The 144179-nt window shown below is 40.5% G+C and overlaps 1 protein-coding gene across 1 annotated transcript; it reads right to left on the bottom strand.

The window, feature by feature from the left end:
• Positions 1-26855: 26855 nt before the first annotated feature.
• On the bottom strand, positions 26856-104602 carry St6gal2 (ST6 beta-galactoside alpha-2,6-sialyltransferase 2). Its single transcript, XM_090336285.1, has 6 exons — positions 104523-104602; positions 65947-66931; positions 56412-56509; positions 52897-52998; positions 50470-50644; positions 26856-31779 (listed from the first exon to the last, which is right to left on the bottom strand). The coding sequence occupies exons 2-6, from the start codon at positions 66869-66871 to the stop codon at positions 31508-31510; spliced, it is 1572 nt and encodes a 523-aa protein (XP_090192411.1). The 5' UTR covers positions 66872-66931; positions 104523-104602; the 3' UTR covers positions 26856-31507.
• Positions 104603-144179: the final 39577 nt, after the last annotated feature.

Here is a 144179-nt window from a genome sequence, read left to right as displayed (position 1 = left end):
GGGTCTGACTTACTTCACTCAACAACATTTTTCAGGTATTTCCACAAAATCCACAACTCTTAAATTTTGTTTTATTTTCTGAGAGGTAGTAGTCTTTTTCCTAGACAACTATTGAAAATGAACATAAATAAGATCTATTTTTGAACAAGTTAAGATTTTTTCTTCTATTTAGTTCTATTTTTGACTATTTAGTAACAAGGTCTTTAAATAGATAGTTTAGGTTAAATCTTGTCAGTACAGTAGACTCTAACTTAGTATGATTGATGTCCTTTAACAAAAAGAGATTAAGATAAGAACTCAGACCACATGAAGAGTTTAGAAAACAGGCATATACCAGCCAAAGAAAGGCCACAGAGAAAGTAACCCTGATGAGATCTTAGTCTTGGACTTCTAGCATTTAGGACTATGACACAATTAAATCTGTTTGATTATACCTCCCTTAAAATACTTTGCATATTCTGCTCCTGGAAATAATACGCATCTACCATTAACATGTTGACATCATTGACTCATTATGAACCTACTCATTCATTCTCCCTCAGACTTCACCTTACATTTGTTTGTCATTTCGTAGCCCCAAAGGATGCAGAGCAGTATTTATGGCTTTCATTGAACACAATCAGCTCAGACTGGGAGTTTGGCCTAGTGGTAGATTGCTTGCCTAGCATGCATGAAAACCTGGGTTAGGGTCCTCAATACTGCATACATAATAAAAACTGGAAATGGTGCTGTGGCTCAAGTGGTAGAGCTCTAGCCTTGAGAAAGTTCAAGGACAGCACTCAGGCCCTGAGTTCAGGCAAAAAAAAAAAAAGGAAAAGCAAACAATTAGCTCATATATATTTGAGGCAAGTGCATATTAGTGTGAACTAAAGAATGGATTAGCTTTTATAACTGTATTAATGAAACTAGACACATTGTAATATTGGCCTTCTTGCCATAAAGTGGTTCTTGTGGAAACAGCAGCATATTTGAATACAGGTGGCTTCTGATTGAACCCTGAGCTAATAAAGTTACTTTAAGAGGAAGGAAACAAATGTTTCTACTGGATACAAACAAACACTGAAGTAAAGGGAAAAGAAAGGGAGAGGCAAAGTGAGAAGTTTTCATCATACACGGAACTCAAGACCTGGAGTCTTGAAGTCTAAACAGAATGCAGGTCACAGGGGTGAGGGGTAGACTCTCCCTCACAGGAATAGCAAAACACCCAGGCATGGAGGACACAATAATATTTTCTACTTGCTCCATGCACTCCATGGCCATATGTGCTCAAAATGATCTATGGATAGCTTGTAGTCGAGAGCAGTCACCCTGGTCCTCTACAAAAGAAGAGACTGGGAGGACACATTTTTTCCCCCCTTCTTAAATGGCAATCTATTCTTGTGATCCTCCTTAATTAATCTGCATTTGGAAATTACTATATGCTCATTATTGAAAGCTATGAAAATTGTGCTTCCTGCTGCCTGGCTAATTGTATGCCTGAGAAAGGAAGAATGAATATAAGAATAAATACGATGCCTTCCTTTTACTTCTCAGATAGAGATGGTTTCTGTAAGTTTTAATCATGTGCCTCAGGGACTTAGTAAGTTCACTGTACCTGGTAGGGAGCCAAATGGCTCTGTTGACTCCTTCAAAACACTTCACGTTTACTTTCACCCTCCTCCTGGTTGAGAGCTTTTATAGGGTAGACCAAGTCTAATGCCAATTGTCTCTCCTGCCAATCCAAGATCCCTTTCCTACTCTAGCTCCTACCTTATCCTTAAAGATGTGTTTACCTTCTATGGAAATTATTATTCCATGCTTCCCTTGTCTCCTGTCTGTCTGTCTGTCTGGTGCTGTGTGTCTGTGTTTCTGTCAGAAGTCTTACTCTGCCATCTCTATAGGAGACCGATGAGTACCCCCTCTTTAAAATGCCCCTTCCTTTATTTTTCTCAATTCTCCACTGAATTTGCCACCCCCTCTCTCCTTATTCACATGCCTGCTGATTCTCAATTGCTACCAGCTCAAAATAATCATTATGATAAGGAGAACACTTGAAAATATCCTCTTTAGTGAAGTTGATCATGTTTAGATGCATTGGGGCAAATAAAATATAGAAACCGAACTGGGTACCAGTAGCTCACATCTATAATCCTAGCTCCTTTGAAGGCTGAGATTTGAGGATCCACAGTCAAAGCCAGCCCTGGCAGAAAAGTCTGTGAGACCCTTAACTCCAGTTGAAAAGCAAAAATCCAGAAGTGGAGCTATGTCTTAAATGGTAGAATACAAACCTTTAATGAAAAAAAGCTAAGCATGAACACAAGGCCTAAGTTCATGTCAGCATAAGACAAAACAAAAGGCCATCTACTTAAAGCTGGTTTTTAACGTGCATTCACTTTTAGCAAGTTTAAAATGATCTCTGTTGCTCATACTCTCTTTCCATTGACCAAGCTACTCTAGGGAGAAAAATCATTATTTATTAAAAATAACTCTTAATGGCCCCTTAAGCAAAGGAGATCCAGGTCTCAAAGTGTAATAGTAAGTAAAAGACGCCAAAAGGAAAAAGCCACAGAGTGAGGCTGGAAAGAGAGGGAGAAGGTCTGGAGGGGGAGCTGGGCTGTCACACTCAGCGTCTAGGGCCTGGTCAGGAGCAGGACTGAGTGAAACTTCATCCCATCGTCTTTACATTAGAGATGGACTTTTCTTTTTCAGGAAAGTGTTCTCAGAGCTTTCAGGGAAAACCAAGTCAGATGTTGTTCCCAGCTCTCACCGATGTGAGCTCCAAAGTGACGTGCTTGTAACAATGAATGGAAAGATGAGAGCCTGGAGAAAATGCAGATTTCATGGATAGCCAGTGTACACACGGAGAGGATGTGGGATGTGAGTAGTTGTTAGTATTATTAAGTGGACCAACCGTATGTAAAGGGATATCATCTACTGGACAGCAAGGCTCCTGATGCTGCATGACACATCCACCTACCTAGTACCTAGATTCTATCATTCTCATAATATTTAAAAAATATACATTTATATATCAGTTCAAACTTCTGTTTTACTTTTGATCTATTTCATGAAAAGCCTTCCTACCCATACTACTTCCCTCTAAATACCTGAGTATACCTACTCAAGGGACTGGAAATTTGCCTGTACAAAGAGAAGATTTCGTCCTGAATCAGACACTTGAGAATAGGGAAGACAGAAAAGATTCTCATCCCTCCCCTTTTTTCCCTTCGTGAAGCTGTCCCTCATTTCTGTACCTGGTGGGGAAGAGCAGCTCTTGTCACTGGAGATGGAGTGAGCAAGCTGAGTCTGCAGACAGACCTGGATATATTGCCCCACTTTATGTCACCCCTCCACCAGGGGACATCCCCTTCAACAGATGCAGATGTCTGTCCTTTGTTAAAGTGGGTACACACCTTCCAGTCTCCTTCCCCATTTCTCTTCATTAGCTGTGCACTGTGGTGAATGCAAACTAATAGACTTTTTGTTTTGTGAAAAATAATATCACTCATATTTATTTCTCCTGTGAATTTCTTTTGTCAGTTAAACTTATAGATTCCTAGCTGCTGAATCTCAGAGGAAGAAAACAAAATGCTTCTTCTATGAATGTGTAGGCTTTCTTTCTTTCTTTCTTCCTTCCTTTCTTTCTTTCTTTCTTTCTTTCTTTCTTTCCCTCCCTCCCTCCCTCCCTCCCTCCCTCCCTCTCTCCCTCTCTCTCTCTCTCTCTGTCTCTCTTTCTGTCTCTCTGTCTGTCTCTGTCTCTCTCTCTCTGTGTCTCTGTCTCTGTCTCTGTCTCTGTCTCTGTCTCTCTCTCTCTCTCTCTCTCTCTCTCTCTCTCTCTCTCTCTCTCTCTCTCTGTCTGTCTGTCTGTCTGTCTCTCTTTGATTCTAGTACTGGAGCTTGAACACAGGGTCTCATGTTCTTGCTTAACTTTGCACTCAAGGCTCATGCTTTACTGTTTGAACTACAACTTCACTTTCAAATTTTTGCTGGTTAATTGAAGATGAAAGTCACCTCAAACCATAATCTACCGATCATAGCCTCCTGGATTGCAGGTGTGAGTCACCATGATCTAGCTTGGATGTGTAGATTAAAAAACAACAACATAGAACTAAAACCTCTGTGCCTGTGTATGGTGGCATGGCACACCTACAGTTACATGGGATCCTCAGGATCTTAAGGGAGAACCATAGACAGAAAGACAGACAGACATGTGTGTGTGTGTGTGTGTGTGTGTGTGTGTGTGTGTGTGAATATCTATCTATGTATAGATATAGAGAGATAGAGAGAAAGAGAGAGAGAAAGAGAGAGAGAGAGCGAACTTGTCTTAAACAATGAACAAAGAAAATGGAAAGGAGAGGAAATAAAAAGATAATTCAATTATGATATTCTCCCTTATCCAGTTTTACTTTACTTCCCACAGTTTTAATTACATGTGCTTTGAAAACATCAAAGGAAACAATTCCTGAAAGAAATTGTGTGTGGATTTTACCTTATGCATGGTCCCTCTGAGTAGCTGATGAACTCTCACCCTGCCACATCTGGATTCACTTGCCCTGTGTATCCAGCCAGTGTGCATTACCCTCCCCTCAGTCAGTAGCCTTCTCGGGTATCAGATGCAGGTCACAGCACTTGGTTTCAGTTAATCATCATTTTACTGCACAATGGCTTAAAGTACTAGGGCAGTGATTCCGACAATTTTATTACAGCATATCTTATGTTTATTGCATTATCTATTCTATTAATACCTATTCTATTACTTTTAGCTTTTGCTCTTTTTCTACTATGCCTAACATATAAATTAAGTTGGTATAGGTACCGGTAAAAATCCCAAAACATTTAGTTTTAGCTTCCCAAAGGTACTTAAAACATAGCCCTATAGATAATGGAGGCCTACTGTTATATTGGTTTTTTTTTTAATTCTAGGAGTTTCATTATATAAAATAGAAAGCAATAGATTTCAGAGTATGCATTTTACAAAAAGCATCAAATCTTCATTAAGCTTCCATAGTTCACATGAAATAATGTTATTTTAAAGAAATATTGTGAATTGGCTCCTGAGAAGCTGATAAATTATTTCTTTTTCTTTAATGTTTTTATATAAAATAACCAGCCTTTATTTCTATTAGATATAAATGCTAGCAGAAAGTGAATTCACACCTATTTATTAACTTTCTTCACTTCTCAGTATTGCTCATTAATCTTTAAGAGACTAGTACTTCTGGCTCCAAAGGCAATGACAGGAATAATGACACACATTAGAGCTTCTTGGAGTTGTGTGCTGTGTCTCTAGCTTCCTCTCAAGAGATTCCATATAGTTGATGAAATGATAGTACTCAGACATATAGCACCAAGGTAGGATGCCAAAGAATCCTGGAACATAAGTCAGAAGTGATAAATTTAAATTAAATGGGACAGTCAATGAGACAGCATCCAGATAAGAGTTGGCTACTGGTGGGTCTGCAGCTCCAGCAGCATCTGAATACTAGCAGAACTGGGTTCCCATGGTACCATCTCCTCTCGAGAGGGCAGACTTACCCATCACCTAAGCAGCCTATGCTTTCTGGTGCTGATGGTTCATGCCTGTAATTCCAGCTATGCAGGAGGCGGAGATGGGAAGATTGCTATTTGAAGCCAGCCCCAGTAGCAAAGTCCATGAGACCTTATATCTCCAATTAACCACCAAAAAGCCAGAAGTAGAGCTGTGGTTCAAATGGTAGAATGCCAGCTTTGAGCATAAAAATTAAAACAGTATGTAGGCTCTGAGGGAGGAAGGGAGGGAGAGAGGGAGGGGGAGAGGGACTGGGTTCAGTTCTCCTTGGATATGCTCTTTCACAAGAACAGGATGTTATGAGGTAATAAGTGGATTGGCTCCCGTGTTCTCCCTTGTCCACACTCATTCGTTGCTTCTCAGTGTCTATCATGGGGCTTTCATCAGAAGCCATGTGGATGATGGTTCCATATCCTGGACTTCCAGATCTATGGTCACATGAGATTTCTTGTCTTTAGAAGTGAGCTATCTTGGCTATTCTATTCCATGACTAGCACCAGAGAATGGACTGAAATCAGAACACAATGCACTTAATTGGCAGGTGTGGTAATGAGCCTGTAGAATTGAAGGGCAAATCACAATCAGGCTTTCTCTGATGAATTCTCCTGTGATGGAGAGGATGACAGAAACCACCCAGCAGGTGTACCCCTGTATACAAAAGTCTTATAAATGTCATGTTTGTAAGTGAGCTGACCTTGTGTGTGAATGCCTGTGTCAGGTTCAAAACCTTTTCTTTACATTATTAAACAGAACAGAAGCAAGGGAGAAGCCAGGGAGACCAGTTTGAAGACTGCTTCAATATTCCTCAGAAGGGATGATGGTGGCTTAGACTAGTTAGTGTTGATGCTCATGATTGATCATCATGAACACTGTCATTATTTGTGACGGTGCGGGAGGAAGAGAATAGTCAAATGTGACTTCATTGTTCTTCTTCTGGCAAATTAAAGAAAGGACATTGCATTAGCCAAGAAGGATTCAGTGGGATGTTTGTACAAGATTATAAGGTCAATCTTCAACATGTTACTTTGGATATCATGAAAGCATTTAGAGATACAGCTCTAGAATCCAGATGTTGAACAATTAATTTAGTAGCTGTTAATAAATAGAATTTCGAGTTGTGAGACTAGGTATGGTAAAAAAAAAGTTGTGTAAATTCTTGATTAAGTTAAAAAAATTGTCTATTTCCTGGTACTGTGGTTTACACCTGTAATCCTATCTACTCAGGAGACTGAGATCTTTAGGATCAAGTTTTGAGGCTAGCCATGTAGAAAACTAGCTGAGCCTCTTGTCTCCAATTAAACAGCAGAAAGCCAGAAGTGGAGGTATGACTCAAGGTTGCAGAGTGTTGATGTTGAGTGAAAAAACTAAGCAAGAGTTCAAGTCCCAGGACACACACAGACACACAGACACAGAGACACACACAGACACAGACACAGACACACACACACACACACACACACACACACACACACACACACACACACACCTATCATCTCAATGGAAAACAGTGAGAAATCACTTCTCACGTTTCTGGAGGCTGGGATACATAAGACTTTGTGTGGTTGCTATGGTTTATGTATAGAATGTCTCCAAAGTCTAGGGAATTAAAGGCTTGGTCTCCAGCTACTAACATTATTAAAAGGTGATTGGATCAGACGTATGCCATTTTCACCAATAAATATTTTATTGATTTGAGTTCAAAGTTGAGTGGGTTCTTAGGAGGTGAGGTCTAGTTGAAGGAAGTAGCTGACATGTCTCTGAAAGGCAGATGTGAACTCTCTCTCTCTCTCTCTCTCTCTCTCTCTCTCTCTCCTCTCTCTCTCTCTCTCTCTCTCTCTCTCTCCTCTCTCCTCCCTTCCTCAATCCCCCCCCCTACCTCCTTCCTGGGTGCCATGACTAGTCATGGTGTTTTGTCTCAGCATAGGCCTAAAAACAATTCTATCCATGGATGATCATGAGCATCTGAAATCTTAAGCCAAAATAAACTTCTTGTACTTTTAAGTGTTTCTCTAGGGTATTTTGTCAGAGCAATAGAAAACCAACACACTGGTGAAGAATCGCTTCCTGATTCTTAGATGTGCTTCTCCCATGATAGATGGATGAGTCTTTCATTAGAGCATGATCCTACCCATAAAGACTGTGCCTTCATGACTTAATTTCCTCCCCCACGGTCTCCTATCATATCTGTGAGTAGAATTATAGCATGAATTTAGCAGTACATAAACATTTATACCATGACAGGTATTCATGTATAAAGAAAGGGACCAGTTTTAATTTCTTTATGATAGTCAGATTTTAGGAGCTTCTGGGGGCTAATTCTCCTGGGGAAAGTTCTCTTCATATATCTTTTAGAAACACAAAGAAAGAAAATTAATATTTATTGAATATCTGCTATTGTACAAACAAGTAGTTCACAATTCTGGTGATAAAGGACTAATGAAGACTTGAAAGCAATAAAGATTCTAGGCTTTTGTACCTTAGATATAACTCAAGAGGTCTAGAAAGGCCACTAAAGCATCATCTTGGTAATGGTTGGACAGCACTGTTAAATCCACTGTGATAGATTCTTTCAAATAACTTGTCAGAGATTTCAGAGGGGAAATTGAGGGATCTGAAGCAAAGGCCTGCTGTAACTGGGATCAGGAAAGTATGTCTGAGGACAGATGTGGCTTTCCTCATGACAAATGAGATTGACTTTTGCTTGCAGACTTCTGTATCTGGCAATATGGTAAACCACTAGGTATCTTGGAAGACACACAAATTACAACCACCTGTTGTCTTTTTTGTCTGATTCTTGACCTAAAACTCTCTCACCCAGGTTTTCAGGTAGCCCTTTTCCCCTTTACTGGTACTGGGGCTTGAATTCAGGGTCTGGGGGCTGCCCCTGGGTACTTTCTTTTCAAGGCCAGTGCTCTGTCACTGGAGCCATAGCTCTACTTCTAGCCTTTTTTGATTAATTGGAGATAAGAGTCTCATAGACTTTTCCTGTCTGGGTTGGCTTCCAGCTATGATCCTCAGATCTCATCTCTTGAGTACCTAGGATTATATGTGAGAGCTATATACAGCTCAACTAGTCTTAAAATTCCTCCACTGAGGGGTGATGTAATATTATTTCCCATTTCATCCTTTGGAGACATTACCCTGTCAAAATTATAGACAACAATACTAGTGTGGGCATTTACCAAATATCTGTGAAAGGATTCCCCAATGTAGTATTACAAAATGTAATATTTTGACATAGGATTATTTCATGCTAACAGCAGCTAAGAATAAGTCAATGTTAGTAAAGATCCCTGCCATTCCATTTTCTGCTAAATGCAAGGCATTTATTTCCTTTTGGGATGGTGACATAAATCACATCTTTTTCTTCTATGAGAGTAAGGATAGCAACCTTGTCACATAAGACAGAGAGCTAGCACCAAATGAGTTTTCATAAGTGAAAGCCTTGCCAAACAACCCTTGTATTTGTCTCTCAGCTTCCCGTGGGTCCTCCCCAGTTCCTATAGCTCCATACCCCTAAAAGCTTACATTCTCTTTCATTTCAGGCACCTTCAAACAATGAGTGGCTTTTTATTAATGCAGTATGTTAGCTTTTAACCTCCAGTCTAAATGACCTTGTTTTTTCCTTTTCACTCTGTGAAGACCCTATGAGTGTAAAAATGTAAGCAACAATAAATAATGTGGGTCTTTTTTTTCCTGTGAATCTGTCAGGTGAATTCACAGCCTCTGACTGCTGAACCTTAGGAAGTAGAGACAATCTTTTCTTTCTTCCAGATACTATGGTCTGACAGAGTCCTCAACAAGAGCTAAATATTTCTCATTTCCTCACAAAATTGTGTATTTCTGTTGCCATCCTTACATTACAAGGAGGTTCTAAGACACAGGGAATTCAACAGATTATAAAATGAAAGACATGTCTCCAAAAATACAATTGTAGACTTTGGATTACAAGACTTTGGAAACATTGGTAAAATTGTAACTGACTGCATTTACTAACTTTAATATGGACTAGTATCCAGGGAATCAAGAAAATAAAATGGACACTCAGTATATTATTCAGGGCAATGTTGTGAGAACAAATGTACCTCTGAAATAGAAAATGGTTTTCAGATCAGCCCTCAGATTGTTTTTTGCTCATAGTGCAGTCTGAGTAGTTCATGTTTTGCAATGTAGAGATGTTTTGCAATGTAGCTCCTTATTGGCCTTGGGGCATTAAGAAGTTCAAGATTCTGACATCTTCAGCTCCGAGTTTATCTGGTCCTCTGTATAGTCTGAGAAGAGAAGAAGTTGGATTCCAAACAAGGGGAGTACTGTATGTGTTAGTCCAGCAACTGGTTCCCTGTTTAGTGCTCAACATATGTGACCTTTCTCTACTTGTGAAGGAACTCAGGAAATGTTATCTAACCAACTTTCCAAAGGGCAGGCCAGAGCATGAAGTTTGGGCCTAAGCTAGGTGTCTCTGTCTATATTTCTGTTCCAACTATATCCATGCATGCCCTTATTTCTGTATAGAATGCACTCATTTCTTTTCTAGGAGATGGCTTAAGTCCTATCCAGCTACAACAGCCATGTTCAGAGTCCCTGTTCTCAAGGTCTTGGCACTGCTCAGGTCATTCACTATTCACCCATCAGATGGGAATGATGTTCTGTATGATTTGACAAACAAAATGCCTGGTTTGTTCCTCATTCACTTGCTTCTGTTCCTGAAGCAAGGATAATATGGAGAATGCAGTCGTAATAGCCATAGTATATAGGTAAAAGTGGAATGATGAAAGGGGAGACGCTGATCAAAATGCATCGCACTCATAAACTGATGTGATGGAATGGAACCCTTCCATTCCACTACTTAAAGATAAAAGATCGAAACAAACTAAAAGCATAAAAAAGATAACCACAAAGAGTCCCATTCGGAAGGAGAAGACTTTGGTCACACAACATTCCCATACTCACAACAAGGATGAAAGCCTTGCAAGACATGCCATGCCTGCATTCAGAAACCTCCCTTGAGTGGCTCTGTTCCACCTGTGGAAGCTAATAATTCCAATTCTTGTGAAACCTAAGCACAATCAATCTGGCTAGTAATAAAAGGGGAAGATTCATTCCTGTCTGTCTGAAATAAGTATTTTCTCAAAGACTTTTTAAAGGCTCAGTAGAGATGAATCCTCATTCTATATGGACTGTGCTTTGCCCATCTTTCACAGATACAGATACGTGTGAAGCAAACGATGAATTTAACATCCTTTAAGACTACATTAATTCAGGCAAGATGCCTTGGTAGATCTCTAGTCCAGTTTTGGCCTCTCCACTATTCCTGTCTCCTGTCTCCAAGACCTGTATCCAAGTAGCTCATATGAATTTCTATTTTTCTACCAGTAAGTGCTTCCCCTTGCCTCAGCCACCTTGAACATACCCACAATTTTCCATGGTATATTTATTCCCATTCTAAAGACTGTCAATCTCCAATAACTATCATTATTCTTTGGAGAATGTCTTTGACTGTAATTTGGATTCACATTCCTTTTTAGTGTACCAAGAATAGCCACATTCCCCTAAATTCTTGAATTCTGACCTCTAGGAAAGTGTTTCTTGTTAATTATTATTCACAGCTGATAGAAACTGAGGGGTATTAGATAAGACACACCTTTGGAGATATGAACTTTCTTGCCACTCATGGCTTTGGCAAGTGTTGGGGTAAAAATGTCAATAAGGTTCAAACAATCAAAGGTTTTCACTTTCTGGATTTTGCTGTTGCCGATTGTAGGTTTGGTTTCATTGGCTGGTTAATTTCTCAGGTCTCTGTAGGCTTCCCTTTGATAGATGTGATTTAACACTGTGCCAAGAACCAACACTTTTCCTGAATGTAATTAAAAATTTTCTTCCTGGACATTATACTTCTGTAGAAATGAAGGCATCCTCAAGGTCATATGAAACAGGTGAGGGGAGGAGGCTGAGCAAGGTGGAGGATCTTCCTACTGATATGAATAACTGTACTTAACTGAGAAGACTTCAGGGTCATTATTATTCAGCAACTTTGCTCATCTTTTATCTGAAAATTTGTTCCTGCTGCCGAAATTTTGCCTATCTTTGCCTGTTCCCCAATTGGGGTTTCTTGTGATATGACCTACTTGGTAGCTTCACAAGAATGGAACTGTCTGAGCGCTCTGAGCTTTTATATCCCAGTACCCCATGTCATCCCCTCCACACAGCAGAGAGTGGGGGCTTTTCTCTTCCTCAGATGCAGCACCTCACAAAAAAAGACCTAAGTTGTGTGTGATCTTTGTAATATAGTCGCTGGATTTTGGAGACCCTCTAACAAGATCTCCGCCAGCCAAGAAAGAAAGGCTTGATTTTAGCATTCCCAAGGATTGATGAGTGATTTTTTTTTAACTTCATAAAGGTCTATTTTTGTGGTTTTCTTTGTGGAATGATGTTTGAGAAGAGGAAGTTTATCTCTACTAAAGTATCTTCACATATGCCAGAGTATTCCTCTGTGTCACTGTAGTACTACCTGAGACCACCAGTGCTTTAATAAACTGTCATCCCTTCTTTGATATACTCCTAAGAGGTGCCTGTTAGAAACTCTAATGCCAGTTGGCTTTTCCACTGCCCTGCTAGCTCCCTTGGAGCTGTGGCAGTATACTTCACTCTTATTCTTCCCACACTCCTTTTCACTGCCCAAAGCTCGCACAAGATAAGTCACAATGTCAGTGCTCCATCCTGCATGCACATCCCATTAGTGCCTCCATCATTCTCAATAAGCATTTAATTGAACAAAACAAATGTTTTATCACTGAATCGTGGCTGATTGTACACTTGGGGGCTCCTGTGAGCTATATGGAGAAGCAAGGGACTCAGGCAAGGGATGTGCTGGAGTTACCATCCTAAAAGATTTGCAGTCACCTTCCCACCATAAGAAAATCCGACTGAAGAATTGGGTAAAATGTCTAGGATTCTTTTGGTTGTAAGTTCTCAGTAAAAATATGAAGTACAAATAAAGTAGGTCCTGTACTTCAAAAGCAGAATGCCTGTAATCACTCAAAAATCTGGGAAAAGAGCATGCAAAACTTTAGAAAAATATTTGCTTATGAATTAGCATGCATTAATAATAGAAGATTTCACTGTGATCATTTCAGATTCATGTGCATGCTTGGAACAAAAATTCCCCTCTCTTCTATCATCTCTATCTCTATTCCTATCCCTATTGTGTATCTATCTTCCTGTCTCTGTTTCCATATCTCTCATGTCTATATCCATCAGGCTTCTCTTTATCTATCTGTCTGTCTGTCTATGAACCCATACCCCTAAGACAATAGCCAAGGTATTGTTCCTTTCCTAATCAACTTTGTGTTCCATAAGAGACCTGGCAAGGTGATGATTTCAACTTGTATAACAGCCCCTCCACTTTGAGGTTCCAACTTTCCACAAATTCTCCAGTCTTGACCATATGGCTGTGAGAAATAGAGCATTTCTTCAGGACAGCTTAGAAGCTGCCTATTCTGCATACAGAAGAGATGGGAACTAAAATCAATTGAGCTTGTTATGTCTCCTCAAACTTCTTGTGTCGTGAGAAATAGCCAGTCAGCCCTACAATCACTGAACTGTCAAAAATGTCTATCATAGCAAACAGTCTTCCTGTCCTTGGTCTTCCATAGGCACTGCTGACAACTGCTGTTGAGACCGTCTAGTTTTCTACACTGTGCCTTGAATGGTGAACATTTTCCCCAGTGATAGGATCATTACTACTTTCAAACCTAGTTAGTTTTAAGGAGCAATATTCTGGTAGCAAAAACTATAACCATCAGCATTCAGATGGGGAAATAGCAGCCCCTACACATGTCAATGTTAAGGCCGTCGTGTGAGGAATGGTAGCTTATATTGACTGTTGGAGGCAACAAGGGAGGGTAAAGTGGGGGACATTGCCACCAAGCATCTCAGGCTGGCATGTTACAGTGTAATTCAGTGATACTCTCTAGGGTGCCAACATAATTCTAAGAATTGAATCAATGGAGTAGCTGGGTCTTGAGAGCTTTCTGAGAAGTGGCTGAGAATTGGGCATCTGTTCACAGAGCCTTATCCAGAGCTATCTGAAGGAGGGTATTCAGGGGGAATGGGATACATCACCTCCCTTCTAAAGTATAAAAGAGAACTTGGCCTGCAACATTCAGAAGAGCAAACTCTTTTTTACTTTTCCTGTGGAAAAGGCTATTGTCTGAAAGATGCTTTCAAAATGCACAGTGAAATTTAACTCATGTGGGTTTTAAAAAGATGAATAGTTCAGAGTAATGGAATCTACTTGGAAGGATTAGTGCCATTTTAGTTATCCCAGAAATGGTTTTATGATGTTCCTCCCTTCCCGGCTGTGTTTGATGTCACAGGAAGTCCCCCCCAGATGCCAATATCTTAACACTGGACTTCCCAACCTGCAGGACTGTGGGGACTAATTTTCCTTTTCTTTAAAAAAAATGACTTTGTACAATGAGGCACTGGTGGATCCTGCCGGTAAGGAGGATATCTGAGGGTTACAGTTTGAAACCAGCCCAGGCAAGAACGTTTATGAGACTCTTCTACCCAATAAATAAGCAAAAAGATAGAGGTAGAGCTGTAGCTCAAACAGTAGAGCACTATCCTTAACTGAAAAAGCTAAAGTATAAGTACCAGGCTCTCTGTTCCAATTCTGATACCAGGACACAAAATAATAATAAAAAAAACGTAGTTTATGATATTGTGTTAAGGCAACAGAAAGTAATTTAAAAAATAGAAAGAAAATTTGGGGGAAATATGACAACTTAGGCAAAGGGTAGGCACAGTGGGGCCCACATTTAAGCCTGGCAAAGCAATCCAATAGCCACAGTCACTTTGCCTCCTGCCATTTATGTCGTGCCATCGTTCCCTCTCCTTGCTTTGACAAACAAAACATGGCAGAGGTATGTGAGCTCTGACCCTCAGCCTTAGGACCTAGTGATTTCTTTCCTTGTTTTTTTTCCTGTCACAAATCTGCAAGGAGCCACATTGGCTGATGGGAACCTGAACAAGGAGAAACCAGAAGAGCCAGCCAATAGCCAGCACCACTCACCAGAGCTATGAATGAGACCAGCTTGAACCATTCAGCTCAGTTACTCTCTGGCTGAATGGAGCATGGTAGTGGCTCAAGAGAAATAAACAGAATACTACCAGAGCAAGCTCCCTGCAGAAGTGTGAGAGACACTTCGTCACTCCTGTTTTTAGCTTTGACAGTTTGCTCTGTAACAATAGGTAACTGCTGCACTAATAATACCAATGATTAGAAAGCTATGAAGAAAGGAAAACCAATGAAACTGTGCTGTTCACAGCATTCTGTGTGCTAGCTATTCTTTGCCTGTGAGCAAAGGTGCAGATTCTGCAGAGAAAATCGTTGAGACTTCCTTGGGGCCACACGTTGAACACTTGACAGCAGGTGGAGAAACTGTGTGTGGAAGACAGGAATAAGAAAAATGTTCAGAATGTACTGATCTAGGTTTTCTTATTTAATGAAAGAAGATTCCTGTGGAGTTTTGTTTTGCTTTGAACGTAAATCATTACCACTAACATTTGGTTTTATTTTACCTTTAAAAGTTATCTAGATTGAACTCTCCTGCAAAAATAACCATCTGCAATGTTTCAAATCTGGGAGAGATCTCTCCTGTCAGTTATTTAAATACATCAGACTGCAGAAAGCAAGATGTACTTGCAACAATACGACCAATGAATCACATTCACCAGGTGTCAGGCTGTGGTAAATAATTTACATGTCCTTTTTTTGTGGGGAGACACTCAGTATTTTTTAAAATATTTTTTATTGTAATTAATAGAAGGGTTACATTATATTCTCCAGATAGAAGGTGCATTACTTCACAAAATTTGCTACCCTTTCTCATGTTTTTTACATGCAGTTTTTAAATTAATAATTGCAATGATTCATTAAGAAGGTAGTTGTGATCTCTCTCTACACATGAGGAAATAGGATCTCAGAGAGAACTGGCAGTGAACAGAAGTTGCATAGCTGTGACTGAGCCTGACTTTCTATTCAATACTTTGAGTCCAGATACTTACTGAACAGTGAGAAGAAACTCTTATCTGTGCTGGGCTATTAGGAGGTCCATACAGAATTATCAATAGAAGCAGACAGGTCGTGGCAATGGAGGAGAAGCACATGAGAATTACGTGTGTCTGTTCTGTCCTGTACTGAATATTTTTAAAGGCTTTCCAGAGTCCACCTATGCAAGGGTTTGGCTATTGGTGGAGTGGTGTAACTGGTCTCTGGAAACTTTGCCAGCATGGATTGCCGTTAACCTTTGGGGCTGTGGTATCTACTTCAGATTACTTAGAAAATGAATGAATAAAAGCCTGATGTGGATTTTCTGATCTACAGGAAATCTCATCTGCTATCCATTAGACTACAGGGCTCTCAAAAGTTTTTTTTTTAATTCATTTTGCATTTTGTGATTATATTTATCAATTATTTAGAAACATGTCACATAAAGTATTAGGACAAAGTATGCATTTTCCCACTATCTAGAAATAACTACTATTGGTATCATTATCTTAGCATTTTAAAGATTTTAAGTAAATATATCAGTCACCTCTTGATATCCATGGAGATGGTTTCCCCAGAGGAATCCAGAGGTCTGGGATGCTCAAATTCCTAATATAAATAGAGCATAAAATTTGCATGTAGTATAAAAACATTCCCTTTTATACTTTGAATCATCTCTAACTTACTTATATTATGCAATGTAAACAGTTGCTTATCTGTATTGTTTAGGAAATAATGATTAAAAAGGTTAGAAAAGATACAATATTTTAAAATCCTTTTTATCTTGGATTGGTTGACTTGTGAATGGGGAATCCACAGATAAGGAAGGAAGAATGTATCTGTATATGTTTATAAATGATGTGTGTGTGAGAGAGACAGGGAGAGAAAGAGAGAGGGTGGGAGAGATTGTGACACTGATTTATATCTACTTGTTTCTGTTAACATTTCACCATATTAATTCCTGTGTCTTTTATTTTTGTGGATAAACATGACTTTCATGGCTGAGGGGGTGCCATTTATGTTTTAGTGCAGTGACTGTGATATTTTACCCAACATAGTGCTCATACCACAGCCCACCACAACACAAAACCTAGGACAAGGTGATGAAAGGATCCTGGAGGGTGGGGTAGGGGTGGTGTTAAAGACTTCTCAACAGATCATGCAAATCCTGGGAAACAGAGGCGGCAGCAAGACTTACAGCAGGGTCTCATTCCCAGGGTGGTGAGGACACCACCTCTTTAACCTCACCTGTGACCTGTGACCCCACAAGGAAAAGCAGAAAGGGCTTTTAAGAGAACTAGATGCTGTTGCTGTCAAGTGCAGGTATGGTGGCTCATGCCAGTAATCCTAACTACTCAGTGGGGGCACAAAAGGACCTGAGACTCTCATCTCCAATTAACCTCTATAAAATGCAAAGTGGGACTTGGCTCAAGGGTAGGGCAGTAGCCTTGAGCTGAAGAGCTCAGGGACAGCGCCCAGGCCAAGTTCAAGCCCCATGACCCCCCCCCCCAAAATGAAACCAGACTCTAGAGACCTTGAGGCTGACCCAACTCAGTTGGGCATCAGGCAACAATGAGGACATTTAAGTAGAAAAAGGATGGCTGAGATCAAACTTTATCCCAGTTCTTTCGGCCTTACAATAAGCTGCTCTCTCCCAGAGTGTTCAATTTTATTTTAAGAAAGTCTTATTTTGAGTTTTTTAAAATTTTTCTTATCATATTTAAGTAGTTATATGAAGAGTTTGCCATTTAACAAAGTATGAATGCAATATATCTTGATCAATGTCATCCCTTTTAACATTCTCACCCATCCCTCCCACTCCACCCCTTTCTTTAATGGCAGATCTGGGCCTTGAACTCAGAGCCTGGGTGTTGTCTCTGAGCTTTTTTCTCAAGGCTAGCTTTCTACAACTTAAGCCACAACTTCATCTTTAGCTTTCCTGGTAGTTAATTGGAAGAGTTTCATGGACTTTCCTTTCCTGGCTGACTTTGCATCACAATCCTCATATCTTAACCTCCTGAGTGGCTAGAATGACAAGTTAGAGCCATTAGCACCCAACCCTGGCTTAGATTTCTTTTAATGTAAATTTTCTGAATAAAATATTTATAAATACAAATGAATACAAAGAAAATGCATAATACTTTGTAAACATATAATTGCATGAGATACAATCATTTGCAGCATATACAATACAGTAGCTTTGGGGATACTGACAGGTTTCTGTAAACATCAACATAGTCCAATTCCATACCATTTCCATTTTTCCAAAAAAGAAACCTCACCCATGCTCAGTCGGGGTAGTTTCCACTGTGTCTTCTTCTGCATTCTGAGCTGTTACTGTCCAATCTTCTGTTTCCTAATTGGCCAATCCTGCTCATCTCCCTGATGTTTTCAAGGTCACCCACATAGCCTGTAGCTATATTAGAGTTTCATTGATTCTTCCTTTATCTTCCTTTTATTTTAATCACTTTCTCAGTTTCTTCCTCATAAGGAAATGCATGTGTAGGAACATGATTTCCACCTTTGACATCCGGTTCCCAGTTCTTCCCTGACAATGACACACATGCTCTCTACACTCACAGGCATACACCAGAGCTTTTCCAAGTTCACTTCAGACATCTCATTCCCCATGTTTTTGGAAGGCTTTTGTTCATTCTTATTACAACTGAAATATGTCACTGCCTCAAACAGCTGTGTTGTTAAACAGTTACTGCTGTGGGTTTTCATCTCACATGCTAAGATAAATATAATACTGAGACTGTAATTCTTTAGTGAACTATAAAAAGTGCAGTCAAGCCAGGCATGGGTGGCTCATGTTTCTAATTCTAGCTATTTAGGAGGCTGGAATCTGGGGCTTACCAGTCCAGACAGACAAATTGGTGAGACTCTTATCTCCAGTTAACTAGCAAAAAGCTATAAAGTTGTGGCTCATGTGGTAGAACACCAGCTATTAGTGACCAAAGAGTGAGGTCCTGAATTCACACCCAAGTATTGGCATTTTTAAAATAGAAAAGAAAAAAAAATACAGTAATAATTCTCCAAACTTTCAGGAAGCTGACAAACTTCAGATTTTCTCTCTCTCTCTCTCTCTCTCTCTCTCTCTCTCTCTCTCTCTCTCTCTCTCTCTCTCTCTCTCTCTCTGTGTGTGTGTGTGTGTGTGTGTGTGTGTGTGTGTTTGTAGGGGATGGAGGGGGCCTGGGGAGGACTTGTCATGGGTCTTGAAACTGGCCTGCCTGCAGTCTCGGAGCACTTTAGCTCAAGGCTACAGCCCTACCGCTGATCCAAACCCCACTTCTTGTTTTCTAGAGGTTAATTGGAGATAAGAGTCTCAGGTCCGTTTGTGCCTTGGCTGGCTTTGAACCTTGATCCTCAGATCTCAGCCTTTTTGAGTAGCTAGGATTACAAATGTGAGCCACCATGCCAGGCTCAAACTTCAGATTTTCTATTGAAATGTTGAGGCTATTTGTATTCAAGGTTCTCCTGGAAGAACTAGGAATCGAATGTGAAGCCAAGTTCAAATCTCTCCCTCTCTCTGTCTGTCTCTCTGTCTGTCTCTCTGTCTCTCTGTGTGTCTGTATGTCTGTCTGTCTGTCTGTCTCTCTCTCTCTCTCTCTCTCTCTCTCTCTCTCTCTCTCTCTTTTTCTTTCCTAGAGGTGAGGAAAGGGAGGCATAAAAGTAGGGCAAGATAATAATTTATGGTTCAGGAAATTCTTGCTAGTTTTCTCTTTCTTTTATAGAGGAAATGGATTTCACAAGGCTTTGTACATAGGACTTCTGTACCCCAAATCTCAATACCCTGGGGGAAAGAATGAGAATACATCCTAGATGAGAAGCACTGCTCTTCATCAATGCCAGATTCTTCGCTTCTCACTTATCAGTGTCTCTAAAATTGAAATACATCTTCAATGTCAGTCAGTAGGCCTGAGGTCTTGGCCAGTTCATTTCTGCTGGTGGATATCAGAACTATGGAATGTCTCAATAGTTTAGAAGAAAATCCTGATGACAGTGGTAGGTCATCTTTACAAATTGAGTGTTTTTGCTGTTTCTAGTGAAAAGGAAACTTTGAGGTGGAAAAGTCACATAAAGCAATGACATTATTTTTAAAAATGCTTCAGAAAATAAAAAACTTTAAATATGAGAGTTCTTCAAATAATCCAAGTACCAATGCATCTATGCCATTCTTTTCTGTATGTCTTTTAGTGTTGTGTAATTAAAAACTGTCCAAATAAGTCTAAAAGCTTTTCCAATAAATAGAAAATTTCTTAATTATGGCAAAGATCCTACTGAAAATAATGTGAATACAGGCTTATTGATGGGATACCATGTAATATTTTCATACATATATATAGGTAAGAAAATCAGGAAAAGTGTATCTTCTGAAGCATTTGGCACTTGTGTGTGTGTGTGTGTGTGTGTGTGTGTGTGTGTGTGTTGGAAAGATTGTGAAGGACAAAATTGTTACAATCCAGTCATTTGATGGTGCAGAAGAAATCCAAACTCATCTATGCCATCTATAACTAGATGCCCAGGGACCATTCCTTTTCTATTTCCTACTGTCTCACTCCTTTGCCCCTAGCAACATGAGATTCAGGATTCAGATGAGATTCACTTTTAGAATCTATAGGAATAGAATATTCACATATTTGTTTCCCCATATCGGGTTATTTCACTTAATGGATGTCCTATAGTTCTCTAAATGACAGCATTTTGCCTTTTTGTGTCCACACAGTGTGTTTATGCCGTTATGTATGTATTCATGCCACAATTTCTTTGATGATTGTCATCATTATTATTGAGTAGTCATTTAAAGGGGTTACAATTCCATAAATAGAGATGTAAGGCCATGCTTCTTGGTCAATATCGTCCTGTTCTTCCTTTAATGACATTCCCTGCCACCACCCCTCCGGCCCTGTCTGTGTACCCTCAACATAATTTCTTAAACCATTTATTTGATATAAGCATTTGAGAAAAGTTGTTTATGTTTCTTGGCTACTGTAAATAGTGTTACAATAAGATACAAGCACATGAGTACATTCATTTCAACTTATTGTTTTCATTTCCTTAGAATACATGTCTCTGTGTGTGTGTGTGTGTGTGTGTGTGTGTGTGTGTGTGTGTGTGTGTGTGTGTGTATCTGGCCATATGCAATCTTGTATTGTTTTGAGGAACCTGATACTGTTTTCCATCATGGCTGTGTTAACTGACACTGCTGCCGACAGTGACATTTTCTTTGCTGTACTTGTCATCATTTGATCACAGTCATTCTTTCTGGAGCCATGTGTGATATTCATAGTGATTTGATTTGCATTTCCCAGATGACTACTGATAGTAAGCTTCACCCCTGACACCCAGGATCTCACACTCTTGCTTGGATTTTATGCAGAAGATGGGTGCTTGAGCCATCCCCCACTTTTGGTTTTTGTTTGTGGGGTTTATTTATTTATTTAGCCTTTTTGTTGTTGTTGTTGTTTGTCGTGAGACTTGGACTCTAGGCCTTTTGGACTCTGGGCCTCTTGGACTCTAACTGTCCCTGAGTGCTTCAGCTCAAGGCTACTGCCTTACCCCTTGAGCCACAGCACCACTTCCGGTTTTCTGGTGGTTAATTGGAGATAAGAGTCTCACGAACGTCAGTGCCTAGGCTCACTTTGAACCACGATCCTCAGATCTCAGCCTCCTGAGTAGCTAGGATTACAGGTGAGATCCATGGTTCACAGCTCACTTCTGGTTTTTTGATGGTTTTAGCATCTCAGTGGACTTTTCTGCCCAGGCTGGCTTTGAGTAGGAGTTCTCAGATCTTCTGAGGAGCTAGGAGTCTAGGCGTGAGCCACCAGCAACAGGAGGATGAGGAGCCTCTCCTCACACATTTCTTGAGAAATGTCTATAGATATCGGTAATTTATTTAAAAGTAAATGTATTACTATTGTTATTACTATTATTATTTACTTGCTTGATCTAAAATTATATTCTGTTTATTTACCCTATATTGCTTATAAATATTTTCCTCTTCTATAGGTTATTTCTTTACTCCCTCCTTTATTTTGCCGTGTAGAAGCTTTGTACTTTGGCATGTTTTTATCTACTTTTTCTGTTTCCTTTGATTTAGGGGTCTTATTAGTAACTCCTTGTCCATTCCAATACGTTGTGCACTTCTCCTAGTAGATTCATAGGTTTGAATTAAGTTTATAGTTACTTTGTATACATGATGAAGAATAGAGCTCTAGCTCCCCCCCCCTTTTTTGTGGGTTGTGGGGCTTGAACTCGGCTTGGGTGCTGTCCCTGATCTCTTCAGCTCAAGGCTACTGCCCTACTCTTGAGCCACAGCCCCACTTCCAGTTTTCTAAAGGCTAATTGGAGAAAAGAGTCTCAGGCCCTTTTGTGCCCAGGCTGGCTTTGAACCTTGATCTTCAGATCTCAGCCTCCTGAGTAGCTAGTATTACAGGAGTGAGCCACCTTGCTCAGCTCTCTTTGCTGTATATATGTGGATATCCAATTTCTCCAGTATCACTTATTAAAGAGACTGTCTTTTTCCCAAAGCTTACTCTCTGTTGTTATAAATGTGAGACAAATTTCCTGTCTACTAGTGATATTTAATTTAATTTTGTCTTTTAGTAAATATATTAAAATTCATAAAGAGAAATGATGAAGTTGATCTTAATATATTTATTTGAGTGAATACATTTAAAATATCAGCTCAAATACAATTAATGTAACAAAATTATGGAAATAGCTTTCATTCATACTTTCAAGGTTTTGAAAATTCATTGTGTATTTTACATTTCATGCCTCAATTCGTCTAGTCGTAGGTCAAATGTTAATATTCATCTGAGGCTACTCCATCTGTCTGCACACCTCAGATATGAGACTCCTGTGATTATTTGAATGCAGTGTTTTTCTTTGTAGTGTGGTGCAAGAGACTGAGGTGTCTTCTGCTTCATGAGCATGGATATGCTGGAATGTGGGCTGAATGGATTTGTTACGGTTCATTTTGACAATAATGGATATCAAAACCAGCACCTTATCTTCACCAGACAAGGGCTCTCCCCGTCAGTCCTATCTTTAGCTCTGGCAGTTTCCTTTAAAGCATTTGATTTTTTTCAACATGAACACATGATAATTGTACATATTTGTGGGGTACAGTGGGATAACATGGCACATGTACCCATATAGACTGAATTCAAGCATTAGGTCTGGCACTCTCTCTCTCTCTCTTCCTCGCCCCCGCCCTCACCCCTGCCCGGCTCTGTATGTTTGGCTCCACATTTTACCTCAGCAGACCCTTGTCTCCTTGTCTTTCTTTTCTGGGTGGCCTGTCTATTGTGTAATTTGTTAGAACTTCACAGAGGCAGACTAATCAGTGGCAAGAAGAGCCCGAGGAAAGAAAAATTTTGATTAAAAAAAAATCAGGCAGTTTTTCTTGAGATGTGAAGAACTGAAAAATAGCTTATGGCTAAACAATTAAGATTAAATGTGCATCATTTGCCCAAATCCTCCACCTGTAAGGAAGTGGTCACAGGTCTGTAACCACCCATTACCTACCCTCCTGCATCAATTCCTAGGAAGATGGTCCTTGAGGAAAAGAGTCCATTTTTTTTTCTCCATCAGCTAACTCATCACTTGATAAAGATTTTTCTCTGCGACTGCCTGGCTTCTTGACTGACTCCTTCCAGCCTGCAGAGGGCACAGAGATCCTGTGTGCACTAACAAAATCAGGGTAATTAACATTCCATCTCCTGTGTTGTCCCCTTCTGTTCTCTCCCCTAACTATTCTAAGCTGTATAATGAATCGTTGTGAACTATGAACACCCTACTGTGAATGCCTGTAGATCTTATTCTTCCTATGTGGTTGCATTAACATAATGATTTTCCCTTTCTAGTGGCCTTCCCAGAATCCAGTAGTGAACATCTGTATCTCTATGAGATCAACTGTTTTTGCTTCTACATATGCCTGAAAATATGCAGCATTGTATTTCCATGCCTCGCTTATGTCCCTTACCACAATGTTGTCTACAAGTATGGAATACCTCTCAGATGTATGTGCCATCCTCATGTAGAAACCACACAATCTCTGCGTGGTTCCAGTCTTAATATATTTGCTACAGAAGCATCATGGAACACGGTGAGATTTATTCTGAGGGGAAAATAGGGCTGTTTTTGCTCTATGTCGGAAAAGAGATTTAAGAGAGAAATTATATTTAATTACAGAAAAATAGTTTGACTTTTTTTACACATATAGAATGTGATTACTTGTGCAAAATTCCCTTGAGTAATTTGTAAATCACGGTTTTCAGAGCCAGTTTTTTTGGATCCAAAAATGGCAGCAAGAACTGTAGATCTAAAGAAACCAGCAAGATATTTTTGTATAAGGAATCTGCTAGAGTTAAGTGGGAAACACAGTTCTGAACAAGAGTAAGTCAAGCCAGTGGCTCCTGAATAAAGGAAAAGAGGTGCTTCCTGTAGGAGAAATCCCCACCTTAGTCCCCATCCAGATTATTTCATACAATAAGGAAATCAAATGTATTCAGGAAAAATCCAGTTCTGATTGGTCTGTTCCAGGCCCTTCATGCAAAAAGAAATCCAGATTTGCAGAGAAAGTGGAATCCTGACTAGGTAATACCTCCTGTTGTGAGCAGCTCAAGGGTCAGATTTGTCTCCCAGGGGAAGGCTGATTTGCACATCAAATCTACATAGGCAGGAGATTGTGCTTTACTTCAGTTCCTAGGTCCTTGCTTGACTCTTCCCTTGGAATCACAAAGCAGGGATAATCTGTGCAGAGGCCCTTTCTAGCGCTCTCAGTTCAACCTCTGTCATGAGTGATCCCCACCGGTCTCATCAAGCAAGCCTGGGATCTTTATCATCATGAATCAAGTGGGCCACCCAGGCTGCTCAGTGTCTTCCTCCAGGTTGTTGGTTTTTTTTCCAGAGCCTCCTCATCTGTCCTTTTTCCAAAACAGGTTTTTCAGGTAGGAATAAAAGCAGTTTGAAATTATCTTCCTTAATCTGTTCACCAGCAGTGTTTTAAAAACAGCCAAAGGGATTGCTTCTATATTTAAATGATTCTTTTGCTCTATTCCTGGGATGAAAGGAATTCAGTAGGGATAGTATTTTCCAAGGCATTGATTTCTCCTTCACTTACACTTTCCTGATCTGTTTCACAGCTGGTGTCTCAGTACTGAAGTGATGCAATTTCCGTGTGTGTAAGTGAGTACCACAGAGCATTCTTACCGAAACATAGATGGTGTGGCCCACTCTGCATGTAGCATAAGGCATGTGTGTTTGTCTATGTGCCCACCCATTCCCTGGGATGTCAGAAGATTGCACATGGTGTAACTGTATATACAAAGCCAGGCTCCTGGTGTTTGTTGGCATTTGGGTTTGTTTTCATTTTTATTTTATTTTTTTGTTTGGCATTAGGACCGTAGCTAAGGGAAGGACTGCCTTAAACGGCTAAAAATCTAGTTCTGGGCCCAGAATTGTCATTTTCTGGCTCATTAATGCAGGTTGACCACTTAACCTCTTTGATCCCAACTTTCTTGAGATGGATAGAATATCTATTTTGGTAGGTGGCTTTGTGAGAATCATTAGCACATCCTATGCCACACACTGGTTCACATAACTATCAGCAGATTGTAGTCAGGATGGTATTTTTCGGCAAAGGGCCCGATAATAATATCTAGGTTTGACAGGTTTTACAATCTTCTTTCCTAATAACTCAGCATTGCCTTTGGTAGAATGATTGCAGCCACAGACATGAGAGTGAATGAGTCTATGGTTCCAATAAAACTTAAAGTCTTTTTAGCTTTTCTTTTTCTATTATTTTTCAGAACCAAGGACTGAACTCAGAGCTTAGCACTTGCTAAGCAAATGCTCTTCTACTGAGCTAAATCCCAAACTTCCCTTCCCACCCGCCATAAAACTTTCTTTATAAAAGTCACCCCTTGGCCAGTTTGCCAACCCTTGTTGTAGGCGGTGATGGTTTGGAGAGCCAAGCAAAGTGGGTCTTTCTGCCTTGCTCTGAACACCAGGATTCTAGTTTCTGTTCTTAATTTCAGTCCCTGGGATTCACTGGCTGTATTTTTGTCACTAGATAGTTTACTTTCTGAATTAGTGACTTTGGTATGAAATGATACTGGGACTCTTTCACCTTTTTTTTATTCCCTCTTACTTAACTTCTCTTTTCCTTACATATTCTTTATTCCTACTTCCTTCTCAATCAAAACAAAAATTATCCAGACCATCCTAGCCTATCCCTTTTCCAGCAGCACAGCACACTGTAGCCTAGTGGTTTTACCTGCAGGTGCCTGGATACTGAACTCCTGATTATGCCACTATCCAGAGAGGACTGGGTAGTGCAAATTCAAAATTCGAGGTAGTTTCCATGTAAATTCAAAAATAAGTGGGATCATCGTCAAGGCTGCAGACATCTCTGCTTCCTCCTTATCTCTGGGAGTGCTTCCTATCCTATTCTTTTTCGTGCCCTGAAGCTTCTGGGAGAGATTTGGATCACAAAAAATACATAGTATACTGTGTGTGCTGCTCAGATGCTTATATCTCAGTCACACCTGTGGCTATTCACCCTGTTGGGTCTTCAGCTGGGTTCTTCCTGACAAGGCTGCTGGAACCAGTTGCATTTTAATCGTCTAGAAGAAAGCTGCCATCTTGGGAGACAAATGGCTGTGTGTATGAACACTGAGAGTGAGCTCTGATTCATTGGAACTGCTCTCAGTTACCATATTACATAGGTGCTCCTGTCTGACCCACCCCCAATATCCTGACAAAGGATGGAGGAGGACTCAAGACTCTCCACAAGCACCATCATCCAATTTCTCCTCTTAGAAAAAAGTATAAAAATGACAAGGCTTATTTGGTGCCTCTGCTCGCTGTGGGTGACTCAGCTATGGCTATTCTCTGCTCTAATAATTTGTTTATGTTTTCTGTGACATAAGGCTCCAAGCAGCTGGGATGAGAAATAAATTAATGAGGGCAACAAATTATTTCAAATGCTGGGTAACAAGTTAACATCAGACTGTGTTAACCCAAAATATGCCCTTTCACTTGATATTACTGTAGGCACTTTGATGCCTAGCCATGAGCTCCTAGAATATCGTGTTTCTGTTTCTCTGGTCTGTACAATCTGAAGGTACAGGGCTTCTTTCTTTAGTCTCTGTCTTCTAATCAAATCTCATCACTGTGCTAAGTGGCTCATTTTGTTTGTCTCTTACTCATTTGTCACTTCTACAAATTAAAGCAGAAGAACTTCTACACAAATGAAAACATGTTTTATTTACAAGAAAAAAGTCTGTACAGTGTGTATACATAAAAATATACAAAAACAAAAATAGAAAATATCCAAGTGTTAAAATGTATACAAACACTTCTAAAATGCATTTCCTGGAAAACTTTAAGCCTTGATTAGTTTGAAGAGTACACACTTCATTTTAAAAATTATCATACAAAAAAACTCCCGAAGCTGTTAGAAAAGTTCACTGGTTTCCACTGGAAGGATTTCATAAGTAGTTTCACGAGAGCAGAGCAGGATATGTTATAAATGTCAGATTTTAATATTACCAGTGCATTGTACTATTGTCCACAGAACCAGTAATTGTTTCTTCCTCCAATCTTGTAAAAGCTGTGAGCTGCAGATAAACTTCTCTTCAAATTTCACAGTTAAAGTAAAATTTGAGATTAAGAAACTATACTATATTCATAATGCCTTTTTAAATATTTAATTCATACTTTTTTTTGCCAGACCTAGGCTTGAGCTCAGGGCCTGAGCACTGTCCTTGGACTTTCTCAAGGCTAGAGCTCTACCACTTGAGCCTCAGCACCACTTCTGGCTTTTTTTCTCTGTATGTGGTACCGAGGAATTGAACCTGGGTCTTTGTGCATGGTAGGCAAGCACTATACCACTAGGCCAAACTCCTGGCCCAACTCATACTTTTTGATATGGTAGAGATATGTAGAATATGACACTGGGACAGGGTAGAGGATGACTTCTTTTTTGTTTTAACAGAAGGACATAGAATGTAATCCTTCTCCTCTGAAAAATTTAGGGCTCACATAATTAAAATAAAATGTATTTTGTAAAAATTTCATTATAAAGATGACTGAAAAGACATTATAAAAGCAACCATGTATGTAGATATGCATATATAATTATATAACTATATCTACATGCATACTTCTATGCTAGAGTAAGAACTATATCAGTGTCTTTAATTTCTTCAAATTTCATTAGGCTAAAGTTAGAGAGAATATGCTGGATTATGTTTTTTTTCTTACTAAAGGTTTCATTCATTTGATAAAAGAAGAACGAGAACTTACACTTTAGTTTCTTGAGCCATCAAAGAAATACTTTCCATTTATCAAGTGTTTAAATAATGTCCAAGTGACAGAAACATGCAGAAGAATTTCACAAAGGAAATACCTAGAGTAGAAAAACAAGCTCAAACTCAGGCACATTTTACCTAAGGAATTAATTTCTAAATGGAGCTGCCTTCATCAGTTGTGTAATTACAGGGTAAGAATTCTAAACTGTCAAAAAAATCAGAAATCAAGCAGGTTAATATGCTAGTACATATTCAGAGCTATGTCTTGCATATTCAATCATGTATCTGTCCATGGTCCTGTAGCCTTGCCTTTCTCCCTTTCTCTGACTCTTTTCACAGCCAAGACCAAATGGGAAGACATAATCTTGATCACAATCACTGTGGTGACCCATAAAAAAACCCTAGAGAGCTGTAATCATGTCACTGCTGCACACAGAAATTCTTCCATTCATCACTGAAGTCTGATATGGCCTAATAAATCCTAAACAGCACCAGATTAATTTAGTTGTACAGTTTTTCTTATACTCATGAAGGTCAGCCAATAGCATAAGGTATTATCTGTTCTACAGGATTAAGTGGTTTATGAACATGTAATAAAATGACCCTGGTCCTTTTATTTCCCAATATGGAAAATACCAACAATTATCTGAACCTTGCTTTTGTCTGGATGCTGTTGCTATGATGACAGAGGGCTACCAGAGTGTCAGGGGTGGATTGGATATCTTACTGAGTGACCAAGGGAACAAGATGCACAGGAAATGCTATTTGTGAGATGACCCAAAACTCAAACCTGTGTGAGGCCTCTCACTTGCCTTTTAAAGCACACTCAGTTGCTGATATGCAACTTTGAATTGACCCCTTCTGGCCCCTGAACATGTATACTAGGCAGAAAGGCCAGCAGAATAGAGTCCATAATTGGTGTCTATGGGAACTGTCTAGGACTGAGAATCATATATTTAATAGAAATTATCCTCCTACCTTAGTGAGCATTTAGCAAAACAAACTAGGGAGAATTTACTTTGAATTGTCATTGTCACTCTCCATGACATCTGGGATTTTGTAATAGCAACAGCAACAAAGAATGGAGTAAAGTTATATCAAAATGCAAGAGAATGTGATATACTCCTGAGAGTAGGAAAAGAAACGCCTGATCACTTCAGGTTACACCGTGAAAGCTTGGTGAGCTTCCCTTCATTAAAGAGGATGGAGAGTTCTGAAAAAGATGGAGCCAGAAAGAAAAGGGGGATGAGGGGAAGATGTCATTTAGTATTAGCTACTCCATAGAAGGAGTTCAGTCAATATGGTATATAAGATTTTCATCAATGTCTGGCAAAAAGTTGCCATTTAGGAAAACTGGATTTATACTGGACACAGATATGACATTGAATATCACTGTGTAAGAGCTTGAAGCTAGATTATTTGAATTTCTAAATGTAAGAATGCCTGGCATGTGCTATATTAACATATGCACCATTTTTGGAATGTTTAGCCAATTCTACATCCCAAGGGTTTTTAGGCTCCTAGTAAATAAAAAAATTTGATTAAATTTCCTTTGTGGTCTTCTGTCCATAATCTCTACAAAGAGTACTAAAATTACTCTTCTAAATGTGCCACAACAGAGTGCAACTTGAAAACTTTTTGAGGGTTTTCTGGGGCTTTGGAACTTGCACATTTATACTGCCTTCAATGCGTTATTATCAAAACCAAATTTTCTTGTCACCAACAGGGGATTGTCCTGAATTATAAGGATACTGGTTAAACTAAGATGTCACGTGGAAGTCTACAAAAGGAACTTTAATATTGTCAGTATTAAAATATCAAAGCCTGGGAGATTCTCAAAAGTTCCAAAGATGATAGGAGGAGATATCTGTCCTACATTCCAGCTTCCTCATTATATTCAGGGTTATGGAAATATGGAAAGATCATGCACTTTCAGGAAATCACAAGGAAACTTATGCACTTGAGATATGTTGGTGCATAGGACATAGCTAGCTATGTCTCCCCATAGACTTAGTAATGAAGCTCTCATCAGATTCGTTATGAGGTAAACATTTCAAATCCTCTTGCTTCACAGTTGTGGTAAGCCAAAGAAGATGTATGTTGCCACCTTCTTTTCTGCTAATAGCAAATAGAAGAAAATAGAAGTGATCAGGCTCTGAAAACCACTCTTGCTCAAGAAAGCAGGCCTGTGAGCATTCTAGAACAAACCAGTCCTGAAAGTAAAACACTTTTCCACTAAACTTTCCTTATACTCACTCATTTTGCCAGGAAAATTGTATTTAATTAAGCTGCTCTTGCCCTTACCAAAAAACAATCTAGACTGTATCTATCACTGAGAAATGTTTTGGTTTGATTTGGAAAAATCTATTGTACTATCTTCACTGGAGACTGGTAGGGGGGAAGAGTCAGACAGACACAGAGTCAGAGAGGTATTAACGTATGAGTGACAGAAGTTAAGATTTAGCACACCTGAATATAGCTAAAAATTTGGGATGAAAAATTTCCCCTACCTTTTAACTTTAGCATAGATGTAGTCCTTGTTATCAGAAGAAATGCTTCCATATAATTTTATTCATTATATGGCTCTTCCATGCTGTTTACATAAAACATGCCAATGAAAACAGAGATTGTATTTCTACATGTTTGCCAATAGAAAGAATTCATAAAACTTTTGAATGCCTAACTGCTAAGTTTCTAATAATTAAAGGCTGCAAGCCACTTAATTAAGAGACAGATAGATGTGTATTTATTGCAGCTTGAGAATGGTAACTCCAAAGTCCATTTTAGTTTGTAAGGGACAAGAATATCTCCTATAAACCATTTGTTATATGTCAATGTAAGTACCATAGGATGGACCTGCAAACCAAAAGACTCAGATGGAAAGGTGAAAGCTTAGGAGGTTGAGGGCTCTGCAGCCCTTTGGTTCTGCATAGACTACCTGGTAATGTCATGTTGTTTGGGTCATGAAGTATCACTGGAAAACAGGATGCCTGACAGGCATTTGATTTTTCCTTGCACTGCTTAGGATGAGCTATGATTTTTGAAATTTGTCCTGATACACAGAGGGAGAAGCATCTGTTGGACAATGGGAAAGCAGAAATGGAGAATGTGAGGGTTAGAATCTGATAGATTCTGGGGGATTTTTGTTGTCAAAATAAAAATGTTTGAGTGACAATCCTTCTTCCTAAAGTCCAGGATCTTCAACTTGAAATTTTTCTACACAGAAACAACCTATTAACAGCATTTATCACCACAACCTGTTGTTGGAACCAGCCCTGATATGGAGTAGCCCTGGCCCATGAGAAGGTTAACAGTTTCAGAGGTATTGTGTCCACGGAAACACTACTTGCTTTCCATATGGTCTTTCTTATGACTTATTTTTCTATCTTGCCTCTTTCTTGAGTCTTTAAAATTCCATTTGTATAGACAAAGCAGTAATAAATACTTCATGGCTTAGGAAGAGCAGCGTTCTCACGGCCACCACCAAATTACAGTTTAAAGACTCAACACTACAAAGCCTACAATCTAGCTTCAAGTATAAGTTTGTGATGTGGAGGACTACAGTAGTACCTTATTGCACAGTGATTTTCAAGATTCCCTTGCTTAAGAGTGAGCATCATGGGATTTGGGGGCTGGACAGTGCACAGCCTGGAAGCCGGGAAGGGTCACCTTGCCCTTGTGGTGGAGATCGGCCTGGGTACCCATGTTCAGACGTTGGACCAGGAGCTTCTCATACAGCAGGGGGTGGTAGGCGCCTAGAGTGCAGGCAGAATCATAGTACAGCTCGTGGTAGTGGCAAAGCTCTGTCTGACGAATGGATGGGAGGTATTCATAGACGTGCACTTCTTTACACAAGGACATCATGATGATGATTCCTGGCCCAGGAAAGAAATGAGAACCCAATGAGAAATTCCAACAAACAAAGGTCAGTTTTATTTTTCTGGAGTGGTGGCAGCTAATGACTATCAAGAACCACTTTCCTGGCACTCATCTCTCAGTTGTTTACTTGTGCCATATTAGCCCTTCTGCTAAATGGTACACATATGAGATAACGGGCAACATCAAGGTATAATGCTATGTATATATAGTTACCCATTAAGTTTGAGCCAATGAATGAAATATAAAAAGACAAAAACAAAGTCCTTAAGGGGACGATGCTAAGAGTGACAGGTTGCTCCACCCCACCCACTCCCAAATTCGACTCTCCTGTATTACATCAACATCAGGCTCTGTCTGATTTGCCATAGATGACTGTTGGTTCCAAGAAAGCAATATTATAAGCCAGACCCTGGTGAGGATTGCAGTTTGAAGCCAGTCTAGTTTGTGAGACTCTTATTTCCAATTAATTACCGAAAGTCTGAAAGTGGAGTTGTGGGTCACGTTGTAGAATACTAGTCTTCAGCCCTAAAGCTTAAGAACAGTGCCCAGGACTGTTCTTAAGCAAGCTTCAGGACTGGCACTAAAAATAACAAACAAATTAAACAAAACCTTTATACAATTTCTTAAATATAATACAATAAAATTTAAAAATAGATGAGTTGAATTGAACCCTATTTGTATGCTGGATACTGGTAGCTCATGCCTGTAATCTCAGTTATTCAGGAGGCTGCGATCCAAGCATCTCAGTTCAAAATGAGCCCCTGAAGAACATGTTTGTGAGACTTTTATCTTCGATTAACTACTAAAAATCCAGAAGCAAAAGCATAGCTCAAGTGGTGGAGTATCAGCATCAGGAGAAAACACTATGGGATAGCCCAGGCCTTGAGTTTAACCCCAGTGTTGACACACAAATACAGGAAGAAGTCACTTTTACAGATCGGACCAAGATATAACGGCTCCCATGACCTGGACACCATTTTCTAAATGCTATGTTAAGAAAAATATTTGGTTTCTTTTTTTGCATTGCTCCCGGACTGCTATGGAAATTGGCATTGAGCTTCAGCATCCACACGGGACAAAAATGCCAACTGCACTTGGTTCTCCATTGTTCTGTAGATTACCACTGACTAGGTGCTAGAGCTGAGTCTCCAACTTACTTCCACCCACATCTGAAGATTCTCTGGAACCTCAGTACATAGCTGCTGGCATGACCACATTTTTTTCATGATGGAAAATATAAAGTCAAGTCAGGACAGGAGAAAGTGATGGAAAGAGGACCAGGAAAAGCCACGCTCCAACTTCTAGAGCCCTCTCCAGGGAAATAATTCCTCCAACAATGTCTTGTCAAATTGTGAAAGCAGACACAGACAAAACATGAAACTCATACGGAAGGGATCTTTCCTTCTGCCCTGTGTGGACACAGCAAGGAGGCAGCTGTGGACTCAGCAAGAAGAAGGTCCTTACCAGGTACTCAACTGCCTGTGACTCACGCCTCGATCTTGGATTTCCAACCTTCAGAACAGTGAGATGAGAACCTTTGTTGTTCAAGTCCTTTCATCTGTTATTTATTTGTTGGGTTTTGTGCTGGTAGTCAGGTTTGAACTCAGATCCTGGGTGCTATCCTTTAGCTTTTTTATTCAGGGCACGTGCTCTACCACTTGAGCCACTTCTGGCTTTTTGCTGGTCAATTGAAGGTAAATGTTTCATAGACTTCCTTGCCTGGTCTGACTTTGAATTTTGATCCTCAGATCTCAGCTTCCTCTGAGTAGCCAAGATTATAGGTGTGAGCCACCATTGTCTGGCTTATCTACATTATTTCTGTTAGAACAATCCAAAATGACTGAGATATAAATATGTAAAAAAAAATGCCAGCAACCAGGGGGTATCTTAGAGAGTCTATTCTCAAGGCTTTAAGCAGGAGCTGGCTCCATAGTCTTTGGCATGTGCCAAAAATCTCAGACTGCCAGGAGGAGAGCAAGTGTTCATAATAACCTATTTTTCTTTCATAAACAGGACATTCCTATTAGTTTGATGGTAGGGTTCTTCACAAAACACAAGCTTCTAGATGCCATCCAAGGGCCAGTCTTATAAACTGATGTGTTCCATTTTTTCCTGCACAGATGTCCTATAGGTGTAAATTTAATGTACCAGAACTTCTTCATAATCATTTTTCCATGCCAGACTGACATGGAGATTTCTTATCTACTCAAGCTAAAAATAGTTCAAGACTATTATCTCCTGGAGGTGTGGCTCCAGAAATAGAATGTCAATTTTGCTATGAGTTCAAAAACACAATAACGAATAATTTAGAAATCATTAAGGGGATTTTTATGCTAAATGATAAGCTCACAGGGTATTAAAATTAACTGATTTTATCACTAATAAAAACCTTAGTGCTTGAACCTTTGAAAAGCAGACATATTTTTAGATGCTTTTAAGAGTATTTTTCTGAGCTAGTCAGGTGGGCATGTGGCCAATTATTCAAGATTGTTAAGTAGAATTCAAATAATTATAATTCCAGCAAAATTACACTGCGTTTTACCTTGTAGAACATTTACATTAACATTCCAAATAATTAAAAATTGTAGATTTTTCTCCTTGATAAAAATATCCTTTCAGTAAATACCAAAATAAAGTATTGATATAAAACATAGCATGTTTCAAGTACAGATAAAATACCAGACCAGGCCAGCTAAAGTCAATTCTAAAAAACATAATGACCATAATTCATGTATCGTGGTGGGGATTTCTTACAACAACCAACAGGATATTGCAAAACATTCACTTGGATTTTTTTATTTTGTTTTGGCAGTACTGAGGATTGAACTCAGGGCTTTGCACTTGCATTTCTGGTGCTCAGTCATTTGAACCACACCTCTAGCCTAGCTTTCTTACTCTTTAGTTGGAAGGGGAGGAAGTCTCAAAGGGTTTTCTTCCTTGGGATGGCCTTGAACTTTGAGTCTCCATATCACAGCCTCTTTAGTAACTAGGATTACAGGCATTAGCCACAGCATTCAGTTACAAAATACTGTTTTGAATGAATGAAAAAGATACCATCCATGTGCCAAACTAATGGAACTCTCACATCCCTCTGGAAACTGAGCAGACAGCACTTCCCGGCAGCCGAGACCTGCCGGCTCCAGACAGAGCCAGACAGAGCCTGCATGAGCCCAGAGCCATCACCTGGCCATGGCGTGGACCTGCCAGTAATTTATGAGTACATCTGTGGAGAAGTTTCCACTTCTGCTCGCAGAATGGCATTCGGAAGGAATCCCCTCCCCCACCAGCCAAGAGCTGGCAAAGACTTGGCCACACCAACTGGAGCCTGAGAAGTGGTTCTGGCAGCACCATCATTCAGAAGGGCAAAGGTTTTCCCAGAAGCAGCTTAGCCAGATGTCCACCGCTGGTGCTAGCAGGAGTTCCTCTGCTTGGAGGGGCGGGGGCATGCTCCTGGTAAACAAAGCCACTCACTGCTCCATTAGCTTTTTTTTTTCTGCCCAATCAAGCAAACTGATCAGAAAAACCACAAAACTAAATCGCAGGAGAAAAAGATTTTTTGAAGTGTTTGGATCCCAAATTCAGTGGAGACACAAGTTTCATACCCCGTTCCCCCCCAACACACACACAAAAAACAAACTGAAGAATAACCCCCTTTTTTTCTACCTTTATTCATTTGCATTTTTATGTGGGTTTTTTTTTTGCCATTTTACCTTCACCTTTTTTTTAAATGTTATGATTCTTTCCATTTCGTTTTCTGCTTTCCTTCTGTGACTGTGGTTGTACCTAGAGACATAGTGACAGCGCTGGGTATAGTCTGGATATAAATGATATTTTGATTCATACAGTCACATGCTTTTTAATCTGTTGATTCTTAACCCTAGTAATTCTTGCCTACGAACTCACAATTGTGTGAGTTTTTCTTTCTTTTTTTCTTTTTTCTTTTTACTTTTTAAAATTTTTTTCATCATTGAACTCTCCTATATATACCTTGCTCTTTTCTTTATATATTCTTCTTATTACTCTTATTTTCATAAGTTTTATCTTATTTCTTCTAAATTCTCTTCAACTATTTTACCTTTCTATCACCTTAGGTCAGTTATCCTTACGTTATCCCTTTTCTTCATTACTATATTAATCTTACACTCCTACATTACTCTTTTCTTACCTCTCCTCTTGTCTTTCAGACTATTTTTTCTATTTCTGGTCCTCTGTTCATCCCTCAACTTTTATAATGCATGGATCTACAGTTGATGGTTGATGAGCAATACTGTATATCTAGGTGATCAAGTATACTGTAGGTCCAGAGGGACTTAAATACAATAGAGATTGGACTGTGGGGTTTCTCTTGGTCATCAAACAGAGACAGGTGGGGGTATTAAATTTGTCTGTAAGTGCACAAAAAGAGACAGAGAGTGATAATACCAATCTAAAATTGTGAACATCTATTGTCTGGCCAGTTAAAGAGCTCTAGGTTGGTTATATCTTAAAAATTGTAATCTTGGGCAATATTAATCTTGTTCCCATTTTCAAATGGGCAGAACAAGAAACTCAAGAAAAATGGCAAATCAAGGAATAGCATCTCCCACCCAATATAAACAGGCAATGGAACAGTCAATGGCAAAACTAGAGGAGAGTCCTCTAAATGCTATACAAATGCAATTGACAAACATGATTAATGAAAAGTTTGAAAATAAATAGAAAGTGATACATGAGGAAGCCATATCTAAATGAGATGAAACCATAAAGAAGGTGATATGTGAAAGTGAGGAAGCCATAAAGGAGGCCATAATAAAGGATTTATGTGAGCATGAGGAAGCTAGACTAAGAAAAATGGTTGAATTCATAGAATCCACAAACAAAAAGCTGACCAAACTCCAACAAATGTCCAATGAGAGTAAAGCTGCTGAGCTAACCACTCAAATGTAAATCAAAGAGTTAAAAAAAAAGTCCATACAGGATCTAAAACAAGAGATGCAAGGCATCAAAATGAGCAATTGGAAGGGAGGGAGATGAAGAATAAAGTAGAAAGTATTTATAGCAGGTTACACAATGCAGAAGAGAGAATCTCCAGGGTTGAAAATAATATAGTTGTTATAGAGAAAGAACAGAAAATGAGTCAAACCAAATCTAGGAAATGTGAGAGAACGCTTCAGAAGGTCCAAGATACAATTAGGAAGACCAATTTAAGGCTAATTGGTATTGAGGAGAGCCTGGAGAAAGGGGTCAATGGTATTGGAAATATACTACAGGGAATCAACTCAGAGAACTTCCCAAATATCCAGAAGGGCAGGCCCATCCAGATACAAGAAGACTTTAGAACCCCAAACAGACCTGACTAGAAATAGACATCCAACTGGCACATTATAATCCATACAGGATCATTAGAGTCCAAACCAGCATCACAGAAAATGCTCAAAGATGTTCTACAAATTGAAATCCAACACAAATGTGATACTGACAAAGAAATGGCACCTAAAAATCATACCAGCTAAGTACCTCAATAACTGTCAAGCCACAGGCCCTAATGAAAGCTTTTAAAAATGGCAAGAACTAGTAAATATTTTTCAATCCCAACTCTCAAAATCAATGGACTTAACTCTCCAATTAAATGGCATAGACTGTCTAGTTGGAACAAAAAGCAAGGTCCATCGTTCTGATGTCTTTAAGAGACACATCTTGCCCCCCCAAAACAAACGTTTTTTGAAAGTTAGAGGTTGGAATAAAGTTTATCAAGCTAACGGCCCCCATAAACAGGTTGGAGTTGCCATCCTCACATCAGATAAAATAGACTTCAAACTAAAATTAGTGAGAAGGTTATTACATAGTAATAAAAGGATATCTCCTCCAGGAGCACAAAACCGTGCTAAATATCTACATACCTAATCCTGGAGCACTGAACATCATCAAGCAAACTTTACTTTCACTAAAACCACACATAGATCAAAACACAATGATTATTGGTAACTTTAACACATGACTCTCACCTATGGAGAGATCAACTAGGCAAAAACTCAACAGAGAAATCTCAGTATTAAACAACTGTATAGACTAACTAGATTTAACAGACATCTGCAGATTATTTCACCCAGCAACATCACAATATATGTTTTTCTCAACAGCACATGGAACATTTTCCAAAATAGACCACACTTTAGGGCATAAAACAAACCTGGGCAGATTCAGAAACACTGAAATTATTCCCTACATTCTCTCAGACAACAAGGGCATCAAATTGGAACTGAACCCCAAACGCCACCAATGAAAGTCCCGTAACTCATGGAGATTGAACAACACATTGTTAAATCATAATGGGTTATTAAGGAGATCAGAATAGAAATTCAACAGTTTCTGAAATTGTCACAAAGGAGCACACAAAATACAAGCTCCTTTGGGACACAGCAAAGGCAGTACTCAGGGGAAAATTTATGGTTCTGAGTGCTTACATTAACAAATTGGAAAAAGAACAAACCAACAATTAAATGTTGCACCGTAAACTCTTGGAAAAAGAGCCACAAACCAAACCTAATCCCAGTAGAAGGAAGCAAATTATTAAAAATCAAACCAGAAATAAATGAATTGGTGTCCAAAAACATTAGAAAGAATCAATAAAACAAGGAGTTGGTTCTTTGAAAAAATTACCAAACTTGACAGACCCTCAGCAAATCTTACCAAAGAAAGAAGGGAGCTCACCCAAAGGAATAAAATCACAGATGAGAATGGTATTATCACAACAGAAATTACCAAGATCCAGAGCATCATGAGGGAATACTTTTCAAAACTTTATGCCAAAAATTTGAAATCTAGAAGAAATGGACGAATTCCTAGCCAATATTAACATACACACACTGAACCAAGAAGACCTAATCCAACTAAACAGACATATTTCAAGTACTGAAATAGAAATGGCAATTAGAGAACTTCCATCCAAGAAAAGCCCAGGGCCAGATGGATTCACAGCTGAATTCTATAAGGTCTTCAAAGCAGAGCTCACACCAATACTCCTCAAGGTCTTCAATGGAATTGAAAAAGAAGGCTCTTGTCCAAACTCATTCTACGAAGCCACTGTAATAACCCTCATCCCAAAACCAGACAGAGACTCATCAAAGAAAGGGAACTATAGACCTATTTCTTTGATGTATATTTGTCAACAAAATACTGGCCAACTATCTTCAGCAACTCATCAAAAAAATTATACTCTATAATCAAACAGGATTCATCACAGGAATGCAAAGCTGGTTCAACATACCCAAGTCAATTAATATAATTCAACACATCAACAGGAGCAAGGACAAGAATCACATGATTGTCTCAACGGATGCAGAAAAGGCATTTGACAAGATCAAACACCCCTTTATGCTAAAAGCTCTGGAGGAATCCATAGAACATTCCTCAGTAAAATAAAGGCTGTGTATAAAAAACCCACAGCTAGCATTATACTTAATGGTGGAAAGCTAAAGCCATTCCCTCTCAAATCAGGAACGAGACAAGGATGCCCACTCTCTCCACTCCTCTTTAACATAGTATTAGAATTCCTAGCCAGAGCAATAAGGCAAGAAGCAAGCATAAAGGGGATCCAAATAGGGAAAGAGGAAGTAAAACTTTCCCTCTTTGCAGATGACATGATTCTGTATTTAAAGAACCCTAGAGACTCCACTCCCAAGCTGCTTGAGCTGATTCAAACCTTTGGCAAGGTAGCAGGGTATAAAATTAACCCTCAAAAATTAACAACCTTCCTATATGCCAACAATGAGAAGAATGAGGCAACAATCAGGAAAGCAACTCCTTTTGCAATAGCCTCAAAGGAAATAAAGTACCTAGGAATTACCTTAACTAAGAATGTAAAGGACCTTTTTAATGAAAACTTTAAAACCCTGAAAAAAAATTAAAGCAGAACTGAGGAAATGGAAAAACCTCCCATGCTCCTGGATTTGAAGAATTAACATTGTGAAAATGGCAATCTTGCCAAGGGCTAGCTACAAATTCAACGCAATACCCATCAATATCTCAATGTCGTTCTTTAAATAAATGGAAGAGTGAATACAAAATTTCATATGGAATAATAAAAGACCCCATATAGGAAAAACAATATTTAGCAGAAAGAACAGCGCAGGAGGAATTTCAATACCAAACTTTAGACTCTATTACAGAGCTATGGTGACCAAATCAGCTTGGTACTGGCATAAGAACAGGCCTGAAGACCAGTGGAATAGAACTGAGGACCCAGATATTAACCCACAGATCTATGGCCTCCTAAATTTGATAAGAGACCCAAAAACTAAAATGAAAGAAAGAAAGTCTCTTCAACAAGTGGTGCTGGCAGAACTGGTTAAGCACCTGCAGAAAACTAAAGTTGGATCCTTCTTTGTTACCCTGCACTAGGATTAACTCCAAATGGATCAAAGACCTGGAGGTAAAAGCTGACACTCTGAAAACTTTACAAGAAGGAATAGGAGATACACTAGGCCTCCTTGGCACAGGTGAAAACTTTCTTAATAAGGGCCAAGAAACACAACAAATCAGAGAAAGTCTGGGTAAGTAGGACGGCATTAATCTGCAGAGCTTCTGTATGGCAAAGCACATAGCTAGCAAACTAATTAGAAAGCAACAGAGTGGGAGAAAGTCTTCACTAACCATACAACAGACAAAGGCCTCATATTTAAAATATATCAACAGCTCAAAAAATTGAATCACTCCAAAACTAATCTCCAAAGTAACAACCATCCCATTAAAAGATGGGCCAAAGACTTAAAGAGAGTCTTCTCTGAAGAAGAAACAAAAATGGCCTATAGACACATGAAGAAATGCTCAACATCTCTGGTCATAAAAGAAATGCAAATCAAAACAACTCTAAGATTCCACCTCACTCCAGTTAGAATGGCCAGGATTTTGAAAATCTAATAACAACGGATGCTGGAGGGGATGTGACCAGGAGGGATCACTACTACATTGTTGGTGGGAGTGCAAACTCGTTCAACCACTATGGAAAGCAGTATGGCAGTTCCTCAAAAGACTAAACATAGAACTCCCCTATGACCCAACAATTCCACTACTTGACATTTACCCGATCGTCCAGAAACAAGGATATACTAAATCCACTAGCACAATGATGTTCATTGCAGCACTATTTACCATAGCAAAGATATGGAACCAACCCAGATGTCCCTCAGTTGATGAGTGGATCAACAAGATGTGGTATTTGTACACAATGGAATTCTATGCTGCTGTCAGAAGGAATGACATCGCCTCATTTGTAAGGAGATGGAAGACTTCAAGAAAATAATTTTAAGTGAAGTATGTCAAACTCAAAGGAACTTAGGCTCAATGGTTTCCTTCATTTGTCCCAATTAGTAGACTCTCCTAGCAGAGATTCACAATACATAGAACAATACCTAGATACATAAGGCCATATAGTATGACACTAAATGAAAGGACCTCCAGGATACAGAATCAAAAGCCATATAATTAGTGACTGTTGTCCTTAATGTACTATGTTATCTCTCATCTCTTTTGCTGTCTCTGGTTATCTCATATTGTTCGAGTATTTCACCATGTTATCTGATATTTTGTATATATGCATCATTGGTTATTTGAAATATGATGGGGAAGGGGGGAAAAGCAAGATGAGGGGCAGGGGGATGGAAATGGGACCAAGACATGAGAAAGGGTATCAATGTATATGAAGTAATTCACATTTTATCTGATAATGTTAACCCTTCAATGAATTACAATAAAAATATATGTAAAAAACAATAAAAATCAGTGAAGACATATTTTACATGATCACAAAATAAGTTGCTGACTATTTTTCATTGATGTTCAAGTTGGAAGGATGCATTAGAAAATTCTGATTCCAAAATATTAAAAAAAAAAAAGGAATGACTTTTTTTTTCTTTTTCTTTTGCCAGTGCTGGGGCTTGAACTCAAGGCCTGGCCACTGTCCTTGAGCTTTCTCAAGGCTAGAGCGCTACCTCTTGTGCCACAGCACTACTTCTGACTTTTTCTGTATATGTGGTACTGAGGAATCAAACCTAGGGCTTTGTGAACACTAGGCAAGCACTCTAGCACTAGGCCCATGACTTGTTTTTGAACATATTTTCCTGTGTTGATAGTAAATAGCCTGGAATTTTAGAGTTTGCCTGTCCTCTGTGAATTACATAAGTATGACATATATCAAATGGATAGATGATGAGAATGTCAGTGGTTTCTTCACTAAACTTTGCAATGCACATACATTTCTCAGATATAGGATAATGGAGGGGCTATGAAGCCTGTCTGCTCTCTGACATTATTCCAGCTGTACGCCCCGTGAAGATAGACTGGCCTTCATTCCTGCCCCCTGCATCTGTCTGAAACTCTTCTGCTGGAAGTCAGCAAGCAGAGAGGCAGGATTCATGAGCCCTTGTGTGTTCACTCACCTGCTATAAAAATATCTAATATCATGAGGGCAAAACAGAAGCTATAGGAGTCCAAGCAAATCATCCTTTAGTCAGGTGGCTGCAGAATTGAAATTACTTCATTACACCAAGAAACAAGGTAAAGTCTCCAGTCTCCAACTATGGATGAAAGAGAAAAATGTTCCTCAGGCAGGAACAGTGGGCAGAGGAGAAGGAATTAAACAGGATAAAAAAAAGTTGCTCTAAAGAAACTAGTCCTTATGGATCACCTACATTTCTTGCTTCATCCTTTTAACTTTAGATGTTCACCTATATGGTGGGCGTACCTCATCCTCCATGTCTCAGCCTTGGACCTCTAGCTGGGCACTGAGAGTGTCGATGTGGACTCTGATTAGCAATGCAACCGGATGATGGTTAGGAAAGAAAGCTGTTGGCTTCTATCAGCAATCTTCAAAGTTATTCCCTTTGTTTCAGCATTGTAACCAAAGATGGACTCTTGTGGATTTTTCAGTCCACAAGATTTTCTCAGTCTCCTGAATTAGCTGGGATTATAGGCATGTTCAAAGATGGAGATAAAAATCCATTTTATTGACCATTAAAGCAGAAAGTGATGCTCATGTTGATGGAACAGAGTACCTCCAGGTATAATCTGGGAGATGAGTTCAAGGCCCACCTCAACAGCAGCAGCAGGGAATTTATCTCAAGTTAAAAGGAAAGAAACGGGCCCAAGTTTGGTCTAGTGTTAAGAGTGCTTGCTTAGGATACACAAAGACGCAGGTTCAATTCCTTGGTACCACATACACAGAAAAAGCCAGAAGTCATGCTGTGGCTCAAGTGGTAGAGTTCAAGTCTTGAAAAAGCCCTGAGTTCAAGCCCCGGGACTGGCAAATTAAAAAAAAGGAAAGCAACGTTTCTATATTACATAATATGGAGTAAACTTATCATATATACTAGTATATAAACTACAAACTCCTTATCATAATCATTGAATGAGATTGAACATTTTGAAACAAGAAAAATACTCCCCAATTAAAGCAGGGCATAAATTATCCAGTACCTATTGAATATAATTATACAATCTCTAACATCTAAGCAAAGCCAAGTCTATTCCATCTTGATTATAGAACTGTAATGAAAGAGTAGTTCCTTTTCTGTTTGGGTATTTAGTCTTGTTTGATCTGGCATGAAGTTTTAGATGAAGCTGATGACAGCTCTAGTAAACACTAAATGTACTATTCTCAGTCATTAGATCTTCATTTTATTTCGAAGAATTTGGGGTTTAGTGTTGGCTAATACCTCACTTAGGTTCATTCTGCTAGTTAAGAGGCTCATATTTGATTTGTGGATTTTATAGATACAAATATTGTTTTTTTGTTTTACTAGGGTTTGAACTCAAAATTTCCTACTCTTTGTTTTATTTCTTTCTTCTCAAAGCTGGCACTCTACCAGTTGAGCCATATCTTTACTTTCTGGATACATATTTAGATGTAGCTAAATAATGTTTTCATATCTCTTAAGACTTACATACTAATAAAATGGCTTAAAAATAAAAACTGTATCATCTTGAATATTCATCCCAGTTTCTAGAACACGAAGATAGGGTAGCCAGAGGCTATATTCATGTCTCAAGTGGGTTTCTTCTGCTGTTGAGGGGGGCCTTGAACTCATCTCCCAGATTACACTGGAGGTACTCTGTTTCATCAACATGAGCATCACTTTTTACTTTAATGGCCAATAGATGGATTTTTATTGCCATCGTTGATGTGTGTGTGTGTGTGTGTGTGTGTGTGTGTGTGTGTGTGTGTGTGTGTGTGTGTGCAGGTGTGCGGGCACACCAGAACTGGAGCTTGAACTGAGTCAGCACCTCTTGCTACTGCTTGAGATTTTTGCTCACATCTGTTCACTTTATCACTTGAGACACAACTCTATTTCCAACTTTTGTTTTGCCAGTCCTGGGGCATGAACTCAGGGCCTGGGCACTGTTGTTGGGCTTTCTCAAGGCTAGCACTCTACCACTTGAGCCACAGTAACACTTCTGGCTTTTTTCTGTGTATGTGGTACCAAGGAATTGAACCTGGGTCTTTGTGCATGCTAGGCAAGCACTGTACCACTAGGCCAAACTCCCACCCCCTATTTCCAACTTTTTGCTGATTCATCAGAAATAAGATTTGTCTGTCCAGCCTAGCTTCTGAGATCCTCCTATCTTAGCCTCCTGAAAAGCTACAATTACAACTGTAAACCATGGGTGCCTGGATAAAATGGATTTATGAGTTTTTTTTGTGCTGGCCCTGGGGCTTGAATTCAGAGCCCGGGTGCTGTCTTTGAGCATTTTTTTTTGTTGTTGTTCAAAGCAATCACTCTACCATTTGAGACACAGCTCTACTTCTGACTGTTTTAGTAGTGTACTGGAATTAAGAGTCCCTCACTTTCCTGCATAGGCTGGCTTCGAACCATGATCCTTACATTTCAGCCTCTTGAGTAGTTAAGATTAAAGGGGTGAGTCACTGGCATCTGGGTTTTAAAATGTGTTTTTAAAAGTCAAGATTTTTGTAGATTTTCAGGTAATGACCTTGCTATCAAAAGTAAAAAGTATATGCAAAATTATTTTAAAATGTCTTGCAAAAATAATTATCAGTAATTATTGTGCAATTTTGAGTTAAATATGTGTGTTTAATTACAACAAATATTCATATCTTTAATAATAATTCATCAAAATATTTTGTTAGGTGAATTTGCTAGGAGATAATATGGAACTGATGTTTAAAAAGTGGAAAACATGATTTTAAAATATTTCTTTAGAATCTGAGAAAGATACTTTAATAAAGATCATATTAATCCCAAACTGAGTGTGCCATGTAATTATAGTTTAATATATTTGCACTGTGTAACTAATACCATTGTTAACATATTCCCCAAGTCAGTTATTATTTTGAAAGTATAGTGATTGACCCTTGGTAAGTTCTCTGTGCACATGAATTGTGAAATCCCGATACTTGTGAAATGAGATACTTTTCCAATGATGGATTTTACTTTTCTTTCTTTTTAACAACTAGGGTTTGAACTCTGGGCCTTTAGCTGGCATGGTTTGTAGTCTGTCACTTGAGCCTTGTATTTCACCATTTTTATTTGTTTTGTTTTAGCTTGAGTCTCTTAGACTCTTTTACCCAAGCTTGTTTGAAACTTTGATCCTCCAGGTTTTAGTCCCATGAGTAGCTAGAATTGCAGGCATGTTGGCCATAGCATATCCCGGGGTGCTTTTTCTTTTTAAGGAGAAAAAAAGGCCCTGCTAGTTGAAAAGAAAATAAGAATTCATTTTTTTGTACATTAACTATTCTTGTCCTAAGTTGGATTTCACCGAGAAACTGATTTCCCACTTCACTGGAAATGGTAACAGGGATTCTGAAACTCTGAGGGGGGAATTCAACTGGAGCCAAGAGGCACAGAATCAGTCCAGATGCTAAAATATCTATAGGATCCTGGAGCAGAAGTGCTCAGAATGGCTGGAGCACTGAGCAAAATCTACTTCTAGGTGCTTCTTCCCATCTATATTCTGCTTTCAATTTTTCCTCACTGGAAGTGCACACATGGACACTCACATGTTTACACACACACACACACACATACACACACACACACATACACACACACTGCAAGGGAGAGCTAAATGACTTATCAGGAAGACTGCTAGTGCTGGCACAGTGGTGACTAATGCAGGTATAAACATAACATGTTGTTTCTAGACTGGAAGTTGTTCGCTAAATGTGTTAGTCTGTTCAAAGTGTGGTGCCAGGACTAGCAGAGTCTCTGGGGCCAGGCCAGCATCCTGAAAAGCTATGGTAGCTACCTTTCAAAATGGCTCCCCATGATTTCTGTCGTTCCCTCCCACCACAAGGGACTTAATTGTGTAACAGATAGATTGCAGCAAATCTGACAGTGTATGGCACCAGCAAAACAACAGAACTTCTCTCTTGCTCTCCTGAATTCCTCAGCACCTTGGAAGCCAGCTGCAGTATTGGGAGGGCATTTAGGTATATGGCCAGAACAGGGCAATGCATGGGGACACATCTTGGAAGCCTTGTCTAGCTAGATCACAGCTTCACCAGAGACTGAGCTAGAATCATCTGGCCAAACCACTTACAGGTTAATGACTCACAGATATTTAATACTCTGTTCAGTGTCTACACTTTGCTTTATAACAAAAGAGTATTAATATGTGATGCTTATGGGTAATTGTGATATGTGGTAAATTCTGAGGACCACTGAGGTACACATGCATTCATTCAGCAATTCCATTCACTCCTCAGTCTGTGAGAGGATTTGATTCTAGGGTCTTTTGTGTATACCTAAATTCATGTAGTTCAAGCCACTCATAGAATGGCATGGGATTGGCATATAATCTTTGCACATACTTACTGTATGCTTTATACCCTCTCTATGGGTATAATACCCAAATACAACATAAACATTATGAAAATAACTGTAAGACTACATTGTTTAGAGAATAATGAGAAAAATAGTTCTGTGAATATATATATGCAATAGTTAAAATTAATTTTTGTATATTTTCTGTCAGTGGTTGGTTCAGTCTGTGGGTGCAAACCCATTAATATATAGAGAGGAACAATTATAACTTTTCATATTATAATTATGATAATATAATATGACAATCTGGCTAAACTAAGCATTTAACCATGGGCAAAATGAACATTCCTCTGCCCTCAAGCCACCATATCCCCCTTTATCATACACTGATGACAGTTTGCAGTTATATCTTTCTGGGCATACATATCTATGAAATGTCTTCTTGCTACTGATGGACAAGATCTTTCCTTGCTTTGTCTCCTTGACCACTGTTTTCACTAAGCACTGCCCTACCCATGGTGCATTGGAGGTATTGTTCATATCATTTGATGCATGCCCTTTCCTTCCTTGTCTGCTGCTTCTCTCCTAGGTTATGAGTACAGGCCCCTATCATAAGCTCTTCACAGCACCAGCAGCATTGTATGGAGGAGCATCTTTCTGAGACCTTAACTATCCCATTGGCTCTGCTTCCATATAAACCCTAAATGGCTCCTATGTTCAAAATAATCAACATTTTAGGGTCTAATTTGTGCATGCAGATTCCTAAGTACATGCAAGAACATCTAAGGGAAAGGTTTAGAAATGCAAAGAGTTACATCTTTTTTACATTTTTACATATGGTGCTTGTATGAATGAAGAAAGAGATTCCCACAGTTTTACCAGCAAAGCCCTATATGGCTAAGTATAGCCTGGTAGCAGAAGGGAAGCTGTAATGCCACCATCTCCAGGTGAGGACCGTCCTGCGGCTAGGTCCTGGGCTACAACAACGGGCCCTGCAAACTGACACAGCTCTTCCTTGAATTCTTTAATGTAGGAGGTGATGCTACAGGTGAAGAGCACTTGAGATGTCCTTAGACTATGAACAGGCACGGGGAGAGCTTTCTAATAACAGAAAAAAGTTTCAGTCATATTTTAAAAGTTCTTAGCCAGGTACCAGTAGCTTACACCTGTAATGCTTGCTACCCACAAGACTGAAGTTTGAGGATCTCAGTTTAAAGCCAGTCTGCTAAGTCATAGCACGAGGCCAGGCCAAGAGTGTTCATGTGTCAGTATTCTCTCTCTCTGTCTCTCTCTCTGTCTCTCTCTCTGTCTCTGTCTCTGTCTCTGTCTCTCTCTCTCTCTCTCTCTCTCTCTCTCTCTCTCTCGCACACACACACACACACACACACACACACACAAATAATAGTAGACAAATGATAAAAAGAAACCAACTCTCTGCCTAGTCCTGGCCCAGATCAGAGAAGTAGTATAAATACCACAGCAGTATTAGGGTCTTTGGATGGTGCTAAATTTACCCTTAGTGATGGGTCTCCTCATACTTAACTAAGCTGAGGCTCAGGGCCAGGAAATAACTTTAACATAGCAGCCACATTTTCTTTTTCATTTTCTAGTCTTACCCACAGAACACCACCTGCCCAATGAGAAATATATGATTTCTAATCTGTTCCTCATTCTTTTTGGAGGAGGGCTACAAGGGTATTGAACCCAGGGCTTTCTGCACGCTAGGAAAGTGCTCTATCATTGAATTACATGTGTCTGGTGTCTGGTGTCTGGTGTCTGGAGATGTAGGCTAGGATGGTTTCATCAAGATTAAGATCCTCTTGTGTCCCATTTCCTGAGACCCGTGTCATCAAGATGGGTGTCATCAAGCCTGGCTTCATTCTCTTATTGAGTAACATAATTTATCAGTGGTATCCCACTCAACTCAGAAATGGAGCTCAGAAACTCAAAAGGAGATCCCATCTTCTCATTCAATTCAGAAGAATTGAAATGTAAATGCTCCCTTGAGGCAAACAGCAACCATCTTGGATAAGACAGTGCTAGAAAATAATAATGATTGCAACTTGGTCAGTAAATTCATCCTTAGAAAGATTTTTTTAAATTATATTTTCACTTTTCACATGAGGATATCAAGGGTCAAAGGATTAAGCAATTCACCCAACCCCAGAAACTAGCAGAGGACAATTCACACTCAAAGTAAGGCAACCCTAACCTACACTCTTGCAATGACATCAAACTATCCTTCCTCTTCATGGCATACAAGCTATAAAGGCAATCACCAACATTTCTAGCTTCTCAAGAAAATCAATGAAAGAAAGCTGGCCAAATGTGGCATGATTTCCTTAATAAAAACTCAAGTATTTGTGGGGGGGGCAACCAAAACTGAATTGATTTTGAAACCAAGTGCCAATAATAATCATATCTTACAGTTTCCCCCTGTCAAAATATGCTTTAAAACATTTTCCCTATTCAAATATTAGTAACATAAATTCAGGAAGACAATATAAAAGACTCAAATGTGTCCATATCCTGCTATGTTATTCTATCATATCTATCTTCTTTTGACAAACTATATAATACTTTCCTTTTCCAAATCAACTTTTAGAAACTAAATAATAGATTAAGACTGTTGGATTTGAAAAAGAGTAGCTTGGATACTAAGGCATGGCTTTAAGAGAAAGTGGAAAAGAACAAGACATAAAGCAAACAATTTACAGCCCTATTATAAGTATTTTATTAAACATTACATAAAATATTACACATACAGTACTACAAACCATTCCCAAGAATGCATGCCTCATTTCAGAATATCTGTGCACCCTGCATGCAAAACCAAACTAGTACCATTTCCATAAATCTCTCCTCTCCACTCACAGAACCTGCTTTACAGCCCAGGGAAGGTTTAAGTGAATTCACTGAAAATTGGAGTGACAAGGAGAGCATTATCTTTGATAATACTCCAGCTTTTCATATTTTCAGAGCCATCTAAAGTATGACTCAGTAGTGCCCTACTCAGGTAAAATGTCAAAGAAATAATAAGCCAAAACATAGACAAATTGGGCACATCTACAAGCTTTGAGGATCAAAGCCTGGTTGAAAAAAAGCAAGTCAAGTATGATTATCTGGCAACATAAAATCCATTGTTGGGTATTAGAGGTAGTTCATTAGGTTAATGAACTGGTGATCAAGTCCTGCCAAGGCCATTATAAGTAATAATCTTGCAACAGCACCTACCCTCTTAAAGTCTCACAATAAGCTCCCCAGCCTAGTACCTCATAAGCAATATGAATAAGGGTAGTGCGGGTAAGAAAGAGGTGCAAATTGTCAATTCACTTCCTTTGCCTCTCATCAAGAGCGGAGGTCAATGTTTCCTCTCTATCAGTGTGCAATCCTGAGATTTCTCTGATCAATAGAATAGCATAAGTCTCCAGACTTAGACCTTAAGCAACTGGTTTCTTCTATTTCTTATTTTTTGGAACATACCCCAGAGCATCCCCTAGTTGTCATGTAAAAAAAAAAAATTTAGTGATCTTGGGACCACCATGAAAGCGAGACCACATAATGGTATTTGTTTCAACTAAGCAGGCGAACAGCTATTACATGTAAGTAGCTGGATTTAAAGTGCAGCCAATCCATAAGGAAACTGAACACCAAGTGACCCCCCCCACAGATGCCAGTTGGAGAAGAACCGTCCAGTTATGCAGGTCCTGAGCCACAACATCATGAGAGAAAATGCAACAGTTCATGTATGACAGCTCAGAATTTTGGGGGCAGTTTGTTATGTAGTAATAAATAACTGGAACAGAACATTTCTCTTTTGTTTAAGCAATCTCCAAAGCTACCAGCTACTCCTCTAGCTATATTGTATAACTGCTTATTCACTAAATATAAGGTGTCACCCCATCATTCCAATCTTTAATGTGCACATACCAATGAAACCAGAAGATGGTGGGTTTGGCTGAATCTTCTCCTTCGTGTTCTCTTGGATTATGTCCCAGAGATGCCATATAAATTTAGGGTGAAGAATGTAAAATGGCTGAGCTGGGTTTCTCTGGCGATGTTTAATATATGGAGTGAACAGGTTGTAATCTGGCTTTTTGTACCACTGAAAAAGAAAAGGAACCCAATCAAGTAGAGGGTTAACTGAAAAGCAGTTAGGACAGCATCTCGGCAGGTAGATTTAAAGGGTGAGGGCTGGACTGGGGCAAGGAAGAGAAGTCTACAACCCATTGTGTCTACAGACAGTCCCTTGGGACAAGGGGACACATACAAAGAAAGACTAGTGTTCTAGCCTTAGCAGGACTAAGTCCTTCTTCTTTGGTAAAATGAGGATGCTGGGCTAGATGTGGTCTGGAGCAATGCATGGTTGTTGCAAAAGGTCAGAGCTTAGACACCCGAGGCTTTGTGGATCTTTTTGGTGACTACTTAACTCTATTACCGGACTCAGAAGCAGCCATACACAACACAGACTGAATGAGCATGCTGTGTTCTAATAAAATGTTATTAAGACAACTGGTGGCCACATTTGAACCATGCCCCAGTATGCTCATCCTTGCATTTGCTCAAGCAGAGCATTTCAAAAGTAATTTTCCCCAAAGTTTCTGTCACCAGTTCATTTGTGGTGACAGCATATCATGGCTTTCTGGTTTTGGGTGGAGGCTGACCAAGAAAGAATGACATGAGAACTCTTCCCAAACCAAGACAGAAAATACCTTAGGATAAAAATGTGTGAAGCCTTGAGCTGAAGAGCTCAAGGACAATGTCCAGGCCCCAGAGTTAAAGTCCCACAACCGACAAAAAAATGTGTGAATGTTTATCAGAATGCTCCGTTGTATTTATTATAGGTATGTTGTGTGTGAAAGTCAGGTGCTATCACTCCCTGAGATTTGAGGGTGGAGTTGTGGGAAGAGATTTAGCTCACAGGCCTCTGAGAATCTGTGTTCTCTTCAAACAGACTCTGAGGCTATACAGTAGGCATTTATTAAGATCCTAGGTAGAATTCTACTTATCAGAAGCATCTTGTGGTGTTGAATAAAAGCCAAGTAGGCTGGTGACTCATGCCTAATAATCCTGATAACTCAGAAGGATGAGATCAGAGGAATCCAGGTCCAGGAAGGTGAATCTGGGAAGAGAAGTCAGCAAGATTCGATCTCCAAAATAACCAGAAAAAAATAGAAACATGGGTTCAAATGGTAGAACGTCAGCAGAGCAAGCCAGCTAAGCAAAGTATGGGCCCCTGAGTTTAAATTCTGTATTGGAAAACAATCAAACCAACGAAAAAAAATGAAACAAAATTCTTTGAGCATGATTGGGACAGGCTCTTCTTAATAAGCCAAGCTTATTATTAACCCAGTGTCACTGTGGAAAATGAAAAATGTATAAAGTACAAGAAGGAACTGATCCTTCCCAGCCTCTACCCACATCTCACCCTGCAACACTGGCCCCAGTACAAGGGACTGTGGCACTTGGAATGTAGCACTGCCCTTGCCCACAGTCAAGCTGTGTGTCCTGGGCAAGGTTCTACTCTATGGAGATAGAGTTCTACGACTAACCTTCTTATAGCTTTTGTTATTGTTTTTTGTCAGTACTAGTATTTGAGCTCAGGGCCTCATGCTTGCAAGGCAGAAGTTTCTACTATTAGGTTGCCCCACTAGCCCTGTTTCAGGCTGATTGTTTTTGGCAGTGTCCTTCTTTCTGCCCAGGCATATCCATACACCTCAGTTCACCTATTTTTTCTGTTGTAGCTGGAATGATAGGCACACACAGCACAGCACCCGGTTTCTTCTATTGAGTTGGAATCTCAGAAATGTTATTGCCCTGCCAGGCCTCTAAGCATGACAGTCAGGCATGAGCCACCAGATCCCAGCTCAACTTGTTTGTATTTTGATAGTTAGTACCAAACTTGCCTCAGTTCTATTGAATGAAGTTTATCAGAATCAGAATCAGAAGCCCAAGAGACTAACTCAGGAAAAGTCCGGAAAAGACTATTTAAATACCAAATAGCTTTTCCTGCCAACTACTTCCAAATTATTTCTAATGGTCTCACAGCCTTTCTGAGGGGATGTCACCCCATCACAAGGGAACAATTTGGAGTTTAATCAACCCAATTGTCACTGTAACTAGGACTTTTAAGATTCTAGATGTGCTGTACTTTTTTCTTCATTTCACCAAAGGCAAAGCATTTTAGCATCAAATGGATAATGCTGTGCTTACCAGGTATATTACTCTAACTGGGTATTCAAAGGGTGTGGAGACACAGCTTCCTGGTGTCAAAGCTCAGTCCCTGACCTGCTTCCATGTCGAATCAGTTATAAGGTACTGTCTATGTTGGACTTGGAATCACAAGGAAAGACTTACCAGGTTAAGATTTGCAGAATACGGAGCAGGGTCCCACGCCACCAAAATGACATCTTTATACAAAGAGCTATCAATGAAATGATGGCTGGGATTGGTTAAAATCTGCAAGTACACAGAAAAAAAAAATCAAAGCCAGAGATGTTTTATTTTCTGAATGTATTTTTGAAAAGAGGTAGAATTACAAAGTGGAAACAGAGCAAGAAAAAAAGCAAACTCTGTTTTTTTTGTTTTCCTTTGGAAAGACTAGTGTTATATACCAGGGACCCAATGAATATTCAGGGAAATGAGGTGGGGTTTTTGATGGTGGTAAATTTTTAAAACAAATATTTTCTTAAAAGAAATGATAAGCCAGGGGCCGGGAGTTTGGCCTAGTGGTAGAGTGCTTGTCTAGTATGCACAAAGACCAAGATTCGATTCCTCGGTACCACATACATAGAAAAAAGCCAGAAATGGTGCTGAGGATCAAGTGGTAGAGCTCTAGCCTTGACAAAGTCCAAGGACAGTGCTCAGGCCCTGAACTCAAGCCCAGGATTGAAAAGAAAGAAAGAAAGAAAGAAAGAAAGAAAGAAAGAAAGAAAGAAAGAAAGAAAGAAAGAAAGAAAGAAAGAAAGAAAGAAGAGAGAGAGGGGGGGGGGAGAGAGGAAGGAAGGAAGGAAGGAAGGAAGGAAGGAAGGAAGGAAGGAAGGAAGGAAGGAAGGAAGGAAGGAAGGGTGGGCAAGCCAGGCGTGGCTCACACCTATAATCCTAGCTACTCAGAAGGCAGAGATCTGAGATCAAGGTTCAAAGCCAGCAGGGCACAAAAGGACCAGAGACTCTTATTTCCAATTAAAAAAGGGAAATGGGGCTTGGCTCAAGGGCAGGGCTGTAGCCTTGAGCTAAAGAGCTCAATGACAAAGCCCAGGCCCCAGGGGTAGGGTGGTAGCCTTGAGTGGAAAAGCTCAGAGAAAGTGCCCAGGCCAGTTCAAGCCCCATGACCCATTAAAAAAAAAAGAAAGAAACGATCAAAAAGGAAAAGAGGGGCTGGGAGTGTGATAGAGTACTCACCAAGCATGCAGAAAGGTTTTCATTCCTTGGTACCACATACATACAAAAAGCAAGAAGTGGTACTATGGCTCAAGTGTTAGAGTGCTAGCCTTGTAAAAGCACAAGGACAGTGCATAGATCCTGAGTTCAAGCTTCAGGACTGGCAAAAAAAAAAGAAAAGAAAAAGGAAGAAAGAAAGGAAAGAAAGAGAAAAAAATAATAAAGGAAGTGGTTCTGTGGTTCAAAGTGGTAGAGCACCAGCCTTGAGCTGAAAAGCTCATAGACAGTGCCCAGGCCTACAGTTCAAGCCCCATGATGGACAAAATAAAGAAAGAAAGAAAGATTTTTTTTTAAAGAAATGATAAAAGTTTAAGGAGTGGAAATGGCACCCTGATAGAATCCTGACACATGATTATCACATATCAAAATATACTACGAAAATATGTCCCAGAAGTATGTATAGTGTCTGCTTTGAGGGAAAAAGCTAAGGAATGTGTCCAGGCACTGGCTTTAAGCCCCTACACAGACACCAATAAATGAATGAAGAAAGAAGGGAAAGAAAGAGAAAGGAAGAGAAAAAGGGAGGAAGGAAAGGGAGGGGGAGAAATTAAGAAAGACAGGAAGGGAGAAAAAGGAGAGAGGAAGGAAGAAGGAAGAGGAAGGAAGGAAAGGGAAGGGAAGGCAGGTAGGCAGGCAAGCAATTATCCTCAATGGAGGTAGAATCCAACCCCTGAAAAATGTTAACACTCCAGCTAGTTCAGGCGCCATCTCTGTGATAGCCTTAACTTGTGATTTAGAGGCTACCTGGACGTACTGCGGGAAAGTCCCGCTGCCAGTATAGGCCTCATTTATGGTCTTATTTATTTATGGTCCTGGATATATTCAATGGTGTCACATACCAATCCTCCTGTTTAAAAACATGTAAAACTAAAAGCTATATTTTGCGGAAAATACAGCTTGCCTTTTCTGTTTTCAGATGCAAATTTTCACCGTTATTGAGATGCACTATTTTCACATTATGTTATTTCTGATGTGTATCTTTAGGTTGACATGTGTGTCAATTTCCTTGGTTTTCTCTTTTCCTCTCTGATAAGTTAATGTTAGTCATATAGTGGGTCTTAAAGCTCATAATCTCTATGAATTAAGGAAATTTGCTAATTGTCTCCTATCTCTCTGCAGGTAGCCTGCCACAGCAAAATGATAATCATTTGCTCATCCACAGGCAGTTTGTTCATCAACAGTCACTTATAACTCATTTTTCATCTTTACATGTTTTTGAAATTTTTGTCATTGGTTCCATAAGTTTACCATACATGGCTATCTTTTTTTTTTTTTTTTTGGCTACCTGCGGTTTGAACTCAGAGCCTAGGTGCTGTCTCTGAGCTTCTTTTCTCACAGCTAGCATTCTACTACTTGAGCCAAAGCTCCAATTTCAGCTTCTTTTGGTGGTTAATTGAAGATAAGAGTCTTACAGACTTTGTGTGTGGGCTGGCTTCAAACCATGGTCCTCATAGCTCAGCCTCCTGAATAGCTAGAATTACAAGCATGAGTCACTGACACCAGGTTGGAAGTCATTTATTAAGAAATTAAAGAACAGGCCGGGAGTTTGGCCTAGTGGTAGAGTGCTTGCCTAGCATGCATGAAGACCCAGGTTCGATTCCTCGGTACCACATACATAGAAAAAAGCCGGAAGTGGTGCTGAGGCTCAAGTGGTAGAGCTCTAGCCTTGAGAAAGTCCAAGGACAGTGCTCAGGCCCTGAGCTCAAGCCCAGGACTGGCAAAAAAAAAATGAAAAAAAAAGAAATTAAAGAACAGAGGTATTTTTATTTTCAGTGAAATAATTTATTTTTTATTTCTACAATTTTCAAATAGTAGTTAAGAACTTGAACCATACCTTACTAGCTCTGAGAGATGTGACTTTGTTTTTATCTCCCCTTAGCTCTAGCTTTGTGCGTGTGTGCGCTCACGTGCGCGTGCATGTGTGTGTGTGTGTGTGTGTATGTGTGTGTGTATGTGTGTACATGCCTGTGCATGCTAGTACTAGGGTTTGAACTCAGGGCCTCTTACTCTTTTTTTCAGGGCCTCACACACTTAGTTGGCTTTATCACTAAGGACTGATACTCTGTCTCTTAACCCTCATCTCCACATGTGGCTTTTTCTAGTTAATTGGAGATAAAATTGTCCCTGCTTTATCTGTTTCGGCTGGTTTCCAAACATAATCCTCAGATTTCAGTCTCATGAGTAGGTAGGATTTACCTATTGCATTCTTAACGCCCAGATTTATTTTGATACTTTTTCTTAACATGCTGTCTATTTTTCCAAAAGTGTCTCTGTATTTAATTTGATTTTGTGTTTTATTTTATTCCTTTGCTCTATGTGTTGAATCGAAGCACCCATTTCTCTGCATCGATAAGCAGGTAAGTTTTGCTACCTTATCTAGTCTGACCATTTCAGTACTGAATTGACCCCTAGAAACACTTCATCATTCTTACCTGGGAGTTAATGATGCGGACAGTGGTTTTATTTCCGACATCTTTCTCATAACCTCGGGTAGGAGCTGAGTTAAATCTCAAAACCGCATCGTGCGAATCTAAGGGCACATAGGGACAAGTTTACTTTTTGTCTCTGTTGAATCTAGGAAAAGAAGGTTAAAGAAAATCTTTCAATTCCTAAAACCAGATAGATATGTCCAGCTTTTCAGATAATGCACTGTTGACTTGGGAGGAGAGCTTGGCTCAGGAGATGCATCAAGAAGTACAAACAGTCACACACAGTGTGGTGGCATGTCAGCCAGTAACAGATCATGTGCAAGATAGTGCTCTCACCAGCTGTGTTGCTGCGGCTCAGTCAGTGGAAGTGCAGCCTATGATATTAGCATGATGGCAAACTCACCTAATAACACATGCGGTTTTTTTTTCAGACCTATCCCATAGTAAAGCAATGGTTGTGTATACACAAATTCATTCAGCTACATATATTCAGTGTCATTTAAGTTTTATTCAGATGTCACATTTCTTCCAAGTAGCATGTTTTATGCAGCCATTCCCTGGAAGGTTCTAGAACATTTGGAAACTGGAATTAATAGGAGATAAGCTAATGGGAGAGGCAGGGGATCAAGGAATGCTAATCTGGGTTCGTGTGTGTGTGTGTGTGTGTGTGTGTGTGTGTGTGTGTATACACTAGTAATTGGCTTGAACTCGGGTCCTCATGGTCTCACTTGGCATTTTTGCTCAAGGCACCATTTGGCTGGTTAATGGAAGTGTCATAGATTTTCCTACCAAACTGGCTTCAAATTGTGATCCCAGATCTCAGCCTTCTGTGTAGCCATCAGTGCTCAACTTCATCTGGGTCCTTGTCCTGCTTGAAGAATGCTGAGGTTGGGTTGTGGATGTCACAGAATTCTGGTGCTTCCACAGAGAATAAACGTGTCTATCTTGGGATCAAAGCCAGGGCCTTCAATGCTACGGTACCTTTTTCTGGTAAAGGTTTATGCTTAAAATGGAAACAAACCCGGTTTCCTTTTATATTGCTCTAATGCCATGAAGTCCTATGTGAGTCCCCTCAGACATACCATGCAGTGAGAGGCTGGGAGAGACCACCAAAATTACAATCCAATTTGCTTTCAGCATTGATGCACAGAGCTTGACCTATAGCTGTAACTGTATATATTTCCTTCCAGGCATTCAACATCCCCCAATTATCTGAATGCTGGAAAGAGAGGTACCTGGTGACCACAAGGCCCCCTGTACCATGAGGTCAAGGGGGAGGTGAAGAGAGAGAAGTGGAATAATGTAGCCTCTTCTGATTAGGAATGGGAATGGGAAGCAAGTTCTCCTTGCCTAAAACAGGCTATAAACACAAGGCAGCTTGACACCAGAGATGCCAACCAGTAAAAGAAACCTCTGAGCTGTCTTCAAACTCCAAAGCTCGACTTGCAGCAGTGACAATGAACATATAGGACAGTAAGAAGTGGGCATGTGTATGTGTCATAATTGCACAAGCCACATGGGCACATACCTCATTTACTGTGACCATACCTCACAGGACCCTAGGGAAGCTGACCTTCTTCCCCTGGGTCCTGCTGCTCCCTTCTGGGGAGTCTTCTGACTCCGTAGAGGAGTTAAACTACCATGTATGTCCCACCAAAACCATTCGAAAATGTGCCTTTAATGAATTGGAGTGTTCTGGATTTGATTGTCTGTTTTAAACTTGAAACCTCCAACTTGGTGGACAGGTGATCCACCACTGAACCATGCCTCCAGTCTGTGCTTTTGCTGACCCTTTTTGAGACAGGATCTTGATTCTGACCCTGGCATGCTCCAAGGTTATGCTCTGCCTATTTTAGGCGTTCTATCGTCAATGGTCTATATAACACATATGCACCATGACATCTAGAATATGATGGAGTCTTGCAGACTTTTCTGCCTGGGTTTGCCTGGAACCACAATCCTCCCAATTTCTTCCTCTCTCATACCTCAGGATGGCAGGTACACACCTCTGCCCCAGCTGTGGGTGAGCTCTTCTGCCTGAGCTGGCCTGAAACCACTATTCTTCAGTTCTCAGGTATGCAAACAGCTAGAACTACAGAAGTAAGCTCTAGGCACCTGACTGGAGCTCTAGCTGTGAGTACCAAAAAGAATGCAACAGACTCATAAAGGGGTCTCTTGGTACCACTGAAAAATCCAAGCTATGCCCAAGCAATGTCCTGCCATTAGTGTTAGTAAATAAACACCATGCACACATTTATTTGTGAGCATAGGTCTACAATGGCACCGTTGAGATGTTGAAACAGACTTCACAATCTGTAAAACTTAAATACTACCTGGCTCTTCAGAAAAAAATAGATGGCAAATCTCGAAAAGGTATTCTCTGTGTAAATGGTGCTAAAATACCTTAACACTTCCTACTAAAAGCTGGATCTTGTTTTATTGGGTAGGAGTTTCAATGCTTGGGTTTGAACTCAGGGTCTTGTGCCCTCACTTGGCTTTTTTACTCAAGGTTGATACTCTACCACTTGAACCACGGCTCCACTTCTGTCATTTTAGTGGTTAATTGAAAATAAGAGTCTAACAAACTTTCCTGTTTAGGCTGTCTTCAAACCATGGGCTCAAATCTCAGACTCTTGAGTAGCTAGGATTGCAGGCAATCATCTAATTAGGGGGTCACTGGCATTCCACTTTTTAAATATTCTTCTCTATGTTACATCATATGTTCTTTGCATTTTGGAGGGAAACATTGCTTTATTATTTATGTTTATTGAACGGTATGTTTTCATTAAAAAAAAACAGACAAATGATATCTAAGCTACAAAATTTAGATTACCAAAGCATTAGCACTTGTATTGTGGCCTCAAAAAAATCTGTAGAAGAAAAATATTGTTAATATATTCACTACATTAGAAAATAAAATAAAATTTTAATTTTTTGCCAGTCCTGGGGCTTGAACTCAGGGCCTGAGCACTGCCCTGCTTTTTTTTTTTAAATCAAAGCTAGCACTCTACCACTTGAGCTACAGTATCACTTCTGACTTTTTCTATGTATGTGGCACTGAAGAATCAAACCCAGGTCTTCATGCATGCACTCTACCACTAGGCCCAACTCCCTGCCCCCATATTTTAATGTTTTATTCACTAATTTACATAAAATAACATTTTTAGTAAAAATTCTATTTATTTTTATTTTTATTTTTTGTTTTGCCAGTCCTGGGCTCTTTCCTTGTACACATTTTGCTCAAGGCTAGTGCTCTACCATTTGAGCCATAGCTCCGCTTCTGGCTTTTTCTGTGTATGTGGTACTGAGGAATCGAACTCAGGACTTTCATGCATGCTAGGTGCGCACTTTACTACCAGGCTAGGCTCCTGGGCCCATTAATAAAAATTTAAAAAAGGAAACAGTGATAAGTCTGGAATTATTCTAATGTTTGCAAATCTCTTCTACATTTGGCTTTTTTTTTGCATGTGCTGAGTCTTGAACCCAGGGCCTGGCCTCTGTCCCTGAGTGTCCCTGTGTTCAAGGCTGGCACTCTACTTGAGCACCACACCACTTCTGCCTTTTTCTGAGTAATTTAATGGCGATAAACATCTCATGGATTTTCTCACATGGGCTAACTTTAAACCGTATCCTTGGATCTTAGACTCCTGAATAGCTAGGATTACAGGTACGAGTTACTGATGCCTATTTTGACTTTTCAGAAGACATTAAGCTTTTTATCTCTTTTGAATTCAGTGTTTGTAAGATCCTGCTTTAGTGTATAAAGACATATGCTTTAGTGGATAAAGACTAAGTTTCATCATGCCCAAAGGGAAGGCTATTTCATTGGGCATCAGTATCTCACACCTTTAATTCTAGCGTATGTATTTAACAGATCCCTTGGCAGACCAATACACACATACACACATATGTATACATTTATATGTATATATACATATATATACTTTTATCAATGAGGTTGTGTGTGTACATGCATGCGTGTGTGCATGCATGTGTGTGTGTGTATGCATGTATGTGTGCCAGTATTGGAGCTTGAACTTAGGGCCTTGGCACTGACCATTAGGGTTTTTTTTTTTTTGCTCAGGGTTAGTACTTTACCACTTGATCCATGGCTCTACTTCTTTCTGGTTGGTTAACTGAAAATAAAAGTCTCACAGACTTTCCTGCCTAGTATCTAAAATTATAGGCATGAGCTACTGATACCTGGTTTTGATGAACTCTCTTGTTGGAATAAACTGACCGACTTCATTTTAATTATACAATATAAAGCCAGTCAGCCAGAGTCTGCATCCACCACCCACGAGTCTCCTTCCCAACGATCTCTCAGAAAACTTTGTGTTTAACATTACCAGGCCTCCAAACTGTGGAATTTTAGAAAATTCAAGTTAATGGGTGTAAAGTTAAGTAGTTCTGCCACATTAACATCCATTAATCTATCTTGTTCTTAATGTGGACCTCTCACTCCTGCGTAGTCCTGTAATATACAAAGATCACTTGAAAAGTTTCAGACTCCTCTCAAGTATCGGTTCATTCCATTAGAAAGTATAAAGAAAACCCCACCTGGGTTAATATCATGCAGAGCTCCTCACTTCTAAAGTATGATAAGCCTCCAAGTCTGTGGTCAAAAGCCTGAGTTTTAGCCCAGACAGTATAAATAGCCATGCTTGTTTAAAAAGCAACAGGCTAAGCCAGTTGCCACTGTCTCATATCTGCAATTCTAGCTGCTTGGGAGGCTGAAATCTGGAGGACCTCAGCTCAAAGCCAGCTAGGACAGCAAGGTCTGTAAGACTAATCTACAAAATAACTAGCAAAATTCAGGCCTGGAGAAATGATTCAAGTGGTAGAGCACCAGCTAAGTATGCAATCAAGTCAAACCCCATTACAAAGTGATGGGCTCACTTAATTATCTTTGGAGAAAATACCTGTGAAGTATCCAAATCTGAATAACAGCAACAAAAAATGCCCTGAAATCTAGGCTTGGGAGTAATCACTCAAAAATGGGTGCCACTGCTCTGCTGTTTGTAATATCTTTCTTTCTCTGCCTCTTGGTTATAGGAGTGAGAGCTTCCTTAAGATTCAGGTTGAGCTTACAGGACTATGGTAAAGGCCTACCACAGCCACACACAGAACACATCAGGAAAGATCTGTCTACAGCCAATGCCTGCAGGAGGTGTAGCTGTTACAGCAATGAAGTCTATTTTTTGTGGAATAGTTTGCAGGAACATCCATGCCCTGCTCTACTGCCCTCTAGCCAGTGTCACTGTCTTTCCCAGGCTTGGGCCCTAGTACATCCTGGGACTATGTCACCCACACACTGTGCTGCTCCATGTTCCCTCACCAGGCTGGCCCTCCAGCCTGGTCTCCCACACAGCAGTCTTTCCTGCCCTCTTCTCTGCTCACCCAGGCAACAGCTCTCAGGGGGCATGCCCAATCTTGTGAGTATATATACCTCTGTTGCTTCCCCTACTCACCAAGTACTGCATTTCTGTTGGTGGCATGGATTCCCCCACCCTCAAGCCCAGAACTACAGAATTTGATGGCTGAGTTTGTGTCTCAGTCACCTCTGTGTCTAGTGCAGGATCTGATAAGGAACTTGGAAACAATAAACAGCTAATGCAGGTCCAATGACTATAGGAATTGTGCAGGTAAAAATACCCTCTCAAGTCCCAAACTCTCTTCAAGAAGTACACTGGGGGACTATCCCCCTTCTCTTGCCTTCTTTTCTCCTAATCACTTGCCAGGCTCCACGTGTTTAAAATACAATCCTAATCTTCCATGGTAAGACTATTTCTGGAGTTTCTTTGTTTGCTTTTGTGCTGGCACTGGGGCTAGAACTCAGGGCCTCACACCCTGCCTGGCTTTTTCATTCAAGGCTGGTACTCCACCACTGGAGCCACATGTCCACTTTCAAAGCTATTGCTTCAATGGGCACCTCAAGACTTTGTCAGTAAATTATTACTGCTTAGATGCAACTGACACGGGACCAGCTCATGCCTCCTGGAATCTTCTATGTTTCCTCAACAGCTTCGATAACATTCAAATATATTCAAAACATTTGTACTTCACATAGAATTTAACAACTACAACCCTTTCCTAGCCCTATGCAATTGCTGATGGAACTTTAACAGAAAGTGTTCTTGGGATAGGACTCCATTGCTGTGGAACAAACACCAGGGGGCAGCCAATCCACAAACAGGGAGGCATGAGGGGGGCATGTCTCTCTGGAGTAGGGAGTAGGAAGGAGCTGTGTAGTATCTGGTTATCCGCCTTGAGTGGAGTCACACGACAGAACAGTGGTGGGGCTCTGATACTCAGACTGCTTTGATCACCTCTCAGTCCTGCCTTCAAAATTTCATTGGCTCCTACCTCCTCTTGTAAGTCTTAACCTGCATTTAGCAAATTCAAAGGCAGGTATTTAGAGTGCCACCAAGTTTGACTAAAGTAGGTTCCGACATTCCAAGGTTCTTGATTTAATCCCTTGCTGCATGAGTTTGCTTCTGTCGTGAGAGCTATTAGTGACTTAATGACCTGTAGTCCCATTGACACCTCAAATGAGCAGGAGAGAGGTTAGCACCTGGTTTGCACAGGGGCTGACAGCACTCTGAGGAAGATCAAGCTTGTTGCTTCACCAACTGAGCAATGATACGGTTGTGTAAAATATTGCATTCAAAGGAACTGAAATACAAAGCAAAACAATTTGTATGTAATCGGTTTGCTATAGGTAGCTGCTGCTCTACCATCTGACCCATACCTCTCTTCCTTTTTGCTTTTTTTTTTGACAGTCCTTGGGCTTTCTTAAGTCATGGACTATCTCTACCACTTGAACCACAGCACCATTTCTAACTTTTTGTGTGTATGTGGTACCAAGGAATTGAACCCAGGGCTTCCTGCATGCTAGGCAAGCACTCTACCACTAGGCCACGTTCTTGGCTCCTACTTTGGTTATTTCTGAGACAGGGGCGTTTATGTCCCTGGTGTGGTGCAATAGAGACCCTACCCACTCTTCTCAGATACCTAGAATAAGAGGCATGTACTGCCATGCTCAACAGTTTTGGTTGTTACTGAGAGTTTCCTGAACTTTTTGCCCAAAACTGATCTTACACTCAATCTTCCCAATCTCTGCCTCCTGAGTAGCTAGGATTGTAGTTGTGAGCCACTGTGTCTGGCTAAGAAAGACAATTAAATTTTCTTTTTCCAGACGTGTTCTTCATCTGTGACTTTACAATTCCAATCATACAAACAATCATGTAAGTGCTACAGCATGAATTAAATTTGGATACTAGACACTAACAGGTACGTAACTCAGTTCTGCATAAACACAGGCTTCTTGGTGCCTTTCATATCTTCCTCCCAATTCTGAAGAGTGTGTAAAAGCCTCTGGACAAGGATATTTATGCAGGCATAAAGAGTGTTGGAATTCTTCCTGGCCTGTAAGAGCTATCCAAATACCTCATATTTATGACCCAACGGTGTTTAAAACAAACCAGAAGCAGGTTACCAGCTGCTTCAAAGCTTAATTCCTAAATTCCTCCTCTGCATTATTGATGTTGGTCCTCAGAAATGAGAAGAAACTGTGATGTTATTTCACCCCCGGGGCCTCTAAACCTTTGCACATGGCTAATAAATTGCAGGGTGCTTTGCTCTGGTTTGACTCCGAGCTTATGTGGGACATGGGCAGTATTACTGTAAGCCTGCTTAGAAGTTCCAGACGTGGGGACCCCAAATAATGAGTCTAGATGTGTTGTAGCCTCATTTCCAAGAACATCTGGCTTGAGGTCTGGGTTGCTGCTGGCTCAGCCTAACAAAACGACTACAATCACCAGCCATTCTGTGTGTGTGTGTGTGTGTGTGTGTGTGTGTGTGTGTGTGTGTGTGTATACTGAGGTTTGAACTCAGAGCTTGGGCACTCTCCCTGAGTTTTCTCACTCAAGGTTGGCACACTATCATCAAGCCACAGCTATACTTCTGGCTTTTTGCAGCTTAGTTGGAAATAGTAGTTTCATGGACTTGTTTCTTTTCTTTTTTTTTTGCCAGTAGTGGGGCTTGAACTCATGGCCTGAGCACTGTCCTTGAGCTTTCTCAAGGCTAAGTCTCTACCACTTGAGCCACAGCACCACTTCTTGCTTTTTCTATGTATGTGGCATCGAAGAATCAAACCCAGATCTTCATGCATGCTAGGCAAGCACTCTACCACTAGGCCAAACTCCCAGTCATCTCATGGCCTTTTCTATGCCAGCTGGCTTTGTGCTTCCAGATGTTGCTTGGATGATGGGTGAACTGTACCCAGCCATTGAGCTTTCTCTGTAGCCTGGGATGACATTGGTTGAGACTGGAGTCTAAGATAATTTTCCTCCCTGGGCTAGCCTTGAATCATGATCCCTGAATCCCTAACTCCCAAGTATTTGGAACTGCAGACTCGAGCCATTGAAAACAGCTAAATCAGTAAGACTTTGAAGAAATCACATTACTATTCCCACTGTAGGTGAGGAATTTGATCCATCGAAGGTTTGAAGAATAAAACTTAATGTTTCCAGTGGAAGAAAATCTACTCAAGCATGTAACATAGAAACCCTGCCTGAGTTTCCCACCTGTCAGCCTGTCATACAGACAGCAGTTTGAAAGCCCTCACACAATCGTACAACTCCTCTTTAAATCTCTTCCTGAGTCCTTCTTTCCTGTTTGCCCATGTTCTGCAGCACCCTGACCAATGAAGGACCTGTGTCCTGACACAGACGTGATGGTGCCGGCCAGAGCAAATGAATGCAGAGGCCTGGCCATAGCTGTTACGTTGGGAAGCATGCTGTGCTGGCTGGGACCCCAGAGCTAAGTGTGTGCCAACAGCCTCCAGGCCAAAAGCTTTCCTGTGGGAGCTATGTTTTCAGTAGTAATCTAGATCTCATGGGCCCCCTGAATTAAGTCCCTGAAGTAGCCAAAATAATCACCCTGTGTGGATTCTGGTGACTCATGCTGTCATCCTAGCTCCCCAGGAGGCTGAGGTCTAGAGGAAAATTCTGTAAGGCTTCAACTCCAAAACAACCAACTGAAAGCAGGGCTGGGGTGATGGTTCAGGTGGTAAAGCACCAGCCTAGTAAGCACAGGGTCCCATAATGGGGGAGGGGGGACATCTCCGGTGACCTCTTAGGACACGCCATCCGCAATAACTACCTACTCCTTGTCCTCTGTTTCCTCTGACACCTTCCAAGATGGGCCTTCTGGTGTTTTGGGCCATTCTGGAAGGCTATTAAGGTCCACCACAGTTTCTGTGCAGGATGTCTGAGACATGGGCAACGGAAAGGCCTGTGCCAAAGGGCAGTGATGACGCTATTGCCACAAAGTGCCAAGTCCTGAGATCCTGCTCCACGATTTCCCCCTAAGAGTCCATCACCTCGGATTCCCAGCCTGGCTCACAGCTGCGGTGCGGTGGGGCGAGAGAAGAACCCTTAGGGCTTCCAGTGAACTCAACCCCTGCTCAGAGCCAGGCCACCGCGCATCCTGGGGCGCCACTCCTGCCTGCAGACCTCCCCGGGGTGGGACTCACCTATCTCCTCTCCCAGCGAGGAGTTGAGGATGGCACCGGCCGACATGACCACGGCGCAGCTGCGCAGGCCGCGTGGGTGCAGCTGGCGGCCAAGGGGCACGGCAGGCACCAGCAGGCGCCAGCCCAGCGCGGAGAAGGGCGCCTCGGTCCCATCCAGGGTGCGCACGCGGCCCCGACGCCGCAGCTCGCACAGCAGCTCGGTCCGGCTGCGGCTGCGGCGGGCCTGGCGCGGGGCTGGGAAGCGCACCCCGTGCTTGTTGGAGGCCATGTAATCCCGCATTGCCTTCTGCAGGCGCGGGACCAGCATGCGCGATGACACGTTGCCTTTCCAGAGCCGGTACAGGAAGGCCCGGGACATGGAGGCTGACAGCCGATCCCCATCCTCTCCCTCCTCTTCGGAGGCCTGGCTCCATCTCCTCTTCACCCGGAGCCTCCTAGGGGCTGCCCGCCGCTGGGGTGGCTCCCCGGGGGACGGCAATCCTAATGTCCCTGGCAGATGGCTTTGCCACCCTGGGTGACCCACAGCGAAGAAGTAGTCGTCGTCCTCAGGGTAGACCTCGCTTTGAGATTTCCTCCTAACGTGGGACGAAAACAACTCTGCCTTGCCAAAGCCAGCTGGGGCCTGCTCCCATGTCTGTGGGTCCCCGGGTCCGGCGTGAAAAGGACCTACGGGGGGCTCGGCCCGTGGCGCCTTGTTGGCATCCAAGCTCCCTGGTGAGAAGGGCTCCTGCATGGCGCCCATGATGGCTCGCTGCCTGCCCTGGATGGGCTCCAGCCTCCTGGTCTCCAGGAAGGAGAAGGAGCTGGGCGCGGGCTCCGCAGGGTTGCTGTCTGTGAAGTAGATGAAGATGACCAAGAAGAGAAGTCCCCAGACAAAGATTCCAAAGAGCATGCGTTGTCTCCATTGCTTCAGGTGTGGCTTCATGGCAAGGTCTAGGGCCGGCGCCTCCTTGGTGTTCTGGAGCGCTGGGCAGTTGGGAAGGACCTGCAAAACAGCCAGGGGCTATGTTAATCTGCATGGGAAGCCTGCTCAGTCCCTGCTGGGGGCAGCTAGTGTGGGCAGTGCTGGGAGGGGAGGGCAAAACATCCAGGACCTAAATTCAGGGATCCTATAGACCTTGCCTGGTCTCTTGATCTCTAAGCATCCAGCAATCTTGCCACCACAGATGACAGCCTGGAGACCAAAAAGTCGTTCCTAGGAATCTCAGAAGAAGGTTTGTGTCCTCACTCTGAGAGCTTAACACATGTGCCCAGAAGCTGACTTGGTGAAGTTAGAATTTGATGAACCAGATGGGAGAAGGGGGCACAGTTGTATGTATGTTCCTATGTCTGTCAGTCCTCCTACCCCAAGGACCTTGTGTGTGTGTGTGCGCGCGCGCACAAGCACAGGATGCCAGAACTGCCCGTCTTTACCATTTTTCCCCTCAAGGCTGGCATTTTACAACTTGGAGATAGGAGTCTCATAGACGTTAGAGGTAACAGTCTCACAGACTTCTATGCTGAAGCTAGCTTTGAACTGGCATCTTCAGATCTCAGCCTCTTGAATAGTTAAGATTACAGGCCTACGTCCTAGGCAACCAACTTTGAGCTCCTGAATTTTATGGCAGAAGTGTACACTGTTAAGAGGTAGTCACCAGATTTGCTTGCTCATGGTCTCACCCAAGCCAGAGGGTTGCTAGAACATGCCAGAACTCCACCAGTAGCACCAAACAAAGCAACACTTGGTATTGGTGCTATTGGCAAGTGTTATTCCAGGGAGGGGGGATTGAATCCAACCCTGTCTCCAGATTACACTTTCATCCTTCTGCAATCAAGACTAAATACCAGGATATGAACCTCGGGGTTGGGATGGGGGAAGCCAGTGGTTCACTTGCCTTATTCCAGGCTTTGTACTTAGCTTCAGGGTTGTCTTGTTTGGTCTTTTTCAGCATGGATTAAAACAGAAAACAGTCATATCCAATTTTTAAGCTATGAAAATGAGGCCCAGAGAGTTTAAGTAACCTGCTCAAAAACCACAGCAACAGAAATCATCAGATATCACACACACACACACACACACGCACACACACACGCACACACACATAATGTTCTACTTGATTCAGCAGCCCACACTTCTAACACAAACCTGTGCTCTCATCTGCTCCTGCCAACTGATGTTGTATTTTCCAAATTAGGCTCTTCAAGCTGTCTGTGGCAAGGGATCTTTCCTCCCAATTTTCACTGTCTGATATATTTTCATATTTCCTTCTATGCTTGGATGTTCTGGCAAAATCCAATGACTGTCAAAGCTTCTAAATTCATATTTGCCAGTTCTATGAAGATCTCACTGACACCTGCTAATGGACAGTCCCCCAAAGTGGAGGCAGAGGCCAATCTCTGAGTGACATTCCTTACATCCTTGCCTCTCTACTCAGGAGAATTCTTCAAGCTGTTATACTCCACAAAAAAGGTCTAGTATCTCATAGTTTCTACTAGAAATTAAAAAAAATATCCTTAACAATTATTCTATTTCATCTGCAGTTGTGTGCATTACAGTTATATAATTACATTACAATATAATTCTGGAGCCAGTATCTGGTGGCTCAAGCTTGTAATTCTCACTACTCAAAAGGCTGATATGAGGATTGCAATTTCAAGTCACCCTGAGGAGGCAAATCTATGAGTTTCTTCTCTCTAATTAACCACCAAAAATCTGGAAATGGAGCTATGAGTCAAGTGGTAGAGTGCCAGTGTGAAAAAGCTAAAGAACAATGCTCAGAGCTTAAGCCCCAGGTATTTTTGGGGGGGGGGGAGTATTTTTTATTGTAATTAATAGAAGGGTTACATTATATTCACCAGATAAAAGGTGCATAACTTCATAAACATTGATACCCTTTCTCATGACATGGTCCCCATTTCCCTCCCACCCTCCCCCTGCTTATCTTGATTTCCCACCTTCCCTATCCAATTTCAAATAACCAATTAAGCACATATAAAATATATCAGATAAAAAGGTGAAATATTGTAACAATATGAGATAACCAAGGGATGGCAAAAGAGATGAGAGATAACACAGTACATTAAGAACAAAGGTCGTTCATTATATAAGCCCCAGATATTTGCATGCGAGTACAGGCACAGTTCAACCCCTGAGAAAATTCCAAAGGTTTCGGAGGCTCCAGGTCAGGATCCCAGACCCTGACTAGAAGAATCCCTCCCTGTTCCACACCTAGGCTGCAGAAGCAAATTGAGACACCACCTTCCTGCTTTGTCTGAGAATTACCATTGCCTGGTCTCCCTGCTCTGAACAGTTGCTCCAAGAAGCAGCAAAATAATGGTAGGAGGGGTTCTAATTTCAGCATTTGCTTGAGAATATTTTGAAAATCCAGAGCCTAGGTGACATGTTTGAAGAGGGGAAGAAGATGATGCAAGGAATACAGCCAAGATTTGCACTGCTGAGAAAGAACCAGAAACCTCTGGTCTTGGGTCCACATCCCTTGCACAATGGAGCTTACTGAAATTGATCTGGGCTGGGAGGAATGGTGGTGGAGGACATTGTTGGAAGTGGGGGTGGGTGTGAGCAAGTTAAATTGTGCACATATATGGGCATGTCATGATGAAATCATCTTCAACAACTAATGAATACTAATACAAAATGTAAACTAAGCCAAGTGCTTGTGGCTCATCCCTGTAATGTCACTTACTCAGTAGGCTGAGATGTGAGGATCATGGTTCAAAAGCAGTCTGGGCAGAAATGTCCTAAAGACACTTATCTCCAATTAACTACTTAAAACAGCTGGAAGTGGAAGTGGAGGCATGGCTCAAGCAGTAGATCACCACCCTTGATTGAAAAAGCTAAGGGGGAAAGAAAGGCTCTGAGTTCAATCCTGGTTAATTGACGTCTTACAATCTTCCTGCCTGAGCGGGTTCAAATAGCACTCTTTGGATCTAAGCCTCCAGAGTAGCTGGGATCACATGCCTGAGCCATTGATACCTACGTCATGCATCATTCTTTTCCACATGGAAGGAAAGGTGAAGCAAATTTCCTAATCTAGCATAGCTCCATTATAATGACTGATTGTCAGCAGAGCCTTCTGTTCTGCCTAATGCCATGAGTCGTGGTAGATGGTATCATGTACATGACACCAGAAAGATATAAGAGGCCCATCGTTTTGCACCCTTTCTCCTACTTTGGCTCTCTATCTAACAAAGCCTCTAAAAACTTTTATTCATGCAGGCAAAATTCTAAAGTAATGAGATTGAGTTGGGTGCTGTTGGCTCATGCCTAGAATCCTACCTGCTCAGGAGTCTGATATCCAGAAAATTAGGTTTCAAAGTCAGCCAGGGTAAGAGAAGTCCAAGATTCACCAGTGAAAAAGCCAGTTAAGGGGCCGGGAGTTTGGCCTAGTGGTTAAAGTGCTTGCCTAGCATGCATGAAGACCCGGGTTCAATTCCTCGATACCACATATATAGAAAAAAGCTGGAAGTGGTGCTGAGGCTCAAGTGGTAGAGTGCTAGCCTTAAGAAAGTCCAAGGACAGTGCTCAGGCCCTGAGCTCAAGCTCAGGACTGGCAAAAAAAAGCCAGTTAAGAAGCTTGGCTCAAGTGGTAAAGTACCAATTGTAATTAAGAAAACCAAGTGAGAGCATGATGCCATGAGTTCAAGTCTTCCTTAATACCAGGAAAAAAAATGATTATCTTAATTTTGTTCTCATCCCAGGAAGGTTAGTAGATGCCCATATGTAAACAAAGAATCTTATTGCCTTATGGATACATAGTGCAGTTTAACTTCTCCTTCATGTTATGCAAGAAACTATGTTTCCTAAAAGCATAATTTATCACACACTGTCAGATGAAACTATGCAATGTAAATAGTGTTGTGGTACTGCTCCGGTTAATGCAGCTAACTTCCTGGTTTTTTCAAAAGCACACAGAGGTTAATTTTAGGCCTTGCCACTTTAATGATGTTGCTGACAAGCTTAATCACCAATTTTCTTGAATGGAGACTTGGAAACACACATACACACACACTCGTACACATATGCACACACATACACACAAACTCATACACATATGCACAGACACACACACACACACACACACACACACACACATTTTGACCCATATATCTATACAACTGGCAGTTGACTGAGTTTTCTATGAGTCTGATAAATACTGGGGTTTTTGTCAAAAATATCTTGACTAGTTCTAAATCTAAGTAGTTATTTTAACATTAAACTAATAAAGACTTAGTGTATAAGTACCATGTAAGAGTGTGAGCCACAGCGAGGTACTTGTGTATCTTAATGGCCTTTCAGGAGTCATTTTCTTTCAAGAATTATTTTTTCCAAAATTAGCCCATTATGTGCGAAAAACCACTGGTCTGCCTAGAGGAATTCCTTCTGCAGGAACTCTTCGATCTTCCCAACCTTGGAGCCTTCTTTACAAATGGTCTCCATTTCTTGGTCACACTTTATAAGAGTTAGAAAGTCTGGAGAGCATGACAGCTGAGTCACAGATTTTGAGACTCAGTCCCCTGTTAAAGTTGATGTCCACAACATGGCCAATAAAGCTGCAGAGCACTTAGGCCATGCGACAGTGACAAGGATGGACCCCTTTCTAGGAAGCAGGATGGGCCAAGACTTGGCTCCAAGGAGGTAGACTGTATGGAGACAGGCAGGAGGCCCCCTTGTTCTTAGGGCTGGGTGATCCAAAAGGATGTGGTGATCTTGATTCTTTGTGCTAGGCTTGGGGTTCCAGAGCTCCAGGACTCCAGTGACCTTGCTTAGCAAAGGGTGTCTACGTTGTAAACACTGTCGGGGCTTTTGTTATTAAAACCTAGATTCTTAAGCATGAGACAGTGTGGTTGACTGTGGGCTTCCTGAAGGCTGGGAATACTGAATATCTCATTCTAATGTCTAATGGATATTTCTGAAATTATGAAATCAATTGATCAAATGAATAGAGGGGATGCTTTGCTCTGGGATTGGCAACCCAGTGTTCCTGGTTGATTGAAGTGGATGGTTTTTGTCTTGCTGTCCATGCCTCTGAGCCAAAGAAGAGTGTCTGGGAAGCTCAAGGTATATGCACAGTTAGCTTGTGGGATGCCTGGGTCTCTATTATTAGCTGAAGTCACTATTCTAGGCAGGTGCTACTAGAGTGAATGAGCTCCCTGTCATACGCCAGGCACAGCACTAATGTCTCATGCACCAAAGGTCCAGCATCATCTCAGTCCTCTCCACTCCAAACTTTACTACATACTTTCCTCACCAAGCCTATGAGAAGACAAAGCTCAGTCCAGTATTTTGTTCTTTCCCTTTAGTCCATCAGGAAGCTTGCAAGTCCCAAGTCTGAAATTTTTATGCATTTTCTTTCTCTCTGTTACAACTGTTAGGCTTCATTTCAGGCTAGCATCCTAAATTCACCAGACCAAGTGAACCCCTAACATTCCACTGTCCACCCCGTAAATCCTAATTCATACTTGCTAGCATAACTGATTTTCACAGGGGGATGGTAGGAAGAACCACGCCCTCCACCCCCATGCCTAGCATTCCCTGGAGAGAGCTTGGTGTCTGGACCTGGCAGCAAACTTTTCCTCTCATGAAAGGCTGGTGGTGTCTAGGCCTCTGATCTTGAGAGTGCCTAGAAAGGAGACAAAAGGACTCTATACTTTCCTGCTGAGTGCCCGGAGGAGAAATTGGGAATAAAGAAATCCTTGGCTGTCCCCTGAGGAGGAGGTGGTTGAATTTTGATGCTTCAGTGGTGCTGAAGACAGTTTGCCATCTTCAGCGGTGACACACGCGAGTCTGGGTGAGAATGTGCTCAGGGCCCAGTCTGAATGGGGGTGGCTGTGGTGACAAGTGGGTGGCATTACCTTCCTGGGTTGGATCACTTCTATAGTACAGAAATGATTGCTTATATTGTGTGTGTGTGTGTGCGTGTGTGTGTGTATGTGTGTGTGCGTGCGCGCTAAAGAAGGAGGGCAGATGAGAAATACTTTAAAAGGTAAAATTTCACGAGCCATGTGGGCAGCTATTAGCCGAGGGGAGGGGGAGTGAAATGATTCCAGACATGGATCATTTGTGCAAAGACAAGACAAATTGCCCATGAGTCAGGTTCTACTGGCTACATGAGCAGCATTTCTCTGCTTTGGATTTAGAGGCCTATTCAATTTTTTTTTAACAATAATTGGCATTCAAATACTGCACTCTGTACCAACAATGTGCAAACGCTCATGGTGAAAGCAGTAAAGTCACTTCCACAGCAATATCTGATCTTTGAGAAGCTGTGCAGTTGAAGACCTACCCTTAAGATTTGGGGGAGGGCTTTGCAAAGTGCTGTTAAGTGGGCTTTGTGGGGGTGATGCACAGGTGGCCATCAGGTGGCTCTTCCAGGGAGGCTGGGTACTAGTGAGGCTGGCACTTACTTAGAGAAGCAGTGTAGTGTTGCACCTCATCATGATTTGGGAACTGGGCAGAGTGCCATTCAGGCTGGCAGTGAGCAGTCAAGGGACTGCTGTCACTGCTTGGGAGTTTAGTCATAGCTGCCATTCCTAGCCTAGGTACTCGTGTTGCAGAATGACACAAGTTACAATGGGTTTTGGAGAGTGAAAACTATGTGTGGTTGACCAGAAGCCCAGTGGGCAGACATCCCACTGCTTTGCAATTGTGGGTAAGTCCTTGGAGCCCAGCTTCTCCACCAAGTAGATTCATATGAATGTTTAATCATTCCTTCTTAGGAAAGGAATGGAAAATGTGATGTGGTTATGAGCACATGGTGAGTCAAAAGGAACTTGGTTAGTATTACTTTTCAGTGTAGCTGGAGATTTGGAAAAAGTGGAACGGAGTCATAACAACATGAGCTTCACCATGTGAGCTGTGGTTCCTTAGTATATACTTGAGCATAAACCAGTTGTCCCTGCCTTTAAATGACCTTAAACGGAAGCATCTCTGTTTAGATAAACACTAACACACCTGAGTCAAGCTAATAAACACCAACCAACTCTTACAATTAAAGCCTTGTCTCTGGTGCTTCAGTCATGAAAAGTAAATGTGTCCTACACTGAGTGGCTCATACACGTCTTCTAATGGATTTGTTACATCAATCCGCTTGCTACGGTTTATGTGGTCCTAGTTTAGCAAATATATACTATGCTTAAGGTAAAGTTGGGTGTGTATCACCTGATGCTTTGCCCTTGTGGAACTGACTTAATTTGTAAGAATTAAGACTTAAATGCTTATGTAACAAAAGTATAAACAAAAAAAATACTATTGATTTAAATTCCCAATTCTTTCAGTCCAGACCATGAAGGCATAAATATATATGTATAGATATATACATACATATCCATATATGTATGTGTTATGCTTTAATATGAATATCTTATATTTATACATATAGTACATATTATGTACATTATATATACACACATACAAACAAATGCACATATTTTGTACTAAAATAGAACTACAAAAGGGACTAGAGGGGCCAGGAGTTTGGCCTAGTGGTAGAGTGTTTGCCTAGCATGCACAAAGACGCAGGTTCGATTCCTTGGTACCACATACACAGAAAAAAGAAAACTGGAAGTAGTGCTGTGGCTAAAGTGGTAGAGCTCTAGCCTTGAGAAAGCCCAAGGACAGTGCTCAGGCCCTGAGTTCGAGGCCCAAGACTGGCAAAAAAAAATGGGATTAGAATATTTTAACAAAGGGTAAACTTCTCAAGGTATTTCTCAGCATGGACCTTGCAATTTCACCCTCTAACTCCTGGGTGGTGCGGTGGTGGTTTTCCATCTATGTAGTTACCCCATGTCTGAGTTACACTGTCTTAGGGCATGTGGAATGAGGCTCAGGAAGGATTCAAGTGGACTACAGAGTTATCTAGATGTATATCAGATGTGTTTGCTCCTGTACTTTGGCCCAATTTTCCTGCTTCAAATCTGAGGAGAGGTGATTTCTGAGGTCTCTAGGACAAACTTGTTCTTATACATTGTCTGATTCTCATAATGCTTAAGCTACAACCTTTGGCTGTCCCCTTGTGGATGGTAGCACAAAAGATGCCACTGTGTTAGTGTTCAGACCTGAATGATAATGATGACCTTGTTATGCATTCATACTCAACTACTGGTCTCAGGCTCTGAGACCCTAGTATGCAGTGGATTCTGGGTATGCAGCAGTGCTGAATGTATCAAATGCTGTAATCCCTCTTCATCTATACAGTCAACATCTGGGCAGTGAATCAACTGAGGATGGAAAGTAATTTCTAACCTTTGTACCAAGGTTAGACAGACCTCTTTTTGTTTTGCTTTTCATTATTCCCTAACCAACATAGTATGAAAACTATTTACATTGTTCAGGTATTATACACAGCCTGTAGAGATCATTTAGCATATGCAAGAGGGTGTACGTGAGTTCTTTGCAGATGCGTAACTTTCTATAAGCGATTAAAATATCTGGTAACCCTGCCAGGGGAGCGGGGGAGCTGGAAGAGGTCTACCGGAGGTACTGGGAGGTGGCTCTAGAACTTCTCCATTCATGAAGCTGGAAAAAATGTGAGAAAGGAATATAGTAGGCATATATGCTTGCACGATACTACCCAATCTCAGTTGACTCTCCCCACCCATTCCTCTTATGCACTGAACTTCTGTTTACAGAGGAGACAATACAGCCAGAGAGGGTAACTGTCATAAAGGAGACTGAGGACAGCCATGTTAGTTAGCGGTTCCATTCAGGAAAATGTGAAAGGATGAAGACTGGACAGAATACGTACAGAACTGGCTTCCTCCTGCCTAAGAGGTAATGAGAGCCTTTCCACTCTGATGGGAAAGGAGGGTAGGGGCTGGAGTAGAAGAGTGAAGTGCTGGGCTGGGGCTCTAATGAGCTTTCCATTCCTGTCAATCCCCCCACTTCGGGGAGGGGCGGCATTGAGCCTAGGAAGACAGTGCACTAGAACCTTAGGTGTTTGGGGACTGAATGTAGAAGTTATCTGACCCACAAAGCACTTGGAGTTGTGGGGCATTACAGTCTTGCAGCATTCTCGCATTCTCCACCACGGAGGACCAGTCACACTGGGATAATTCCATTTTCCTCTGGCCCTGATGGCAGTGGGGCATGATTGTGTGTGGTCCCCAAGGCAGAGAGAATACCAAAGACATAGAAGGGATCTCAGCACAGTTATGTCAGTGGGCAGAGGAGAACAGGGAACTAGGTGAGAAGCCTGCACCCAGATGGCACAACACACTGGCACACACACAGATGCCAACCAGAGCTGGACAGTCTCCCATCATGAGGCTGTGCTGACCGTTGTACGTAAAGGGGAAGCGATGAACCAATATCAGAACTGCAAGTTCAACTTTATCTAACTTAATCAATTCACAGGACTGTCTGCATTGCAACTGAATTTCCAACTACAAAGTGACAGGAGATCTTAACGTGGAAACTATGTGAAGTCTGAAATTACACTTCCTGAACATTTGTGGTTGTTGTCTTCCACACCTGCTACCTAAAATGTATGCCACGATTGTGCTAAGTTCTGTATTAGGGGTGCATTTGACATTTATACCTGTGGACATTTCTTAAGTTTTGATGTATTACATTCTAGGACACCCATGGCAGGGTGAAAACATGGAAGATGAAAGTGTATTGAATACACCTAGCCTAGAAAGCATCAAGCTTAGCAACACACACACACACACACACACACACACACACACACACACACACTATTGCTCACCCCTGTGATCTTGTGTTTGGGATATAGTGTTCATTGTGTACTCTGTGATCTTATGTCAGATTGGTGGGAAATAAAGGAGGTTCACCTTGTAATCTCGTAAAGAATTCATGGCACACAAACTTCTTACCCACCCTTCAATGAGAATATTCTCTTATATATAATACATAAATATCTCTATAGACACACTCATTTACGTGTAGATAGACCTTGGGTGAGCCTCCAAAAATACTAAATGTTCCCAAAGCAAACTCTTCCTGAGGGCCAATCCAGTCCATGGCAGCAAATCCCATGCCTAGCTGCAGATAGCAGGTGCTAATGAATTTCAGGAGGGCTAAAGACAGGGTGGAAATGACCCTCCATCTCTGCATGGAAGGTGTGCATGAAACGCAAACCAATTTCACCTTCAGAAACAGGTCACATACCAATAAGTTATTGTAGAAATGAGCTGGTCAAGGTAGGGCTCACCTGTAATCCCAGCTACTCAGAGGGGCGAGGGGAGGTGGAGATTGGGAGGATGTGCATTTGAGACCAGTCTACGGGGTGGGGAGAGTTAATAAGACACTCCATCTCAACAAGCAAGCCACACTGGATGACTCCTGCCTATATATCCTAGCTATGCTGGAGGAACAGATATAAAGATTGCGGTGTAATGTTGGTGTGGAGGAAAAACTCAATAGCATATTACAGATCGGTAAATATATATGTATATATATATATATACCTGTGATATATACATATATAGACACCTGTGTCTATATGTGTGTGTGTGTGTGTGTGTGTGTGCATGTGTGTATGTATATATACTTGTGGCTCACGCCTGCAATCCTAGCTACTAAGGCTGAGATCTGAGGATCATGGTTTTCAAAGCCAGCCTGAGCAAGACTGGCTCGGTCTTCAGTTAAGCACCATAAAATCTGGAATCCAAACTGTGGTTCAAGTGGTAGAGCACTAGCTTTGAGCAAAAAGCTCAGGACAGCACTTACTCACACACACACACACACACACACACACACACACACACAGAATTCTTTATATGCCCAGGTGCTATTGTTAGATGGCAGAGATTAAATGGATGCTGTAACTAACCTGTTTATTTCCTTGATCTTATAATTAGTGGAAAGAACTAGTAACAAGGGTACTTGTTTTCATCAGAAGCATTTCCTAACTAAATAAAATATCTATTTGTTCTTAATTCATATTCTTATGTAAACAGGCAAATGATAATACAATTAGTGCATCTGTATCTATATTGCATGCTGAGTAAATGACATTTTTTCAGTGGAGATGAAAACACGAGTCCATCTTTTATTCATACAACAAACACTACTAGCAAGCTACACTCAGACAGAATTATTAGTGTTCATTACACATATGACATGTGTGTAAATAAAATGCTAAGACCACAGACCTACCATAATAAAACAAAAAGAAACAAATCTTTATGTTGTCTTTCACTCCAGTGTGCATTTTCTCATTTTATTCTGCTCTTGACAAGGTTTAAATAAAGCAATTTCCCCCTTTGCTCTACAAATATTTGCAGTGCCTGCATTATGCCAACTTAACACAGCATTAACTACAGAGCAAATGTACACTCCCCAGATTGCTTTTGGAAAAGGGAAAATGTTTATGATGTCTATCACAGAAACACTGAATTTATCAGTCTGAAATTTATTTAAAATATCAAATGAACTGAATAAAAATCAGCATGTAGGATTTATTTATGAACAGTGTATTACTTTTCAAAGGAAACATTTATATACAGATATATACAGATATATGAATATATCTGTATATATACTTCCCAAAATATTTTGGCTTTCTCAGAAGAGTTCAAGTTAATCCAGGGAGAATTGCTATGAGTTTCTAGCGTATTATATGCTTAAAAAAGCATTGCCAGGTTGGTTACCTTTCTTGTTGGAGTAAACTTCTTATTCCTAATTTTGTAATTGATTCAAATATTAGTCTATGAGATAGATGGAGTTTGATGCTGTTTTACGTAGGTACTGGGCTGAGGCAGGGCGGGGAAGAAGTGTGTCTGGTCAGAGCCATGAAGCTGGGGAAAATGACTCAGGGCAACAGAATTACTGAATAAACAGAACCAGGTACCAGCACCAAAGGCTCACATTGGTTATCCTAGCTACTCAAGAGGCTGAGATCCAAAGGAGTATAGTTTGAAGCCATCCTGGACAGAATATTCTTAGAGACTACATCTCCAGTGAACAACAAAAAACATTCCGAGGATATGGCTGAAGTAAAGAGCATCAGTCATGAGCAAGAAAGCTGATGCCCCGAATTCAAGACTTTGTACAAGAAAAAGAAAAAAGAAACCTGAAAAATAACAAAACAGTTCTATTCTTCTACTTTTCTCCCCCCGAAAATGAACAGTAGAATCATGAGTTTGTTGCTTACGAACACTTTGTCAGACACAAACCAAAGAATGTCCTTTTGGTTGGGAATATTTTCTCTCTCCTTTTTGGAAAGATAAAATCTCTTCCATGCATGGCCATGTTACAGGAATTCCAATTCTCTCTTCTTACAAACGAGGAACAAATGAAGCAAGTTACCCATGGCTTCTAAGCTCTGTGGAGGCAGACAGCAGAAAGATACAGACTTCCTGATTCACTCCCGCCTTGTTCTCTGTTCTTAAGGAATAAAAAGGGACTGAAGTTTTTAATATTGACAAGAGTTCATCAGGAGGGGGACACTAGGAGAAAAAGAGGGAAGAGGTGACACTGTTCAAAAAAATGTACTCATTACCTGACATGTAAATGCAACCCCTCTGTACATCACCTTTATAATAACAGTAAAAAACAAAACTAACAACAACAAAAAATAAAATTGACAGAGCTCTATCCTGCCTATCAAACTGTTCTAGCACTTGAGAATGAAGAGTCTCAGTAGACAATCACAATCTTATAAAGACTTATTTCAGGCAAGTTCAAAATATTTGGGGAGAACACAGAGAGCTTTTCCAAGTGCCACATTTTTTGGCTGGCCCTCCAGCAGGTGCCTCCACATGTGCCATCCTCATAACCCAAGGATAATAGCCACCATGAGCCTTTGTGCACCTGAGGAAATGACTGGGAAAACACTGGGGACACCTCTTGCTAATGAGGGACCTGGTGCTGCTTAATTAACCCTGCATCCTCTTCAGTCCCTGCCATTAGAAACTTATGAAGAGTAATGAAATGCCCAGAACTTCCACAGGGTAAATGTACCATCAATAGCACCTGGTACCAAAGCGATCTGCAGTTAGGGAGAGCTGTTACTATCATTAAGAGTGTGTCCTTTTCTCTTGTACCAACAGACAGCAGAGATGCTGCACCCTTGACATATTTCCCAGTGCATGTGTCTGATACTGAAAATCTCCAAGCTCGTGTGTGTAAAATGCAACTTCCTGGGGCCAGGAGTTTGGCCTAGTGGTTAAAGTGCTTGCCTAGCATGCACGAATGCCCAGGTTCGATTCCTTGGTACCACATACATCGACAAAAGCCGGAAGTGGTGCTGAGGCTCAAGTGGTAGAGCTCTAGCCTTGAGAAAGTCCAAGGACATTGCTCAGACCCTGAGCTCAAGCCCAGGACTGGAAAAAAAAATGCAACTTCCTAGGAGCCACCTCAGGCTTCCAGATCACTAGGCCCACGTCATGGCCCACAAGTTTCCCAAATGGAATGCATGTCCATGGAAGAACTGTAATTGACTGAATGAAAACAAGAAGAGGCTGGAAAAATAGGCCGGCACATTGCAGTGCACTTCAGGTGGCTTGACACCTAGGATAGGCTTTACAGAGAACATTGCTGCATGCATTGCTTGGAATTCTCAATCTACCCACAGCTGTGAGTTTGGCCATGATTTGAAAACCCGTCACTCATACAAAGCCCAAACTGTCCCTGCAACACCTGAAAACCTGGGACCCTTGCACCATACTAGGCACACACCTACATCTTCTGCAAGCATGCTAGCTTGTTTGACCTTCGCTGGCCCTCTCTGACTTACCTTCATCCCTACTTGAACTTTCCCAGCACATCACCCATCACTAGTTACCTCTAATAAACTATTATTGCAGGGGGAAAATGCTGGAAGTGGAAAAGTGACTCAAGTGGAAGAGTGCCAGCTTTGAGTGAAAAAAGCTAAGGGACAGCACCAGGCTCAGGACCTGAGTGCCAGCTCTAGTACTAGAACATTCATCCTAACACATCTGCCCCGCGCTGACACACGTACACACACACAGAATGAAGTATTCTATCCTTTCAAAAATCTCGACAGAATTTAACACTGTTATTTTTGTCAAATGTATTCAAATGTCAGAATTGGGGCATAACTCCAGTGCTAGTATGTGTGAGACCCTAGATTCACTCTTCAATATTGTTCCCCCCCCCAAAATATGCAAATATATTGCAAATATATGCAAATTCTCATTAGGTATAGCAATGATAGTAAGCGTCTCAAAGCAAATATCTGCACTAAAATACATTTCCAACACAGTTATTCGCTTTCTTAATTAGTAGGTAAGCCAACTTGGACGAATTATTTATTTTTATTATGTTTTATTGTCGGGATAATGTGTAGAGGAGTTACAGTTACATTTGTCAGGTAATGGGTACATTACTTCTGGAACCTTGATACTCCTTCTTCTGCTTTTGTCCCCCTCCCTCTCCCCTCCCAGTCATCTTGTTTTCCCCCTTCCCTTCCCTACTTGAAATAAACAAGTAAGTGTATACATAGTATACAAGTATACAAATTCAGATACAGTAACCTCATGAGATTAACCATGAATGGAAAAAAAGGAAAAAAATAACTTCTCATAGTACATTACAAACAGCAATCACAAAAATATACTCTTGTTTGATTAACTAGAGTTCATTTTGCTTAGACTCATCCTGTACAACCTTATATATACAGATTTTGAGCTACTGTGATCCTGTTAGGAGAATCCTAAATGTGTATTATTACAAATGAGAAAAACCATGGAGCCTAGGTTCCTTTGGGACTGGCTTACTTCATTTAATATTATTTTTCCAAGTCTTTCCATTTCCGTATGAACAGGGTGATGTCATTCTTTCTGATGGCAGCATAGAATTCCATTGTGTAGGCCGGGAGTTTGGCCTAGTGGTTAAAGTGCTTGCCTAGCATGCATGAAGACCCGGGTTCGATTCCTCGGTACCACATACATAGAAAAAAAAAAAAGCCTGAAGTGGTGCTGAGGCTCAAGTGGTAGAGCTCTAACCTTGAGAAAGTCCAAGGACAGTGCTCAGGCCCTGCGCTCAAGCCCAGGACTGGCAAAAAAAAAAAAAAAAAAGAATTCCATTGTGTATTATTAGTACCACATCTTCTTCATCCAATCATCTGTTGAGGGGCATCTGGGTTAGTTCCATATCTTAGCTATGGTAAATAGTGCTGCAATGAGCATTGTTGTGCTAGTAGCTTTAGTACGTCCTTGTTTCAGAACAACTGGGTAAATGCCAAGGAGTAGAATTGCTGGGTCACAGGGGAGCTCTATGTTTAGTCTTTTGCTTTCCATAGTGGTTGAACGAGTTTGCACTCCTACCAACAGTGTAGCTGTAGTAGTGATCCCTCCTGGCCACATCCCCTCCAGCATCTGCTGTTATTAGATTTCTTGATCATGGCCATTCTAACTGGAGTAAGGTGGAATCTCAAAGTTGTTCTTTTATGGCCAGAGATGTTGAGCATTTCTTCATGTGTTTATAGGCCATTTTTATTTCCATTTCAGAAAAGTCTATCTTTAAGTCTTCATTGGGCAAATTATTAAATCAGCTGCAAGACTAAGGTCTCATAAAACAGCTGACTCCATCTTTAAGTTTAATTGGACTCCATATGAAATGTAATTAACCTATTGTGGGGCACCCGTACTCAAAGAATGTTCTTCCCTTCTCCTCCTCCTCCTTTTCTGCTCTCTACTGGGTTTTGTAATGACTCACAATAACGGCAGCTTGTAACAAATCTTCCAAAAGGAATTATTACACTAAATGTGTTCCCACACTCTAAGGCATGCTGAGAAATGTTTCACAAATAGCCCCCAGGGAGGGAAGGCATAGAGAGGCACTACTGTGGGCCCTTGCTACCTGAGGGCTGCCAGGATTTACACCACAGTCAGTTTTCTTCCACCAGTGATGTCGCTGAGCAGAACTGGGAAGAGACTGAGTACACATAGGCACTTAGGACTCAGAGTGCACACCACAGACAGAGGACATGTAAACAATACAGAGAACACAAGTAACAGTAAATCCACAAATCAATCATAGGACTCAAGTGCCAAATATTCACATTTGTTTATGTGTATATGTGAGTGTGTGTGTCTGTGTGGCGTGCATGTTTGCATGTGTATTCTGGTCCTGGGACTTGAACTCAGGACCTGGGTGTTTTCCCTCCAGTTTTTCAGTCTATGTTAGAGCTCTACCACTCAAGCCACACCTTCCATTCTAGCTGGTTTTAGTAGTTACGTGGAGGTAAGAGTCTCACGGGCCTCCCTGCTTGGGCTGGTTTTGAACTTCAGTCCTCAGATCTTAGCCTCTTGAGTATCTAGGATTACATGAGCTACTTTACCATTGTTTTGTAATGATGTTCACAAAATTTCTAAAAAATTCACACAGTGGTATCTTACCCTACCAAGAAACTATTAATCATCTCTAAATATAAATTCTAAGCAATTTACCCTACTGAGAGGACTTTATAGGTACAGGTTCCTTTAAAACAGATTCAGGATGCAGGGGAAAGTGAAGGAAAGGGTGATATTGCTCAAAAATAATAGTAAAATAAATAATAAATAACAATAATAATAAATACTAAAATTATGACCTGACATAAAAAGGTCACCCCTCTGTACAACAGCTCCATAATAACAACAAAATTATAGTTAAAAACGACAGATGCAAGGATATGTATGCTCAGTTTCTGCCATGGTATACATCTCTGTGAACCAAACCGCAGACTGTGGCTCTGGAAGGCACGGCATTAAGATGTGGTTTTCTTTAGGATACAGACACTCCCATTAGATATGAGAAAACAGGTGCAAAGGGGAGGGCAAGTTGACCCAATGAAGAAGAGGTCTGGCTGGAAGCTGGGGCCTGTGTTTTAGAAAATGGTTTTGTTCCTCAAAGCTTTTAAAGCTATAAGCCTTTTTATTTTATTTGCTTATTCAAATTATTCAGACCCAGACTTATTTCCAAGGAGATAATAAAATGCATTTGTGACTTATAAAATATTTTTGCAGCCTGTGCTGGAAGTGACATTTAATGGCCGTGACTTGCATTTGCATGTGGCTGTTTTTATGATGACGGAGCCCTCGTGCTTGAAGTCTTGCTCACTAGGAGAAGTGCTAGGCATAGCTTTTATTGAAGGCCTTTTGTGTACCAAGAGTGGGATCCCATTAGTGGGCTCATTTAAACAGGATTCTGTGGGTTGATGATCACGAGTGCTTCAACTTTATGGTGAAGAGACAAAGCCTCTGGAAAACTACAAAGCCATTTGACATGACTCCAGTGTGCAGGGGTGTGCCACCTGCACAGATCTCAGCAAGTGCATAAGAGCACGAGGCAAACATGTCATCTCATGACCACAGGGAATTGGGCGCGTCTCAGAGGCTGTGCTTCAGAAACGGCTTCAGAGCAAAAGATTAACAATGGGTCTAAGGACCGCCATGTCTTTCCTTATTTCCCTGTCTGAACTAACCCCATGCCAAAAAGAGCCATGCAGGGGGAGATGCCTACCTTTTACACCACCAAGCTAGTGGGAAAATATGCTGGCAGAAGATGCATGGGTCAAGAAGTGACATTTTTAACATTACAAAACAAAACAACAAAAAAGCATCCAGGGTCTAGTAGGAACAAAATTGCAAATATGGTATTGTATCCAGGTATCAATAGCTTACACCTGTAATCCTAGCTAGCTAGTAGGCTGAGATCTGGAGGACTTCTGTTTGACGTCAGTCTGGGCAGACAAGTCTGAGAGATTCCATCTCCCAAATTACCAGGCTGAAGTGGAGGCTGGAGGTATGGCTCTACTGGTACAGTGCCAACCAAGCAAGCAAGTTGAGTGAGATGTGAGGCTTTAAGTTCAAGTCTCTTGACACCAGAACAAACAAAAATCCCTTGTCTGTATAAGATAGCAATGAACCATAAAGTTCATACTAATAATTAAAAAGTTAGTTTTTCATTATTCGGTGCACTAAAAATATTGCAAGTCCTGGGGAGAAGGGAGGGAAGAGAAGAAGAACAAAGCATTTCACTGAATGCCGTAATACATTTCAGTTTCGAATACTTGTCATTCCTCCATCAGGGGTTGATTAATCCTGGCACCTGACAATTACTGGTTTATTCCCTTTGCTATTTCTTTCCTTTTGCTCTGAATCATTTCATGGCTCCACTCAGGGATCATGCAGACTTCGTTACAGGCTCAGCTCTTTCCTGAGGGCACAACAGACAAGCCTACAACTGTCAGTATAAGAATGACCAAGTCACTTCTGAGAGCCTTCACAAAACCAAACACATGACACGTATTGTGTACTATCAATGTCTTTCTCCTACTCCTACCTGCTTTCTTATTTAGTAGCTGCTAACGCAGAGGCTATATTTCTCAGCAGAGCCGCTCTTTTCAGGTTCTAATAGGAGAGGAAGGAGGGGCCAGGAATGGAGGTTTGGGTTTTAAAGAGCACTGGTTTCCATGAGCACTTCAAATATGCCAGAAATAAGATATTAAAATTCTGCATTAACAAAAATGCTATCAATGGTGGCTCACACTCATCATCCTAGATACTCAGGAGGCTGAGATCTGAGCACCATGGTTTGAAGCTGGCTCAGGCAGGAAAGTCTGTTAGACTTTTATCCACAAATAACCACCCAAAAGCCAGAAAAGAGATATCCTCTTATTACAATGTAATAACCTTCTCACTAATTTTAGTTTGAAGTCTATGAGGATGGCAACTCCAGTCTGTTTATGGGGGCCTTCCTATATGCTAACAACTGGAGGAACGAGGCAACAATCAGGAAAGAAACTCCTTTCGCAATAGCCTCAAAGAAAATAAAGTACCTAGGAATTAACTAAGAATGGAAAGGACCTTTTTGATGAAAACTTTAAAATCCTGAAAAAGGAAATTAAAGCAGAATGGAGGAAATGGAAAAACCTGCCATGCTCCTGGATTTGAAGAATTAACATCGAGTAAATGGCAATCTTGTGAAGGGCTAGCTACAAATTCAATACATTACTCATCACTATCCCAATGTCATTCTTTAAAGAAACAGAAGAGGCAATCCAAAATTTCATATGGAATAATAAAAGACCCCACATAGCAAAAACAATTCTTATCAGCACAAGAGGAATTTCAATACCAAACTCTAGACTCTATTACAGAGCTATAGTGACCAAATCAGCTTGGTACTGGCACAAGAACAGGCCTGAAAACCAATGGAATAGAACTGAGAACCCAGATATTAACCTACAGACCAATGGACAGCTAATCTTTGATAAAGGAGCAAAAAAATAAGATGGAAGAAAGAAAATCTCTTCAACAAGTGGTGCTGGCAGAACTGGTTAAGCACCTGCAGAAAACTAAAGCTGGATTCTTCTTTGTTACCCTTCACTAGGATTAACTCCAAATGGATCAAAGACCTGGAGGTAAAAGCTGACACACTGAAAACTTTACAAGAAGGAATAGGAGATACACTAAGTCTCCTTGGCACAGGTTGAAACTTTCTTAATAAGGACCAAGAAACACAACAAATCAGAGAAAGTTTGGAAAAGTGGGACTGCATTAAACTGCAGAGCTTCTGTATGGCAAAGGACATCACTAGCAAACTAACTAGAAAGCCTACAGAGTGGGAGAAGATTTTCACTAACCACAAAACGAACAAAGGCCTCATATCTAAAATATATCAACAGCTCAAAACATTGAATCACTCCCAAACTAATCTCCAAAAAAACAACCATACCATTAAAATATGGGCCAAAGACTTAAAGAGAGTCTTCTCTGAGGAAGAAATAAGAATGGCTTATAGACAAATGAAGAAATGCTTGACACCTCTGGCTATAAAAGAAATGCAAATCAAAACAACTCTAAGATTCCACCTCCCTCCGGTTAGAATGGCCATGCTTAAGAAATCTAATAGGAACAGATGCTGGCTGGCATGTTGCCAGGAGGGATAACTATTACACAGTTGGGGGGAGTGCAAACTCATTCAACCACTATGGAAAGCAGTATGGAATTTCCTCAAAAGACCAAACATAGAGCTCCCCTATGATCCAGCAATTCCACTACTTGGCATTTACCCAATTGTCCAGAAACAAGGACATACTAAATCCACTAGCACAACAATGTTCATTGCAGTGCTATTTAACATAGCAAAGATATGGAACCAACCCAGATGCCCCTCAGTTGATGAGTGGATCAACAAGATGTCTTTATACACAATGGAATTCTATGCTGCTGTCAGAAAGAACAACATTGCCCAATTTTAAGGAAATGGAAAGACTTAGAAAAATCATATTAAGTGAAGTAAGCCAGACTCAAAGGAGCATAGGCTCAATGGTTTCCCTCATTTGTCATAATCAGTAGAAACCTTGGGCTCTCCTAGCAAACATTTACAATAGAACCAAACCTAAATACATAAGGCCATATAGTATGACGCTAAATGAAAGGACCTCCAGTATATAGAAACAAAAGCCATATAATGAGTGATTGTTGTCCTTAATGTACTATATTATCTCTCATGTCTTTTGCTGTCCCTTGGTTATCACATATTGTTACAGTACTTCACCTTGTTATCTGATATATTGGATATATGCGTGTTTGGTTATTTGAAATCGGATAGGGAAAGGGGGAAAACAAGATGAGGGGCAGGGGTGTGGGGAGGGAAATGGGGACCAAGACATGAGAAAGGGCATCAATGTTTGTGAAGTAATGCACCTTCTATCTGGTGAATATAATGCAACCCTTCTATTAATTACAATAAAAATATATGGAAAAAAAGTAAATAATGCAAGGGCCAGGAGCATAGCCTAGTGGTGGAGTGCTTGCCTAGCACGCACAAAGCCCTGGGTTCAATTCCTTGGTACCATATACTCAGAAAAAGCTGGAAGTGGTGCTGTGGCTCAAGTGACAGAGCACTAGCTTTGTGTAAAACGTGTCTAATGATAGGGCCCAGGCCGTTAGTTCAAGTCCCAAGAATGGCAAAAAAAAAGATGATAAATAAATAAAAAGAAGATAATGCAAGAGGAAATCTCTGTGGCTTTCCTAGCTCTCCCAGGGCTACTTAATCAATAGCATTTTGAGGGGCATAGGGGTGCCAGTACTAGGGCTTGAGCGCTCTGGACCCTCGCTTTTTCATCTAAGACTGGTATTCTACCACTTAAGTCACATGCCTGCCTTCTTCTTTATTTCTCATTGAAGATAAGAGTCTGATAGACTTTTCTAAACAAGCTGGTTTCAATCCATGGTCCTCAGATCTCAGCTTCCTGATTAGCTAAGGCTGTAGATATGAGCCACCAGAACCCACCTAAGTGTCTTAACGTTTTACTAGACATAGAACAAATTCCATGCTGGGTGACAATTCTGTTGAGTTCTCATAATAAAAGCAAGGCTGTCCTCAGCTTGGTACAGGGGTGCTAACTGGCATTTTCATATAGGTTGTCAAAGAACAACTAGATCATTTAATTTTTACATCTGAAGAATCCAAAGCTTACAGTGTAGTTAAGAAAAAAAGAGTAACTCACAAAGATCTCCCGTAGATGGCAGCTCCAGAATCAGAGACAACTGACTCAGGGATTCCCTTTCTCTCCTGTAGGCTGCCTGCCCTTTGCGGTTTGCATTTTGTGCACTGGCACACAAAGGTAGAGCTCAGTGACTCATGATTTCAGAGGAATTGTCTCATTCTGACCTCAGTTACACTGAAAATAAACTTTTCATACCTCATAAATTTCTAGAACCAGCCATAACCAACTAAGTATCTGTGTAAAAGTCCCAAAGCAAAGATAACCACTTTCTGATCCCTCTGAACCCCTTCCTCAGGGATGGTAGTTAACACTGAAGAATGGAGGTGCTGTGATGTTTTAAAGAAAGTGAGCTACAATGTGCTGCAGTTGAACAGAGCTGAGTTTACTCAGAATCCAGTATAAGAAAACTCTAGCCATCTAACAACCATGCAGAGTTTAGAGACTGATCAGTTACATTAAGCCAATTTGTTTCTGTGCGTTAGAAGGAAATTTCTTTCTCTTTTTTATGCTTTCTTTTTTCTATAACATTTTTTACTTTGAAATTATTATTTAGTGTTAAAAGCACTTTTTATAGTGTATTTAATTATTGGGGTAATGTATAAAGGGGTTACAGTGACATTTTGTCAGGTAGTGGGTACATTACTTCTGGAACATTGATACCTCTTCTCATGTTTTCTTTTCTTTTCTTTCTTTTTTTTTTTTTTTTGAGGTCATGCGGCTTGAACTCTGGGCTTGGGTGTTGTCCCTGAGCTCTTCAGCTCAAGGTTACCACCCTACCCCTGGAGCCACAGCACCACTTCTGGTTTTCTAGTGGTAAGTGGTTAATTGGAGATGAGTCTCACACACTTTAGTGCCTGGGCTGGTTTTGAACTGTGATCCTGAGATCTCAGCATCCTGAGTAGCTAGGATTACAAGCACGAGCCACCACACCCTGCTCTGTCTCATGTTTTTGTCCCCCTTTCCCTTCCTCCACCCACTCCCAATCATCATGTTTTTCCCCTTTCCTTCCCTATTTCAAATAAACAAATAAATGTATATATAATATATCAGGTAACAAAGTCATATACAGTAACCACATGAGATAAGGTAACAAAGAGAAAAGAAATAACTTCACACAGTACATTAAGAACAATAATCACAAAGATAAAGCTCGTTTCCATATGCTAGAGTTCATTTCCTTTAGCCCCATCCTACATGGCCATATTCCAGTTAAATCTAATATTCTTGATATGTAAACAAACTGGAAGATGTAGGATTCTTGCTATAGAATATTGTTACCAGTTTCCTAGGAAGCTCCAAATAGTGCTTACTGCCCATGCCCAGAGGAAACTTTTTCTTCTTTTTTTATTTGTTCACAAAAACACTTTAATAAAAATATTAATAAAGGAAGTTATACAATGTTGACACTAAATAAAAGAAAGCTGATGGCTGAGGGCATCTCTGGTGGAGTGGGGAATGGGGTAGTGATTGGCCAGCCTGTGCAAGGCCTAGTATTACCAAAACACAGAAAAAACAAACCCAAGAAAGCTGGAGACCTTCTATTAATTTCATAGCTCTATTAATTTTGAATCAGATTTTAGGACCGATTGCAGAGGAACCCTTTTCCAAAACTGGAAAGCACTTGAAAACAGAACATCTGAAAATTAAACAAGCACAACACCGACCCATTACTGAAGATGTGTTTAAACCAAGCCAACCTTTTGCCTCAAGCTTCAGATTCGTCTGATATCACTTCCATTGCTGGTGCTTTTGGATTTCTAGTGGAGTACAAAGCCCAGGTGAGGTCTTTCTGGCTGGGACCAATACTCTGGCACACAATCCTAAGACTTAAAAAAAAAATGATTCCTGCTACAATAAACCTCGTTAAGGACAATGACATAATTAAAAATGCAGGGCATCAACTGGCAATGTATGCCTGGCTAAACTTGCATAACAGGACTTTTAAAGAAAATGAAAAGAACTTGGGGGGTGTGCAGAGATCTAAGAGCATTCAAAAGCATGAAACAATTTTAACATGTTACTATGAATAACAGCCAGGCACGTGTTCTGCGACCCAACAGGGCTTCTCATTGTAGGCTGAGTCTTCTTATTAAAAGCATCCCTTCCTGATGCAGGAAGCCAAGCCAGCAGGGTCAGTGCCATGCTGTGGTGGGCAGCACAGCCCTGAGGAATGCTGGGATCACCAGAGAGTAGCACTGTCACACTGTGACAGTCACACTCCACCATAATCACTAATAACCCCCACACACCACATCATTAAAATCCACTTAACATTATTATGGATGTGATTAAAATCATTTCCATGGCCATGTAGAAGTCCACTTTGTTCTTCTCTTTTCACTTCCAAGACAAAGTAGATTTCATTTCATTCAAATGCTCCCTGCATTTTTCCTTTGCTTGAAACTCCACTTTTCAGTGCTTTCAATAAATTCCTGCTATGTGTGATTTACAATAATAATCATTTCATGTCCCTAACTTCAACTGCTGGTATAATTTTCCATTGCAGTTACTGTATAGGTTCAGACAGAGGGAAAGAGTTCCTTTAATGAACTGACATAGACCAAGCATGCATCCAGTTTTTAACTTGACTCTTTGGAACACTGCAAACCAAAATGAATAAATAAATACAAAATATATACTAAAGGAAAAATGCATAGCTTTCAGAATTCAGGGGTTTGTGAGATCAGAATGAGGCTTAGAAATCAGGCAAAAGTTTCACTTAAATTTTAATGGGCCCCAAAAAACATTGACCCTTGTCTGACTCCTGCAGAGCGTACTAGCAGAATGAGGTGACAACCCTGGATATGACCCAGGGATAGGAGACAGCTTCTTCAGGCTTGAGGCTAAAAGTGTGTCCAACTCTTCCTCTGCAGTTGGCTGGGAAAGAACTGGGGCTCAAAGTACCATATATATATAATTCTTTTTTTTTTGCCAGTCCTGGGGTTTGAACTCAAGGCCTCAGCACTGTCCTTGGGCTTTCCTCAAGGCTAGAGCTCTGCCACTTGTGCCACAGCACCACTTCTGGCTTTTTCTATGTATTTGGTACTGAGAAATCCAACCTGGGTCTTTGTACATGCTAGGCAGGTACTCTACCACTAGGCCAAACTCCTGACCCCCCATATATGTAATTTGTTAGGGACAGCTGATGCTGGACCCCAGTCTAGGGTGCCTTTCCCAAGGTTTAGTAGCAATTCCTGGGGGCATCTGGGCAGGTGGGAAATAGAAATGCATCCCAATTACTAACCATGTGGAATGCATTCACCTCAATTCTGCCATGTTAGCCTACTGCTGATATTGCATGCCATTCTAATTGTTAGGATTTCATACAGCACTTATGAAATCAAGGCAATGTGCTTTTATAACCTCTCCCTGGACAGATCTGACCCAATTTATGTACTAATTATTTACCACTTACACATAGCCCTCCTGAATGCTTTGCTAAGGAACAAAGAGATTCAACTCCATTTGTAATAATTATACAAAAAGAACTGTGAATTGAAGACTTTCTAAGCAGTGCAAATAATTCTAAGGTTGAATGGTTCCATGCTGATTTCCTGACATTTCTCCAAAATGCTTACCTGCATCTGGAGCCTAAGATAACAGTACATACAGAATGGGCCGCCTCCCCTGGCCCTTTGTTCTATTTGTACAGGGATTGGTGGGGTCTGCTACGTTCGTGGGCATTTGACTTGAAGAAACTGAGGGGGGGGATCTGGCCCACAGTTCTCTTTATTTTTAGCAATCACATTTAGGGAGTGGATTAATAGGGCTCTTAACTCCATTCATACAACCCACATTATGAAGCACCTGCTGAGTTCAGTACCAGTAAGCACTGAGTAAGTAGCTGGAGCAGCAGCCTCTGGACTGGGGCTGCCTGCAGGGACCTTACAGTCAGGCAGGAGGGAGAGAGGAGTGAAGTCCATTATTATGTGGTAAATGCCACCACACAGGGATGAAGTGGTGGAGGATGCCGAGAAGGAAAAGAGACCTCTTGATGATGCATAAGTGTACACACACACACAGACACACACACACAGAGAGAGAGACACACACACACACACAGCTTGTTGGAAGTTAGAAATTGGTGCGGGGAGGAGTGTGATGGTGGTGAAAGAACAGAAAATGGTCAAACTCTTACCAACCTGATCAGAGAAAAGGCCTGAAAGCAGAGACCCAGCGCTGGAGCCTTGTCCAAAAGGGCAGAATGTTCTAGAAATTACAGATGGGATGGCTGGGATAGAAGGCCACATGATGAAGTTCAGTGTTTGGAAAAGTGACTGCCAAAGTAAAGGTGTGAGGAAGAAGCCTTCTCAACACAAAGAAATAAAAAATGTTTAAGGGAATGGAAATCCCTTGACTGGATCCTGACACATGGTCAACAGTATTGGATTATCACAATATAGCCCAAAAGTATTTATGAAAAAAATAGATGCCAGGAGCTGGTGGATTATGTCTATAATCCTAGCTACTCTGTCAGTTCAGATCTGAGGAATATGGTTCTGAACTAGCCCAGTGGGAAAGTCCTAAGATTCTTAACACCAATTAACTAGCAAAAACTTGGAAGTGGAGGCATGGCTCAACTTGTAGAGCAGTAGTCTTGAGTCAAAAAACTAAATGAGAAATTGAGGCCCTGTGTTCAAGCTCCAGAACTGGTACAGACAGATTAGATAGATAGAGAGAGAGAGATAGATAGAGAGATAGATAGACACACACACACACGCACGCACACACACACGCACATACATATATATACACATACATACACACATACACAGACAGACCTGGACAAAGTTCAATGTAAATGACTGTCTAATATAAAATGTTCTTTTTACCTAAGACTGTGGAGGATTTAATGCTTTGTCCTCGCAGGATATGGCAGACTGGACACGGAAGCCTTCCAGAAATTGTCAATGTCAGTCTTAGGAAAGAAAGAGACTCTGCACAGGCACACAGAGCACAATCACATATGTCCAGGTCATTTGATTGGCATGGAGCCAAGGCTTCTGTAGAAAGGCTTGTGTTTGAGGCTCGCAGGTAGCAACCCCGCCCCTTGTTCAGGGAATAGGAACCACACAGTGGAATCTTAGTGTGCATAAGCTCTGGCTGACAACGGGCTGCTCCACATCATATGGCATCATTTGCATCTGACTTTAGATGCAAGCCAGCTGCTTTGCCTCTAGGATAATCCTGAATTTGTACAATACAATCCCAGCACAGTAGATATCTATTGAATACTGTGCCTATCCCTTTTATTCTGCTCCTTTCTATTAAATTTAAGATATCTCCCACACTTCTCTTTTTCCTTTCCTCTCATTTCTTTCTCCCTTCTTCCCATCCCCCCTTCCATTTGCTTATCTTTAATTTACTTGGCAGTACTGGAGTTTGAACTCAGTGCTTCATGTTTCCTTATTCTTTGAATGGGGTCTTGCTTTTCTTTGACTTGATTGGACTATGATCCTCATTTTTATACTATCTGCATATTTGGGAAGATAGGCATGTGTCACTGCACACAACTTTTTATTGGACTGAGATGAAATTCTGAAGAGCTTTTTACCCAGGCTGGTTGCAAACCATGATCCCTTACGTCTCAGCCTCTCCAATGGCTAGGATTACAGGAATAAGCCAATGCACCCAGCTTTCTTTTTTCAAACATTTCTCAGAGCTAGTTGCCATACTTTAAGCACATGTTAATTAACTGATGGGCCTGGTACGGGTCTGTACTAGGCTTTTAGATTTTCATTTATTATTTCCACATTGTAATATTAAATTTCTTTTTGAGGCCAAAATGCCAAAGAATCTGTGACTTAAATCTCCTATGTCTTATTGAAGTTTTCTGAACTATTTCCTCTCTTAGATTCTAAGGGAATCTAACTATATTATGTAAAATAACTTCTAGAACTATCCATGTATCAGTATTCACTGAGCAATATTAAATTATTCCAAATTCACAATTCAGGAGCTACAAGTTGTCAAGTGAAATTAAATGCAGTTAGCAAAGCAGATTTCATTTTTACAGTACGCTTTCACCATATTATTTGTCTCTAAGATATAGAACATAATGTTCTAGTTTTTATATACTTTTTTTGCCAGTCCTGGGCTTGACCTCAGGGCCTGAGCACTGTCCTTGGTCTTTCTCAAGGCTAGAGCTCTACCACTTGAGCCTCAGCACCACTTCTGGCTTTTTTCTATGTATGTGGTACCGAGGAATTGAACCTGGGTCTTTGTGTGTGCTAGGCAAGCACTCTACCACTAGGCCAAACTCCTGGTCCCCCTTTTATATACTTTTAAAACTTACTTTTGATCCTGTGTTGTAGTCACCAGAAAGGAAAATTTATAGATAATATTCAACAAATGGCAAAACTAAGTTCACACTATTAACAAGTGTACAGTGATTTGTACACAGTATAAAACTTTCAAGCATGAACAAAATACAGAAAATTTTGACTTTAGTCTTAGAACAAATGCCTCTACTTCTAATTAACTTTGCCTTAATTCTAGAAAAGAAAATAATCTGAATTGTTTATGCTATTTGTTCAAAAAAAAAGCTGATGAAAGTAAGGGCATATAGTAAACTATTCTGATAGAAACCAAGACAGTGATTTGAAGACAGTGACTGGAGGGAAGGCAGGGGGCTGGCAGGAGGCTAGTGATGTTGCTAAATAGCTGGATCTTCCTTATAAAACTCCCTCAAATACACATTTACACCTCTGAGCACAACTGACATTGGCAAAAGATTTAGTAACTTTTCAACAGAGCAATATTCTGTATTAGGCACAGAATTAAAAAAAATTATTGTTCAAATAAATGTATATACAATAACAAGATGATTGAGAGGGGAACAGGGGAAGAAAAGGGGAACAAAAACACAAGAAGGGGTATCAAGGTTCGAGAAGTAATGCACCCACTACCTGACAAATGTAACTGTAACCCTTCTATACATTTCCCCGACAATAAAATTTAATTTACATGAATTCCATAAATTAAGAAAAAAGTTCTGTGTGACATGGTTCCCTGATAGGACTTGAGAATCAGACAATGAATGTCAAATGGAATCTGAGAGGAGTAAAGGATACATATTTGTGGTTTCAGATTCAGATTCAGCCAACCACTGATAAAAAGTATTTCCCCCCCCAAAATATAATTGCACGTGTTATGGATACAGTCACCTACAGATAATTTTCATTATTATTATTTCCTAAACAATTACAGTCTGGCAAGTATTTAAATGACATTTACATTGTTTTAGATATGATAAATCATTTAGAGATGACTAAAAGTATATAGGGCATGTGTAGGGTCTAAGTAGATACAGGACCATTTTACCTAAGAGAAATGAGTATCAGAGGGGCTCGCACCACTGTGATACTAAGAGAAATCTTCATGCTAAGGGACAGTTGCAATTGCTCAAAAGCCAGAGTAAACACGGGTCTTGGCCAGAGAGGGCGCCCTAGCTTCCTTCCTGCCATATAGACATAATGAACACAATGAGTTAGTTCATTACTGTTGCAGGTATGACTGAAGAGAAAGAGGGGTGGGGAAGAAAGAAAGACTCCAAATGGCCTCCTTGAAGGAAACAAACCAAAAGTAAGTGGCAGGTAGAAAGGGCTGTGAGTTTGACACATTTTTGTGCGTCCTTTTCTCCTCTCAGATTCCACTTGACATTCATTGTCTTATTCAAGTCCTATCAGGGAACCATGGCTCACAGAACTTTTTTTTGTTTTTTTCTGAGTAGGACAACACCTCTCGATGTTTCAGAAAGTCCTCCTATGATTGGTTCAAGTTGCAAACTTAAGGCTAAGGCTGTTTCCTCTTATCCCTTCTGAGACCCTCAGAAGTGATTTGAAGGACACTGTGCAACTCAGCTGATGGAGTATGATTTGTGAGCATCCATGAAACTGACAAAATTTCACATAAATATAAATGTGATGATATATATATCACATATAAATGTATATAATAAATGAAGTACATAATATCTAATGTACAAGACAAAATACAATATATACTATGTATTATATATTATTGCATGTATATGTTTATGTATCTATTATACATTAAAGATATGTATATTGTGTACATATATATGTTCTCTATATGTGGTATCTTAACATTTTATATTTACAAAATCAGCCAGCTATAGATGAAAATCAGTTTAGGAGAATTGTAACTCTATTGAACAAGTTAAGACTTCTTCTTATCATTCCCTAAATAACACAGCTATTTGCAGCTAGACAGGGTGATTCATCCTTGTAATACCAGTACTCTGGAATGGGGAGGCAGAAGAATGTGAGTCCCATGGCAGCCTGGGCTATATAGCAAGACCCAGTCTCAAAAATACCAAAGGTGAAGCTCAGTAGTAGAGCTCTTGCTTAGCATGGGTTACACTCAGGGTTCATTCTCTAGCATTACAATTTTTAATGTAACATTTACATGACCACTAAACCGTGCAAGTCCTGCAGAAATAATTTTAAATAGATTTAATGCTATGACTTCATTTTTTAAAAATAAAAAGCACTTGAACATCCATGGATTTCATTCCCTGCTGCATTCAGTGGTGGATGTGCTGTTAGCAACTTGCCAGACCCCACACTGAAACATATGTGGTCTCTTGAGATCCAGATCTGTCTTGTTTAGCATCACCCACCAAAACACAGGGTGTTCAACAGGCACTTGTAGCTGTGAGTCTCTTTGTCCTCTCGAATTGCTGTTTTCCATTTTGCTCTCACAGTCAGTGACTCAGTCAGTATTTTCCCTGACCCCAGAGACTCTTGGTACCAAGTGAAGAAATTTTTATTTTGTAGTTTTTGGTTGAACTTGCCAAGGGCCTGAAAAAGAGATTTATGTAGCAGTAACTGCATAGTATAAACAAGAGGAGCGTTACAATAATTGCAATCAATTCTTGTTTCCTACTTGTAGTGCTAAAAATAAAACTAGCCAGGCAACAGAAGCTCACCCCTGTAATCCTAGCTACACCGGAGGCTGAGATTCAAGGAGTAAGGTTCAATGCCTACCCAGTCAGGGACATCTAGGAGACCCTTATCTCCAATTCACTGGCACAAACCAAACCAAACTAAACCAACAACAATGACAAAACAACAGAAGTGGAACTATAGCTCTGGGGGAGTGGAAGGCACTTGCCTTAAGCAAAAAAGCTCAGGGACAGTGCCAGGTACTGAGTTCAAGATCCAGGATCAGAACAAATTAAAAAAAAAAAGAATGTTACCAATTAAAAGTATACAAAAACAAGCATTTCCTTCTTGCAAAATCCTGTTCTAACCTTACTCTCATCCCCGCCAAAATGTGACTTGTTATTTGAAAGAAAAGATTATGTGTTGTCATAGGGAATTTATACCTTTGGAAGTAAATTCATCCATCCAAGTGAGGCTTCAATCTACCATTGTGCCGGTGGCCTTCCAACTGAGCTCCAGCTTCATGGACTAACCAGCTACCATCCTGGTAGCTTTGGGGCCTGTTGCTTGGACGGACACCATGTGAACACGTTCACCATCGCCTGTGACTCAAAGGGCGACTCTAGGGTCACTTGGTTTATCTCAATGTCACAAACTCGTCTGTCACTCTCAACATCTGTCTTGCTAAGTATGAGGTAGGACTGACTGAGGCGAGAGAGAGAGAGAGAGAGAGAGAGAGAGAGAGAGAGAGAGAGAGAGAGAGAGAGAGAGAGAGAGAGAGGGGGGGGGGGGGGGAGACAGAGAAGGGGGGAGATATGAAGGTTGCCACATGGAGTTTTGGGTACAATGAGTTAGTTTTACCATTGAACTCAGAGAGCTGCACATGGTGAGTGGTTATGTATACCATCTGGAAGGGAGGGTTCTAAGATTCTTAAAGCTCTTGCACTAGAGGCAAGATGATGTAACATGGACTAGAAACTTCCTGGTTGTCTAATACTTTGGATAATAATGCTGAGATAATACTGGAAGAAGTCTAAATGAAATACTTTGGTTGTATTTCCTGTGTAAGACTCAAAGATAGTATGTAGGGCATTACAAGGGTGTGGTTATAACACACTGTGATGCATTTCTGTAGTACCAAGAAAAACAAAACAGAATAAAGCTGATGTAAATGCAGGAATTTAACTTAAGACTTAAGCAAATAGTCACCTTATTTCAAAGCATACTCTCCAGACTTCAAAATACATCCTACAAAATTAAGAAGAACAAGGCAAAACTAAGTACAGGGGAAGATGGGTGAAAGTACAGAAAGGAGTGACATTAATCAAGATGCATGCACTCATACACTGAGTTGTTAAGTGGCAACTCCTTTGTAGAAGTACTTAAAGATAATTAAAAATGCACTGTAGAGATATTTTTCTATGACTAAATTCTCCTGTCCAAATAATCAGTACATTAACCTATTTTATAGAACTCCTGAACACAATTCTAATGTATTAAATACAGATCTCCCTTGGTATCCAATGAGGGATCCTGTGGATACTGAAATCCATAATTGCTCAAATCTCTCACCTAAAATGGCCTAGTATTATACAAAAACCATTCATACACCTCGTGCATGTTAAAGTTGCCTGTGTTTTGTCTAATACATTGCAAATGCTATGCAAAATTATTAATGATGACAAGGGGAAAAATCTAGTCATATTTGGAACAGACACAACTTGTGTTTGTCTGTCTGTCTGTCTGTCTGTCTGTGTTTGAGTATCTATGTGTTTGTGTGTGCATGTACGGATGCTGCTACTGGGCCTGAGCACTGTCTCTTAGCTTCTCTGCACAAGACTATGCTCCCTCACTTGAGCCACAACACTATTTCTGGAGTTTTGATAATTACTTGGAGATAAGAATCTCATAGTCTTTCCTGAATGAGCTGGTTTTGAACAGTGATCCTCAGATCTCAGACTCCTAACAGATTACAGATGTAAGCCACTGTTGCCCAGCTTAACTTTTTTTTTTTTTACTTCAAAATATCTCCAACCTACAATTGATTGAACCATGCTGAGGAACTATACCAGAAGGGCAATGCATTAAACTAGACATATTATTTACTATGTACTATTCAATGTACATACTAACGTTGAACATAAAATGGAGGAATTTGGTTTTTCTTTCCACTATGAATCAAGGAAGAAACTGTCCTTCGTAAAGGGACAGCAACTAGGTGCAGAGTTCAAGCCCCATGACCAACCGAAATAAAAAAGAAAAGAATAAGAAAAGATACTGATTTAAGTATACATTATGATTCCATTTCATATGAACTCAAATGAATAAATCCCATGAACACCATTCTTTCTCTACTTATTCATGGTCAGTGGTAGAGACAGGTGTTCAGCCACTAGTAATTTACTAGTATTCCAGAAAAGCTATCAGTGTGCTTTCAATAAAGCTACTTTTAGAATTTATTCCTCATAATAAAGCCACTGGATTATCTAAGAGATTTACCCTTTCCCAAATTTAATTTAAAGCTAAGTCATTTTAGAAACCACAACAATTACCCACATGGAAGAACATTTACTTGAAAAATTTGTGTAATTTGAACATGAAAAAGCAATTGTTTGCAAGCTAATAAAGCATTTCTCTCAGGCTCAAATACTAGAAGAAATGTAAAAAAGTATTTCTTATATGAATTATAAACTTCTGAGAACAGAGACTATTTGATCATTGAAGTGGCAAAAATTTTCTTTGTAGACTATTCTTTAATGCTTCTACCAATACATTGTTAAATGTCCCAAGAGACTACTTTCCATTTACCAACCCAGTAGCTCAAAGTGGATAACTACTTTTCTTCCAGTCAGCCTAAATCTTTACCTTGAAATTTTCACCTGATACAAAGCCATTCCCTATAGTCAGAATTGTATTCTAATAATGCCTGCTTAAATATTCCAGATCCTCTAGCCCATAATTTACATTTCAGCTTATGATTTTTCCTGTTTTCAGATTCTGATAAATCCCTCAGACCAATGGGATCCTTTCTCTTGCTTTATCCTGTATCTCCTTCCTGCCTAGCCTGCTCTGCCCACAAGGAAAGAGGCCAGCATCAATTCTCACAGTCACGGTCTCTGGCAGGAGTGATTCCTGATTCTCGGTTGAGTGGGTTTCAGTCTAAAAGCATAGGCTGTGCTCGCCCAAACCCAAGTTCAAATCCCAACTTTGCCAAGGTACTTCACCTATTTAAAGATCCAGTCTTCACACAGCAGAATGAGTCTAATACTATCTCCCAGGGCTGCAGCCATATTCTCTGCTAATATTCACAAAGAAAATGGCAGGGTGTGGTGCATTATTATTCTTTGAATAGCCACCCTCTCCTGGGCCTGCAGGGGAGCTGCTTTTAAGTTCATTGCAACATACAATTATCAGTCTTAAGGAATCCAAAACCAGAAGTCAACGTGAAAAATGATTCAATCTCAGCCCTCCTCTTACAGCGTGGGCAACTGGGCTTTCTCCAGGGCAGGTCATTGCAGGGCCACTGCCAACAGCTGTCCTTGTCCCTTTGTTCTTTCTAAGAAAGTCCAGGGCTTAATTACAAAGCCATCCCTCATGCCTCTCCATCTCCTAAGAGTCTGTGTGGGCTTTGAATTGAGTTCTTTCCTAAAGTGGCCCCCAGAGGGCAGCAGAAGACAGGAGGGGCCAGCACAATTCCTCCAGTGGAGGTAGCAGGACTTGAATGTCATTCCCATTCATAAAGCCTCTCCTAAATCTTGAGGCTCTTGGAACTGTGGGACAATGTACAATCTACAGGTAAGTGACAAGTGGTGCCACTCAGTTTTTACCTAATGGCAGAGCTGGAGTGGTGCTGGTTCTAAACCAGACCAATACCTTCTGCAAAGCCTCAGGACCACCTGGTTTATATCCTATAGCCTTTAAACATACTGCATATGCATACTAGGTGGACTCCGAAGTGAATCTATCTGTTCTCTATTTATCCAAGAGCAGGCTGGGAACTGAACAGCAGAATAAAGTTCAGATTTAGTAAGAAGCCTATCAATGGGTCTTTTTCCAATGCTTCTGTACTGGCACTATGCACTTAACACCAGTTACAAACAAACCTTTAGAAAGGAGGTCTTTTGGACAAATGGCAGCTGTGTGAAATTCCAAGTGTGATAATGTGCTGAGAGTGGCTGGACATCGTCCACAGCTCATTCAGTCCTTGGCTTTGACATCCACAGTTTATATTAAGACCACTGGAAATCTCTATGTAAACATTCACTTACCATTGCTTGGTTCCAAAACCAGGAACCAATTTTTTTTTCTTTCTATCATTTGTGAATTCTATGCCTTTCTTCTTTTTAAAAGGTAAGCTTTCAGCTTACATGGCTTAAAAAAATCGAAACTTAACTTACAATGAGGATACTATCTGATTCCCTTAGATATTTAAACACATGAAATAAAACATTTAATTCAATTTAAGCAATTAAAATTTAAGATCTTATTTCAGAATAGGGAAAAATGCAATCAATTGAAAAAAATACAGTGTGTGTATAGAGGAAATCCATTTGTTTAAAACAAGATTGCTTCTATTGTATCGTGCAGAAGAACTTTTTTTTCAGAGTATCATGAAGAAGGCAGCAAATTTGCAAATTAATTATGAATTTCCCAGAGGACAAGTGTCTCCAAGATTTTGGAGATTTATTTATAGAAGCAGGAGCTTCAGGGGCATCAGAATTAGTGTCATTTTAGGGAAGACAAGCAGTGGAGATTAAAAGCTCAGGTAAGTTATAGAGAAGATAAACTTCCAGATAGATAGATAGATAGATAGATAGATAGATAGATAGATAGAGACACTCCCATACTCAAATATTCTCAGAAAGAGGAGAATATCAGAAAACAAGGTTGCAGAGGCAAGCATTGTGAGGATTATCTCAGCATTACATTTCCTACATAACTCTTCTTTCTGGCTGGATTGATCACAATTCATAGACCCAATTTCTGATTTCATTCTGCAAGCAACCTCTCTCTACCTTTAATTGTCCTGCTTAGAAAACAAACACAGTCCAGAGCTGGTGGCTTATGCTTATAATCCTAGCTATTCTCAAGGGCAGAAAAGTCCATGAGACTCTTGTCTCCACCTGAACACACACACACACACACACACACACACACACACACACACACACAAACTCATTCTGCTGAAAGCAATGTTGTGGCTCAAGTGAGTGCAAGCCTTGAGAGAAAAGCTAAGGAGCAGTGCCCAGGCACTGAGTTCAAGCACCAATACCAGCACACACACCACCACCAGCACCACCACCATCAACAACAACAACAATCATAGAGATGACCTTATTCTGCATAATAATCAAGCCCACTAATCATATTTTAAATGATCACCGACCCCATCTAAATACATTTCTTTCAAGATATCCTTGTCTTTATTTCCTAGATTATGTACACCCCATCTTAAATTTACCAAAGGCTGGTGGATTATTGTTTTGCACTCTTCTCACAAGTCTCCACAGGCACTTGCAATTATGGAGCTGAAACTTCTACCAAGAACAGAAATTCATATCACAATCTCACAAGAAATTTAGCTCAAAACTGCAGAAGCCTTGATTCAATCCTCTATGTAATAAAGGCAGTATGGCACAATTTCTAAGAACTACACCTAAGAATTGGATCAAGAATCCCTGTATGTTTCAGTGCATTATCTAACCTCGCTGAAAAAAATTCAAGGTAACCCATCTAGCAATTTTGACCAAAACATCCAATCACAGTTTTTCTAATACCTTAGTACAAAATGCAAGGCCATGTGCTATAAAAGTTTTAACTGTCTGGTCCAGAAAAATATTTGTGGGAGGGAGGAATGTGGGTAAAAGCAGATTCAAGGCCATGGGTCATATTTTTTTTCTTTTAAAGGAAGAATTAACTCTGAATTTGCAAGAATCTTATATTAATTTTATTGAAATTCTTCCTAAGTCATAAATTACATTTCAAACTAGTAAAAATGTTAATCATGAGTTCTATAAATTGCCTATCAAATAACCAGTGTTTTGGGTTTTTTTGGGGGGGGGTAGGGGAGACAGGACGACTGATATACTGGGGCTTAAGCTCAAGGCTTAGGTCCTATTCCTTAACTCTTCCACTCAGCACTGGCGCTCTTCTACTTGAGCCACAGCTCCATGCCTGGCATTTGGTTGATTAATGAGAGAAAAGAGTCTCATGAATTTTCCTGCTCAGACTGGCTTCAAATCTCCATCTTCAGATCTCGGTCTCCTGAGTAGCTAGAATTACAGGTGCGAGCCGTCGGCACCTGGCCCTAGTCGTTTTTAAATATGCAGAAAGTATTTCTGAGGCAAAATGTTTTCCAGCCTTCCCTTGATTCTCTCACTGAAAAAGGCAGGCTGGGGACAGTACTCATCAACATGCCCAGGAGCCTAGGAGACAACCATTCCCACCAACTATGGTTTACTTCTTGACTAATTTTCAGCAGAACAAACAAAAATAAGTTTACAGAAATCTAGCTAAACATGACTCTCCCCCTTCCCCCCACCTTCAAAAGCTTCTGGGATTGAAACAGAGCTGTGGAAGTTCTGCTTGACAAAACAAATATGGTATAGGAAGAGAGACCTGGAAGGCAATCACAAAAAGTCTCATTTAAATTCCTGGAAAGCACAGCCTCTCCAAACACAGCCATTCAGTTCTCTTTGGAAGGCATCATTTGCTGTGAGCCCCGAGTTTTAACTTCGCTGAGTCTCCTGCACCCGCGCCGCCAAATCCAGAGGAGATGGATGTCACATTCCCTGTTCCAAAGGACTCAGCCAAACAGTCCCAAAGCGCCTGCCAAGTGCCAGAGAGTCAACATTGGTGTTTTTTCCCCTCCTTTCCTGTTCTTTTTCTAAACTGAGGATTCTAAAGAACCCCTGGACCGCTGCACAGGACAGCTACAAAGAACAAGCAATCAACACAGGACATGGGAAGCTTCAGAGTGCAGCTCTGCGGAGAGTGGGCTGAAGAACGGAACCTTTTCCCTTCCAGAGCCAAAGTAAAACCCAACGACACCGGGAGCCACAGAGTTCCCCTGCATCGCCCCGTCCCCTCCGCACCCAGCTCTCCAGCCCATCTCCCCAAAGCCAGCCTCCACCACCGCCACCCACAGGTCCGGCTGCACCTCGCAGAGTCCAGCTCGCGCTCCGCAGCGTCCCCCGCCCCGTCCGATCCCCCCCCCAACCCCGTGCCTTCCTTTACTAACCTTGTCCCTGCGCGCCGCGCCTCCACGCCGCGGTGCCCAGCGCTCGCCGGCACGCGCGGCGCTCCAGCCGGAGACGAGCGAGTCACATTTTATAGCCCCAGCAGCCGCTCGGGTGCGCGCGCCACGCGCTCCCACACTCACGCGGGCGCCCTCGGAAGCGGCGGGAGGAGGTGGACGGGGGGAGAGCCAGGCTGGGGGCGCCGGACGCGCGCCGCGGAGCTCAGGGGTGAGGGTGTGCGTGGGGGAGAATCCTGGCGGAGGGTCGTCCCGCGGTCGCCGCTTCCCAGCGCCCCACCGGCGGCGTCTCCCAGGGACCCCCCACGCTCCTTTCCGGGGGCGGCCTGCGAGCGAGATCACCTCCCCCGGGCCGGTGCCGCTCCACTCGCGCGGCCGCTGCAGGGCGCGGGGGGCAGCTCGGCCTCCAAGCTAGTGCGGGGTGGCCGTCAGCCCCGCGCCGGGCGCCTCATTGTTTCAGGCTCGCGTGGTCCGGGCGGCTGCGTGGATCAAGGTCTAGAACCTCGTGGGGGGAGGCAAAGACACCGCCTCCGGGCCCGAACGCCTGGGCTGCACCGCCCCAGCTCCTCGCGCGCCCTCCTCCGCCGCCTCGGGTCCTTCCCCACCCCCCTCCGCCCCGCTCCAGGGCCCTCCTCCTCTCTCTGTTCTCCAGCCTCCTCGGATTCGGCCCGCGCTCACCTAGCGGGCGGGCTCCGAGCGCGGGGAAGTTGCTCCGGCGGCTCCGGGCGTCCCCGGCCCGGCAGGCGCGGCCCGCCCGCCGGCGAGCGCAGGCAGGCGGGGTCCCCGCTCCCGGCCCTGCGCGGAGCCCTGCCTCTTGCACCGACTGGTTGCACTTGGGCTGCGTGGGGGTGGCGAGCCTGCCTTAAAAAAAAGCCATCTTTCTCCCCCGCCACCGCCTCCGCCCGCCTCCGTCCCCGTGGGGTCACCTGCCCCGGCCCCACCTGCCCGGTGGGTTGGCCCCACCCCCCGTGGGCAGCTGGGCTGCGGGAAGGGGAGTGTGCGGGCCGGGGGTGGCTGGAGGGGAGCCCCCGAGTCGGGCCCCCGCGGAAGTGAGTCTTTATGTACCCCGCCTGACACACACCCTTCTGCAGAGCCGGAGGTCGGGCTACCTGCGCGGCCCGCAGCGCCCACCATCCGGCTGGGGGGGCGCGGGGGAGCGCCGCGTCCTCCTGGAGCCGCGCGCTCCCTTTGTTCCTCGCTCTGCCGGGCTCCGCGACGCCACTTGGCCCCCCAGTCCCGGGAGCTTCAGCGAGGCGCCAGGCAGATCCGGATGGACTTAGGAGAGGGCCACCTTCCACTCGGGAAGGGTCGCCGGCCAAGTCCGCGGACCGAGCTTCCACCGGGCTACAGGGTCCCACACCCACACGAGACGGGACAGGGACAGTGCTGGCGGCGACGCCTGGGGTTGATCTCCAACCAGTAGGAAGTGTCACGAGCGGGGAGCGGGGAGCGGGGAGCAGGGAGCGCACAGCTGGCCGCTGGCGCAGCAGCTGGGGCTGCGGGCGGGCCGGACTGCGGGGAGCCTCTTCGCGGGCGTGTCTGTCTGCTCGCACGCGGAATGTCCATTTGTCCACTTGGCCTTTGGACTTTCTAAAGGCAGTGGCAGCTGGTCCTGGAACGCCAGGCTGCTCGGCTCTTGGGGCTGGGTTCTCTCCCACTGGAACTCTCCTGGACCCCAGCAGCCACTGAGGAGTCGGTGGAGCTCAGGTGGAGAAAGATTCAGGAGGTTGATGATGTCCCCCACTACCTAGGCCCAGAGGGGAAGCCAGTCATCCCTCCCCATTCCGCTGCTCCTGCCACAGAAAACGTTGTGGAGATGGGTGGTTCACTATATCTACTACTTTTAAGTCTGCAAATATGTTCAAGTATGTTGAAATAACTATTTAGAGCGAAAGTGGGGGAGGGAGAAAGGGGGGATAAAAGAGGGAGGGAGGGAGAGAGGGAGGAGGAGGAGGAGGAGGAGAAGGAGGAGAGGAAGAGGAAGAGGAAGAGGAAGAGGAAGAAGAAGAAGAAGAAGAAGAAGAAGAAGAAGAAGAAGAAGAAGAAGAAGAAGAGGAGGAGGAGGAGGAAGAGGAAGAGGAGAAGAAGAAGAGGAAGAAGAAGAAGAGGAAGAAGAAGAAGAGAAGAAGAAGAAGAAGAAGAAGAAGAGAAAGAGAAGGAGGAGAGGAAGAGGAAGAAAAAGGAGGAGGAGGAGAAGGAGGAGGAGGAAGAGAAAGAGGAGAGGAAGAAGAAGCAGTTTGAACTACTGAACTATGTTACCCAATTCAGTAAGGATTCCTTGAGTTCCTACTGCCAGATGTTTAGAACTCCCCACCAAAGGAAGTGAGCATGACACCTCGGAGAAGTTTACAGAAATTGGAAGTATCACGGGAATGAAAAAAAGAAAAAACAGGAACAAAAAACCCACAGGGTCCCATGAGCTGTTCTGAATCAAGTGTGGTGTGCTGAAGGCATCTCCTCAGTGCCCCAGTGCAGCTTTCTGATGCTTGGGGTTGTAGGAAAGGCATGGAGGGACAACATGACACAAAGACAGAAGCAACCAAAGCCTATCTCCCAAAGGCGAATGCAGTGTGGCTAGTAGATGCTCCAGGATAAGTGATAGGTGAGATGGTGGCTGGCCACTGCTAGTAGGGTTCAGGGCAGGGATGTTGTAGAAGGGGTCACATTCCTATCCACACCGGGTATGACATGGAGGAGAAGAACTCTGTCTCCATTTTCTCTCTCCCCGCACCCCGCTCCCACTAAGAAGGCACTTGTCTTCAAGAAGTGTTGTAAGAAGTGGAGGCCATGTGTTCAAGTGTCTCTCCTAGGGCCTGCAGTGGGATGCTGAATTTAACAAACGATCGCAGCCATACTTGAAGCATTCTACCACGAGATTGAAATATGCTTTTATATGTTCTTAGGGTGTATATACATTTTACCTGTTTCACTTGGGTGTATAAATGCTTCAACAGTTGGTGCCTTCATGACTATCAGACTGAAACATCTGTGAGTTAAAGAAAAGTGATCAGCAAATGCAGTTAACCCTGGCTTGTAGAAAACACAGCAGCTTAAAATAAATATGCAAATGGCTGCTGTAAAATCTGGCCTATTATTTATAGGCCAGGTACAAAATGATGGGAGATATTTAACTTAATCTGGTGTTTCCCAAGCAGATCACAAAGCTACATTTGCTTACAGAAAACTGTATGTGTCCCGTTGTTTTTATCCAAGTGTGACGGTAATTCACATTTTGACATCCTCCAGTCAAATCAGTTCCTTCGATTGTTCAAAGGAACTGTCAACAATAACAGACTTTTTAACAATTGGTTTACAGCATTAGCAAGACTTTCCATTGACTTTGGCATCATAATATTTTTTCTTTCAAGTAAAAATAAAGAATAATAGTCAGGAAGCATTCAAGCAATCACTTTTAGTCCTCCCTCTAACTGTTCGTAATAACCAGAACTTCCCTTTGTCTTCCATGTTCAGGAATATGGCATGTAACATTGGTAAGCAGTTAAACCAGGGAACATGCTCCATGTCTTAGTTAAGAAACATCTGTGGTGGGTTAGGGAGAAAGAATGAATGTGTCGCACAGAAAGCGCCATTCTTGATTCTGGGGTATTTTATCATATCACTGTTATTCTTGAAAAATCCACCTTTCCTTATAGCCCCATAAATTGTTTCTTGCCAGTTGTGTGGCTTGAACTCCAGGCCTGAGTCCTGTCCTTGGGTGATAGGCTAGCACTCTATCACTTTTGAGGCATAGCTCAACTTCTAGTTCTTGAGTGGATAACTGGAGATCTGAGTCTCATGGGAATTTTTCTGCTGGGGATGGCTTTGAACTATGATCCTCCACTTCCTGAGTAGCTAGGGTTACAGGTGTGAGCCACTGATTCTAGGTCCTTGGATTTTCTCAAGATCAGTGCTGTACCACTTGAGCTACAGGATCACTTCTGGTATTTTTCTTTGTATGTCATACTGAGGGATCAAACGCAGGGCTTTGTGCCTGCTAGGTGAGCACTCTACCACTAGGCCACTCTCCCCCTGCCACCAGAAGGGGAAACTATGGCATATTTTTAGCATCTTTCTTTTCCCTAAACCAATTTCTTCTGGTCCTGACTAATGTGAGATCCAATTACAAAAACACAATAGCGTCTTCTCTTGCTTGAGAAGATAGCACCTCAGGGAGAAAATCACTGTGTACTTCATCCTTAATCAGGGAGACAGATTTGTAGGTTCAAGTTGGTATAAAAAATGAATTTCAGATCCTGAGGTTTTAGAAACTCTCACACAATGCTAAGATGGGTGGTATCATTTGCTTCCTAACAAACCCATAGATTGTTTTTTAACAAATCCACTTAATATTTAGAAATTTTATTTGTTGGGCCGGGAGTTTGGCCTCGTGGTAGAGTGCTTGCCTAGCATGCACGAAGGCCTGGGTTCGATTCCTCGGTACCACATACCTAGAAAAAGCCAGGAGTGGTGCTGAGGTTCAAGGGGTAGAGCTCTAACCTTGAGAAAGTCCAAGGACTTTCCCAGGCTCTGATCTCAAGCCCAGGACTGGCAAAAAAAAGAAAAAATATTTGTTAAATAAAGCACCCATTCAGGAGAAAATCTTCAGCAACTGTACTTGGGTATGTGTCAGAACCCATACACAGTCAGGCACCAATGACTAACATCTGTAATCGTAGCTACTCAAGAGGCTGAGATCTGAATATCTTGGTTCCAAGCCAACCTAGTCCGAAATGCCTATGAGAATTTTATCTCCAATTTGCCAGCCAAAAGTGAGAAGCGAGCTGTAGCTCAAGTGGTAGAATGGCAGCCGTGTGTAGAAAGAGACATGTGAGCACTCAAGGTCCTAATTTCAAGCCCCAATACTGGCACTAAATGAAATATACAAGGTTCTTAGTCAAGCTGAGTAGTCCCTGTACACCTTCAGATAGAAAGAAACATCATGTTTAACATTAGGCACGAGAAGATCTCATTAACAATATCATCCATGGGAAAGATGACACAGACAGAGAGGCAATTTTAGTTCCTGTAATCTTGCTAGGATCTGTGGCCTGCATCCATCTAGCTAGAACCAGGTGGTCATGAAGAAATAGACAAGAAGAGAAACATTTGTGAGGGAAGGCTAAAGGAACTACCTTTCCCCACATAATTCTTTGGAGTGCACAATCATATTAGATGGATATGACTGAAAATTGAGAACTGGCATTCAGCTAGGGTCGCGTCACATTAAGTGTGGTTTGAGTTTTCTGTACTTCAATTGCCTGATCTACAGTATGGCTAAAGGTCACCTTGGCATTGCCCACAGAATCAGAGCTCACTTTGCATGAAGTTTACAATCAGTCAAAAAGGCATTTCTATTCTTCAGCGCACTGAAGTTTCCAAATTCTGAGTGATAAGTTAAGAGGACAGAAGATTAAGGAGAAAGACAATAGGCCATCAATAGGAGGCCCTGCCACTTCTGAATGATGTGGTGTGGTACTAATTATTGCATCTAGACACTCATATTTTTCTAAGTTTCTAAATATTAACTTGTGTAATACTTATGATAGGATATTTTTACCCTTTAAAAGGTTGTGAATTGTGTGTGTGTGTGTGTGTGTGTGTGTGTGTGTGTGTGTGTGCATGCGCACGTGTGCTCACTGGTACTAGAGCCTAAACTCGGGGCCTGAGAGCTGTCCCTTAGCTCTTTTACTGGTTCTTTGCCATTTGAGCACAATTTCACTTCTATCTCATTGCTGGTTAATTAGAGGTAAGACTCTCATGGACTTTCTGGGGTGGCTTTAGACCTTGATCCTCGGATCTCAGCCACCTGAGTAGCTAGATTTGCAGGCATGGGCCACTGGCTCCAAGTTCCTTTTTACCTTTTGGTCCTATAGAAAAATTGCATAAATAAATATCATACATCCAGATTCCCCAAACATTGATAGTTTACAATATTTGGTTTTGACATTTCCATTTTTGTGTTTTCTTAAGTTCAAAGAGTAAACTGCATATTTCACGTCATTGAACTTCAAAGAGTCCATTTAAAATTTCCTAAGGACAGTCTCTCTCTTTCTCTCAATTTCTCTTTTGTGGTAAAACATTTTTGCTGGCTTATAATAATTGTACTCATCCCTGTGGTATAATAGATGTGTGTGTGTGTGTGTGTGTGTGTGTGTGTGTGTGTGTGGGTGTGTGTGTCTGTGTAATTGACTGAGTCAAATCAGTGAGAATTTTAGGCTCTTAAACATTTGTCATTAAGGCCTTCTCTGATCTGCCTAGTCTTCCATGTTGGATTCAGCTCTTTCTGTCTCTGTAGTCTCCTTAATCTGCACCACATCTCAATGTACTTGAATTGCTTGATCTTAACATATTTGCAGAAGTTCTTTTATTTTGTTAAATATATCTGTTGTTTCACCATAGTTAAGACTCTCACGATTGTGGGTTGTACTTCAACTTTACTCTTTTATTTTACTCTTTGGCCAGAAATCCCAGGAAATGTTATGTTTTGTTCAATGCATCATTCTAAAAGTCCCTTTCTGTTACCGGTGCCAATATTGGGTGATGTTTACTTAGTTAGGTGGTAGAAGAGGTAGCTGCCAGCTTTCTCCACTTTGAAGTCACCATTCCTTCCTTCCTAATTCAAAGGCGATTTTTGAGGCGGGACTGTGAAGCTATCTTTCCTCAGACTTCCACTCACCCTTTTTTCACTATTCATCTTCGACAACCATTCTTGATGATTCTTTACCTGCCTCCTTCCTCTGCACAAAGTGGTTGGCATTTTGCTACCTGGAAGGGTCTTTCTTCTCTCCATTTATGGAAAATTCTTGTGCAAAATAAATTTAACTGTGGTCTTATTCTAAAGTGGTAGATGGATGTGTGTGTAGTTGGTGAAGTGTCCTAGAGGCAGGAATTAAGTGGCTTTAGGAAATTTGTTCTACTAATGTAAACTACTAAGAACTCAGAAATGATTTCACTGTCTGTAATTTAAAAAAAAAGATTAATCATCTTATATCCTGGGTTACTAAGAAAAATGAATGTGATGGTAACTTCAAAGTGTAAGCCCCAGTGGGACCAGTGGTGATTGTTAATAAACTTCAGCTCTTAAGCCTACTGTTAAAAAGGTTTACACCTGTAATACTAGTATTCTGGAGGCAGAGTTTGGAAAAATCATGGCTCAGAGTAAGGTGAGAGAAATAGTACTTAAGATCCCATCTCAATATGAGAAATAAAAGCTGGGCGAGGTGCAGATCTGTCATCTTAGCTACTTTGGAAAAGCATACAGTAGGAGGATCACTACTTAGCACGGCCTGGGGAAAAAAAGTAAGACCCTAGTTTAAAAATAATGGACATGCTAAAGGCTGGAGGTATGGCTCAAATGTGGCTGACTTGCCTGGCAAGCATGAGGCCCTGTATTCAAATTCCAGTACTACCAAAAGCAAAACAAACAAAGACTCTATAAACAACGTAAGGGATATGTTCATTTTGTAGATAAGGAAGTCCATCTAGCTCAAGAAGGTAGGAGAGATGCAGAAGGTAGTATGTTATATATCAAGGCATGTTCTAATATTTAACCCATTGTTCTAATATTTAACATAGTAACTGGTGAATTCCACTCATCTACCAGGTGCAATTCCGGAATCCAGAGATATATAAATGAATGACAAAAGAGGTCCTTGCTTCATTTATTTTCTCTAGATGAAAGAATAGACCAAAGGTGCTCTTTGAAACCATTATACGGGGCACCTCGCTTCTGGCTAATTCTCCAGCTAGCAGACTCCAGTCAGTGCACACATGCAGCCTTCACTTTCTTCAGGGAAGGCCTCCTTCCTTTCTACCTTTTACAGCATCTCTGCCAAACACATGCACTGGTTTCTGACTCCTTGTCTGCTGCCAGGTCTAAATATGTGCTCTTGGCTTGTTCTTACTCAAAAGGTTTTTGTTTATTTCTATCCAGGCAGAAAGGAGACTGATCAGAAAATTACCAAAAAAAGACACCATGGGAGCTTTTGAAGCTGGACTGGAAACTAGTCAAGATAGTTTCATTAAAAAAAAATAGTCTTAAGAGAATAAACAGCACATATGTGATGTTTCTTTGATTACCTTCTCAAAGACCTTTTCCTAACAAGCTGGCAATGTAATTAATTAAAACCCACCTCTACTGCTAGGTAATTTTTCCCTTGATTAGCCCAGCAATTTCTTATACATCTCTCACAAACACTAATCACTCCAAGTTGAGGGAGCCTGTTACTGACACATAATTACTGTGGAGTTGGAAGCACCATTCTATCTTACAACTCTCAATCCTACAGCAATTTAAATTTTTTCCAGCCAATGATAGAAATGAGGCAAAATAGCTTTTGTTATAGGAACTAATGGATCATAATGGTATTAATTTAAGAGACATCAAAAGCATGAATCCAAAGGGGAAACTTTGGACCATCTTTTAAAAATTGAACTAAATTGTCTGGTATTTTCCTTGTACAACTCAAATTATTCTCCCTGACTTACATCTAGGCCTTATCAAACAACAAAAAAAATCGATACATGTTTCCCAAGAGAATTCCTACATGATTGAGATTGATGGAGAGTTATATATTAAACAGCACAATGCAGATGGCCATACTAAATTAATTTAAAGATCAACAAAAGTAAAAAAAAAGTCACCATAGAAATTACATTATACAACATGCAAGAAGAAATTTTTGAGCTTTTGAGCGAATGCCTTAAGGGAACAAATTATCCCATGCAATATAAAAATGCCATCGGGCCAGGACCTGTTCTCTTTTGCACTGTCAGTCAGCTCATCTGTAACTCACATTTGCAGAGCTGATGATGAGAAAAATGGATTAATTTGGTACAACAAGGTCAGTAGTGTGCTTCTTTCTGGTTCACACTGATTATAAAGGTATTTTTCCCTACTGAATCAATGAGAAATGGTAAAGAGGCTGGGATCTGAGGATCATGGTTGGAAGCCATCTTGGGCAAGAAAGTCCATGACACTCTTACCTCCAAGTAATCAGCAAAAAGTGGGAAGTGAAGCTGTGGCTCAAATGTTAAAGCACCAGCTTTGAGTTCAAAAGCTAAGCGACAGTGCCTGAGCCCTGAGTTCAAATCATTAAAACAAACAACACAGTACTCACCTATAAAAGTTCTTAAAGACATAATGAAGATATCACTGTGGGTTGTCTACGTGTAGACACGTTGTGTCTGTCTCCCCAACAGAGTCTGCACTGTAAGGGTCTCTAAAGTTTTGCAGGTGTTGTTTCCATAGGACAGATGTCCCCTCCTCATCTTCAATTTGGCTTCTGGGATTTCAGTTATTTTTCAGTCAACTTTAGTCCAAATATATTCATTATAAAATTCTAGCCTGAGTACTAGTGGCTCATGCCTGAGATTCTACCTACTCAGGAGGCTGAGAACTGAGGATCCCAGTTTGAAGTCAGGCCTGGCATAAACCTGAAAGTGGAGCTGTAGCTCAGGTAGTACAGTGCCAGCCTTGAGCAAAATAGCTCTTGTTCTTGAGCTCAAGCCATAGTACTGCGTTTGATTAGAGGACATTATTATAATTGAACTATAATCTTATTATTTACAGCGACTCTCTTCCTGTACCATATTACAAATCAAGCTTCATCATGGAGAAGTACACATAGGAAAGCATAAGGCGCGTGGAGGGCCAGGTCTATGTGTGGCTTTGGATACATTCCAGCATTACCTCTTTGGGGCAAACTGGAAGGGTACCTGTCAATTGCCTCCTTCACTCCCCTTTGTCATGAACTCATGCTAGAACTTTCTTGAGGTTCCGCAGATGAGGTAGTCTAGCACCCTTCTAGAAATAGCCATTCAAATCTGCCCGTCTTCTAACCCAGACACCAAGGCAACTTGAAGAAATCTAAAATAGTGTGATTCATCTTACTAGATTTTTAAAAATATAGTATTTTATTCATAAAATTCTGCAATTTGGCTTCATAAGTAATAGTGTGTGACTATTTTAAAGTGAATTTAAAATGTTCCAAATTCCCCACTTCTAATTTTAAATGAAATAAATATCAATAGATACAGCACATAGAAATGAAAGGCCTTTCAGTCTTCAGTAGATTTAGGAGTAGATAAGGCAGTGTTGTGAGGAGCTAAGGCAGTGCTCTGTTGGAGAGTTGGAATTCGTTTTCACATACAAATATTCTAAAATGTGGAGAGACTCCTAGGCTAGTCAAACACCCACCATGAGTCTCATTTTCTGCTCAGATCCCTTCTCAGTAGTTGCTACCATCTCCACCATCTCCACACCAGTGGTCAATTGCCTTTTCCTCTTCCTAACTCTCCCCTCCCCCACCCCAGCCTCTACCTGCTGTTGCACCTGAGACATACTCACCTGCCCACATGGCTTTCTTCCATCCATCTCTGACTGCTATCTACCTGTGTGTGTGTGTGTGTGTGTGTGTGTGTGTGTGTGTGTGTGACAGAGAAAGAGAGATAGAGCAAGAGACAGTGAAAGAGAGAATACATATTTGCACTCTTGCTTGAACTTAGGGACCGTGTGTGTGTGTGTGTGTGTGTGTGTGTGTGTGTGTGTGTGTGTGTATTGGCACTGGGGCTTGAACTCAGGCCTGAGCTTTTGTACTCACAGCTTTACCACTTGAGCCACTGCTTTACTTCCAGTTTTCGGGTGGTTCATTGGAGTTAAGAGTCTCAGGGACTTTCCTTCCCAGGCTGGTTTTCTGAGATCTGCCATCCTTAGATCGCAGCCTCCTGAGGAGCTAGGAGCTAGGACTGTTGCTATTTTTAAAAGGAGTTGGTCAGGTAAGCCCTTGCTGAGAAGGTAAGTGAGAAAAATCTCATTTGGAGCAAGCCCCAGGATGCCAGGAGGTGAAGGAACAGCTGTTAAAATTATAAGGAAGTTAAAAGTACACTAAAGTGTACATACACATATTTGTTAGCATCATTTTCACCAGCTTACCCCTATTGTGACCTAGGCTTTGTAAAATGCTGGGTGAATGCTTACTGATCACTGGTGATTCTCTTTCACCCATGCTACTTTGTGTCTAAAGACGGCTTCCAACAGACTGTATTGACTCTTTCTTTGTAAAAATGCACCCCTCACTCCCTTCTGCAGTTCTTTTGCATATAGCTTATATGCAGAGGAAAGTCTAGCAGGAGAATACTACCTCTTTGTGTCACCCAATGGCCTCTATCACTAACCACCCCTCTCCCCACCCTCCAAGTACTTCTTCCAAAACCTGCCTTGGTGCATTTAGCACGAGGCATAGATTTGACTTGATAAGGTTTGGCTAAAAAATAAAATGTGAAAACAGCCTAGAAATCCTAGCCACCCACCCTTTCTTGTTCAAGTAGATGTATTTTAGTCTCTGGTATTTAGACATGGGGTGGCAATGGCAGATGGGGTGGATGGATCCTGATAGCTGCAGTACCAAAAATTTGCCAACACATGACTGACTGAGAGCCAGTTATGGCTTGAGGAATTTAAAGTTTTGAAATTTCTTTTGCTATTTATTTGTTTGACCATATTTATTTATAACTATGGGTAATAAGGCCAGGTTAGAGTATATGCATTATGATATAACTATAATTCATTCTCCTCATCTAGAGTAGTTAAGGTTCTGGAATATCCTCTGACCTCTAAACTATTATTATTAGAGGAAATCTGGATTTCTTCTGGTATTTACAGGAAACAGCCCCATGTCCTTCGAATGTATACTATAAATAAATGAGTATTGTACAAGAGTATATGGAGCATTATACAAGAATTACAGACACAAAGGCCATGAGTTTGGCCTAGTGATAGAGTGCTTGCCTAGCGTGCACGAAGACCGGGGTTCAATTTCTTGGTATCACAGACATAGAAAAAAGCCAGAAATGGTGCTGTGGCTCAAGTGGTAGAGCTCTAGCCTTGAGAAAACCATAGGACATTGCTCAGGCCCTGAGTTCAAGCCCAGGACTAGCCAAAAAAACAAAACATACATGAAAGAAAATGTGCTATTTGAAATTAGCTAGAATATTTTCTGTTCTATTGATGCTTTACAAGTTGTCCAGTTTCTCTATACTGTGTTTGGTGGTTTTTTTTCAGTTTGGTTATTCTAAACATGCATAGGGCACTTTGTTACATTATTTTATTGTCAGGATAATGTATAGAGGGGTTACAGTTACATTTTTCAGGTAATGGGTACATTACTTCTCAGACCTCGTTACCGTTTCTCATGTTTTTTCACCCTTTCCTTCCTCCACCCCCTCACAATCATCTTGTTTTCCCCCTTTCCTTTCCTATTTGAAATAAACACGTAAGTGTATAAACAGTATACCAGGTTAAAAAGTCAGATACAGTAACCACATGAGATTAATGAAAGTGGAAAAAAGAGGAAAGAAGTAACTTCACATAGTACATTAAGAACAACAATCACAAAGATAAACCTCTTGTTTCCATAACCTAGTGTTTAGTCTCATCCTGTATGACTATATTTACATAGCTTTTGAGGTATTGTGATCCTCTGCTGGGAGAATCCTAGATGTGTGCTAATTATTAAACATGAGGGAAACCATTGAGCCCATGTTCCTTTGGGTCTAGCTTACTTCAATTAATATGATTTTTTTTCCCAAGTCTTTCCATTTCCTTACTAATGGGGGAAATGTCATTCTTTCTGACAGCAGCATAGAATTCCATTGTGTATAAGTACTACATCTTCTTGATCCATTCATCTACTGAGGGGCATCTGGGTTGGCTCCATATCTTTGCTATGGCAAATAGTGCTGCAATGAACATCAGTGTGCTAGAGGCTTTAGTATGTCCTTGTCTCTGGACATTTGGGTAAATGCCAAGTAGTGGAATTGCTGGGTCATAGGGGAGCTCTATGTTTAGTCTTTTGAGGAATTGCCACAGTGCTTTCCATAGTGGTTGAACAAGTTTATATTCCCACCACCAGTGAAATAGTGATCCCTCATGGCCACAACTCTGCCAGCATCTCAAAACTTTACAGGAAGGAATAAGAGATACACTGGGACTTGTTGGTAAAGGTCAAAAATTTCTTAATAAAGGTCCAAGAAACACAACAACAAATTAAGGAAAATTTGTACAAATGGGACTGCATTTAACTGCAGAGCTTCTGTATGGCAAAGGACAAAGCTAGCAAGCTAAAAAGAAAGACCACAGAGTGGGAGAAGATCTTCACTAGCCATACCACAGACAAAAACCTCATACCTAAAATATACCTACAGTTAAAAAATTGAATCTCTCAAAAAAAATCCTCCAAGAAACAACATCCATTAAAAGATGGGCTAAAGACTTAGTCTTCTCTGAATAAGAAATAAGAATGGCCTATGCACATCACATGAAGAAATGCTCAACATCTCTGCCCATAAAAGAAATGCAAATCAAAACAACTTTGAGATTCCACCTCACTCCAGTTACAAAGTCCATTATCAATAAATCTTTGATACATTCTTAATTTATGATTATTGATACTGGATATTTTACTTGTTAACTTTTGCATAATTTTAGAATTGCATTGCATTTTGAGTGTTATTTTGAGAGTTTTTCATTTGTTTTAACTTTGATTGCAATAACCCTCTCATTTTATATTCTTAATACAGACTTTTTTAGAGAACATGTAAATTTTGATTTAGTCCAGTTTATTGATACTTTTCTTTCATAGATCCATGATTTTACTGTCCAGCTTTATAACTCTTCTCTAGGACCTAAATCATGAGGATTTTCTTTCCTGTGCTGTCTTATAAAATGGTCCATCATTTTATATTTTTACATTGATGTTTTGTGTTTGAATTTATTTTAAGTTTAAATTTAGCTCTAGGTTTGTGCTTAGACAGTTATTCAAAATTTCATATCATTTTATAAAAAATGATATTCTAAACTAGTATGGCCACTCTGGAAGGCAGTTTGGAGGTTTCTTAAAAAACTGGAAATAGACCTTCCGTATGATCCTGCCATACCACTCTTGGACATCTACCCTGAGCATCATAACCCAGGATATGATAAGGACACCTGCTCAGCCATGTTCATCTCGGCAATATTCACAATAGCCAAGCATTGAAACAACCCAGATGCCCTACTACAGATACGCGGATACAAAAAAATATGGTGCATATATACAATGGAATTCTACGTAGCCAAGAGGCAAGATAAAATAATGGCATTTTCTAGGAAGTGGAAGGATCTAGAGCGAATCATGTTAGGTGGGATAAACCAAGACCAAAGGAACAAAAGGCTGATAGTGTGGATATTAAATCCAAACAGTACAAGAGTGATGACTCAATATTTGGGTACTCAAGGTTATTGACATTGTCTTGGTGATATAAACATAACTACATAGACATAATAACCTATGATGGGCTCTATACTCTATAGACATAAGGTTATATAGATTGATATATATGACATATAAACACTCAGCTTAATTTTAATTATGTTCTAAAATTTATGTGCCAGTGATCGCATATAGAGACTCCCTTCTTGAATACTTGTTTGTTAAACATGAAATTTGAAATATGATGTAAAAATCAGTGTTAATTTGAAATATGATGCAAAAATCAGAGTTAATAAAATATTCCAAAAAGAATAAATTATTCATGTGTATTAATTCAGAGGGGATTTACTTCATTGCTTCCTATCCATACATCTTGAAATTCATTTACAGCTGCCTTGATTTCATTTCCTTCAGCATCTCATGGTTTTTAGTATACAATTCCTGTACAGGCACTGACAGGTTTATTCCTAGCAATTTTATTTCTTGATTACCAGTATGCATATGTTGCATATAGACACAAAATTAATGTCTATATGTTGATCCTCTGCCCAACAACCTTACTGAACTGACTAATTAGTCCTGGGAGATTTTGTAGTAGTAATTTTGGGATTTTATGTAGATCATACTAACATCAGTAATTGTGGAAACATTATTTCTTCCTTTATAATTTGTACAATTTTTTTTTCCTGTTGCGGTGCTAGGAATAGCCATGTGATAATAAAAATTCTTGCTTTGTTCCTGATTAAGATGAAAACATTTAGTCTTTCACTACAAAATATGATATTAGTTGTGGGCTAAAAATGTTTTATATCAAGTTAAGGAAGTGCCACTTCATTGATTTTGAACAGTTTTTATCTTTGTATGTGTGTGGGGGGTGAGGGGTGAAGGTACCAGTACTGGGGCTTGAACATTGGACCTCACTACTTTTTTTTTTGTCTTTGAGGTTAGGGTTGGGGTTGTACCACTAGAACTACACATCTACTTTTGTCATTATGCTTATTAATTACAGACAAGAACTTCTCAGATTTGCCTTTCCAGGCTGGCTTTGAACCTTGGTCCTCAGATCTCAGCTTCTTAAGTAACTAGGATTAGTCACTGGGACCTAGCTAGCTATTTTAATTAATTTTTTTGTCATTGTTGAGTGCTGAAATTTATCCATTCTTTGAAATAATTACTATGATCATATGATTTTAACTTTTTTAGTTTGTTAATACAGTGGATTTCACTGGTTAGACCTTAGTTGATCATGACACAAAATGGCAGTATTTCTTTTATTTTGGTATGAATTGTCACATTTCAGTACTGTACCTTCTACTATTAGACAAAGTGTTCTATACATTTCGTGTAGGTCTTGTTGGTTGATGGAGTGGTTTAGATCTTGCTGACTTTCTGCTTAGCTTTTGTATTAGGTCTAGAGCACTTTCCTACTCTTTCAGTTTTCAGTTCTCAGATATGTTTAGCTCCATTTGATTCTCACATAGTTACATAGACTTCAGATTGCTATGTGGTTTTTCACTTGTTTGTTTATCTTTTGGTTGGTTGTGGGGCTTGGGCCTGGATACTATGGCTCAGTGATCTTTCACTCAAGGCTAGCACGGTACCATGTAGAGACACAGGTACTTGGGTTTTCTGGTAATTAATTAGAGATCAGAGTTTACGGACTTTACTGGCTGGGATGACCATGAACTGTGACCCTCAGGTCTCAACCTCTTGAGTAGCTAGGATTGCAGGTGTGAGCCAGGACTCCTGACTGCTGTGCGTTCTGGATGGGTTTACCTTTCTATCTCATTCCTTCTCTTTGTTATTTTTTTTTGCACTGAAAGATACTTATTTTATTGTGACTAAAGTTTATATCATTTCTTTTTCTTTCTTTTCTGTACTGGAGTTGGGACTTGGGCCTAGCAATTGCTAGGCCCACAGCTGGTTTGCCTCTTGACCAAAGCTCCCAGCCGAAATGTTATTTTTCACTCTACCAAATGATGACTATCATTAAATTCCATATTACCTAAGCATATGCATTCACTTAGATCACAATTAGAGGTGACTTTTTAAAATTTCTGCCTTTTACTCTACATATTTGGACTACTTAAAGTTAATATAATTGTTGCTTTTGAGGCTTAAGCTCTACAATCTATATTTGAATCCTCCTTAATTACTCTTTTTAAAATTTTGTATTTTCTTTCCTTTATTTTCATGCAATGTAACAATTTTAGATTTTGGCTTGTATGCAGGTTTTTAAAAAATGTTCCTCAATTTACCTTATTCAATAGTCACTGTAGTTATTACATTGTCTACACATGCCTAAGAAATTCTCTTAAATTTGATGTTTCATCAGTATGAAGTACAGAGCCCTTATATCTCTTCATATTTATGGATTTTTTCCGTCAATAATCTTAAAATATTTCTTCTACATATACTAACTATATTATTCAGTTTTCAAATCTACTTTAGAGAATGCACAAGGAGAAAGAAAGTCTACTGAAGTTATTATATTTTGCTCACACATTTTCTTTTGCCTGTTTTTGTCGGGGGTGGGTGGGACTTGACTTCTGAACTTGGGTCCTGTCCCTGAGCTCTTTAGTTCAAGGCTAGTGCTCTATTCTGTGGTTTTCTGGTAGTTAATTGGACATAAGAGTCTTGGATTTTAGTGCCTGGCCTGGCTTTGAACCAAGATCCTAAGATCTTAGCCTCCTGTGCCACCAGCACCCTGCCTTTTGTCTTTCTTGATGATCCTTACTTTCTTTTCAGTTTAGAGGACTACTTTAAACGTACTTGTTTTTGAGTGTAGATCTGTCAGTGACAAATTGTTTTTGTTTTCTTTCATTTAAGAATGTCTGCGTTTTCCTTTCATGTCTGAAGAACATTTTTAATAAATTTAAAATTCCAGGTTGATAGTTCTTTTAGTCCTGAAAAAATGTGTTACTTCTGTTTCCCAAGTTTCTTCCCAGGAGTTTTGTCATTTGGTAGAGAATTTGCTCTGTCTGTTGGTAATTTTTCATTTATTTCTGTTTGTTATTAAAGATTTTTTGTTACTAGTTTTCAGACGTTGAAGTAAAATGTATCTTGGTATGGATTTTAGTGGGCTTAAGGTGATTGCTCACATAATTATAAGTTTATGGGGATATTTTGTTGAATTTTTTGTTTTGCCAAATTAATTATTGATGACTATTGATAAACATATTTCATCTTCATTCTGTCTTTTCTTTTGATGGCACAGATGTTAGATCTTTTGTTATAATCTGACATACATGTCCCTAAGGGATTCTGTTCTTTTTTCTTTTTTCAGTTTATTTCCTCTTTTTGATGTTCAGATTTGGTATTGTATACTGTTCTATTTTCAAATTCATTAGCTCTTTCCTTTTTGTCCATTCTGATATTGATCTCATCTTTGATTTTTATTCTGTATATTGTAATTTTTAGTTCAAAACTTTTCATTTATATCTTCTATTTGCTTTCTGAGATGTTTTGAAAATTTCAGTCAATCATTTCATAATTGGTCATTAAAGTATTTTTTACACTGACTTCTTAAATCTTTGTCATATAATGTTAACATTATTGTCATTTAGATGTTGTTTGTTGGTTGTGTCTCACTTTTTCCATGTAGTTTAAAATCCCTCCAGGGTTTTATTGTTACACAGGAATTCAATCAAGAGCTATAGAGAAGACATGGTCCGTGCAGATATCATCTTATCTCCCTGACACTTCCCTTCCTATAGATCTAAAAGTATTTCTTAGCTGGGCATAGTGGCTCAAAGCTGTAATCTCAGGTACTCAGGGGATAGAGATAGGGAGAATAGCCATTTATTGTTAATGTATATAAAATGTTAGTGTCATTTTCATGTCCACCAGCAAACTGGTCATAGAAATGCCCATTAGTAGTCCCTGCTATCATTCACACTACAGGCTGGAGATGTGCAGTCTAGGCTTGCCTCGGTCAAAATAGGACCTAGTTTTTTAAAAATGAAACTAGAGCACAGAAGGGCTGGAAATGTGGTTCAAGTGCTAGCTATCATGTCTAGCAAATGTGTGGTCATGAGTTCAATGGAACCAAGAACCAAGTATTTCATTAACAAATCTCTTGCAAGTAGGAAGATCTGGGAAAAATATATACCTAGATAACATAAGCAATCTGCTTGTTCCTGAGAGGCTATGCACCATTTAGTCTGAGGAGAGTTTCTGGTTACAAATAATGATGTGCCGATCATTTTAGTTAGATTTCCTCAGAAGGAGACCTTGAGACAAATACGTGGGTTTTGGAGGTGATCCCAGGAAATATTAAGAGGAAGAAAAAGGGAGAAAGAAGGCAGCCAACAAAGGGTAGATTGTAAAGTAATGACTAGCCTGGGTATTGGGAAATAAGGCTTGCTGGGTTCTATGGGCAGTTCAGAACGTAAAGGAGCTGCATATTCGAGCATCCATTCCTGCTCACCTCTATTCAAGAGCTGCCTAGTAGTGGCTGAAAGGACTCCAGCTGCCAGAGAAATTCTTCAGGCAGAGAGATGGAGTAATGTTATTTGGATGTCAGCCTGGTGTATGACTGTGACAAAGCCTGATGTTTTATGGGTTCCACAACCACAGCACCAAACAACCACGTATGTAAAAATTGCATCTTACTGTTCCCTGGCTACATTTTAGTCTTCAGCATAAAATATCTCAATGTGTTTTGCCTCTTTACAGGTCTAAAGAATAAAGCTCAGGAAGGAGCTTCTCTGTGTCTTCTTATAGAATGGCATTGTTCCTCCTGAGTGCTCCCTCCCCCTTCTCCCCCCTCCCCACTGGCTCCAATCCTTTCTGAGCTCAGCCTCATCCACTAGCATATGGCCTATTATCTCATCTCTTTAGGATGGTATTGGAAAATGCATGTGGAGATGTTAGCAATTTCATACTACCTCTCTAGGCTGAGCTGAATTCAAAGGAAATGGGAAAATCTCATGGACCATTCAGCCTTTGAGTGTGTTAGTCCAATGTAGGGTAAGACCAATACCAGATTTGATTTCCTCTGCCGTTGACAACAAACAGCCACTGAAAATGCATCTCCACTTGTAACTATTCTGGGACCAACTCATTTCAAATTTCAATGTAAGGATGAGCAGCACCCCTCTGAAGATTTAATTAGACAGTGAGCAATACAGCTGAGCAAACTAATACTTAGAATCTGAGTTTCTGATATTCATGCCTGGGAGATGGTAGTTTATCTTCCCTGAGCCACCCTCTCGACATTTGGGGGAAAAGTTACTTAATACTTTGATTCTTCTTGTGGGCTCATATTGAACTACCAACACCAGGGCATTGTAAAAATCAATTAAAGATCTAATTGTTTAATTTTCTCTACAATCACATAGGCTATGCTCCCTGCTAGGAGCCTTATAAGAGGAAAATATCACTTCTGCTTCCTAGTTGTTGGAAGCCTTACTAATGTTAAAATATGAAGAAGCCAATTTAAATGTATGGAGGAGACTGTGTCCCCTATTTCCTGGAGGATAACTATTTTACCCTCTCTGCATGTCTTACTTAGGCCTGAAATGTAAGAATATAGAACCAGACAATGAAAGTGTTTTAAAGTACCCTGAGTATATGAGTGTATTTGTCAAAAATACTCCCAAGGCTAGAAACTTCCCATCCTACAGTAGAAGCCTAAAATTCATTTGAAGATAAAGACTCCCTTTTAATGTGTATCTTTGCTACTTCAAAATGGTATTCCTCTTGACTTAAGAACTTAAGAAACAAGATTCAGAAACCAGGGCAGGATTTTATGTCCTCCCCCCCTCAGGGAAAAAATCTGGCTAAGCTTGAAAGCAAATAAAATTTGACTATACAGACACTTTATTTAATATTCTTTTAATGTTTATCCAGAACTGAACACATATGTCAAAGTTTTGAATTAATCAATAAACTGTCTTTTAATATGGCATATACATTAGTTCATTATAAACTGTGATAGCAGTGGACATAATTTGGTGACTGTAAACAACATACATTTACTTTCCCCTTTTTTGGTGGTTTTCTGGTCATGGGTCTTGAAATCCGGGCCTAGGCACTATCCTTGAGCTCTATTTGCACAAGGCTAGTGCTCTGCCATTTTGAGCTACAGCTCTACTTCTGATTTTTTGAGTAGTTAATTGGAAATAAGAGATTCCTGGTGAGTTTTCTGCCTTAGCTTGCTTCAAACTATAATCTTCAGATCTCAGACTCCTAAGTAGCTAGGATTACAGGCATGAATCACTGGCAACCAGCTTATTTGCCCCTACTTTTCTTTTCTTCCATATATTTTTATTGTAATTAATAGAAAGGTTACATTATATTCACCAGATAGAAGGTGCATTACTTCACATACCTTGACACCCTTTCTCATGTCTTGGTCCCCATTTCCCTCCCCCAACCCCTGCCCCTCATCTTGTTTTCCCCCTTCCCTATCCCATTTCAAATAACCAAATGCACATATATCCAATACATTAGATAATAAGGTGAAATATTGTAGCAATATGAGATAACCAAGGGACAGCAAAAGACATGAGAGATAACAGTACATTAAGGGCAACAATCACTCATTATATGGCTTTTGTTTCTATATCATTTCATTTAGCGTCCTACTATATGGCCTTATGTATCTAGGTTTTGTTCTATTGTAAATCTCTGCTAGGAGAGCTCAAGGTTTCTACTGATTATGACAAATGAGGGAAACCATTGAGCCTATGTTTCTTTGTGACTGGCTTGCTTTACTTAATATGATTTTTTCTAAATCTTTCCATTTCCTTACAAATGGGGCGATGTCATTCTTTCTGACAGCAGCATAGAATTCCATTGTGTACAAATACCACATCTTGTTGATCCACTCATCAACTGAATGGCATCTGAGTTGGTTCCATATCTTTGCTATGGCAAATAGTGTGGCAATGAACATTGTTGTGCTACTGGATTTAGTCTGTCCTTGTTTCTGGACAATTGTGTAAATGGCAAGTGGTGGAATTGTTGGATCATAGAGGAGCTCTATGTTTACTCTTTTGAGGAACTGCCATACTGCTTTCCATAGTGGTTGAATGAGTTTGCACTCCCACCAACAGTGTAGTAGTGATCCCTCCTGGCCACATCCCCTCCAGCAGCTCTTATTAGATTTCTTGATCCTGGCCATTCTAACTGAAGTAAGATGGAATCTTAGAGTTGTTTTGATTTGCACTTCTTTTATGGCAAGAGATGTCAAGCATTTCTTCATGTGTCTGTAGGCCATTCTTATTTCTTCTTCAGAGAAGACTCTCTGTAAGTCTTTGCCCATCTTTTAATGGGATGGCTGTTTCTTTTTGCCCCTGCTTTGGAGCCCAGGTTTCCCAAATCAAGATGGTAGCAAGACCACTCCTCTCTATCCTGTCCTGGCTTGTAAAGACACACTGGATTTTTAGCCCTGTAGGATAATTCAATATGATTTCACTTAAAGAGACATACTTACATCTCCGGACACTCTTTTTCTAAACAAGGTGGGATTATAGTTTGCATGGATGAGGACATATGTGTACCTTCTAAGAGCCACTGTTCAATTCTTCAGTGTCAGCTGTCTGCTTTTTCACCCTGATATATTTCATAGAATTAAAACTGTAATTAAATATATTTAGAATGAGTCTACTGTGATCCTCTTATCATCGCCTCTTAAATAACTGGACTTATGAGCACACACTACCATATCTAACCCACAGACATCTTGTTTTATGAATGCCTTCCTGAAGAGTCCTTCAGCAGGCTGTCCACTGAGGAGCCTCTACCTGCACATCTCAGCACCCCTGCCTCCGATCCCAGACTTTTCTCTTTGTGCACAGGTAGTATCCACTATAGGATTTTGGTACAGGGCTTCAGACTCACAGCAAGGATGCAGCCCCCTGCGTCTGAATAAACCATCTGGATCCTAGTTTTCTGTTTGGAAAAGAAATATAACATGATGCAGAGCTATAATTCAGGTGAAACACTTAGTCATGTCTTATTCAGCACATATCCCCCTTAAAGGATAGCTATTCATCCATTGAATTTCTTTAAGTGAAGACTTTAGATTAAGATGTACCAGAGTCTTAATCTAAAGACGTTTGTAACATGACACATGGCAGGTGGCTCCATTTAGGAATGCCTACTTCATACAGATTTTGGCTTCCATGGGTTCCCTGACTCTCTTGGCATCTCAACTTCCTCATCAGCTCTGTTAGGCTATTTTAATAGGTAGCTATGAGGTTATGAGGTCTAATTCAAGGTGGCTAATGTGCGATATATACCTACCATTCTGAATGATGCAGAGCCACCAGTAACCGTGTTAGCAGGACAAATGACAGCAATCACTATGCATCTGGGTGGCCATGGAAGATGTAGTGAAACCATGGATTTAGAATGCTAGGCCCCGTGCTGGTGCAAGGTGATCCTTTTTTATGTGCTGTCTTTGGTTCTTAATAGGGTACTTCTCCAGACTTCCAGGGAACTGTGCCTTTATAAGAAGCTCTCCACTTTTCTTGTCTCTACCAGATGGCATCTCTGCCCCTGGAACACTTCTTCCACACTGTCATTTTTTTCTACCTCTGTCATTCTGTACAGAAGGCACTATGATATTTCTGTGAGAAGCACAAGGCAGCTTTCAGGGAATTTCAGCTTCTGAGACACTCAGAAAAGGTTGTGCTTGATGTTTACAAAGCCCTGGGTGTTTGCTTCAGGATTCTGCAGTGACAGGTTAGACTGGCTCTTCTTTCATATTTCTCACCCAGATGTTTGGTATCATTTTACAGGAAATGCTGTGCAAACAGTGCTAAGAGCGATTTGGGAATATGCTAAAAAAAAACAGCCACTAAAATCTCCGCTCCCATAGCTTTTTAAAAAATATGTATTTTTATTTATTTTTATTTTACTCTACAATCAAATCAGCAGCAATCAAATCAATTAGCAACACAAATGACAGTGTTCATTTTGATGATAATCTACCCATAGCAGAAACACTTGTCCCTAGCAGGTCTCACCTAGTCATTCTGTTCTGATAGTCAGGTATTTTAACTCTGTTTCCTTCTCTAAATTTGAGCTATGACATACCTGTATGAAGAAAGTGAGGAAAAGAGATAAAAAGTTAACCAGGAAGCCAGGTGCCAATGACTTAATCCCATAAATCCTAACTACTCTGGAGGCTGAGATCTGAGAGTCATGTTTTAAAGCCAGCTTTGGCAGGAAGGTCCATGAGACAGACTCTCTCATCTTTAAATAAACAGCAAAACACTGAAGTGGAGAGCCGGGCCTGGTGGGTCACGCCTGTAATAATTCTATCTATTCAGGAGGCAGAAATCTGAGGATCACAGTTCAAAGCCAGCCGGGGCACTAAAATTCGTGAGAATTTTATCTCTAAATTAACCACTAGAAAACTGGATGGGGCTGTGGCTCAAAGTGGTAGAGCACCAGCCTTGAGCTGAAGAGCTCAGGGACAGCGCCTGGCCCAGAGTTCAAGCCCTACAACCAACCAACAAACAAACAAGCAAATAAAAAAACTCAACAACACTGAATGGAGCTGTGGTTCAAGTGGTGGAGAGTTAGCTGCTAGCCTTAAGCTACAAAGTGCAGAAAGGGCATCCAGACCCCAAGTGCAAGCTCCAAGACAGGCAATGGAAAAAGGAAAGAAAGGAAAGGAAAGATAACCAGGGACAAGAGAGGTTAAAACTGAATCAATAAAGTTGAGTCTTTGGATAGCTGCCTCCAAAATGGTGAAACAGTAACAAAACTTCCTTCCCCCTCTTTCCTTTCTTCCTTCCCTTCTTTCATTCCTTCCCCTTTCCTTCATTCCTTCCTCCCTTCCATTCCCTCCCTCACATTCCCTTCCTTGCTTCCTTCCTTCCTTCCTTCCTTCCTTCCTTCCTTCCTTCCTTCCTTCTTTCCTTCCTTGCTTCCTTCTTTCCTTCCTTCCTTCCTTCCTTCCTTCCTTCCTTCCTCCCTTCATTGCTTTCCTTCCTTCCTTCCTTCCTTCCTTCCTTCCTTCCTTCCTTCCTTCCTTCCTTCCTTCCTTCCTTCCTTCCTTCCTTCCTTCCTTCCTTCCTCCCTTCATTGCTTTCCTTCCTTCCTTTCCCCTTTCCTGCTCAGGGTTTTTAGGTTTGTATGTCTTTGCTTACAAGGAAGCAAACTCATGGTTAAATCATTTATGCAAATATCATGATTCCTGACTTCATGGAGCCACACTGCATTTATTAAAGCTTATATTTAACAACTTGCCTACCCCCAATATAACATATGGACATGTGGGTGAGACTGTTGTAAGAACCTTCACCATGTAGTCAGACTGCACAGCTTCAAGATAATCCAAATGTTAAAGTGCTATGAAGAGAGAGAGAGAGAGGGAGAGAGAGAGAGAGAGAGAGAGAGAGAGAGAGAGAGAGAGAGAGAGAGAGAGAGAGAGAGAGAGAGAGAGAGAGATTTTCTTACAAAGAAAACACAGTATGAAAAGGAAGAAAATAATCCCACAGGCAATAAGAATTCCCTAAATTCTCCAGAGTAGAGTCCCAGAGGAAGTCAGCAGGAAGAGGCTGGATGCCCTTAGCTGGGCACTGGGCAGTCCAGAGGCAGAGTTAATGCACAGATAGGACACTAAACTGGAGGAGACAGTTTGGAAGGAAGACTTTGAACCTTCAGAGCAAATTTTGGATCAACTGTGTGAGCTTGTGCTTGAGAGTTTCAAGCTCCGGAAACTCAACCACAGAAAATAATTCCAAAAGACCACCAGGGAATCTCGGTTTTGCATCCTTTGGGGAAAAAAAAGGACTGCTTAGGTCAAAAGCCATTGGTCAAAATTACTGTGTTTACAGTTTTTTCAGTATATCTGGAATCAGTTATACAACATACCTAGTTTCGTGATTTAAAAGAATCCTTTTCTTCCTTTTTAGTACAATTTGTATTGGGAAAAACTTTTGGTAGGAAATAAGAGCTTTAAAAATCTGCCAAAAGTGGAGAATATGGCAAGTTGGGTGAATATTATAGTTCAGTGTTATATTTCAAAATTCCACCTTTTCTTAGTGAGAACTTGAGAAACAGAACTTTTGAAAACTTTTAACGTGTGTTCAAATAAAAGTAGTATGATTAACTGAAGAAATTCTCTACCTTTAAAACAGGTGGAAATTTCACATTATGGTCTTTCTTCAAAAATATACAATTTGTTATAAATTTGCTTGGATACTTAATAGAATTTCAAAGATGTTGTTTAAACGCCAGCTGTGAACTTTACTAACAGGGCTTTCTTCTAATCTTTCAGTAAAAGATATTAAGGGGTTAAAAATGCCAGAGCCAAATGGGTGTGGTGGCTCACACCTGTAATCCTAGCCACTCAGGAGGCTGAGATCTGAGAATTGCAGTTTAAAGCTGGCCTGGGCACTAAAGACACTAAGGACTGTGAGACTCTTATCTCCAGTTAACCATTAAAAATGGGAAGTGGCCTGTGTCTCAAGGGGTAGGGCAGTAGCCCCACAACTGAAAAAAAAAATACCATAGTCAGTGGCGCACACCTGTAATCTTACTACTCAAGAGGCTGAAACTTGAGGATCTCTGCTGGAAGCAACCTGTGTAAGAAAGTCTGTGATACTATTATGTTCAAGTAACTATCAAAAAGCTGGAAATAGAGCTGTGGCTCAAGTGCTAAGAACACTAGCCTTGAGCAGAAGCAGCTCAGAGACAGTGCTCAGGCCCCATGTTCAAGCAAGCAAGCAAACAAACAAACACAAAATAAAAAATTAAGACAGCTAAGCTACAATTGGATAGAAACTAAATTGATTATATCAGTGGAGGTCACTGTTAGGAAGTATACATAATTTGTTCCCTCCTCCTTGTGGGTGATACAGTAACAGACCACATAGGTTGTGTAGCAGGATCTTGGAATGGGCTTTCAAACTGATGAGATGCTTCAAAAAAGTTCAGGAAGCAAAATGGAGGACTAAAGGAGGAAGACATTTTGAATAAATGAAAATGCTAGAAGTCAAGATGTCAGGTGAATATTTGGTTAGAAGGGCAAGAGAGGCAGCTGTCAGAGGGAAGGAAATGGAAAAAACTGGAAAAGAAGGGATATCAATGAGGAACTGAGTTACAGGGCGTGTGAAATGGAAGCTCAGACTTGAGGATATAGAATCTATCTCTCTCTCTCTCTCCACACACACAGACACACAGACACACACACACACACACACACACACACACACACACACACACACACACACACAAAAACGTATATGCCAAGACTGGATCTTAAACTCAGCCTCTTGCTCATTATTGGTTGGCTTTTTTGCTCAAGCTATTTTTCTACCACTTGAGCTATATATAGCTATACTCCAGGTTTTTTGCTAGTAAATTGTAGGTCTCCTGGACTTTTTGGCTGGGCTGGATTCAAATGGCCATCTTGAATCTCAGCCTCTTGAGTAGCTAGAATTGCAGGTATAATCTACTTTCTCCAGGCTTCATTCCTGCATTTTATGCTGCAAATGTATTATCTGAGCCCTTCATAAGAATGTAGGTTGATGAATGAAAGGATCTCTAGGCTATAGAAACATAAGCCATATAATGAGTGATTGTTGTCCTTAATGTACTATGTTATCTCTCATCTCTTTTGCTGTCCCTTGGTTATCTCATATTGTTACAGTATCTCACTTTGTTACCTGATATATCAGATATATTTGTATTTGGTTATTTGAAATTGGATAGGGAAGGCGGAAAAACAAGATGAGGGGTGGGGGGGGGAGGGAAATGGGGACCAAGACATGTGAAAGGGTATCAATGTATGGGAATTAATGCACCATCTATCTGGCAAATATCATGTAACCCTTCTATTAATTACAATAAAAATATATGAAAAAAAAGAATCACAAAACCACAGAATAAAAAAAAAGAATGTAGGTTGATGAGATCAAGGGCTTTGGTTTTAACATGTATCCTTAATGCCTGGGATAGAGTGGATATCAAATAAATGTATGATAAGGAAATAATTTTTGGATGAAGATTTATTATTTTATGATATTCTTCAGGTTATTTTCCTTGACTTTGAGATTTATAATTTAGTTAAGAGATCTTAGTGGCTAGTGCAGACTGCATTTGATTTTTTTTTTGCTCTGTAATTTATTAGTGGCTGATGTTCTGTCATTATTTATAAATAATCTTTATAATTGAATCCATCTTACTTAAAATGGACACAAACTGTATTCTTTAATGAGGCAAATATTTATCTTTTGAATCAACAGATTTCTCAGGGAGTTTCTTGTATATGAGGCAATGAGAAATTGTACAAAGAATGTAGATATTAAGTCACTTTCTTTTAGCTTCTATCTTGATAAATTAAGTTTTTCCAGGAACTGAAAACTGTAGATTGAATACCAAGAATGGACATTGTAATTATAAATAAGACTAAAAAGAAGCTATAAAAAATAGTAAACAAAAGCATGTGTTTCTGTCGACTAGCATTTTATCTTCTGATGTTAAAAAGTCAGTTCTGTGTTGAATAAAATTGTGCAGGAAAGTATCAATTAGAATTGAATAGGAATTATAACAAAATAGAACCATCATTACAAAAAAATCAATTTCTGTGTGTGCATATGTGTGTGTGTGTGTATGCAGATATACAATTTGTATAATTGCACTTAAAAGTTTTGGAAGGTATATCTGACATAATGTTTTAGGTCGTATGAAAAGCCTCCTCAGATATCAGTGGCTTACCATATAGTTTATTTTATACTCTAGTACACTGTACAAAATGACCAGCAGGAGGCATATGCAGTTTTCAGCTATCTAGGCTAATAACTTCACACAGCAGTCATTCAGGTAGAATGGAGGGAATGTGGTAGTTAAATCGTTGCTCTGAAAGCTTCTGTCTTAAAGCTATAATTATCTCAAAGAAGATTTGGATCTTGAAACAACAGGCCAACAGACAAGAGTGTCTTAAGAACAAGAACTTCCTTTTCCTCTGGAATCAAGCACTAAAATTCTATTTGCTTCAGCTGCCCTCCAATTCCCGTGGCTTTGAAAATGTATGTGGTGCAGAATGTGTAGACCTTCCCACAGAAATTGTTGGTCTGTCTTCTCCAAGTCAGTCCAACAGAAGCAGACACAAAAATGTTCTGTAAGTGATTATTGAGTAGTACTATATTTCATTGCTCATGGGTAGGGTCAATGTCGCTACAGTATTTCATCCTCTAAATATAATATTCAATTACTTACAGTGGAAATAGTATTATAGAAGAATCTGAACTTTCACTTAAACTTGTGATTCATTTAAATACATTAAAATACAGTCATACAAAATAGTGTTACAGCTATATCAACAAAAAGCCAATCCAATTTAAGGCAGAAATTGCCAAAACTCTCAGAGTGTGAGGTGGGAATGGTTGGGCAATTAATTCATATTTAAATCACTTAGGCAGGGACTAGCTGTCAAAATGTCTGATTTTTCAAGAGAAACTCTGTAACTCAGAACAATATGATTTGAGTAACATTGAAAATTAAGCAATGTATTGAATTCAATGGGACTCAAAAGAAACCTTAATATTTTATCTTCTTTTTCAAAATTATGTTTTTAATCCTAAAGCTGCTAAATATGTCAAGAATTTTGTTGTTGTTTGTTTGTTTGTTTTTTGGTCATGAAGCTTGAACTCAGGGTCTGGGTGCTGTCCCTGAACTTTTAAATTCATGGCTAGTGCTCTTCCACTTTGAGTCACAGGAACACTTTTGGTTTTCTCATAGTGAATTGCAGATAAGAATATATTTCTCTTCTCTTTTTTTTGCCCTTTGGTCAATCTCATATTGTTACTGTATCTGACTTTGTTACCTGGTATATTGTATATATGCTTATTTGTCTATTTGAAATAGGAAAGGGAAGGGGGAAAACAAGATGATTGGGAGGGGGTGGGGGGAGGGAAATAGGGACATGACAAGAGGTATCAATTGTGAGAAGTAATGTACCTACAATCTGGTACATGTCACTGTAAACACTCTATACATTATCCCAACATTTTAAGAAAAAAAAAGAGTATCGCAGACTTCCTTGTGGAGGCTGGCTTCAAACTGTGATGTTCAGATCTCAGTCTCCTGAGCAGCTAGGTTATGGGTGAGAACCTCTGATTCCTGGCTTAAAGAAGACATCCCTTTCAATAGTATGCTATAGGATAGTGAATGTCATGCATGTCAGCATGAAAAAATAAATAAAACAAGCTCAAAGTTGATCAGTGCTATGTTGAAAGGAGTCCCGTGCACATTGGGTATCTCATTTCATAACCACCCCGTCACCTCCTTTGGGATGGCAAGACACAATCTTCTGCTATTTTGCTTAGATGAATATTTAAGACTATAGATGAATGAAAGAGAGTAAATCCCACAGAATATCAGGATTAACATGTGTGAACAAAGAAAAAAGCCCTTTTTCTTTTCTTAGGTGCATGGCTATCTAGGAAACATACTTGAAGATATGAGAAACCCAGGTCAATCAGTACCTGTTTGTGGATCTTCTGTTATTAGGCTTAGTTATCACTAGGAACTTTAGTTCCTAGCTTATGCTTTACTGACTCTTCATATCATACAAAAGAATTATTTTTTGCCAGTCCTGGGGCTTGAACTCAGAGCCTGTGCACTGTCCTTGGGTTTACTCAAGACTAGAGCTCTACCACTTGAGCCATAGCACCATTTCTGGTCTTTTCTATCTATGTGGTACTGAGGAATTGAACCTGGGTCTTTGTGTATGCTAAGCAAGCACGCTTACCACTAGGCCAAACTCCAAGCCCAATACAAAGAACATTAAGCGTAAAATGAGGTATTTTTAGTTACATGGTAAAGGCAGAAGTCAACTGAGATTTGGTATGTGAGCTAGAATGTGTGGTTGTAGGGCATCGGTTTGTCTACCTGTAACCAGTCTCTAGGCCAGGCCTAACTGTTGACTCTGAGGTGCAAGAATGTGATACCTTCTGGCATCGGTCTTTGTCAGATAGTGCTGCTATGACAAAATACCCAAAACAAGCTAATGTGAAAAGAGCACCACACTCTTACAGTTCTGGATACGGAAAGTCCAAGATCAAGGCACCAGCAGGCCTAACTTCTGAGAACAGATACATCTCTAATTTTAAGAAGGTGCCAGGTTATCACATGATGGCCAAGTGAAATAGCCAAAAGGCCTAGCTAATTAATTCTACCTCTGGCTTATGTCTGCCATGCTACCTCTTCGGAAGCTGACATTTCAGGTTTGCAGTTTGAAGGCAATGTGTCAGAAAAGACCATGAGACATATTAATTAGCATGTAAAAAAGACTGAGGGGAAGTACAACTCCAGTGGTGGCAGGTCAGCACTGAGCAGAAAGGCCAAGCAATAATATAGATTATAGAGGTCCTGAGTTCAAGCCTTAGTACTGGCACAGGTATAAAACAAATAATGATTCATGGAGGTAGAACACTTACGGACGCCCCACTTACCCCCTAAAAGCCATTCTTCTTCATGACATAACTTGAAAAGTTGAGAAAACTAACATGCTGCTAACATCCCTTGAGGAGAGATACATACAAGCATACTGATGGAAAGTTGCAGCCTACTTAGGAGCAGACTCCTGAATTTTATCTTCTTCCCTCCTTCTCCCTGGTCAGCTCACTCCAAGCCAGGAGAGCCCATTTCCTAACCAAAAAGTATCATATAAATCGAATGCCTCAGGCTCTGCTCCCTGGCTATCCAGGCAAAGAAAATTTGGAACACCGACACCCATAAAAAGTATATTTGGCACTGTTTTACAGGAAATCTGTTGAGTATCACTCACTTAGTACCCAGGGAAAAAAGTTTCTGGCTCTTGGCAGTAGGCAGCTGTACATTTTAGAGGTCAGGGGCTTAAGAAAATTCAATATTTATGAGGCAAAACTCATAGATGTAACAGCCTCTGCCTCTCTCTCTCTCTCTCTCTCTCTCTCTCTCTCTCTCTCTCTCTCTCTCTCTCTCTTCTCTCTTAAAACCTCTTATGAACAGAATGCAGTAGAAGCAGTCTTTAAAAGTGCTAACAAAAATAAAGTTTGACAAGTCACAGTTCTCACACTGAGGGAAAAAATTTAGTAAAATGAAAGACAAGAGCAAAAAAGCAACCCCTTATGAAATTATAGAAATGTAGCCCCATGAAGAAAAGCAAAAGAGCTTTTACCAACATCAAGCTAGAAAAACAACAAACCTGCAATCTTACAGTGTGACCAGTCTTTCTACAAAAGTATCTTGCAAATAACTATCTCAAAAACATCCAGTCATGTAAACAACTTATAAGGGGGAAACTCCTATAACCTTTTAATACACATACCTTCATAGATGCCACTTTTTTAAAGTCAAGAAAAATGCAGCAAAGTTTACTCAAAGAAGAATGGCTTTCACCAGAAAATTATTACCGGGGAGAGAACAAAATGAAAAGTAAAAATTTTATTAAGTGAAAAGAAATAGTGTCAGCTTGCTTGTCATTGCTCTAATAAAATGCCTGAGGTAAGCAGAGTTATAAGAAAGAGTGTTTCATTTTGGTACATATTTAGAGGTTTCAGTTCATGAAAAGTTGTCTCTGGTATGTTGGGGCCTGTGGTGGGTACCACACTGGCAGAAATACTATTCATGTCATAGTAGCCAAGAAACAAGAAGACAAAGAAGGAGGGATCAGAGTTCTACACTAGTCCCAAATTACCACCATCTCAATTCCTCCACCTGGGTTCTACCCTGTAAATGATCTTTGCATCTCTGAGTCACCTGGAAGTAAAACTTTATCTTGTAAGCTTTTGTAGGACATACCAGATCCAAACTACAGCAAATATGATTTTAAGACGTGTGCATTGAAGGAGAAATACAAGAACACTCAAAAGACCTTAGATTGTAGGACAGACAATTTTAAATACAGCTTGATGAAGTTCAGGACTGAAATCAAATGAAACAGAGAAACAGAAACAAATAATCAAAGCAACTCTAAGAAAACAAATTTATGAGAGGGAGAACTGAAATGAGAAAGCACAAAAGAAATCTTAAAAAGTATTAAAATATGGATCAGATACAGACAGGTAGACACACACACACACACACACAGACATGGACACATACATTTATTTCCTAGGTCTCTCAACTAGGTAGTCCTAGCAGATACCCTTCTACACACCTTGTTATGCATGAGGGAGCAGCAAGATCTTGGGTTTTAAACATCATCATGGAACAATATATCTTCCTTTGGGGAAAACAAACAAAACTGATCCCAAGATTGTATCAGGTCCAGCTTGAGATGAAAAAACTATACTCTTTTCGGCTGGAAAATGGGGTAGTAATTAAAGAATGATGTAGAAATTCCAAAAGGTCCCAGAGCCATCTTAAAAACTTTTCCACCATCAACCCTGGAGCAAATTGGGACAAAGCAAGTAATGACAGACAAAAGTTATCATTATTTGAATAAAATGAAAACTCAAAAATCCCTAATGATATTAAACAATGAATAAATAAGAAGGAAATTCAGACAAGCATAGCACATTTATAACTCACACTAAGTTCTAGGACTAAATTTTAAGTAATTTAAAACATGAAGCAGCTGAGTGCTGGTGGCTCATGCCAGTAGCTACTCAAATAGCTGAGATCTAAGGAGAGCAGTTCAAAGCTAGCCAGGACAGAAGAATCCGTGAAACTTTTATCTCTAATTAACCACCAGAAAACTGGAAGTGAAGCTGTGGCTCAAAGTAATAGAGCACTAGCCTTGAATGAAAGCGCTCAGGGGCAGCACCCAGGCCCTGAGTTCAAGTCCCATGACTTACCAAAAAATATGAAACTTCAAAATATTCCATAAGATACCAGGGATAATTATCTTATTGGTATAGAGAAAAAATGTCTTCCCCTTATAAGCCATGTTTCCATTAGGGAAACAAATACATTCTCACTACTATAAAAATAAAAATCAGTTGGGTACCAGTGGCTCACACCTGCAATCTTAGCTGCATAGGATGTTGAGATCAGAGGATCTTGGTTCAAAGCCATCCTGGGCAAGAAAGCTTGTGAGACTCTTATCTCCAACTGAACAACCAAAACCAAAAGGAAGTAGAGCTGTGGCTCAAGTGGAAGAGTATTATCCTTGAACATGAAATCACTGGGACTTGAGTTCAAGCCCTAGATCTCGCACAAAAGTTAAGTAAATAAAAAAAAATAAAAATCTTTACCTTGCAAAATAAATACAGGTTATGCAATTGATGCCCAGTGAACAAATATTTGCAATTTATAACATAGTTGAAATGTTGATAGATTAATAAATAGAAAGTATCTGACCTTCAATATAAAAAGAACCAACAGAATAATTAGACAAATAATTGAGCAGATTGTTCACAGAAGGGGAATAAAATTAGCTCCGCTATGTGTCAACAAAGATGTTGAACCTCATTCAGTGTTATAAAAGTCAAATGAATCAAGAACCAAAATATCATTCCTCTTGATGTAATTGCAAAACTTTCTGACACTATATTAGAGAGACTTATCCTTTGCAAGTGCAAGTGTGGACTGGACTAGAATTGCCTTTTGTAGGCAATAAATTTAGTTCCAATCAAAATGACAAACTCATACACACTTCGGCTTGACAATTCAGTTTCTGAGCATTTATTCCGTGGATAAATGCAACCATTTAGCAGTAGAGGGGTTGTGCTGTAGAGAGAAACTACCCTGCCCTTGTGCATAACATGTGGCTGAGAATCCAACTGCTTCTGTCCATGCCCAAGACTGAGAATATATAGGCTGGGAACTCCTTTATTGTTTACCTTTCATCTCCTGCAGCCTACATGAAATATATCAGATGTTAATTCTCTAAAGAAACTAGATTACTTTACTGAATAGTTAGAGTGGCTAACTGGATGTCAGTGCATACATTTAGTGAGTCTAGACCACAAAAGCCATTCATAAATAAAACCTGAGATGAAAGGCCCTTGATATATGAATAAAGCTTTCAGGTGATCTTCCTAACATCACATTTTAATATAACAGCAGAAAAGCTAGGGTCATTTGAAGGTGTTATTAATGTTAAAATAAATTACTACAAAACCTATTAAAACATTTCTCTAAAAAGTAGTGAACAAAAACAAAGAGGATATTCAAAACTACTGAGTATCTGTAGAAAGATTCAGGTATATTTTATCCATAAAATACAAACTAAAATATGCATGTGAAGAAAGGATGTATTGTGTGTGTAAAGCATGAGAATGTAAGGATTAAAAATCTCTTTGAAGGGATTAGAGATTTAGCTCAGTGGAAGAGGACTTGCCTGGAACGTGCAAGGCCATGCCTGTAATCCTAAACTACTCAGGAGGCTGAGATCTGAGGATCAAAGTTCTAAGCCAACTTGTGCAGAAAAGTCAGTGAGACTGTTATCTCCAATAAACTACTCAGAAAAAGCTACAAGTGGCACTGTGACTTAACTAGTAGAGTGCTAGCTTTGATCACAGGACAGTGTCCAGGACTTGAGTTCAAGCCTCAGAACAAGCAAAAAAAGAAAAAGAAAAAAGAAAAAGAGAGGAAAGAAGGAAGGAAGGAAGGAAGGAAGGAAGGAAGGAAGGAAGGAAGGAAGGAAGGAAGGAAAGAAGAAGAGGAGGAGGAGGAAGAAGACGAAGAGGAAACAAGGTCGGGGTTAAACAAGAATAATATTGATGGGGTGAATTTGATAGAAACATATTATATGTATGTAGTAACTGCTATATAAAAACCCCTTGCACAATTCATTTAATCAATGATAAAATAAAATGCACACTTCAGGGCTGAGAGTTTGGCCTAGTAGTAGCAGGCTTGCCTAGCATGCATGAAGACCCGGGTTCAATTCCTCGGTACCACATACATAGAAAAGTTGGAAGTAGTGCTGTGGCTCAAGTGGTAGAGCTCTAGCCTTGAGAAAACCCAGGGACAGTGCTCAGGCCCTGAGTTCAAGCCTCACTGGCAAAAAAATGCAGAATTCAGGAAAACAATCTAGGATGCTATTCAATGAATGAATTCAGGTATGATATTTATTAAGCTTATTAAAAAGAAATTGTTTACAAAACTGACACTAAATACATCTTTAAGGAAATAGTGCCATATGACAGGTGGTCAGTATAGAGCCCTGAGACTAAGACAAATAGGAAGCAATCTGATATTTTTCTTTTATGCGTATAAATATAATCTGAAGATATTCAAGTGCGAATAGTATCTGGATAACTTCAAAAGGTAACCCAAACAAAAAGTTAAGGGATAAAATGTTAGGTATAGGATCAAATTGTCTCAGGGAACCACATTTTTCAAGCCCAAATTCCACCTTGCACAAGATGAAGATTGAAACACAAAATGATGGTGATATATCCAGACAGGCACACAAATGTCAAGAAGGGAACTGATGGAATGGTAAGTAACCAGGTGGGCAAGAAAACAAAGTAGTAATGGATCACAGCTCAAAGTGTCAAATAAATATTCACAGTTATAAAGTGATTTTTAACTGACTGAATAAATATGTAGGGAAAAGGTGATACAATTTGTACAGTGTTTTAAGTGATGTATGGGGACACTTCAGCCTTAGGAAGCCCTGAGGTATAGGCTAAGCTTTGTGTGTGATTCCTATACCCTATGAAAAGGAAAAAAGTGTGAGCCCTAAAGGTGTTAATGTATATCCTAATAAGTTATGCTGGGAGTGACACTTTACCTTGTGATCTTCCTCCCATAACCCCCAACTTCTCTCCAGCCTTCATTAGAAAAAAATAGACCACGGCCAAAATACTCTTCACAACTTTCAAGGTCACTAAAAGCTGTCATAGTCAAAATACAACCAGGAAGATGTGATGACTCAATGTAATGTGGCACCCTGAATAATGAAGGATAACAGGTGGAACTGAAGGATGTGGGAATAAGGCAGAGTCAGTCAGCCCTTCATGTATGAGGGTTCTGAATCTGCAGATTCCAACAAACCTTGAATCAAAAATAACTGCAAAACTTTTCACTGCTCTAAACACGTGCAGTCTTTGTGTCTTGTCCTGATTTCTTATAGGTGTGGCGAACATCTGATCCACGGACTATATAAGATCCTCAAAATAATTTGATTTATGAAAGCTGAGACATATATGCTTCTCATTTTCTTCTTGTCAGATGTACCTGTATTAATCATTTTGTATGGCTAGGGAGTGATGCTGGAAATATCCAAATGGCTCTTGGCAGAAAAAAGTTTCCTAAACCATATGGCATTCAACTATTGCATAGCATTTGTATTGCATTCGACGCTATAAGTCATCTAGTGATGATATAAAAATCAATGGGAGGGGCCAGGAGTTTGGCCCAGTGGTAGAGTGCTTGCCTAGCATGCACAAAGACCTGGGTTCGAGTCCTCGGTACCACATATATAGCAAAAAAAGCTGGAAATGGTGCTGTGGCTCAGGTGGTAGAGCTCTAGCCTTGAGAAGCCCAAGGAAAAGTGCTCAGACTCTGAGCTCAAGCCCAGGACTAAAAAAAACAAAAAATCAATGGGAACATTGTGTAGTCTCTGTGCAAAGAACAAGCACCACATCTGTACAAGGAACTGAGCTTCTGCCCATTTGGGTACTTACCAGAGTCCTGAAACCAATCCTTATGGACACTGAGAGATGAATGTTGAGACTACAGTTAATACTAATGCACCAACATGAGGAACTTAATTATGACAAATTTACAAAAATTTCTGCACTGTCTTTGTAAGTTTTCCATAAATAAAACCATTCATATTTTGTTGTCAATTTCTAAACATTTAAAAAATGTATTTAAAAAGAAAATCAAAGCCCTACATCCTCCCTAGATTATTTCTTGCTCTGATGGAATGGCGCCATGCAACTCTGGGTGGCTGGAACCTGAATTCTGCTTTGATATCAGTCAGGCGTAGTTACTTGCTATTGTCCCCAGCACACTAAGTTCTTCAGCAGGAAAGGCTAATTCAAGTTGTGTTAGGGTTAGATTTACTTCTGTTAATTCCTGTTCCTGGATTCGCAATCCTCTCCAGAGATCCCCTGAGATCTCATTATTCATTCCTAATCTCTGGCTGACCAGTTGGGCCTTCAGCTTTCTCTAACCATAATTGCCAGAGTTCCTGACCTGGATTTGACCTCTCTTCTGGCTCTTACAACTTGATTTATTTCTAAAAATGAATCAAAGGATGACAATTACGGAAAGAAATTCTGACCAGACAGGCAAATTCTTTCACTTTGTATGTAAGGAAATCAAGATCCAGAAAAATGGAGAGTATCACCAAGATTCACAGCTAGTTTGACCTCATAGGGAATAAACTTCCCCCTCCTCTTACCCCCTTTGTTTCTGGTAGGGAATTGCCTTTAAACATTTTTGCTCAAGACTGGCATTCTATCTCTTGAGCCACAACTTCCTTGCTGGCTTTTTGGTGGTTTATTGAAAGTAAATAGTCTCATGGACTTTTCTGCCCTAGCTGACTTTAAACCAGGCTCCACAGTTCTCAGTCTCCTGAGTAGCTAGGAGTACAAGCACAAGCCTCTAGAACTGAGTTTTAAACCCTTCTCTACAAATCACTTGGGGGTAAATGGAAAATAAAACATTCAGTTTCATTGGGCTTTGTTTCTAAATCTCCTGTATTCAGAGAGAAAAAAAAAGTCAGTGCTTCATTCAGTAGTTATTGCAAGAGCATAAAAAAAGAACTAATTTAGACTTTAATCCTGTGTCTATATTTGCCTTTAGAAACAGAGGTCATATTTTTCTTCAAGAAAAGAAGTAGATGGAGAGCATTATGCAATTGGATACATTGTGGGTCATGTTATCTTCTTTTAGATAATATGATAAGATTTTGCTCCACAAAAGCAATCTAAATTTAGAGTTGTGCTTTGGCTAAGATATTACAGGCTCTCAAAAATAATATATTCTGGAACTTTCACAAATTGTCCTTTGGTAATTCTACCGCAAAAATAATAAAAATGAAGACATTGTTGAAGATGTATTATTGATTCTGAGTCATAAAATACTTGTCTTTTTGACTTGACCATATATTTGAAAATATCCATGCTGGCACTGTTATTTTTCTCTCTTAAAATATTATTTTATGGGCCAGGAGTTTGGCCTAGTAGTAGAGTGCTTGCCTAGCATGCACGAAGACCCAGGTTCAATTCCTTGGAACCACATACATAGAAAAAAGCTGGAAGTGGTCCTGAGGCTCAAGTGATAGAGTTGTAGCTTTGAGAAAGTCCAAGGACAGTGCTCAGGCCCTGAGCTCAAGCCCAGGACTGGCAAAAAAATTATTTTACATTTTTCAGACAGGAGAAGGAGAAGGAGAAGGAGAAAGAGAGGAAGAAGAAGAAGAAGAAGAAGAAGAAGAAGAAGAAGAAGAAGAAGAAGAAGAAGGAGAAGGAGAAGGAGAAGGAGAAGGAGAAGGAGAAGGAGAAGGAGAAGGAGAAGGAGAAGGAGAAGGAGAAGGAGAAGGAGAAGGGGAAGGAGAAGAGGAAGGAGAAGAGGAAGGAGAAGAGGAAGGAGAAGAAGGAGAAGAAGAAGAAGAAGAAGAAGAAGAAGAAGAAGAAGAAGAAGAAGAAGAAGAAGAAGAAGAAGAAGAAGAAGAAGAAGTGGAGGAGGAGGAGGAGGAGGAGGAGGATGCATTTAAAGAGTGGGACTGGAATTATCCTGTATAAAACAACTGACTTTTAACAATAGTCATGTTCTTGTACTCTTTTTCATGCTTAATAGAAATTGTGTCTGGTGTTTGCTTGAAATGAAAAATATGAACATTCAAGTTTCGTAAGAAAGCATATCTGTACCTGCCAATGCTGAGTTAGTTATTTTCAAAATTGTAACTATTTCCTAGAGTTGACCCAAGTGATCATTTAATAAATCCATAGGCAAGATATTATTCAATGACTAGAAAGAAGCACCATTTTTACCTGCATCAACCTGGAAAGAAGAACCTTGAAGATAATGTACTCATTCACTGTTTTGGGTAACTGTAACCTCTGTGGACATCACTTTTCCAGTAAGCATTCTCTCTCTCTGTCTCTCTCTGTCTCTGTCTCTGTCTCTCTCTGTCTCTCTCTGTCTCTGTCTCTCTCTCTCTCTCTCTCTCTCTGTCTCTGTCACTCTCTCTCTCTCTCTCTCTCTCTCTCTCTCTCTCTATCTCTATCTCTCTTTCTCTCTCCCTCCTTCCCTTCCTCCCTCTATCTCTTAAAAAAGCTTTATTCACTCTAAATTTTAGGAATTCCAAGCATCTCTGACTTAGTCAATTTTATTTTACTTTAACAAATAGCAGAGCTAAATCAACCTAAAAAGAGAATAGTTTATTTTGACCCATGATTTCGGGAAATTCAATTGATAGTTGCTTTGTCCAAAGGAGTCTGTGGTGAGGCCAAACATTGTGGTGGAAGTGAATGGTCAAGGACACTGTTAGATAGTTGGCACCAATATCCCTTTCAGGCACATGCTCCAAATGGCT

Source organism: Megascapheus bottae, chromosome 7 (genome assembly GCF_031878675.1).
Source record: "Megascapheus bottae isolate mThoBot1 chromosome 7, mThoBot2.hap1, whole genome shotgun sequence".
Classification (NCBI taxonomy): Eukaryota; Metazoa; Chordata; class Mammalia; order Rodentia; family Geomyidae; genus Megascapheus; species Megascapheus bottae.
The sequence above is the reverse complement of the archived record's forward strand: the minus strand, read 5'-3'. Positions and strand labels throughout refer to the sequence as shown.

Bases quoted from the DNA above. Each gene is read 5' to 3' on its own strand.
- St6gal2 (XM_090336285.1), bottom strand. From the start codon at position 66,871: ATGAAGCCACACCTGAAGCAATGGAGACAACGCATGCTCTTTGGAATC. The intron at 56,510-65,946 runs GTGAGTCCCACC...ATGTGCCCTTAG, and splicing joins CTCGCTGGGAGAGGAGATAG to ATTCGCACGATGCGGTTTTG. The intron at 50,645-52,896 runs GTAAGTCTTTCC...TTTCTTTTTCAG, and splicing joins ATTCTGCAAATCTTAACCTG to TGGTACAAAAAGCCAGATTA.